We start from the raw sequence: 133,301 nt of genomic DNA on the forward strand, positions 1-133,301 counted from the left end.
AAACTTTACAGTGTAGAAGGAGGCCATTCGGCCCATCGAGTCTGCACCGGCCCTTGGAAAGAGCACCCTACCCAAGCCCATGCCTCCAACCTATCCCCACAACCCAGTAACATCCCCATTCCTTTGGACACCAAGGGGCAATTTAGCATGGCCAATCCACCTAAGCTGCACATCTTTGGACTGTGGGAGGAAACCGACGCAGATGCGGGGAGAAAGTGCAAACTCCACACAGACAGTCACCCGAGGCTGGAATTGAACCTGGGACCCTGGCCCTGTGAGGCACAGTGCTAACCACTGTGTCACCATGCCGCCTGGGAAGGGACTCTGCCGTCCTTACCCAGTCTGGCCCACATTTGACTCCAGAACCATAGAACAAAGAACAAAAGAACAAAGAAAAGTACAGCACAGGAACAGGCCCTTCGGCCCTCCAAGCCCGTGCCGACCATGCTGCCTGTCTAAACTAAAATCTTCTGCAACTTCCGGGGTCCGTATCCCTCTATTCCCATCCTATTCATGTATTTGTCAAGATGCCTCTTAAACGTCACTATCGTCCCTGCTTCCACCACCTCCTCCGGCAGCGAGTTCCAGGCACCCACTAATAGAAATGTGATTTACTCTTAACTGCCTCTCAAAAATAGTCACATAGTTCAAGGGCAAGTAGGGATGGGCAACAAATGCTGGCCTTGCCAGCGACCTTGGCGAACAATTTAAATTCCGATAAAGGCAGATGCAAAAGTCCTTGCTGTAGAGGGACCAGTTCAGCTGATGGAGTCCATGTAGCCACACGGCAGAGACGGATGCTCGGGGGCGAGTACCTGGGAAGAGGGGGTGGAGAGCGGCGGGGGAGGTGATGAAGAAAAGAAACGTCCTTGAAGGACAAGAGCCGCGGTGTGGAGAGACAATTCAGAAGCGGACCGAGAGGACATGGGGGTTGTAGGGGTGGAGGGGGCTGTACATCAGGGCTAACTGAAAGAATGCTAATGGACGTACCATGTTTGTTATTGACACATTGAACCCTCAAAATAATAGGTCCTGACGCTGAACATAGTAGCAGGAGATGCCACCCAAAGAGAATTTTACAGGTCTCTGACTGAAAATTGCCCCAACTACACTGTGGCCCAGAGAGGCAAGGAAGTCCACAGCACCGGTCTCTACATCAGCCCCATGTGGTCATGCACTGTACTGCAGCCAGAATTTACCTGGAGAGAAAACGGAAAAATGGTCAGGCGAGATTTTGGGGATCAATTTTGATGACCTTTTGGCGACCCATTCTACACCATGCCATGTCCCATCCGCGGGTCGTGCCCCCCCCTCCCCCCCCACCCCCCCACTTTGAAAATCACTGACCTATTTCCTACATAACAATATGCAAAAAGCAGTCTTGGGCAATGGCTCGACCACAGATTTTATTTTAATTCTTTCACAGACTGTGGGTGTGGCCAGCATTTATTACCCAGCACTAATTGGATGGGCAACAAGTGCTGGTCGTGCCAAGGCCACCCACATCCCAGGAACAAAAATTTGACTCCCCCACTATCCCCAGCTTTTTTTTGTTTATTATTCCGGCCTTCGCAGTATTTTGGTTTCGAATAAATGTTTTTCTTTTCCAAGCAAACACATTTTGAGTGGAGAGGAATATTGAGATCAGCTGCAGATTCCAGAGCACATTGCTTCCAGAAATTAAGAATCAGAAATGCAATTCTTCGCACCTATATTCCCAATTATCCGCATTAATATTCGCAATTAACCATGTGTCCAGTGGCTAACAGGCTGCATGAAATGACGTCAGATATAAGGCACAGAAACAGGCCATTCGACCCAAACAGACCAGTTTTTCATTTGTGCTCCACTTGAATCTGCTTCTGCCACTGCTCATTTAAATCTGACATCGGAACTCCACTTCCTTCTCCATCCTGTGCTTACCCGACCTCCCCTCAGATGCAGCTGGAGCTTTATCTGGGAATTTAAGGGGAGGTTAAATTCACAAATATCTCCTATTTCAGTGTTTTTTCAAACTTTTTTTCCCAGCGAGCCATGGTTACAGAATGGCCATCTCTCGCGACCCACGCCACATTCACAAAAGATTCTCCGTAGTTACTTTTAAAAACATCACACTCATTGTTGGGACTTCTGTACTATTGAATGTAAATTTGTAAATTGAGCTGCTGTTTCACCTTAAACCACAGCTCCACCCTGACACATTGCTAAAGGCTGGATTATTTGATTATTTTATCATTTCACGCCCATTGTTAGCATTTGCAAGCACTGCAAAGATTAACAGGCTCAGTATTGCACAATTTTAACAATGTCATGTTCACGCGTTCAAAACCTAACATAGGAAATTAGGAAATTATATTGGAAATTAAACTCAAAACTTCCACTTCAGGAACAGGAACCCGAATGGCTGAACGAAAGACAGGGTCAGACAGAATGTCACTGGACACCTGTCAGTACCGTTTCCCAGGTAAATATGTGACAGACTGAAAACATGCAAAAAAAACCCAATGCTGAGCACAACTCTGCTGACTAATATGCAAAACATGCAGGCACATGCCATTCCATACACCTGTAACATTTTACCGATTCCTGTATACATGAGTGTAGCTTAGTCACCAGCTAATTCCGTCCTTGGCGAACAATTTAAATTCCGATAAAGGTAGATGTAAAAGTCCTTGCTGTAGAGGAACCAGTTCAGCTGATGGAGTCCATGTAGCCACACTGCAGAGACGGATGCTCGGGGGCGAGTACCTGGGAAGGGGGGGTGGAGAGCGGCGGGGGAGGTGATGAACAAAAGAAACATCCTTGAAGGACAAGAGCCGCGGTGTGGAGAGACAATTCAGAAGCGGACCGAGAGGACATGGGGGTTGTAGGGCTGGAGGGGGCTGTACGTCAGGGTTAACTGAAAGAATGCTAATGGGCAAACAAAGAACAAAGAAATATACAGCACAGGAACAGGCCCTTCGGCCCTCCAAGCCCGTGCCGACCATGCTGCCCGACTATTCTACAATCTTCTACACTTCCTGGGTCCGTATCCCTCTATTCCCATCCTATTCATGTATTTGTCAAGATGCCCCTTAAATGTCACTATCGTCCCTGCTTCCACCACCTCCTCCGGTAGCGAGTTCCAGGCACCCACTACCCTCTGCGTAAAAAACTTGCCTCGTACATCTACTCTAAACCTTGCCCCTCTCACCTTAAACCTATAGCCCTGAGTAATTGACCCCTTTACCCTGGGTAAAAGCGTCTGACTATCCACTCTGTCTATGCCCCTCATAATTTTGTAGACCTCTATCAGGTCGCCCCTCAACCTCCTTCGTTCCAGTGAGAACAAACCGAGTTTATTCAACCGCTCCTCATAGCTAATGCCCTCCATACCAGGCAACATTCTGGTAAATCTCTTCTGCACCCTCTCTAAAGCCTCCACATCCTTCTGGTAGTGTGGCGACCAGGATTGAACACTATACTCCAAGTGTGGCCTAACTAAGGTTCTATACAGCTGCATGACATACCATGTTTGTTATTGACACATTGAACCCTCAAAATAATAGACTCTGACGCTGAACATAGGAGCAGGAAATGCCACCCAAAGAGAATTTTACAGGTCTCTGACTGAAAATTGCCCCAACTACACTGTGGCCCAGAGAGGCAAGGAAGTCCACAGCACCGGTCTCTACATCAGCCTCATGTGGTCATGCACTGTACTGCAGCCAGAATTTACCTGGAGAGAAAACGGAAAAATGGTCAGGCGATCTTGGGGATCAATTTTGATGACCTTTTGGCGACCCATTCTACAGCATGCCATGACCCATCCGCGGGTCATGACCCCCACTTTGAAAATCACTGACCTATTTCCTACATAACAATATGCAAAAAGCATTCTTGGGCAATGGATCCACCACAGATTTTATTTTGACTATTTCACAGGATAGTGGGCGTGGCCAGCATTTATTACCCAGCACTAAATGCCCTTGAGAAGGTGCTGCTTTCTTTTTATAAATTACATTTTATTAAAGTTTTTATCATAAACTTTACAACAAAAACCCATGTGACCCACAATGATGACACCCAAAACGGCCATAACAAAAACCCCAACCAAGCAGACCCACCTCTTCTACCAAGATAAGAGCGATATCCAACAAAACAAACAAAACAACCGACAACCCCCCCCCCCCCCCCCCGCCCCCCCCAGCAACTGAATGGCTGCCATCTCCAGTAGAACCCTTCACCTGGTCCCCGAATGGTGCACTTCACTTTCTCCAGGTACAAGAATTCCATTAGGTCACCAACCATACCCAGGCGCTGGGCGGAGACGAAGACATCCACCCCAGCAGAACCCTCCTCCGGGCAATAGGCAAATCAAAGGCAAGGCCATCATGTCTGCAACCCCGGCCAGTCTGACACCCTGAAATTGGCCACCAGAGGACAAGGCTCCAGATCAATATTCAGAATTGCCGACAAGGTGTTGAAGAAGGAGACCCAAAAGCGTACCAGTTTGGAGCAAGACCAGAACGTATGTGTGTGATTGGCTGTCCCCCCCTCCCCGGAACACCGATCGCACCTGCGTTCTACCTCCGGAAAAACTACACTCAACCTAGTTTTGGTCAGGTGTGCCCTGTGCACCACCTCCAGCTGGATTAAACCAAGCTGCTCACAAGAAGATGTGGAGTTCACCCTGCCCAGGGTGTCACTCCACACCTCATCATCCACTATAGGCCTCACCTCCCTCGCCCGCCTCGTATTCACTCCATCCCCCAAGTCCGAGTCCTCAGACACAATTCACCCACAAATGCCAGCAGTGCTACCCTCTTCCGTCCCCTCCGGCAAAAGTTTCCTTTCCAACAGAGATGCCCGTGGTGCCTCTGGAAATGTTGGGAAGGCCACCCGCACAAAATTGCATATCTGGAGACGAGCTACTTTCTTCAACCGCTGCCGTCCGGGTGGTGTAAGTACATCCACACTGCTTAGTCTCAGCGACAGTGAAGGAATGGCGATACACTTCCACGTCAGGATGGTGAGTGACTCGGAGCGGAACTTGTAGGTGGTGGTGTTCCCAGGGATCTGCTGCCCTTGTCTTTCTAGATGGTAGAGGTCGCGGGTGAGGAATGTGCTGTCAAAGGAACCGTGGTGAGTTGCTGCAGTGCAGCTTGCAGATGGTACACTCAGCTGGCACTGTGGGTCAGTGGTGAAGAGAATCAATGGTGAAGGTTGCGGGCGGGGTGCCAATCAAGCGATCTGCTTTGTCCTGAATGGTGTTGACCTTCTTGGCTGGTGTTGGAGCTGCACTCAATCCAGGAACACCGATTCCTTTCCTGTTAAAACAGGTGTCAAACAGGGGTGTGTCATTGCACCAACACTCTGTCAACCTTTCATGAACTACACTACAACTTACCAATGATGGCCTGTCCCCTGGCAATAGTTACAATTTCCCACACTGATGGTAAATTCTTTAACCTCAACTGGCTGAAGACCAAATCCAAGAAATAACCACTTCTGTAATGGAACTACGGTGTGCTGATGATGCACAAATTAGTTCTCATTCTGAAGAGCTAGAACAGTTCATTGACTTATTCACCACAATCCAGGAAAGCACGGGATTTATCTGCAAACCCACAACAAATGTAATAATAATCTTTATTAGTATCACAAGTAGGATGGCATTAACACTGCAATGAAGTTACTGTGAAAATTCCCAAGTCAACACACTCCGTCGCCTGTTCGGGGACACTGGGCGGGATTTTCCCTTCTGACGGCAGAGTGTTGACGCCGTTGTAAAAACTCTCCGGTTTTTACGACAGCGTCATCGGACCAGTAAGTGTAGCGATCCTCTGCCATACAGGGGGGCAGCATGGCACTGGAGTGACTCACGCCATTCCAGCTGCTGATACCGGTGTCGAACTCGCGCATGTGCGGTAGCTTCCTTCTCCGTGCCGATCCCGACACAACATGGGGCAGGGCTACAGGGGCCGCGCGGAGTAAAAGAGGCCCCACCAGGAGAGGCCGGCCGCTGATCGGTAGGCCCCAATCGTGGGCCAGGGGGAGGCCCCCCCCCGGAGTCGGATCCCTGCCCCCCCCCACCAGGCAGCCCCCCGCAGGATGGACGCCGAGGTCCCACCAGGTAAGACCACATGTGAACGGCGGCGGCGGGACTTGGGCTTTCTTGCGGCCACGCGGCCCATCCCGGGCGGAGAATCGCCGGGGGGGGGGGGGGGGGAGGCCACGTAGAGCGGCCTCCGACTGGCGCCACGCCGACTGCGAAAGCGCCTATGGCATCTATTCTCCGGTCACCGGAGAATCGGCAGACCAGCGTCGGGACAGCATCGTGCGAATCGCGCCCGGCCCGCCGATTCCCCAACCCAGCCCCGGGGTCAGACAATCCCGCCCACTGAGGGTGAATTCAGAATATCCAATTCAAAGAGCAAGCACGTCTTTCAGGACTTGTGGAGGAATCCGGAGCGCCCGGAGGAAACCCACGCAGACACGAGAAGACCGTGCAGACTCCACACAAACAGTGACCAAAGCCGGGAATCGAACCTGGGACCCTGGCGCTGTGAAGCATCAGTGCTAACCACTGTGCTACCGTGCCGCCCTAATGTATCGATTGTAATTCCTGTAATTGAACCTCATGTTAAGAGTTGAAAAATATCCCTTGCTTCCCACACATTAGAAGCTATCTGATCCCCAAAATCTGGCATTGACGATGAGATATGCCATAAAATTCAATGTGCGAGTTCAGCCTTTGGCAAGAACGTCTTGAGTTTTCAAAAATCATGATCTCAAAGCCAATGCTAAACTGAAAGTTTATTGTTCTCTCTATGTTTCTCCACAGTGCTGGAACTCAGACAACTTATAGACCCCCCAAAATGACATCCATGCTGCTTTAGAAGGATCTTGCACATCAAGTGGGGGAACAAGAGAACAAACATGGATGTCCTCCAAGAGGCTGGCCTGTCAGATATAGACACCATGATAATCTCACATCGGCTGAGATGGACGGGCATGTCGTCAAGGTGCCTGATTGAAGGCTGCCCAAACAGGGGCTCTACTCAGAGCCATGCCGGAGGCCCAGTCGCACAGGGGCCCAAGAAAACATCTCAAAGACAATCTCAAAGTGCTTCGTAAGTACCTGCTCCCTGAACATCAACACCTGGGAAAGCAGCTGCCCAATCACAACCAAAACAGTGATTCGTCATCAAGATTGGTGGCAAAACTTTCTGGTCAACGAGAGCAGCGTCTGAGGGTGGATGGCACGAGAGAGAGAGGGTAAAGAGGGCAGCTGCTCGGGTCAACGACCCATCACCATCTCTACCAGCCGACAACCAATGTCCACACCCTGGCAGAGTTTGGAAGCCTTCACGGAAGGTTGACACGCCATTGGCAAACTCAAAACCGACAGTGACCTCTCACTAAAACCCAGCTTTTGGCAAAGGGCTGATTGAGGGGTTGGCAATGATGAAGCCCACCCCATTGGCTAACATCACCCCCCCCCCCCCCACCCCTCCTTGTGGGAGCTACAATTCCACATTCTCACCACTCTCTGGGCGAAGTTTCTGATGAATTCCCGGCTGGGTTTTCTTGGTAACATCTCACATTGATAGCCAATTAAGCGAAGCTAATCGAAGTGATGTTTATTGTGCCCTGACTTATTGAGGAGGGGGTGGAGAGGGCACGGCTGGCCTGCCTACAAACATGACACAAAGAATTTCCTCCTCCTCGTATCCGGCTCTGCCTCTCTCTCTCTCTCTTTTAGAAACACAAATACCAAATTAGCAAAAGGGAAATCAGCAGGGGCACCGCCAGAGGCGGGCGCTCGGAATCCAGCAACTTCGGAGGGAAGGGGATGTGACAGTGCATCGTTGCAGCGCCCGGGCAGAGAGGCGTCCTGCCGCCGAATTGAGAGTTCCCCGTGCGTTCCGCTGATTGTGTCGCTGTCCCTTACGTGTGTCACTGAAGGTCAGCCAGCGCCGGGAGCTTCTGTTGCTCTTTCACACCTTCCTCTGCGGGGTGTGTGGCATGGGTCACTGTAGCAGTGGAAGGGGGCACGCCACAGATTCTAGCCCCAGGCAGGGGTCACTAGCCCACTCGCCCTCCCCCAAACAATTCGTATCTTGACTTCTTTTCTTTCCCCCCCCCCCCCCTCCCACCCCCCCTCCCCATTGTCTTACCATCCCCATCCCGTCCCCAAATCTGTGCTAGGTGTTGCGGTGGCGCTGAGATGTGGCAGGAGCCAGGAGAGCGCCTCACCCCCCAAGGATTGCCCTACAGGGACCTGCCGCATTTCGTCAACGCCGATGGAGATTACATCTTCTGCCGATACTGGGAACCTCCAGAGCCGCCCAGGTCAGCCTCACCTTATTGTTCAATAAATACCAGCAGCAAAGTGGGGGGGGGGGGGGATAAAGGTTTTTTTATTGACTCTGCTCTATCTTTCTGACTCTCGGCTGTGGAGTAAGTTGCATTGTGCAGGTGTAATTGACCCTGGTCAGTTTCACCCTCCCTCCCAATGGGTGGGTACAGCTGAAGTGGGACAGGACAGGACTGAAATTGATCAGGCTGGGCAGTAACATTGTGGGGTATCAGGCTATGTTGTAAACTCCCCACAAAAGGCTGTGTATGTATGTGTGTATGTGTCTGTGCATGTGTGTATGTATGTATGTGTATGTGTATATATGTGTGTGCGTGTATGTGTGTATGCGTATGTATGTGTGTGTGTGTGTATGTGTCTGCGTGTGTGTGTGTGTATGTATGTGTGTGTATGTATGTATGTGTGTATGTATGTATGTATGAGTATGTGTGTGTGTGTCTGTGTGTGTGTATGCATATGTGTGTGTCTGTGCATGTGTGTATGTATGTGTGTATGTGCGTGTATGTGTATGTGTGTGTATATGTGTCTGTGCATGTGTGTATGTATTTGTGTGTATGTATGTATGTATGTGTATGTGTATATATGTGTGTGTATATGTGTGTATGTATATATGTGTGTATCTGTGTGTATGTATGTGTGTGTATGTGTCTGTGTGTGTGTATGTATGTGTGTGTATGTGTGTATGTATGTGTATGTGTATATATGTGTGTGTATATGTGTGTATGTATGTATGTGTGTGTATATGTGTGTATGTATGAGTATGTGTCTGTGCATGTGTGTATGTGTATGTGTGTGTATGCGTATGTGCGTATGTGTGTGTATGTGTCTGTGCATGTCTGTGTGTGTGTATGTGTGAATGCGTCTGTGCGTGTGTGTGTATGTATGTGTGTGTGTATGCGTGTATGTATGTGTATGTATATATATGTGTGTGTATATGCGTGTATGTATATATGTGTGTGTATATGTGTGTATGTATGTGTGTATGTGTATGTGTGTATGTCTGTGCATGTGTGTGTATGTATGTGTATGTGTGTGTATATGTGTGTATGTATATATGTGTGTGTATGTGTGTGTATGTGTATCTGTGTGTGTTATCTTCTTGTTAAACCGTCTGCTTCCAATTAAATGCAGGTTAGACATGCCCAGACATTCAGAGATGTGATTTTAAAATCTTTTTTTTTCAAGTCAGGAATTTCCTGGCTGACTCTTAGGCATCGTTTGTGCATGTTTAAGATTCCCCTCTCTCTCTCTCTGCTGTGAGCTGGGACTGCCCCAGAGGCAAATCCTGTGAATCCGGTTAAGGATGAAGGGACTGGACATAAATCTCACTGTTCCCCCCCCCCCCCCCCCCCCAGCAAAAGGCAGCAGGATAGTCAGCAAGCGGAGCCAACGATTCGTACTCCGGTCAGGTCATGACATAGATTTTTTAAAGTTGTGTTGTATGAGCTGGCAACTACGGGCCATTTTTCCACTTTCTCAACTTTTCACCATCTCCAGCCTCTGGATACTCTCCAGAAAAAAATTGCAAAGATTCACCAGAATTCCGAGTGGTGAAATTCCTCCTCAACTCTGCTCTAAATGGCCGACCCCTTCTCCTGAGATTATGCTTCCTAGTTTTAGATTCACCAGCCAGAGTAAACATCTTGTTTGATTGATTAATTGATTGATTGATTGATTGGATTTATTGTCACATGTACCGAAGTACAGTGAAAATTATTTTCCTGCGGCCGAGGGAACGTACACAGTAGACAAAAGAATAATCAACAGAGAACATTGACAAACGGTACATCGACAAACAGTGATTGGTTACAGTGCGGAACAAGGGCGGGATTCTCTATTTCTGAGACTTAAGTCTTGACACTGGTGCAGAATTCATGAACTTTCACGATAGCAAAAACCAGTGCCACACCTGGACCCATTCGTTACTGTTGAGGGGCTCGCACCAGTGCCACGTGGAACATAATCGATTCCAATGAGAAACGGTGCGGGATTGGCCGGGGTCAGGATTGATACTCAGGAGGCTGACATGCTGCAGCCGTACATACACACTTCACTCCCCACGCTCACCATCCCTGCCAACAGACGGCACTGGTTGTGCTGGAGAGCGCCCGTACAGCTGATGGGTCGGCTGGGGCAAGAGGTCACGGGGACACCTATACGACCCGTGGCCCTAAATTTAAAGTGGGCTGTTAGAGTTGTGTGCAGCTGCACGACTGCCTTGCCGGCTGCACACAATGCTAACAGCCCTAATAATAATAATAATCTTTATTGTCACAAGTAGGCTTACAGTAACACTGCAATGAAGTTATTGTGAAAATCCCCTCGTCGCCACACTCTGGCGCCTGTTCGGGTAAACAGAGGAAGAATTTGGAATGTCCAAATTTCCTAACAGCATGTCTTTTGGGACTTGTGGGAGGAAACCCACGCAGACACGGGGAGAACGTGCAGATTCCGCACAGACAGTGATCCAAGCCGGGAATCGAACCTGGGACCCTGGCGCTGAGCAAAAGTGCTTATCACTGGGCTACCGCGTCGCCCCACAGCCAACCTCTTGACCACCCGCTGCTACTCCCCCGCGGCCCTGGCAGAAGCCCCCCAACTAGCGACATAAATGTCAGCAAACTATGGTGATGTTGGACACTTGCCGTACCCCCTTCTCTCTCTCCCGCAGCAGCCACAACACCGGTTTCACGATTATTAAAAGCACAAGTGAACCTCGCCGTCGGGAACTCGGCCCATCGGAGGCGGAGAATCGATGGAGGCCCCGGAAAATACCCGCTAATGATATTGAAAAGGTGTTTACTGTACCTGCGTTCTGGAATGTTGATTCTGCTGTTGAGATGATGGAGAATTGCGATTTGGTGTCAAATCGGAGCCCACCGCGATTTTGACGTCGGAACCTATTCTCCGCTAAATCGCCTTTCCCGATTTCGGCGTGGGCCAATGGAAGATCCGGCCCCAACATCTTAGCTGGAATTCTCTGGCCGTTGCGATTCACTTTCCCCGCTGCCTATGCTCCCCACCCACGGGTTTCCCGACAGCATGGGTTGGTTTCAATGGGAAGTCCCATTGACAAGCGACGGGAGGATAGCATCCCGCTGTCAGCGAGGCGCGCCACCCAGAAACATCCGGCTGGGGGATCGGAAACTCCAGACCCTTATCTACATCCACCCTATCATGCCCTGTAAGGACTTTGTAAGTTTCAATGAGGCCACCCCTCATTCTTCAAATCTCTAAGGAATACAGACTCAGTCTGCTCAATCTCTCCTCTTCAGACATCCCAGGCGAATCTGGTGCGCCTCCATTGCGCTCCCTGTATGGCAAATATATCCCGCCTTAGATAAGGGGACCAGTACTCCAGGTGAGATATCACCAAGGTGCGATATAACCGCAGCAAGCCATCCTTACTCCTGTACTCGAATCCTCCCACGATGAAAGCCAACATGTCGTTTGTCTTCCTAATTGCTTGCTGCATCTTCACGCTAGCGTTTAGTGACTCAATGACAAGGACACCCAGGTCTCTTTGGACATTAATGCTCCCCAATCTCTTATCATTTCAGAAATATTCTGCCTTTCTATTTTGTCTCCCGAAGTGAATAACTTCACATTATATTCCATCTGCCATGTTCCAGCCCATTCACTCAGCCTGTCCAAGTCCCCTTAAAGCCGCCTTGCTTCTTCCTCAGAACTTTCATTCCTACCCACATTCCTACTCAGTAAATTAGGAAATGGTACATTTGGCCCCCACATGCAAATCATTTGCACAGCTTGTGAACAGCTGTGGACCAAACACTGATCCTTGCCGTACCCCAGGAACAGATAGTAACAATCTGCCACTTTGAGAATGATCTGTTTATTCCTACTCTCCGCTTTCTGTCTGTTAACCAATTCTCAATGTGTACTAGTCTATTTCCCCCAATCCCATGCGCTCTAATTCTGGTTGCTGACTCCTTATCAAAAGTTTCTGAAAATTCAAATACACCACATTCACTGGTTCTCCTTCATCCATACTATGTGACATGTTATAAAAACTCCAGCAAGTTTGTCAAACAGGATTTTCCTTTCATAAATCCATGAATGAACAATATCACTTTCAAGCTCGCGGTGAAATTCTGGCATATTAAGGGTTTATATTCTTTAGCATTTTCTCATTGCAAGATGCTGGATCTAAAATAGCCGAACCTCAAGTTTGTTCCTCAACATACTGTTATAGAAAACCACCTTGCATACATTCCAGGAATTCATCCTCCACAGCATTAGTGCCTAATCAGTTCTACCCAACCTACGTGGAGATTAAAGCCCCTCCACCCTTGTTAAATGCTCCTCTAATTTCCTGATTTATACCATGCCGGAAGTTACCACAACCATTTGGCGGGCTATGAATGTTTGCTGCCCCTTGCTGTTTCGTAGCTCCACCCAAGCTCTTGATCTTGCAACTAAGTCCCTCCCTCATTAATGCACTGATCTCGCCCTTTATTAACAGGGCCACCCGATCTCCTTTTCCTTTTTACCTCACCTTCTTTGCATGTCCGTCCATTGCACTAGCCTGGCTATGTCCTCTTGTAGTCCATCACTACACCCTTCACAGCTCATAATACTTCAGTTCTGGGTTTGTTGCCATTTTGTAAATTGTGGAATTGTGACCAGTGCACCCAAGCCAAGGTCATTAATTTATATCAAGAAAAAGCAGTGATCCTAACATCAACCCCCGGAAAACCCCGCTGTACACCATCCTCAAATCCAAAAACCATCATTCAGCAATACTCTGTCTCCTGCCATTTAGCCAACTTTGTATCAATGCTGCCACAATCCCTTTTATTACATGGCCTTCAGCTTCGCTGACAAACCTATGGTACGAACACTTTGTCAAGTATCGTTTGGAAGTCCATGTGTACTGAATCAACCACATTATCTGTTACCTCGTTGAAAATCTCAATCAATTTAGCTCAACACAATTTATGCAACATAATCCTTACGGACTTCCTTTCATTAATTCACACTGGTCCAGCTGATTGTTAATTTTGTCCAGAATTAAGGGGCTGTTTAGCACAGGGCTAAATCGCTGGCTTTTAAAGCAGACCAAGGCAGGCCAGCAGCACGGTTCGATTCCCGTAACAGCCTCCCCGAACAGGCGCCGGAATGTGGCGACTAGGGGCTTTGCACAGTAACTTCATTGAAGCCTACTTGCGACAAGAAGCGATTTTCATTTCATTTTTCATTTCAAAAAGCTTCCCCACCGCCAGAGTTACATTGACCGACCTATGCACTTATACTGCTCCCCGTTTTTGAACAAGGATGTTATGTCTGCAATTCTCCAGTTCTCTGGCACCAACATGAGAATTCTATATCTAAGGAAAGATATACTGGCATCGCAGGCAGTCCAGACGAGATTCACTTGGTTGATCCCAGGTAGGGAGGGATTTTCTTACGAAGAGAGGTTGAGTAGGTTGGGCCTATGCTCATTGGGAGTTTAGAAGAATGAGAGGCAACCTTATTGTAGATATATAGGATTTTCAGGGGGCTGGTCAGGGTAGATGATGAGAGGTTGTTACCCCTTGTGGGAGAGTCTAGGACCAGAGGGTATAATCTCAGAGTGAGGGGTTGTCCATTTAAGACAGAGATGAGGAGGAATTTCTTCTCTCAGAGGGTTGTGAATCTGTGGGATTCTTTACCGCAGAGAGCTGTCGAGGCTGGGTCGCGAAGTGTGTTCAAGGCTGAGATAGACAGATTTTTAATCAGTAAGACAATCAGGGGTTATGGCGTTAAGGTAGGAGTCTCGAGTTGAGGATTCTCATTTCAGATCAATCAGCATATTTTTCCCATTTCCTTGTCTCCAAGCGCAGACCCCTTTTTGGTCCCTAATGGGATCCACAATTTATAGGTTCTTACGGCACCCTGGGTTAGTGCACGGTCAATTCCAGTCCCACAGGCCCCAGAGTCCCAACACTAGTAAATTAACCAATAATATGGATAAGGTTTCTGAGACCTTTGGCCCTTGACTGCTCCAATGACTTACGGGCACCAGATTTGTAAGTGAATGTGTAACAATTGTTTATTTATAACAACAATATAGCTAAGACATGCAATAATTATATTAGAATAATGGGCAGCTAATCTACATTCCCCCCTTTTACCGTCCCACCCTCTACCTAAACACACCCAAGACATACACAAACAGAGGGAGGGGTCGGAGTAAAGAGGATCAATATGAAATGGAAGATGAGTGTCCTTGCTTTGGATGTTTAGGTCATTGTAGCAGCTGTTCTCCCAGGATACTTAAGGATCAAAGACACCAATGCATGATTAGAACATAGAACATACAGTGCAGAAGGAGGCCATTCGGCCCATCGAGTCTGCACCGACCCACCCAAGCCCTCACTTCCACCCTATCCCCGTAACCCCTCCTAACCTTTTTGGACACTAAGGGCAATCCACCTAACCTGCACTTCTTTGGACTGTGGGTGGAAACCGGAGCACCCGGAGGAAACCCACACAGACACGGGTAGAATGTGCAGACCCTGCACAGACAGTGACCCAACGGGGAATCAAACCTGGGATCCTGGTGCTGTGAAGTCACAGTGCTATCCACTTGTGCTGCCCAGTGTTTCATTAGAGATGATCCCCTGACAGGAGTGTTCAGCCAGTATTCCCTGGTTGCAGGATTCCCTCTAGGGAGTTGCTTTCACTTTTATTAACCTGGGCCTTCACTCAGAAGATCTGCCTCAGGCCTGTGTAATTCTTATTTGTTTCCAACTCCACCAGAATGTCACCTTGCTTTACTGAGGAAAAACAGAGTTTCCTTCACAAGATTTTAAAGAGGGTTCTTTAAACAACTAGCCCTGCCTACAGCTACTGCTGGACTGAACTTCCTTTCAGGTAAGTCTGACTGTAGAGAGAGAAAAAGGTCTTTACTTTGAACCTTGATACCGAGTCCCATCAGGTAAGAGAGAGAGATCAGGACTTTGACCCTCCAGCCTTTGGTTTAACACAAAACTAAAAATCAGATGAAGCCTTCCTGTCCCTAGTCGAACAATCCGGAATAGTCAGCACCAATCAGCACAGACTATCAGCCAAGAGCCCAGCAAAGTAAACAGCTCATTGGCCGACAGCCAAGTCCATCACGATGAGTCATCACCGATGCTAGCACATCCTGCTGGATTCCTTTTAAAAAAAATTAAAGGGGATGTCCATCTTAAAGGCGTAGTTCCCAGTAATTGTCCAGGTACAAAAATTCTAAAAGCCAAAATAAAAGAAAACAGAGTAAACAGGGGACAAACAGGGATTAACAGGAGGATCCTTACAATGTCAATTGGAAGATTTATGGATTCATTTTTATGTTAGCTGGCGGTCTCTTCTTATTTACTCTCTTTGCTTCACTTATTCCCTTTATCATTTCCCCTCTGAACTTTCTACATTCAGCCTGGTTCTCAATTGTGTTGCCCACCGGACACCTGTCTTACGCCCCCTTTCTCTACTGCATTTTACTCTCTATCCACTTCATCCAAGAAGCTGTGACTTTGCTCGTCCTCCCTTCACCCCTCAAACTGCTTTACAGACACTGAAGTCTACTTTCAAGTGTAGTCACTGTTGTAATGTGGGAAACGCGGTGGTCAACCTGTACACAGCAGGATCCCAGAATCAGAAATGGGATAGCAACCGGATAGTTGATGTTTCTGCCCTTGGTTGGGGAATACATTTGGGGAAATGCCTCGCCGTTCTTCGAGACAGTGCCTTGGGGCGGTTTATATCTGCCAAGTGAACAGATGGAGCCTCGGCCTGTCAATTTCATAAGGATTCCCTGGCACTGGATTTTCAGCCAAGACATTGTGCTCTAATGTCTGGACTTGTCCTAAAATCCACAACCTTCTGCTTGAGTGGCAGAGGAATATTGCCCAGTGAACAGCAGTTGACATTTGCCAGGTTTTACTGTGGTTACAATGTCAGTGTAGGATTGTAGATTTAATCGGGTCCAAGGTGTTGTTAGTGGAAGCAGGGCTGCTACAGGGTCATGAAGCATTTCTAGGAGATAAAGCTTTAAATGAAAGGACACAATGTCCCACCTTTCGCTGTGAAGGACGCAACAAAAGATTCTTACCAGGCGGTTCAAGAATGTTCCAATGGACTGTGAAGTATGTGAGAGTGGGTAGGTCAATAATGTCAACAATGTGCTTTGTCAAGCTCCCCAAGTGAGTTCGAGAGCGAGGAACATTTCGTTTCCATGATGTGGGGGGGGGGGGGGGGGATTCACATTTCCAACATCTCCCAAAAATACTATTTTTGAGTAAAAACCCCACCTGCTTTGGGGTCATTTCCTCAGGATGATGTTCCGACGGGTGAAGGTTGAGATTATGGCCGTGGATACTGGGATATGGTGACCATGGGAGTCTGTGACAAGGCTCCTCAACACAACTCACTCCATGGGGAGGTCTAGTTATGGTCAGCAGTCTGTGCTCAGGCGATGGAAATAAGGAAATAACTCACCTTGTTGTCTGCCGTCGGGGTGTCCCAAAGGGCTTTATGGCCAATGGGGCACTTTTAGAAGTATCACTATTGTGATGTAGGAATACATGGCAGCCAATTTGTGCACAGCAAGCTCTCACATACGGCTGTGAGATAAATGAACAGATATACTGGGTGCAATTCAGCGACCCTGTTGCTTGAATCATACAAGAGCTCCAAATCGGCCGTCGCGCTGATCCAATGTGTACATTTAAATGAGTCCAATGGGCCAAGTTGGCGAGATCTCGCCAGGGAGCCGTACAATGCTGCTTCACACAGATGTGAACCAGGCTTAACGGCGCCTGGGGGGTCTCTCAGGGCACTAGAGAACCCCAGGTTGTCGTGGGCAGGGCAGGGTGGTACCCTGGCACTCCCCCGGGCACCTGGGCACCTGGGCACTGTCCGTCTGGCACCCAGGCAGTGCCACTGGGCACCCTGGCAATGCTGCCCTTGCATTGCCAGAGTGCCAGACAGGCCGTGTCGGGTTGGCAGGGGCTGGCCCCGGGTCTGGGGGGAGCCTTGCCAATTGGAGGAGGGGCGTGGGGGGGTTTCTCAGCAAGGTTGGGGAGTGGGGTGGGCAGGAAGCAGTGGGGGGGGGGGGAGAGGATTGAAAGGAGAAAGATTGGGGCTGCCGGACAAAATGGCGCCCCGATCTGCGAGCAAGCGTGCCTGCTGGTGAGATCACACCGGCAGCCGGAAACCCCTCTCAGTGCGGCCTCGGCAGCAAGAAAGTCCCCGAGGACAAAACAAACGGCAAAGCACCAGTGGCCAAAAGGTTGAATCACAGGGTGACTCTGAGCACTGCAGCCGCCGACAAACGCCCGCCAAACACGCCCGAAAGCGGACTTAGTTTTAAGCCCGTTCACTCGCGCCCGCTGTTTCAGTGATCTTGGCTGAGGGCTAACATTTGGCCAGGACATGGGCGGGGAAACTCTCCTGCTCTTCCTTGATCATTTCCATGCAATGTTTATCAGCACCTGAGACGACAGATGGAGAGAAATTAAAAAATAGGAGCACAAGACGGTGCATAGCCCTGGTGCCTGCTCTACCATTCAACACGATCATGGCTAGATTTCCCCACTTACTCTTCCAATCACCATTTACCTTAATGCACAAGAATTGATCCATCGACCTAGAATGTGCTCGGTGACTGAGTCTCCATAAGACATCGGAGCGGAAGTAAGGCCATTCGGCCCATCGAGTCCACTCCACCATTCAATCATGGCTGATTTCAACTCCATTTACCCGCTCTCTCTCCATAGCCCTGAATTCCTCGAGAAATCAAGAATTTATCAACTTCTGTCTTAAAGACACTTAACGTCCCGGCCTCCACCGCCCTCTGTGGCAATGAATTCCACAGACCCACCACTCTCTAGCTGAAGAAACTTCTCCTCATCTCTGTTCTAAAGTGACTCCCTTTTATTCTAAGGCTGTGCCCCCGGGTCCTAGTCTCCCCTGCTAATGGAAACAACTTCCCTACATCCACCCTATCTAAGCCATTCATTATCTTGTAAGTTTCTATTTGATCTCTCCTCAACCTCCTAAACTCCAATGAATATAATCCCAGGATCCTCAGACGTTCATCGTATGTTAGGCCTACCATTCCTGGGATCATCCGTGTGAATCTCCGCTGGACCCGCTCCAGTGCCAGTATGTCCTTCCTGAGGTGAGGGGCCCAAAATTGCTCACAGTATTCTAAATGGGGCCTAACTACATACATAGAACATAGAAAATACAGCACAGAACAGGCCCTTCGGCCCACGATGTTGTGCCGAACCTTTGTCCTAGATTAATCATAGATTATCATTGAATTTACAGTGCAGAAGGAGGTCATTTGGCCCTTTGAGTCTGCACCGGCTCTTGGAAAGAGCACCCTACCCAAACTCAACACCTTCACCCAACACCAAGGGCAATTTGGACATTAAGGGCAATTTATCATTGGCCAATTCACCTAACCCACACATCTTTGGATTGTGGGAGGAAACCGGAGCACCCGGAGGAAACCCACGCAGACACGGGGAGGACGTGCAGACTCCGCACAGTCAGTGACCCAAGCCGGAATCGAACCTGGGACTAGTGCTTTATAAAGCTTCAGAAGTACATCCCTACTTTTATATTCCAAGCCTCTTGAGATAAATGACAACATTGCATTTGCTTTCTTAATTACGGACTCAACCTGCAAGTTTACCTTTAGAGAATCCTGGACTAGGATTCCCAAGTCCCTTTGCACTTCAGCATTATGAATTTTGTCACCGTTTAGAAAATAGTCCATGCCTCTATTCTTTTTTCCAAAGTGCAAACCTCGCACTTGCCCACGCTGAATTTCATCAGCCATTTCTTGGACCACTCTCCTAAACTGTCTAAATCTTTCTGCAGCCTCCCCACCTCCTCAATACTACCTGCCCCTCCAACTATCTTTGTATCATCGGCAAACTTAGCCAGAATGCCCCCAGTCCCGTCATCTAGATCGTTAATATATAAAGAGAACAGCTGTGGCCCCAACACTGAACCCTGCAGGACACCACTCGTCACCGGTTGCCATTCCGAAAAAGAACCTTTTATCCCAACTCTCTGCCTTCTGCCTGACAGCCAATCGTCAATCCATGTTAGTACCTTGCCTCGAATACCATGGGCCCTTATTTTACTCAGCAGTCTCCCGTGAGGCACCTTATCAAAGGCCTTTTGGAAGTCAAGATAGATAACATGATGCCCTGATGTAGAGAATTTCAAAATTACACCATCCTCTGAATGAACAAAATACACCTTGGGCGAAATTCTCCCCCAACGGCGCGATGAACGCCGACTGGCGCCCAAATCAGCGCCAATCAGACGGGCATCGCGCCGCCCCAAAGGTGCGGAATGCTCCGCATCTTTGGCGGCCTAGCCCCGACATTGAGGGGCTATGCCGGCGCCGGAGGGATTTCCACCCCGCCAGCTGGCGCGGAAATGCGGCGCATGCGTGGGAGCGTCAGCGGCCGCTGACAGTTTCCCGCGCATGCGCAGTGGGGAGAGTCACTTCCGCCTCCGCCATGGTGGAGGCCATGGCGGAGGCGGAAGGGAAAGAGTGCCCCCACGGCACAGGCCCGCCCGCGGATCGGTGGGCCCCGATCGCGGGCCAGGCCACCGTGGGGGCACCCCCCCGGGGCCAGATCGCCCCGCGCGCCCCCCCAGGACCCCGGAGCCCGCCCGCGCCGCCTGGTCCCGCCGGTAAATACCAGGTTTAATTTACGCCGGCGGGACAGGCAATTTCTGGGTGGGACTTCGGCCCATTCGGGCTGGAGAATTGAGCGGGGAGTCCCGCCAACCGGCGCGACCCGATTCCCGCCCCCGCCCAATTTCCGGTACCGGAGACTTCGGCGGGGGCGGGGGTGGGATTCACGGCGGCCAACGGCCATTCTCCGACCCGGCGGGGGGTCGGAGAATGACGCCCCTTATCTCAATCCTTAATTGCTGACTCCTTATCCTGAGATTGACCTCTCAACAAGGTTGAGGAGTGGGGTGGGCAGAAAGCGATGGGGGGTGGGGATGGGGCGGGGGTTGATATAGGAGGTGGAGAAAGATTGGGGCGGCCGGAGCCCTAGTCCTAGACTTCTCAGTCATGAAGAACAGCCTCTTAGCATCTACCCCTCCAGCATATCCAATCCCCAACAATAATACCATCCGTGTTCATCACAGGCAGTCGCCTGTAGCGAGCAAATGGTTCAAACCATTTGTCACCACCAGGGGGGTCAATTACAAAGGTGCTGCTTTTAATGCATTTCACACATCATGCCTGACCTATTTTAAAACGTCCAGTGCGTGGAAATATAAGCTGATGGTTGGACGAGATTCATTGAAATTGAGGGTTGAGCCACACCTCTGCCTAGGTGGTAGTTAGTGTTCTCTACCAGAAGCTACCGTCAGCTGAAATCTGATTTTTAAAAAACCGGCCTTTCACATGGTGTTTGAGTAAAGAGCTGGTTAGCTCTGTGGGAGGAAGGAGGGAGGCGGGGGATGGTGGAGGTGTTGGATTTTGGGAAGGGGGTGGGGGGGGGGGGGGGGGAACGAGGTGGTGTGGTGTGGAGTGGGGGACTGGGGAGGAACGAGGTGGTCTGGTGTGGGGTGTGGCACATGTGCAGCCAGAAGTAGCCAAGTGAAATTGGACGTGAGCTGCCCGGTCAGGAAATGACAAGAAGAACTTACATTTGAGCAGTGTCTAACGTGCCCCATGTGGAAATAAATGAGGAAGAGGCTACCCGAGTCAGAGAGGTTGAGAACAAGAAGGTGCAGAAAAGATTGGCAAGAATGGTTTCAGGGATGAGGAAGGTCAGCTTGGGGGAGCTGAAGAAGGGTGTTGAACATCACAAGGGGATCTGGACCAGGTGGATAAGGAGAAACGATTCCCACTGGGCGAAGGGTTGAGACCAGAAGATATTGATTTAGCTAATTAGCAACAGAAAGAATGGTGACACGGGGAAGATTATTGTTCCGCACAGAGTGGTGGAGGCAGGTCCACTGGAGGCCTTCAAAAGAGAATTGTATCGTTATCTGAAGTCAAAACATTTTGCAGGGTTATGGGTGGGAGGCTGTGGAGTGGGGAGCAGGCGAGTCTTTCACCTAGTAGGGGCTGGTTTAGCACAGGGCTAAATAGCTGGCTTTTAAAGCAGACCAAGGCAGGCCAGCAGCACGGTTCAATTCCCGTGCCAGCCTCCCCGAACAGGCGCCGGAATGTGGCGACTAGGGGCTTTTCACAGTAACTTCATTTGAAGCCTACTTGTGACAATAAGCGATTTTCATTTAATTTTTCGTTTTTTCATTCTCGTCGAGAGCCGGCAAGGGCACGATGGGCAGAATGGCCTCTTTCTGTGCTGTAACCATTCTACGATTGTCGGGGCAGAATGTTGTCACCGGAGTCGGGGTTTCGACAGTGGCCAGAAATGTGCGCCAGCAACATGCGCAGTCAGCCGGCAGAAGGTCCCGTCGGGTTTTACCAGAGTTGCTGTCCTGGGTGTGACGGTTGCCCTTTCCTCTAAGGGCACCAGCACAACTGGAGGATGGGCAGCTCTGCAAAGCCTCAGCTGGGCCACCAGAAGCATTTGGCCGCTGCTGAGACAAGCATGGACCCCGCGGTCTACACCAGGTAGGCTGAGGAAACATTCTAAAAACTGTAGCATTGTGCTGATGGAGGGGAAACCTCCCTGAACTAATCACTGGGGCTGTGGGGGCTGCCTTCCTGTCTGCCGCCCCCTCGTTGCACAAAAAATCCTGCCCCCTGGGATTGCGACTGCATTCAGCTGATAGCCTACCCATCTGGAGGGGGCGGGGGGAGAGGTGGTGTTGATCCACCATTGGCAAGATGCCAACAGCCTGATGGAACAGTCCTCAATAAAGCCTTTGGCTCTTCAAATTTGCTTTATGCCTCCTTGGGGAAGTCTGTCTGCAGCCGATCATAGAATCATCGGATTTACAGTGCAGAAGGAGGCCATTCGGCCCATCGAGTCTGCACTGGCCCTTGGAAAGGGCACCCTACCCAAGCCCACACCTCCATCCTATCCCCATAACCCAGTAACCCCACCCAATCATTTTGGACACTAAGGGCAATTTAGCATGGCCAATGCACCGGCTCTTGGAAAGAGCACCCTACCCAAAGTCAACACCTCCACCCAACACTAAGGGCAATTTTGGGCACTAAGGGCAATTTATCATGGCCAATCCACCTAACCTGCCCATCTTTGGACTGTGGGAGGAAACCGGAGCACCCGGAGGAAACCCACGCAGACACGGGGAGAACGTGCAAACTCCGCACAGACAAGCCGGGAATCGAACCTGGAACCTTGGAGCTGTGAAGCAACGGTGCTAACCACTGTGCTACCGTGCCGCCCAACCCCAGTCCTTCCATCAGTAAAATGTTCCGATGACAGTTCTGCCAAGGAGTCAATCTGACCCAGCTCCCTGTAATGTTACCTTGCCCTACCCTGCCTTGATGCCCCTTCCCTGGGGGTCCAGTAAAACTCCCCCCTATGATTCTAACATGTTCGAAGATGACCAATTGGCACGGGCAAATGATGGCACAAAGGCTCACGGGCTACAAGTTATTCTCATTCTGGCTTAAAAAACTTACGTTCAATTTGCCCACAATCGGTAACACCAGAGGAAGTTGCTGACAGTGTAGAGTTTGTCAATATTGACTGCAGAAATCGAAAAGACGAGATTTTGCTGACAAACCAGTTCCTGCGAAGCAACACAATGCAGGGTCAGCAACTTCTGAAAAGTGGTTGGACAAGGAATTCCCAGAAATAGCAGCTTATTGTAATATAACATGCTTGACTGGTGTTATGCCACCACCTTTCAAAGAACAAACTGGAAGACAAAGGAGTATTGTGGAACTTGTGCTCTACTTGCCGAACATCACACCCTGAGTGTACAGATTACACTTCAAAAATGTCAACAAAGCAGAGAGTGAACCAGTTATTTCTTGCCTTGATTTTCCTGACTTCCCCCATTCGCCCGCCCTCCCCCAACCGCTAGGACAGGAGCCAGAAATTTACAATCAACAGTGACCTCCCTGAACATTGATCACCCTCAGAGAACGTGCTATCCGCTGTAAGCACATTCTAAAAAGAAGCACTAAGGGAGCAGAGAAGGTTGGAAACATAAGAAGTAAGAGCGGTAGAAGACCACGTGACCCCTTGAACCTGCTCCCCCATTTAATAAGGTTATTATGGCTGACCTTTGACCTCAACTCCATTTTATCTGCCTGACCTCCATATCCCTCGGGAGTAGGGATGTGCCCAGTAACTACAGGCCGGCAAATTTAACATTGGTGGTAGAATCAATAATTTGGGAAAAGGCTAACAATCGTCACATGGACATCTGTAGGTTAATTAAAGGAAAATCATATTTACCTAACTTGCTGGAGATTTTGAAGGGGGTAACAGGGAAGGTTGACAAGGGAAATGCTGTTGCCGAGGTGAACATAGACTTCCAGGAGGCATTTGCTAGAGTGCTGCACAACAGACTTGTGAGCAAAGTCACCGGTTCAGCCTTAGCCGGAATATTGCGTCCAGCTACGGGTCCCAAACTTTAGGAAGGATGTGAAGGCTTTGGAGAGGGTGCGAGAAATAGTCACGAGAATGGCTCCTGGGGCGAGGGACTTCAGTTATGAAGAAAGTTTGGAGAAGGTAGGACTGTTTTTCTGAGAGAAAAGAATGCGGGGAGGAGATTTGAGGGACAGAGTGGGTGGGGAGAAAATGTTCCCTCTCGTGAAACGCTCGAGAACGAGAGGGCACAGATTTAAGGTCATGAGCAAGAGAAGCAATAGAGGCGAGAGGAGAAACATTTTCACACAGCGAGTGGTCAGGATCTGGAATGTGCTGCCTGAGAGTGTGATGGCGGCAGGGTCAATTGTAGCATTCACAAGGGGGTTAGATTGTTATCAGAAAAGGAAGAATGTGCATAGTTACAGAGAGAAGGAGGGAGAATGGAACCAGCTGAATTTACCATTTGAGGAGTTGGTGCAGACATGATGGGACCAAATGCTCTCCCTCTGCCACACCAATCCTGCGGTTCTGTGATTTTCCATTTCTCTGCTGGGAACACGTGTTGGGAATCTGCGCACACGCAGCATGTAATTGTCTGAATTTGAATGATTGCTGATACAGGTTTTGGTAAAGGGTATCACGCCACATGCACTCGTGGCTATTCTCCTAATCAGTAATTGCTAGCAGCACAAACTCAGGACTCCCAACAGAATAAAACCGCCTCGAGGAAATTAGGAAGAGCCATGGTTAGAAGGGAGAGATATGGGAGTGGGGTCAGAAATTAAAAGCGAGATCGGTGAATGGGGTGTATTGGAGATGGAGCCCAAGGATATAAGCACGTTGGAGGGGGGTTTAATATCAAACAGGTTGGTGTAATTAAATAACTTTTTTGAATAAAGTTCACTTTAAACATAATATTGTCTTCAATGTCTGTAAGGGAGAGAAGCATGGAAAAAATTTAAATGTTTTGGCTTTGATGTCATGGGTTTGTAAACAGGAACATATGTCCAGAGGTTATCAGACACAATGGAATATGCACCATATTTATACCTCCTGTCCTTTGACTGTTATGTTTTCTTTGTCTCTTTCTGCAACAAAGGGTGGGACTTTCAGGCTCTGCTCAACATTGCGATTGTCCAGTTCCGCTGAAAGTCAATGGACTTTGGGCTATGCAGCCGAACCTGCCACGGTGCGCCCCGCCATGACGGACATGGAAAATCCCTGCCGCGGTGCGCCCCGCCATGACGGATATGGAAAATCCCTGCCGCGGTGCGCCCCGCCATGACGGACATGGAAAGTCCCTGCCGCGGTGCGCCCCGACATGACGGACATGGAAAATCCCTGCCGCGGTGCGCCCCGCCATGACGGATATGGAAAATCCCTGCCGCGGTGCGCCCCGCCATGACGGACATGGAAAGTCCCTGCCGCGGTGCGCCCTGCCATGACGGACATGGAAAGTCCCTGCCGCGGTGCGCCCCGACATGACGGACATGGAAAATCCCTGCCGCGGTGCGCCCCGCCATGACGGACATGGAAAATCCCAGCCACGGTGCGCCCTGCCATGACGGACATGGAAAATCCCTGCCGCGGTGCGACCTGCCATGACGGACATTGAAAATCCCTGCCGCGGTGCGCCCCGCCATGACGGACATGAAAAATACCTGCCGCGGTGCGCCCTGCCATGACGGACATGGAAAATCCCTGCCGCGGTGCGCCCTGCCATGACGGACATGAAAAATCCCTGCCGCGGTGCGACCCGCCATGACGGGCATGGAAAATCCCTGCCGCGGTGCGCCCCACCATGACGGACATGGAAAATCCCTGCTGCGGTGCGCCCTGCCATGACGGACATGGAAAATCCCAGCCACGGTGCGCCCCGCCATGACGGATATGGAAAATCCCTGCCGCGGTGCGCCCTGCCATGACGGACATGGAAAATCCCAGCCACGGTGCGCCCCGCCATGACGGACATGGAAAATCCCTGCCGCGGTGCGCCCCGCCATGACGGACCTGGAAATTCCCTGCCGCGTTGCGCCCCGCCATGACGGACATGAAAAATCCCTGCCGCGGTGAGCCCTGCCATGACGGACATGGAAAATCCCTGCTGCGGTGAGCCCTGCCATGACGGGCATGAAAAGTCCCTGCCGCGGTGCGCCCCGCCATGACGGACATGGAAAATCCCTGCCGCGGTGCGCCCCGCCATGACGGACGTGAAAAATCCCTGCCGCGGTGCGCCCCGCCATGACGGACATGCAAAATCCCTGCCGCGGTGCGCCCTGCCATGACGGACATGGAAAATCCCTGCCGCGGTGCGCCCTGCCATGACGGACATGGAAAATCCCTGCCGCGGTGCGCCCCGCCATGACGGACATGGAAAATCCCTGCCGCGGTGCGCCCTGCCATGACGGACATGGAAAATCCCTGCCGTGGTGCGCCCCGCCATGATGGACATGGAAAATCCCTGCCGCGGTGCGCCCCGCCATGACAGACATGGAAAATCCCTGCCGCGGTGCGCCCCACCATGACGGACATGGAAAATCCCTGCCGCGGTGCGCCCCGCCATGCCGGACATGGAAAATCCCTGCCGCAGTGCGCCCCGCCATGACGGACATGGAAAATCCCTGCCGCGGTGCGCCCCGCCATGACGGACATGGAAAATCCCTGCCGCGGTGCGCCCCGTAATGACGGACATGGAAAATCCCTGCCGCGGTGCGCCCCGCAATGACGGACATGGAAAATCCCAGCCACGGTGCGCCCCGCCATGACGGACATGGAAAATCCCTGCCGCGGTGCGCCCCGCCATGACGGACATGGAAAATCCCTGCCGCGGTGCGCCCCGCCATGACGGACATGGAAAATCCCTGCCGCGGTGCGCCCCGCCATGACGGACATGGAAAATCCCTGCCGTGGTGCGCCCCACCATGACGGACATGGAAAATCCCTGCCGCGGTGCGCCCTGCCATGACGGACATGGAAAATCCCTGCCGCGGTGCGCCCCGCCATGACGGACATGGAAAATCCCTGCTGCGGTGCGCCCCGCCATGACGGACATGCAAAATCCCTGCCGCGGTGCGCCCCGCCATGACGGACATGGAAAATCCCTGCTGCGGTGCGCCCCGCCATGACGGACATGGAAAATCCCAGCCAATGGCTTTCTTTTCTTTGGCTGAAACTTTCCAGCCATTCCCACCATTGGGATCTTCCAGTGCCTCCAGTCTGTGCCAACCTGTGCCGGGGGAAGTTCCAGGGGTGGATCCTCTGGAAAGCCCAGTTTGGAGCAGGTTCCCATTACATGTGGTTTGGGGTGGGGGGGCGGAGCTAGGGGCCTCTCTCCCTCTATCTGCGTTCCTCTAATTCCTTCTCTGTGATCCTCTGCCTCATGGACTATTCTCGGCTTGTGCTCTTGTCTTCATTCTTTCTGTCTCTCGACTTTCCCTGATATCGCCTGAGTCTTTCTCTCATGATCTTTGCCTCCCTTTTTCTGACCCCCCTGCCTTTTCTGTCGACGACGTTTCACTGTGCTTTCACTTTCCATGGGCTGTATTTTACATGCCCCCACCAGGTGTGCTTTGGTCGGGGTAGGCACTAAAATAGGGTGGTTACCCCCTCCACCAGCTTCCCGCCCATCAATGAGCTCAACCCCATTATTGAAGGGGTGGCGGGCACCAAAATAGGCAAGCCACCCGCCATATTCAAATAAACAATCACAGTTCAGTTAATCTGGTTACTAAGTTTGATCCTGGTAACTTGCTGCCTACGTGATAAGATGTTCGCTGTGGGCAAATGAGGGCAGGAGTGGGCAGCCTGATTTTCCAAAAGAGATCTTCAAGGGTCGTGAGGAGGGGGCGGTTCACTTTTCAGGGCCTGCTCTTTGCCAATCACAGGGCACTCCCTCTAAGATTGAACTCTGAACTCCCCCCATCTTTCCTACCCGGCCGCCTGCCGATGACCCCATCGACCTTCTTTCTTCTTCACCTCCAGCAATCCCGTCGGTGCCCACTGACTCGCTCTTGGCACTGCCAACACTGCTGGAGCTGTAATTGGCCGACAGAGGCATGGCCTGCTCCCCTGCGAGGGGCAGAATTCCCTTTTGGTCCTCATTTAGCCGCCCCAGTTTATAACTGGTCAATGCTCCATGTCAACATTGCTTCCAGAGGGGAGAGGGGTGAGCCTCCTGCGTCCCCATATTATTCAGCCTTTTGTCTGTCTCCGTCTCCCCTGTCTCCTCCGTCTCTCCTGCTCCCCTTATTTGTGTGGGAGCTTCTCTCGCCCCTCATGGTCCTTTTTCCCTCTCTCGGTCTATCTTGTGTCTGTCTCTGATTCTCTCACCTCTGTCTCTCTTTCATCCTCTCTGACCCTCCTGGTGTTTCGTTGTCCCATTCGTCCTCAGCCCTCTCTTCCCCTGTTTGTTTCTCCTGCTTGTTTACTCTCCCTCTGCCCTTTCCCTCCTTCCCAAGATCTCCGCCCCATCGGTGCGAACATTGTGGGGCTGCAATGTGGACCCTGCTGACGTTCCCACTCCCACCTCAAATCAAAGAACAGAAATCAAACTGAGCATTTGCGGGAACATTTACAGTGATGTAATTAGGAATTTTCCTTGAAAATAAATCTTCCGAATTTCCACACCGTCGGGAGCGGATGATCACCGGGCTAGCCTCATGTCACTGGGCCCCAGCCGAGCGGAGTATTCTGCGATCATGCCGATTATCGAGTCCCGGTTTCGGCGTGAAAGTGGATTCTCCCCACGTCCATCATCAGCGCCTTGTCACAAAGTATGTTTTGGGCAGCTTCCAAGAGATCCTTAGATTGTCCCTGGATATACAATCTGCTGAGGTGTGTCAGTGACCTGAGCACAAATCCAAGCTGACAGACTCAGGGCAGCATTGAGGGAGTTCTGTAGTGTCGGAGGTGCCATTTTCCAGATGAGAGATGACAAGGAGTCCCCGTCTGCCCTCTCAGGTGGGTGTGAAGGCCCCACAGCCATGGTTTTGAAGATGAGCAGGGGGAGATCTCCCCTGTGCTCTGGCTAATATTTACCCCTCAACCAGCATCACTAAGAAATGAACCTTTATCGCCTTTCTGTTTGCGGGATCGCGCTGTGCACAAAATGGCTGCCATGTTTCTTCCATTCCAGTACTGACCAGCCTTCAGTCGTATTTTATTGGCTGTGAAGCACTTTGGGACATTGTGACAGCAGTGTTATAGAAATGCAAACACTTTCTGTGCTGTACACTACAAACATTGTGAAACATTCAGCATTATATTGTACTCATTTGTTTAGTAAACTGCAGTAAACAACACCCTTAACAGCTGGGATGGCAGCCAAATCGAGAGCGCTATTGTTTGCTGTCCCTCCTGTGCCCTGCCAAGTCTGGTCCATTTCTCTCCTCCCTTTCTCCGCTGAAGCCATTAACCCTTTGCTGAGCTGTGGGGCCCAGGGGCTCAGTACCCTGCAGTACATTGCCCAACTCACCTTTCCATCGAATCCCTTCAGTGCAGAAGGAAGCCATTTGGCCCATCGAGTCTGCACCGACCCTCTGAAAGAGAACTCTACCTAGGCCCACTTCCTCACCCTAGCCCTGTAACCCCACCTAATCTGCACATCCTGGTCACTAAGGGGCAATTTAACACGGCCAATGCACATCTTGGCACAGTGAGGGAACCGGAGCACCCGGAGGAAACCCACACAGACATGGGCAGAATGTACAAACGCTACACAGACGGTTACCCCCGGCCAGAATTGAACCCAGGTCCCTGGGGCTGTGAGGCAGCGGTGCTAACCACTGTGCAACCACGCTGCCACCCCTTTTCCAAATATTTTGAGCTAAGGCTGCTTGTCCTTCGACTGACAAGTTCACATACTGTCCAACTGAGGTCCCAGGGCAGTAAAAGGGAGTACGGAGACCACTACTCCAGGGACATCAAGGCAGCAGCTCTCAACCTGCGCAGACTGGCGATCTGTATTGCTGAGTTACCGAATCCTAAACCAGCTAAAGCATTGTGGAGGGAGAGAGAAAAACAGAGTTGATGTTTGGTCAGGGGCTATAATGCCAGCTGTGCAAGTGGGAACTCTCTCACCTCTGGATCAGGGGGCACTGTCAGAAAAAGGGGTGGAAATAGTTTCATTAACAAGTGACGAGGTCACTGAGCATGTTGCGGTGTATAATTACGCAGCTCCTCTCCCTCAAGGTTTTTCCCAGCTGGTTGATGACCTGTGCCTACAAAGGTTGGAAAAAAAAGAAATCTTTTTATAAAGAGCTTCCATCCTCCTGAGGCCGATCCACATCCAACAACCTGCTCTGAAAACTCTGCTCACGTTCTGACAGCTGCAACAGCAACTGAGACAATCCACAAGATTCTAAAACAACGCACAGCATTCTAAAATAAACAGCCCCAACATTGAAAGAAAAGGTTTATTCGGCCTAGCTCCCAGTGTTTACGAATTGTCTCTAAAATTCCAGGATCCAGACCAACGTCTTCACCAAAAACTGACCGTTTTTTCCCTTTGCCCATGCCCTATCGGTGAACCACCTTTCGTTGAAATCTGATCATAGGTTCTTGCGATGTGTTGTTTACAGACAAACAGGCCAACAGAGGTGAAACAAATACCTCCACCCACCTTCCGTAGCAGGGGTATAAATTTCAAATGGGAGTAGGGTCTAACGATGTGTGAAAGGGAGCATTTACAGGTTTATGGGGAGAGAGCAAGGGTGTGAGACAAATTGAACAGATCTTTCAAAAAGCCAACACAGACACTATGGACCGAATGGCCTTTTCGCTGTGCTCCATGGTTCTCACAGCTTGGTAACTTTCAGAAACATATTAAAGAAGGAAGTAAGGAGAGTGGCGTGGTGTTTATTGGAGGAAATTCCTGAGCTTGGGGCCATGACAGTTAAAGATAAGACCTCCAGTGATGGGGTGAAGGAACTCGAGGATGTGTAAGAGGCCAGAATCAGAGGAAGTCTGAGTTTAAAAAAAATTAATTTATGGGATGTGGGCATCATTGGTTAGACCAGCATTTATTGCCCGTCCCTGGCTACCCTTCAGGAGGTGGCGGTGAGCTGGCGTTGTGAGCTGCTGTAGTCCCTAAAGTCTAGGTAAACCCACAGTTCTGTTAGGGATCGAATTTCAAGATTTTGACCCAGCGACAGCGAAGGAACGGCGATATGTTTCCAAGTCAGGGTGGTGAGTGACTTGGAGGGGAACCTCCAGGTGGTGGGGTTCCCAGGTATCTGCTGCTCTTGTCCTTCTGGATGGGAGCGGTCGTGGGTTTGGAAGGTGCTGCCTGAGGAGCCTGGGTGAGCTACTGCAGTGCATCTTGTAGATGGTACACACGGCTGCCACTGTTCATCGGTGGTGGAGTGAGTGCACCTTTGTGGAAGGGGTATCAATCAAGAGGGCTGCTTTGTCCTGGATGGTGTCGAGTTTCTTGAATGTTGTTGGAGCTGCGCTCATCCAGGCAAGTGGAGATTATTCCATTACTCTCCTGACTTGTGCCTTGTAGATGATGGACAGGCTTTGGGGGGTCAGGAGGTGAGTTACTCGGTGCAGGATTCCTAACCTTTGACCTGCTCTGGCAGCCACAGTATTTATACGGCTGGGTCCAGTTCAGTTTCTGATCAATGATAACCCCCAGTATGTTGAAAGTGGGGGAATCCGCGATGGTAATGCCATTGAATGTCAAGGGGCAATGGTTAGACCGTTTCTTATTGGAGATGGTCATTGCCTGCTACTTGTGTGGCGCGAATGTAACTTGCCACTTGCCAGCCCAAGCCTGGATATTGTCCAGGTCTTGCTGCATTTGGACAGGGACTGTTTCAGTATCTGAGGAGTCACGAATGATGCTGAACATTGTGCAGTCACCCGCAAACATCCCCACTTCTGACCTTATGAGGGAGGGAGGGTCATTGATGAAGCAGCTGAAGATGGTTGGGCCGAGGGCACTACCCTTTTCTTAAAAATTTTTTTTTAGAGTACCCAATTCATTTTTTCCAATTAAGGGGCAATGTAGCATGGCCAATCCACCTACCCTGCACATCTTTGGGCTGTGGGGGTGAAACCCACGCAGACACGGGGAGAATGTGCAAACTCCACACGGACAGTGACCCAGGGCCGGGATTCGAACACGAGTCCTCAGCACCATAATCCCAGTGCTAACCACTGCGCCACATGCCGCCCTTACAAGGACACTGCCCTGAGGAACTCCTGCAGTGACATCCTGGAGCTGAGATGATTGATTTCCAACCATCACAACCACGTTCCTTACTGCCAGGTATGACTCCAATCAGCGGAGAGTTTTGTCCCTGATTCCCACTGACTCCAGTTTCACTAGGGCAGCACGGTAGCACTGTGGTTAGCACAGTTGTTTCACAGCTTCAGGGTCCAGTTTGGAATCCCGGTTGGGTCACTGTCTGTGCGGAGTCTGCACGTTCTCCCCGTGTGTGCGTGGGTTTCCTCCGGGTGCTCCGGTTTCCACCCACAGTCCAAAGATGTGCAGGTTAGGTGGATTGGCCATGATAAATTGCCCTTAGTGGCCAAAAGGTTAGGAAGTCGTTTATCCAGGCCTCCAGGCTGGGGGGCTTCGCCTCCTTCCACATTAGCAAGATCCTTCGCCGGGCTACAAGGGACGCAAAGGCCAGAATGCCGGCCTCGTTCGCCTCCTGCACTCCCGGCTCGTCCACTCCTCCAAATGTTGCTAGCCCCCAGCTTGGCTTGACCCGGACTTTCACCACCTGAGATATTGATCCCGCCACTCCTCTCCAGAACCCCTCCAGTGCCGGGCATGACCAAAACATATGGACATGGTTCGCCGGGCTCCCTGAGCACCTTCCACATCTGTCCTCTACCCCAAAGAACCTACTCAACATCGCCCCCGTCAAGTGAGCTCTGTGAACCACCTTAAATTGTATCAGGCTGAGCATGGCACACGAGGAGGAGGAATTAACACTACCTAGGGCATCAGCCCACAGACCTTCCTCGATCTCCTCCCCCAGCTCCTCCTCCCATTTATCCTTCAACTCTTCTACTAGCGCTTCCCCCTCTTCTTTCATCTCTTGGTGTATTGCCGAAACCTTGCCCTCCCCGACCCATACACCCGAGATCACCCTGTCTTGAATTTCTTATGCCGGGAGCAACGGGAATTCCCTGACCTGTCGCCTCACAAAAGCCCTCATCTGGATATATCTAAAGGCATTTCCTGGGGGTAACTCAAACTTCTCCTCCAGTGCCCCTAGGCTCGCAAATGTCCCGTCAATGAACAGGTCCCCCATTCTTCTAATCCCCGCCCGATGCCAGCTCTGGAACCCCCCGTCCATCTTCCCCGGGACAAACCGGTGGTTACCCCTGATCGGGGACCACACCGAGGCTCCCACTGCACCCCTGTGCCGTCTCCACTGGCCCCAGATCCTTAACGTTGCTGCCACCACCGGGCTTGTGGTATACTTTGACGGTGAGAACGGCAGCGGTGCCGTCACCAACGCCCCCAGGTTCGTTCCTTTACAGGACGCCATCTCCATCCTCTTCCATGCCGCCCCCTCTCCCTCCATAACCCACTTGCGGATCATCGCCACATTTGCTGCCCAGTAGTAGCTCCCTAGGTTTGGCAGCGCCAACCCTCCTCGGTCCCTACTGCGTTCCAGGAACCCTCTCCTTACCCTCGGGGTCTTATTCGCCCACACAAACCCCATAATACTCCTACCTACTCTCTTAAAAAAGCCTTTGGTGATCACGATGGGAAGGCACTGAAACACAAACAGAAACCTCGGAAGGACCACCATTTTGACCGACTGCACTCTACCCGCCAGCGAGAGCGGTAACATGTCCCATCTTTTGAAGTCCTCCTCCATTTGGTCCACCAACCTCGTCAGATTCAGTTTACGTCGGGCCCCCCAACTCCTGGCGATCTGGATCCCCAGATACCGAAAACTCCCCGCCGACCTCCTCAGCGGTAGGTCCCCTATCCCTCTTTCTTGGTCCCCTGCCTGTAATACAAAGAGCTCACTCTTCCCTACATTGAGCTTATAGCCCGAAAACTTCCCAAACTCCCTTAGAGTCTGCATGACCTCCACCATCCCCTCCATTGGATCCGCCATGTACAGCAACAGGTCATCCGCATATAGCGACACCCGATGCTCTTCTCCCCCTCGGACCACCCCCCTCCATTTATTAGACTCCCTCAATGACATGGGCAAGGGTTCGATCGCCAATGCAAACAACAGGGGGGACAGGGGGCACCCCTGCCTCGTTCCTCGGTACAGCCGAAAGTACTCCGACCTCCGCCGGTTCGTCACTACACTCGCCACCGGGGCTCTGTAAAGGAGCTTAACCCAGCTGATAAACCCTCCCCCGAACCCAAACCTACGCAGCACCTCCCAGAGGTACTCCCACTCTACTCGGTCAAAGGCCTTCTCTGCATCCATAGCTGCCACTATCTCCGCCTCTCCCTCCTCTGGTGGCATCATTATCACGTTTAAGAGCCGCCGCACATTAGTGTTTAATTGCCTGCCCTTTACAAATCCCGTCTGGTCCTCATGGATCACCCCCGGGACACAGTCCTCAATCCTCGTGGCCAGCACTTTTGCCAACAACTTAGCGTCCACATTGAGGAGCGAGATCGGCCTGTACGATCCACATTGCAGTGGGTCCTTGTCCCGCTTTAGGATTAAAGAAATTGTCGCTTCTGACATTGTCGGGGGCAGGGTCCCCTCCTCTCTTGCCTCGTTAAAGGTCCTCACTAGTAGCGGGGCAAAAAGGTCTACGTACTTTCTGTGGAACTCCACCGGGAACCCGTCCGGCCCCGGGGCCTTCCCCGCCTGCATACTCCCCAAACCCTTGCTCAGCTCCTCCAACCCAATTGGTGCCCCCAAACCAGCCACCTCTTGCTCCTCCACCCTCGGGAATCTTAGTTGGTCTAGGAATCGTCTCATCCCCTCTTCCCCCGCTGGGGGCTGGGATCTGTACAGCTCTTCATAGAAGGCCTTGAATACCTCGTTTATTTTCGTCGCACTCCGAACCGTGGCTCCCCTTCCATCTTTGATTCCCCCTATTTCCCTCGCTGCCGTCCTCTTACGGAGCTGGTATGCCAGCATCCGACTGGCCTTTTCCCCGTACTCGTAGGTCGCCCCCTGCGCCTTCCTCCACTGTGCCTCCGCCTTCCCTGTGGTCAACAGGTCAAACTCCGTCTGGTGCCGTCGTCTTTCCCCAAGTAATCTTTCCTCCGGGGCCGCTGCGTATCTCCTGTCCACTCTCAAAATCTCCCCCACTAACCTCTCCCTTTCCATGCCCTCTGTCTTCTCCCTGTGAGCCCTGATGGAGATTAGCTCTCCCCTGATCACCGCCTTCAACGCCTCCCATACCACCCCCACTCGCACCTCCCCGTTGTCCAAGTACCTTTCGATACACCCCCTCACCTTCCCACACACCACCTCATCTGCCAGCAGTCCCACATCCAGCCGCCACAGCGGGCGTTGGTCCCTCTCCTCTCCCAGCCCCTTTCCACCCAGTGCGGGGCATGGTCCGAAACGGCTATGGCCGAATACTCCGTCCCCTCCACCCTCGGAATGAGCGCCCTGCCCAGAACAAAAAAATCTATCCGGGAGTAGGCTTTGTGCACGTGGGAGGAGAAAGAAAATTCCCTGGCCTGCGGTCTTGCAAACCGCCATGGGTCCAGTCCCCCCATCTGATCCATAAACCCCCTGAGCACCCTGGCCACCGCCGGCCTCTTTCCCGTCCTTGATCTGGAGCGGTCCAGTGCTGGGTCCAGCACTGTATTGAAGTACCCTCCCATTATCAGGCCTCCTACCTCCATGTCCGGAATGCGCCCCAACATGCGCTTCATGAATCTAGCATCATCCCAGTTCGGGGCGTATACATTTACCGACACCACCCACGTCCCTTGCAACCTACCGCTCACCATCACATATCTCCCTCCCTTATCCACTACGATGGTCTTGGCCTCAAATGTCACATGCTTTCCCACCAATATTCTTCGCGTCCAGCCCCGAGTGAAATACCTGTCCTACCCATCCCCTTCTTAACCTAACCTGGTCCGCCACCTTCAGGTGTGTCTCTTGGAGCATGACCACGTCTGCCTTCAGTCCCTTCAAGTGCATGAACACGTGAGCCGTTTTCACCGGCCCATTCAGGCCCCTCACGTTCCACGTTATCAGCCGGATTGGAGGGGCTCTCACCCCCCCCACCCCGGATTGGAGGGGCTCTCAACCCCCCCCCCCCCCCCACCCGCCCCCCCCGCCGCCGCCGACTAGCCAACTAGCCATCTCCTTTTCTGGGCCAGTCCCGTGTCCGCGTCTCCCTCACCCTCCAGTCCCCCAGCCGGGGGACCTCCGTCCCGACCACCTCTTCTGTGTCCCATTCCCTTTCGGCCAGTGCAGCAGCCATATCCCCCATATCACTCCCGTAAGTCAGCTGACACCTGCTGACCCTGGCTTCCCCCGCCGTCCCTTTGACCCCCCCGTGTGGGAGTCTCCCAATCAATGTGCGTTCCTTCGTTCCCCTTCCCGCCTTTCTTCCCGCGCGCGGGAAAAACCCCACGCTTTCCAAAGCCTGCCCCGCCCCCTCTGGCGCAGCTCCTGTCACGGCCTTGTCTCTCTCCCCCAGCCCATGTAACATTTCCTGCGCATTATTGACCCCCTATATACAACAACCATCACACATCAACCCTCAAACATCCCCCCACCCTCACAAACCCTCAGTTAGAGTCCAACCTTTTGGTTTGTATGAAGGTCCACGCCTCTTCAGGCGTTTCGAAGTAACAGTGTTGATCCTTGTGTGTGACCCACAGTCGCGCTGGCTGCAACATTCCAAATTTCACTCCTTTCCGGTGCAGCACCGCTTTGGCCCGGTTGAAACCCGCTCTCCGCTTAGCGACCTCCGTGCTCCAGTCCGGATATATTCGGATCTCTGCATTGTCCCACTTACTGTTCCGCTCCTTCTTGGCCCATTTCAGGACCCTCTCTCTGTCCGTGAACCGGTGAAATCTCACCACCATCGCCCTTGGCGGCTCATTTGCCTTGGGCTTCCTCGCCAGCACCCGGTGTGCCCCATCCAGCTCCAGCAACCCCGGGGGGGCCTCCGCGCCCATCATCGCCCCAAGCATCGTGCTCGCGTATGTCCCGGCATCGGCCCCCTCCACTCTTTCTGGGAGACCCAGGATCTGCAGATTCTTTCTCCTCGTCCTGATCTCCAGGTCTTCGAGTCTTCCCGCCCACGTCTTGTGTAGCGCCTCGTGCTCCTCCACTCTCACCGCCAGGCCCAAGAGCTCGTCCTCATTCTAACTCACTTTGTCCTGGATCTCCTGGATCTTCACCTCGTGGGCCTTCTGGGTCATCCCTAGTCCTTCAATTACCGCCAGCATAGGCACCAGCATCTCCTTGCGCAGCTCCTCGAAGCAGCACTTGATGAACTCCTGCAGCTCCGGCCCGCACTCCGCTCTGTCTCCGCCCGCCGCCATTTTGATTTTTTTCCCTCGCTTCTCCCGCTGCTCCAATGCCGCATTTTTGGCCGTTGCACTTCTGGTCCGGTCCATAAAAGTTGGAGGGGGACCTCTCTCTTCACTTCCCCACGGGTTGTCGTCAAAAAAGAATTCCGTTGGGGCTCCTCCAATGAGCCCGAAAGTCCGTAGTAGCGGGAGCTGCCGAATCGTGCGGCTTAGCTCCGCATAGCCGCAACCGGAAGTCCTTCAGCTGTTTCTTAATATCATGGGGAGTGAATAGAATTAGCTGAAGCCTGACATCTGTGGTGCTGGGAACATCTGGAGGCGGCTGAGATGAATCATCGACTCAGCATCTGTGTCTGAAGTTTGTTGCGAATGCTTCAGCCTTGTCTGTTGCACAGATGTGCTGGGCTCCTCCATCATTGAGGATGGGGATATTTGTGAAGCTTCCACCTCCAGTGAATTGTTTAATTGTCCACCACCATTCACGACTGGATGTGGCAGGACTGCAGAGCTGACACCTGGGGCGTCATTCTCCGACCCCCCAGCGGGTCGGAGAATGGCCGTTGGCTGCCGTGAATCCCGCCCCTGCTGGTTGCCGGAGTCTCCTGTACCGGATATTCGGCGGGGGCGGGGATCGGGCCGCGCCGGTTGGCGGCCCCCCCCCGCTGGATTCTCCGGCCCGGATGGGCCGAAGTCCCGCCGAACAATTGCCTGTCCCGCCGGCGTAAATTAAAGTACCTATTTACCGGCGGGACAAGGCGGCGTGGGCGTGCTCCGGGGTCCTGGGGGGGGCGCGGGGCGATCTGACCCCGGGGGGTGCCCCCACGGTGGCCTGGCCCGCGATCGGGGCCCACCGATCCGCGGGCGGGCCTGTGCCGAGGGGGCACTCTTTCCCTTCCGCCTCCGCCACGGTCTCCACCATGGCGGAGGCGGAAGAGACTCTCCCCACTGCGCATGCGTGGGAAACTGTCAGCGGACGCTGACGCTCCCGCGCATGTGCCGCCCCGACATGTCATTTCCGCGCCAGCTGGCGGGGCAACAAAGGCCGTTTCGGCCAGCTGGCGGGGCGGAAATCCCTCCGGCGCCGGCCTAGCCCCTCAATGTTGGGGCTCGGCCCCCAAAGATGCGGAGCATTCCACACCTTTGGGGTGGCGCGATGCCCGTCTGATTGGCGCCGTTTTGGGCGCCAGTCGGCGGACATCGCGCTGTTTGGGGAGAATTTCGCCCCTGATCTGTTGGTTGTGGGATTGTTTCACTCTGTCTATTACTTGCTGCTTATGCTGTTTGACACACAAGTAGCTTCACTGGGTTGACACCTCATTTTTCGGTATGTCTGATGTTGCCCCTGGCATCCTCTCCTGCACTCCTCATTGGACCAGGGTTGATCCCCTGGCTGGATGGTAATGGTACAATGGGGGATATGCCGGGCCCTGAGGTTACAGATTGTGGTTGAGTACAATTCTGCTGCTGCTGATGGCCCCCAGCCTCATGGATGCCCAGTTTTGAGCTGCTAGATCTGTTCGAAGTCCACCCCATTTAGCACGGCGGTAGTTTGTAGAGAGTTGTCAGGTTGGAGGAGTTTAGAGAGATGGAGAGTGGCGAGCACATGGGTGTAAGAAACCTATTTTCAAATCTAAAGCATCACACAAACTTGCCACCCCCACATTGATTCTGTCGACACCTCCCGCTGCCTCAGGAAGGCAGACAGCATTGTCAGAGACCCCTCCCACCCAGACATTGCTTCTTCCAGACCCTTCCATCAGGCAGTAGGTACAGAAGTCTGAAGACTCGCACATCCAGACACAGGAACAGCTTCTTCCCCACAGCTACTAGCCTCCTCAACGACTCCCCCTCTGTTCCCTGTAAGAACACTTCACAACGCCCTATGCTGCTCTTGCTCATGTATTTGCTTTGTTTGGCCCCTTGTTCAACACTGTAACCAATCACTGTTCTGTCAATGTACCATTTGTCAATGTTCTCTGTTGATTATTCTTGTGTCCACCATGTACATACTGTGTACGTTCCTCGGCCGCAGAAAAATACTTTTCACTGTACTTTGGTACATGTGACAATAAATCAAATCAAATTGGCAAAAAAAAAAAAATCAAATTGCTGGAAACACTCAGCAGGTCTGGCAGCATGTGTGGAGAGAGAAACAGGGTTAATCTTTCAAGTCGAAATTATCGTCATACAGAAGGGAGTTGCTGAACCAGGAGCCAGAATAGGTCAGTGAAGACAGGTGTAACAGGCCAAGGGAACTTGAAATAGATGAGTCTGCAGGTAACAAAAACATGGAAGAAGAGATCTTCTTCAGATGGGCTGAGACATGGCCAGATAGTTAATATTACAAAGATGAAATCTGGGTCGAATTGCAAGGTTTTAATGTAGCTTGTTTGTTAAACTAATGCTTGCTCTTCCACTTCTGAATTCTTCTTTGGCCTAATTTTTCCAGGGCTTTAGTGATGATAATACACGGTGCTGGGGAACACAGCGGCCGCTACGCGGAAGTCGTAACGATGCTTCTGAGACAGTCCCTGTTTGTATTTTCACACGATCATGGTGAGTACCATCTGCCAGCACGGCGATCCATCAGGAATGTGTTTTGCTGAACTGTCATTTGGTAGCTGCTGATTGGCTGTACATAAACGGCAATTGCTCAAAATTTTACTGTTGATTTCATCTTCTTCCTCAACCTGAGCTTTCCTTACCTGAAATTATCTGGCCCAATGGGTTACAAATGCATGACATAGATGGCTCAGTGAAGATATTTTCAGCAACACAGGAACAAGGCAAGTTCATTGCATTGAACCTGCACCGCCATTATTGTGAGCATTGACATCCCTATCTTTTTAATCCTAGTTGACTGTCTTTTCCCCATTTTCCTTACTTTCCCAAGTCAGTATTTATCTCTCTCTTAAACATGCCAATTAAAAAAAAAACGTTTAATAGATGTGGCCGTCGCTGGCTAGGCCAACATTCATTGCCCATAGTTGCCCTTCAGAAGGTGCTGGTCTTGAACCGCTGCAGCCCCTAAGGTGTAGGTCCACCCACTGTGCTGTTAGGGAGGAAGTTCCAGGATTTTGAGCCAGCGACAGCGAAGGAACAGTGAAGGATATATTTCCAAGTCAGGGTGGTGAGTGACTTGGAAGGGAACCTCCAGGTGATGGGGTTCCCAGGTATCTGCTGCTCTTGGCTTTCTAGGTGGCAGTGGTCAATATAATCCATGGAATCCCTACATTGCAGAAAGAGGCCATTAGGCCCATCGAGTCTGCACTGACCTTCCGAAAGAGCACTTCACCCAAACCCAATCCCCTGCCCTATCCTCGTATCCCCACAAATTGATCATAACCAATCCACCTAACCTTCATATCTTTGGACTGTGGGAGGAAACGAGCACTTGGAGGAGACCCACGCAGACACGGGGAGACGTGAAAATTCCACACAGACAGTGACCCATTGGACTGTGGGTTTGGATGGTGGAACCTTGCTGAGTTGCTGCAGTGCATCTTGTAGATGGTACACACGGCTGCTACTGTGCGTCAGGAGTGGAGGGATTGAATGTTTGTGGAATGGGTGCCAATCAAGTGGGCTGCTTTGTCCTGGATGGTGTTGAGCTTTTGAGCGTTGTTGGAGCTGCACTCATCCAGGCAAGTGGAGAGTATTCCATCACACTCCGGACTCGTGCCTTGTAGATGATGGACCAGGCTTCGTAGGGTCAGGAGGTGAGTTACTTGCTGTAAGATTTCTAGCCTTTGACCTGCCCTGGTAGCCACAGTATTTATATGGCTAGTCCAGTTCAGTTTCTGGTCAATGGTAACCCCCATGATATTGATAGTAGGGTTTCAGCAATGTGTGATGTTTAGATCCTTTCTTGTTCGAGATGATCATTGCCTGGCACTTGTGTGGCATGAATGCTACTTGCCACTTATCAGCCCAAGCCTGGATATTGTCCAGGTCTTGCTGCATTTGGACATGGACTGCTTCGTGGCTGAGGAGGTGTGAATGGTGCTGAACATTGTACAGTCACATCCCCACTTCTGACCTGATGATGGAAGTAAGGTAATTGATGAAGCAGCTGAAGATGGTTAGGCCGAGGACACTCCCCTGAGGAACTCCTGAAGTGATATCCTGGAGCTGAGATGATTGACCTCCAACCACCACAACCATCTTCTTTTGTGCCGGGTATGACTCCAACCAGCGGAGAGTTCCCCCTGATTCCCATTGACTCCAGTTTTGCTGGGTCTCCTTGATGCCACACTCCGTCAAATGCTGCCTTGATGTCAAGGGCAGTCACACTCACTCTCTCCTCACCTCTGGCAATTCAGCTCTTCTGTCCATGTTTGAACCAAGGCTGTAATAAGGTCAGGAGGTGAGTGACCTGGCGGAGCCCAAACCGAGTGCCCGTGAGCAAAAGGTTTCTAGCACTGTCGATGAGCCCTTCCATCACTTTGCTGGTGATGGAGACTGAGCCACTGTCGCCGTTCCGGATCTCGGAGCTCCATATCCTCACAACCAGCTCCACACTGTTCCAGGATGAATTGTTTATTTTAACTGTTGAGAGTTCGAAGCTGATATCCATGATGCTGGGTCACCCGTGAGGAGGATAAAAGTAAAGTGGAAAAAACAATCAACAATCAACTGCATTAATGTAGCACCCTTAATGGAGTAAAACACCTGAAGGCATTTCTCTGGGTTAACTATCAAGCAGAAATTGACACCAAAGCTCAGAAGGCGATATTAGGACATGTGGCACACAGCTTGGTCAGGGGGTTAATTTTAAGGAGCATCTGACAGGAGGTTGGAGAGTTCAAGAGGTGCAGGGACGGAATCCCAAAGTTGAGGTCCAAAACAGCTGAAGACAATGCCACAAGTTGTGGAATGAAGAAAACCAGGGATGCGAAAGGAGCCAGGAGAAGTGTAGAGATCCCGGTGGGAGGGGGCGGGGGGGGGGGGGGGCGGCATTGTCGAGCTGGAGGAGATTTAGGTCAAAGATAAAGTCGCCAAGGTCCCAAATGGCCATAGGCTGCTTTCCCCTTTGAGGGGGAGAGCTGACTGGTGGTGATTTAACCTGAGGAACGGCACACCTCAGGCAAAGGGCAAGGTGGAGAAGGCGGGGCCTTCATGAATAACTCGGCCGGTACGGGGATTGAACCCGCGCTGCTGGCCTCGTTCTGCATCACGAACCAGCTGCAGTTTCGACGTGTTGGGCAAGAAAGAGTTGGGGTAGAAAATGGAGTGATTGTCTTGAGTGCAACTCATTGAGGGGAAAAAAAATTAAATAAATGGGAGCGAGAGAAATAACATCCCCCGGAGCCTCCAAAGTAAATTACAACTGTCTAATTACTTCTGAAGTTTAATCGCTGTTGTTGGAGACAAGTCATTCACAGACACTATGGTCCCACAAACAGCAAATGAGATGACTTACCAGTTGAGCTGTGTCTAGTGATGTTGGTTGCTGGAGAAATGTTGGCCCATACACACCGACCCTCCTTGCTCATCTTTGAGTGGGACAACGGGACCTTGTTCACAGTCGCACAGGCAGGGCGATTTGTTTCTCATCCTGGATTTATTTCTCATCCCCAACAGCACTGCACTGACAGGCGGGCTGGCATCATGTGCTGGAGCCCTGACTGGGGCTCAAACTCACAAACCTTTGATTCTAAGATGAGCCTCATCAACTGAGGCAAGATGATTCCCTATATTGCGTCAGGGAGCAATAGGAGGACAGTGCAGAGCAGCAGTGACTCAAGATATACAACAAAAATGTATGGAGTTCCCAAAATCTCCATTGTTACGCCATCCTGGACAAGGGTGCGGTCAACTCCAGCCCCACAGGCTCCTGATTCACTACACAAGTGAATTAACCAATAATTCTTATAAAAATCACCAAAGTCTTTCATAGAACCATAGAATCCCTACAGTGCAGAAGGAGGGCATTCGGCCCATCGAGTCTGCACCGACCCTCAGAAAGAGCACCCAACCAAGGCCCAATCCCCCGCTCTTAGCTGGCCAATGAAAATCGCTTATTGTCACGAATAGGCTTCAAATGAAGTAACTGTGAAAAGCCCCGAGTCGCCACATTCCGGCGCCTGTTCGGGGAGGCTGGTACGGGAATCGAACCGTGCTGTTGGCCTGCCTTGGTCTGCTTTCAAAGCCGGCGATTTAGCCCCGTATGATTACACTCACCAGGTTTTGTAAGTTGAAATACAATTACTATTTATTTACAACAAGAATGATGATGAAATATGCAGCAATTGCAAATGGAAAGAAAGCTGACCTCCTGCCCCCTTGAACTGTCCCACACACACACAAGACAGACAAATACAGAGGGGAGAAGGGGTGAAAATAAGGATGACGGTCAAAGGATAATTTGTTTCAAATGGTGGTTCCACAGCATACTTATCTCATGGCACGCTGGTGCCATGTCTCTGGTTTATAGTCGGTAATGGTCTTCCTCGCTGAGTTACTCATTTAAATCAGTACTTACAGGCAGCAGGCTTTCTGGGGAGGTGCTTTATTTCTTATCAAACTGGGCCATTCACTTGACGTTCACATCCAGGTCTGTATCTTTCTGTATAGATACTTTATTTCACATCAAACCTTGTCTTCAGCTCGTGGTTTGACTTCAAGCCACTGCAATCTCAAGGGAACAACACCCTCACTTACTGGCGAGGGAGTCAGCCTTCACGGTGGCTTCCGAAGAGGATTAGTTGGAAAGAGCTGGTTAGATTCCTCCGTCCAAGCTGCAGAGTCAAAAGTGAAACCAAACTAGAACCTCATGACTCTAAAAATATTCCAGGGGGGATCAGATCCAATCGCCACCTGTTACCGGGCAGAGCACAACCCTTTGGGACAATTCATTGGCCACCAGCCAAATCAATCAACTTGAGTCATCACAGGTGTTACCAGCCGAAAACAGCACAGCCTTCTGGATCCTTCTGTTTGAATTCGGGGCTTTTCACAGTAACTTCATTGAAGCCTACTTGTGACAATAAGCGATTATTATTATTAAAGGTGCAGACCGCTTTGCCTTAAAGTCAAATGTCCATTAAACATTCATGGATTAAAAATGTAATGGGAAAAATAAAAGAGAGAGGAATAAGGGAATAAACAAGAATAATCAGGAACTCGCAGGAATGACCCTTACACCATAGATATTCTTCATCCCTTTTCTGTTCCACATTCTATTCACACAGCGCAGTATCTGGGGCTAAAATGCCAGACAACATGTTGACCGCAGGTGCGGTTAATTCTCAACAGGCACGCAGAGATAAAGATAGGCAGCTTGACTGGAGCAGTTAAATCAGGAGTCGACAGCAGGCGTCTGACCCTAAACCTCCCTGAGGCAGATTGTCTCACAGACCAGTTTGGACCCTTGACTTGAGAATGCTTTTTAACAACACATATCCCCCCTGAGCAACGTGTGATTAAATCAGAAATCCATCAGTAAAGTGCCGACACTCCCACCAGGGTACACTGAATATCGTCCCTCCCCAGCCCACCCACCAACCCACGATGCTACATTATCTGATGTTTGCAAATGTCCCCCCCCCCCCCGAGTGATACTCAATTAGTCTGAGAACAGCTTGGAAGTGAGTCCAATGATGAAGTTCAGGTCTGCGGGAGGGGGAAAACTGTGGGCCAGGAGATCAACAGGAAATCCACCAACACACAGTTAAATGAGCCTAATGCTGACCTGGATCATGCCCAGTGGGGAAGGGCGAAATCCAGATCGTGACATCTCGCGAGACACCGTTAAAACAGGCCAGGCGTTTTGAGCATCGCACATCTTGCCACAGGCCTCTCGCGAGATTCAACAGCCTCGTACCAACTCTCTGACCCTCTCATTCTCTTTATGATGTCTAGCTCACACAGAGAAAGCCCACACCTATCCCCTCTCTGTTCACTGATTTACCTTTGTCCTTACTTCCCACTGCATCGCCAATTTAAAATGCTGATCTTCACACTCCGATCCCTTCAAGGTCTCGGCCCCTGCACCTCATTGTGTGACCTCTTCCAGCCTTCTAATCCTCCGGGTTCTCTGGGTTCCTGCAAACCCTGATCCATTCACCATGAGTTAGCCCCTGCAACAGCTGAATATTCTCTACCCTAACCTATCCAATAACTCAACCCTTCTCTGCACCAAATCCAGTTACTAAAATCATAAAATAGAATCATAAAATTGTAGAATTGACAGTGCAGCAGGAGGCCATTCGGCCCATCGAGTCTGCACCTGGCTCTTAGAAAGAGCACCCTACCCAAGCCCACACCTTCACCTTATCCCCATAACCCAGTAACACCACCTAACCTTTTTGGACACTAAGGGCAATTTACTTGCCAATTTCCTTGGCCAATCCTACTAACCTGCACATCTCTGGACTGTGGGAGGAAACCGGAGCACCCGGAGGAAACCCACACAGACACGGGGAGAACGTGCAGACTCCACACAGACAGTGACCCAAGCCGGGAATCGAACCTGGGACCCTGGAGCTGTGAAGCGACCACTTTGCTACCGTGCCTTTGTTTGTTACTTTCCTCCCATTGAGGCATTCTGTTGTTTGTCACTAAGCTCTGGAATTGCCTCCCTACATCTCCCCAATGCTACCCCTCGCCTCCTTAAAACCCTAATTCCTTGATCAAACACTGTGCCAACTCTCTCATTTCATGCGTTAAAGGCGCTACGTTAATGCAGGGTGATGGTGAGATTGAAACAGTTGACACAGTTCAGTGTTGCGATGCTCAACTATATGGAGAACCTCAAAGACATGGGGCGGGATTCTATGGTCCCCTAGCTACGTGTTTCTCAGTTGCCGCCATTTGCCAGTGGCGGGATTTTCCATTGAACCCTTCCCGCACTGCTGGGAAAGCTGCCAGTGGGATAAGTTAATCCCCATGACCAGGGAATTTGGGCCAGGATCTCAGAAGTACAGTAAAGTTGGCTGTAAGATTCTAGCAGGCATTCCAATGAGTATCCCATCCTCAACAGGAAGTTCTATTGTTCTGCAGCTCGCTATCCAACTGGCTACAATTAGCTGCCCAGAGATAAGCAAAATAACCCTGAATTTTCACTACTGACATAAGGCGGGGGGATGGGATGGGATGTGCATTTTTCATAAGCTATTGAGTTACTAGACAGATTATAGTTTCCACAGAGGCTTTGCAAACAAATACATGTGTCTATGTAAACATTGGAAAAGATGACCCGAGCAGAGCGAAACCTCAGAACATCTAAGGAAGGAAATCTGTCATTTTTTCCATAAACAGCAACTACAACAACTTCTGTTTACACAGTGGTCTGGCCGACATGTGACTTCAGACCCACAGCAGTGTGGTTGACCAAACTGCCAGGAATGCAAAGGTCTAACTGGAATAAAACTGGAAGTATCGCCCAGTATCAACTAAGTCACCAGAAAGCAAACCCAGCCCAGTCAACCAGACAGAGCTCCTCCTCACTAACTTACGGGGGCATATGTCAAAATTGGGAGTGGTGTACCACTGGTTAGTCAAGGGCTGGAAAATTTCGACCAATGTTTCGGGGCAGCGTACTTTCATTAAAAGTTCTTCCTGGTGGAATTGAAACGTTAACTATCTCCAGAATCTTCTGCTTTTGTCTTCAATCGCCAACTCTGTCTCGTATGACCTCCCCATCAGCAGGGTAGATCCAGCACTGGTGGTGACACAGTGATAGAGGGCTGGATTTAATGCAGCCCGTCGCCATGGGAACCCTGTCAGCCGGGCCCACTTACCCACCGGAGAGGCCCCATGTCAGTCTCCCAAAGGCGGCGGATCAATTTGGGGCGTGGAAGGAGCTGGCGCGGTATTCCTGGCTGTCAATGAGAAATTAATTTGCTTCATTGATGAGCTGACTGATACCCGTTAGCCTTGAGCACACCACAATTTAATGGTGGCTCGAGGATTAAATGGGAGCTATACAGATTTATCGTGCTCTCGGAAGAGTGTACAACAATTTCTAGTGGGTTGGCCAATGGTCTCGTGGGGATGGGTTCATGATGATGATCAGAGGGCCCACCATCGGGAAGGGTTGGACCACTGAAAGTCACTACCCTGCCCTTGCCTCTGAGTAGCAATGGAAGGATGCTTTTCTAATTGGAGGGCTGTGACCAGTGGTGTTCCACAGGGATTAGTGCTGGGACCTTTGCTGTTTGTAGTATATATAAATGATTTGGAGGAAAATGTAACTGGTCTGATTAGTAAGTTTGCAGCCGACACAAAGGTTGGTGGAATTGCGGATAGCGATGAGGACTGTCAGAGGATACAGCAGGATTTTGATTGTTTGGAGACTTGAGCGGAGAGATGGCAGATGGAGTTTAATCCGGACAAATGTGAGGTAATGCATTTTGGAAGGTCTAATGCAGGTAGGGAATATACAGTGAATGGTAGAACCCTCAAGAGTATTGAAAGTCAGAGAGATCTAGGAGTACAGGTCCACAGGTCACTGAAAGGGGCAACACAGGTGGAGAAGGTAGTCAAGAAGGCATACGGCATGCTTGCCTTCATTGGCCGGGGCATTGAGTATAAGAATTGGCAAGTCATGTTGCAGCTGTATAGAACCTTAGTTAGGCCACACTTGGAGTATAGTGTTCAATTCTGGTCGCCACACTACCAGAAGGATGTGGAGGCTTTAGAGAGGGTGCAGAAGAGATTTACCAGAATGTTGCCTGGTATGGAGGGCATTAGCTATGAGGAGCGGTTGAATAAACGTGGTTTGTTCTCACTGGAACGACAGAGGTTGAGGGGCGACCTGATAGAGGTCTACAAAATTATGAGGGGCATAGACAGAGTGGATAGTCAGAGGCTTTTCCCCAGGGTAGAGGGGTCAATTACTAGGGGGCATAGGTTTAAGGTGAGAGGGGAAAGGTTTAGAGTAGATGTACGAGGCAGGTTTTTTACACAGAGGGTAGTGGGTGCCTGGAACCCGCTGCCGGAGGTGGTGGTGGAAGCAGGGACGATAGTGACATTTAAGGGGCATCTTGACAAATACATGAATAGGATGGGAATAGAGGGATACGGAAGTGTAGAAGATTGTAGTTTAGTCGGGCAGCATGGTCGGCACGGGCTTGGAGGGCCGAAGGGCCTGTTCCTGTGCTGTACATTTCTTTGTTCTTTGTTCTTTGTTCTTTGACCCTCCTGCCAAACCGTCCCCGTTCCCCCTTCCCGGCTCCTGTGGTTCTTGCCCTGTGAATCCATTCCAATTTCACTCACTCTTGGTCTGGGGCTCCACGATATTCCTGGGCCACCATCATCGATCAAATCCTTTGGCATCCCACTGGCAAGTAGCTACCAGCCTAAGATTGGCGACAGTTCTTGGAGAGCGGGACATTCGCCAATGCGGACCAGGGAATCAGTAAATAAATGAATCACTTTCAGGTTGGCAAACTATAACTATTGGAGCGCCACAGGAATCAGTGCTGAGCCTCAAACATTTTCAATCTGTAGTAGCAACTTGGATGAAGGGACAGACTGTAGATTAGCCAGATTTGGTCATGACAGGGAGATGGGGAGGAAAGCAAACTGTGAGGATACAAAGAGTCTGTAAAATAGGTTTGGTGAGTGGGGCAAAACATTGGCAGATGGAGCGTGAAGCAGGGAAATATGAGGTTGACCACTTTGGCAGGAAGAATAGAGCAGGGAAATATGAGGTTGACCACTTTGGCAGGAAGAATAGAGAAACAGAGTATCATTCAAATGGGGAAAGACTGTCGAACGCTGTGGTACAGAAGGACAGGCTGCCATTATACACGAATCAAAGTTCGCATGCAGGTCCAGCAAATGATTAGAATGTAAAATGGAATGTTGAGCTTTACTACCAGGGGAATGGAATATAAAAATAAGGATGTTTTGCTGCAACTGTACAGGGCAGTGGTGAGACTGCACGTAGAGACTGCCTGTAGTTTTGGTCACTTTATTTAGGGACATAGTTGACATAGGGCGTTCAGAGAAGGTTCATTGAGCGGATTCCTGGGTTGAGGCGCTCCACTTAACGAGGAAAGGTTGAGCAGGTTGGGCCTAGGCTGATTGGAGTTTGGAAGAATGAGAGCTGATGTGATTGAGACGTGTAAGATCCTGAGGGGGGATTGACAGGGTGGATGCTGAGAGGGTGTTTCCTCTTGTGGTTGAATCTGAAAATAGGGGGCACAGTTTCAAAATCAAGTGTCTCCTACTTAATATGGGGATGAGGAGGAGTCAAGGCCACAACCAGTTCAGCCATGATCTTACTGAATGGAAGAGCAGGCTAGATGAGCTGAAAGGCCGACCCTTACTCCTATTTCTTATATTCTTAAATTCTTGTGTAGAAGCTTAACTGGACCAGCCATAGAGATACCGTGGCTGCAAGAGGAGGTCAAAGGGCAGGGATTCCAAGGTGGGTAACTCACCTGATTACCCAAAGCCTTTCCATCATCTACAAGGTACAAGTCAGGAAATGTAACAGAACTTTATCGCCAATCCTTCATCATCATTAGGCCCAAACCACAGACCTCCCACTATAGTATCAGCAGCAGTTCACCACCAGATAGAGCAGACTTCCATATTTAAAGTATTATATAGTACTACAGCTGGACTTCTGTCTTTACAAATCTATTTGATAAGGGCTTTTTCAACCAAAAAAGTTCAGGAACCGTTCATGTAATGTCCATTTACTTTGCATATTTGGGTATGTTCTATGTTTTTCACGTATTGAACGATTTGTCTGGACTGTACGCAGAACGATACTTTTCATTCTACCTCGGTACATCCAAACCCAAATCCATTAACCACTAAAATTTACTGGCTATTAATTGGGCGATAATCGTATTTCAGTGTTGGGCAGCACGGTGGCACAGTGGTTGGCACTGCTGCCTCACAGCTCCAGGGACCCGGGTTCGATTCCGGCCTCGGGTGTGGAGTTTGCACGTTCTCCCCGTGCCTGCATGGGTTTCCTCTGGGTGCTCGGGTTTCCTCCCACAGTCCAAAGGGGTTACGGGGATAGGGTGGGGGAGTGGGCCTAGTTGGGGTGCTCTTTCGGAGGGTGGGTGCAGACTTGCTGGGCCGAATTGTCTCCTTTTGCACTGTAGTGATTCTATGACTAACTGAGGATTGACCTGTGTATCGAGTGTATCTGTGGTCCTGATTAGGGATGCATTCTAATTAATGTGCCTCTCTGTATATAAAAATTGTACGTGCACCAAGATGAGGCACACGCTCCATCCTCCACTGCCTGGCTATCTGATTTAGAACTTAGTGATCCTAACTTGACGTTGGCACGGGTGAACGCCCTGCAAAGTGCCATTCAGAGGCTGGCACTGAACAGGCAGAGACGAGAGATACTGAGTCTGTTCACTTTGAAACAGAGAACGATTAGTCTCACTCACCCTCTCTTGCCCCACAACTCTGCCGTTTTTTTCATTCTCAAGTATTGATTAAATCCTGTTTTGGAAGTTCCTCTTGGATCTGCTTCCACCGCCCTTTCAGGCAGCGCCTTCCAGCTCACAACAACTCGCTGTGAAAAGAAAATACCCCCCTTGTCCCTCCTCTAGTTCGATTGCTAATTATCTTAAATCTGTGCCCTCTGGCTGTGGCAGCTGTGTCTCCCGATTGACTCGACCAAAGCTCTTCATAAGTTTGAACACCTCATTAAATTTCCCCTTAGCCTTTCTACTTTAAGGAGAACAATCCCAAATTGCCTTCTGCTTTGGGTGTGTTGGCGTCACAGACGAATATCCCTAGTCTTCGGTGTAACAGAAGTCACTTGTCCCCGGTTATCATTCCGGTAAATCTCTCCTGGACCCTCTCCAGGGTTTCCCAGAAGTGCTTTAATAACCCACTACTGCCCTAACTGTACTGGGGGTGGGAGGTGAAGGGGTAGGTAGATCATGCATTTTAATTCGAAGGGGTTCATTTGCACAGGGTATTATCATACCCTTTTGTAATGGGATGTAAATAGAGGCTATATAAATACAAGAGATGCTTATCTCTGCTTTTAAGATTCTGCAAACAACAATGAGTTGGTGTCTACTTATTCATTCCTATTAGCACCTTGGTTAAGGCTGGCCCGAACACCAGGGGAACTCGCTGCTCAGATGGCACATGGAGTCTTTGCGAAACACACAGAAAGGAAAGAAAGATTTGGATTTTTATCATTGCTTTTCACACCAGATGTCTCGAAAAGCTGTACATCCAAAGGAGTACTTTTTTGGAATTGCCATCACTAATGTAATGTGGGAAATATGGCAGCCAATTTGAGTTGGGTAATCTCTCACAAACTGTATGTGATAATGACCAGATAATATGTCGCTTTTTTGTGATGTTGATTGAGGGATAAATATTGACCTGGACACCAATGTTTATGGAAGGAGGGGGTTTAATTTAAACAGTCCTGAGTTTCTTCTCTCACCACCCAACAGAAAGATATTTTTGATTTTTGATTACCTCCCTTTGGAAGCAGTGGCGTATTTTCCCCAACCCCTCATTTTTGATGTGATCCAGTTTCTACGAATTACTCCAGAGCAAACCCGAGATGGGGTAAACTCGAAGGGTTAGTTTATTTGCGCGCAATCAAACGCGAGAGGAGGGTAGCAACGTGGCCTCCTTTTCAGTCATATAATAGAGGTGAGATAGCGAAAAGAAAGGGATACAGAGGGGAAAAACGAAGACAAAATAAGAGTCATTGGCTGAAGACCCTGCCGACGACGCACCCCCACAACGGGATTAAATGGAAAATCCCACCATCGCCCAATGACAGGTCACCTCCCGTCACTGGGAAACACGCTGCGGGGAGGCCAGAGAACCTCTCCCATTGTTTCACGTGAGTCCACAATCCAGAATGAAATTCCAATTGGGTATTCTTTCACAGAGTCGGCAGGCTGAAGACTGATGCTGAGTAATTCCGTTTTCTAGCAGAGATGACCTCCACGATGGGATAGGCATGTCGAGATGAATTAGCCTTGTAGGTGCTGGCGCAGAAGTTCCAGTAGATAAAGTGGAGGTGCCAGGTATTCAAACGTGGACAGTCATTTTTCTGCTGCTTGCTAGATGGCACGGCGGCACCTTAGTCAGCACCGCTGCCTCACAGCGCTAGACACCCAGGTTCAATTCCGGCCTTGGGTGAATGCCTGTGTGGAGTTTGCATGTTCTCCCCGTGTCTGCGTGAGTTTCCTCTGGGTGCTCAAGTTTCCTTCCACAGTCCAACGATGTGTAGGTTAGGTGGATTGGCCATGCTAAATTGCTCCTTAGTGTCCAAAGGTTAGGTGGGGTTACAGGGATAGGATGGGGGAGTGGGCCTAGGTGGGGTGCTCTTTTGGAGGGTCAGTGCAGACTCGATGGGCCGAATGGTCTCTTTCTGCACTGTGGGAATTCTATGATTGTATGAGATGGAAAATGGCGGCCTGAGTTTCAGGTGACTCCCACATCTCCACTTTTCCTTGAATGAAGGATGTGTATCCCTCAGTCTGGATTCTTGAGTCCGGAATGTTTCAACCATCAAGGATTTCAAAAGGTTTCCTTTGTCCTCACCGACTGGTCATCTCCATTGGCCAGAACTGGCTTTAGAAATGTAAATGGCCTTTGTACAATTCCCTTGAATCTGCAGTCATTGGGTCATTAGCATTTCTTCAGAGATAACGAGGCTGCAACTTTTCTGAATGCCAGAAAATTCATTTTGTTTGAGTCACGGCCAGCCATGGCTCCATGCATTTTAAGATTTGTCCACTTTTTGAAGAATTGGTGATATGTATATATTTTCTAAAACATGTAAAGTGATGTCTTGGCCCCCTGACACCGAGGAGAACTTGCCTGCTCTTCTTCAAAATAGTCCGACAGGTTCTTTTCCATCCACCCGGACAAGAAGGTGGGGCCTCAGTTTCAAACGCAGCTGTCGAAAAAGCAGTGCCTCTGACAGCACAGCACTCCCTCAGCACTGCACGGGAGTGCCAGCCTTGCTTGTTGTCCGCAAGCCCTAGAGTGATGTTGAACCTTGTGATTCGGAGCGTGCTACCAACTGAGCCACAACTGACACATCACTCTCTATGACCAGGATGAACAGGCCTCGGGGTAACAACCCAAACAAAAAACGTCACCTCCAACAATGCAGCAGTCCCTCAGCGCTGCAAAGCGAAATGACTTTATTTGCACGGGTCTCTGGTCCGAGACTTGATCCAACCACCTTCTGACCTTGAGGAGACGCAGCTACCCACTGAGTCAGGCCTGCAACGATCAGAGAAACTGCACTACAGGAAACTATCTGACCCATTGGGCGAGATTTCCAAGCCGGTCTCGCCGACGGTATCATCTGGTCCCGCCGACAGGCACTTCTCCGCGGGTTTCCCAGCAGCGAAGGCTGCATTCAACGGGAAACCCAGTTGACAATGTCGCGACCAGAAGATCCCTCTGCAGGCCACTGGCGAGCTGCTCTCCTCCGCTGCAGAACAGGCTGCGCGGAGGGGGAGAAAGATCCCGTTCCCATGATCTAATAATAATCTTTATTGTCACACGTTAGCTTCCATTAACATTGCAATGAAGTTACTGTGAAACCCCCCTAGTCGCCACATTCCGGCGCCTGTTCGAGTACACTGAGGGAGAATTCAGAATGTCCAAATTACCTAACAGCACGCCTTTTTGGATTTGTGGGAGGAAACCGGAGCACCCGGAGGAAACCCACGCAGGCACGGGGAGAACGTGCAGACTCCGCACAGACAGTGACCCAGCCGGGAATTGAACCTGGAACCCTTGAGCTGTGAAGCAACAGTGCTAACCACTGTGCTACCGTGCGGCCCACATCTGTCCCTGCATTTTGAAGGAGCTGTCCAAAGAACCCCCTATCCTCATTCCCCGGAGCCTTGCAAATATTCCTGACTGAACTATTTGTCCACTCCGCTTTTTGAAAGTTGCTGTTAAACCTGTTTTCACTGCCCTCATCACCGAGTTGAAAACTACAAACTAATCTCTTCATCTCTCCTCCTTGATCCTTTGCAGTTTTCTTTAAAATTAAATTGCAAACATCCCTCTTTATTTGGAATGAATGAAAACTGCTCATGTGGAAGGAGTATTTGGTTTTACAAAGCTGAACTGCTTGTTACTTTTTCTGTCTTTCTGTCAACCACAGTTTTTGCAAAGTAAAAGACGTTTTTGAGTTTAATCTTTTCCTGGGCCCCACTGATTTCAGGTTAAACAAAAGGCTGTTTTTTAATCCAACTTTGTTCCTGATTTGGCAGTTGTAGCCTATTTTTTGCCTCAGTAACATTCTTCCTGCCAACTTGTACATTACTTTCTCAGACCCTCGGCTCCAAGTTAATGATAGTTCGGAGCAAAGGATCCAAACTAATTAATCCCTTTTAGAAAAGGGCCTCTGAAGGAAATCGGATGCGCAATTTGTTTTATCTAACCTGCCTCCCCCTCTCGCCCCCACTACCTCACTCATAGAATCAAACAGCACAGTAGGAGGCCATTCAGCCCATCGTAACTATTCCAGCAATTGAAAGATCTAGCCAATTAGTCCCACTGCTCTGCTCTTTCCCTGGGTGTATGGGAACGTCAACACTTCCAAGTTCCCATCCAAGCAACACACTCATAACTCGGGAATAAAGTTGTTGTTCTTTCATTGCCGCTGGGTTAAAATGCCGGAACACAACAGCAACAACCTATATTTCACGTCGTCTTTTGGCAGTGCAAAACTTAATTACTGCTGGAAAAAGACACGCACCGTCAAAGCTTTTCATCTAGCACTCATCAGGATAATTCGTGGGAACATCAAATGTAAAGGGAGAAACAATTGATACTATTTGAGAAGAGAGTGATGATTGGTTGGCAAGTGGACTCATATTTCCCACTGAACAGCCCTGTGGGAGCGCCTACACCACAGAGACTGCGACGGTTAAAGAAGGAAGTTCACCACGCCCTTCTCAAGGGCAATTAGGGATGGGCAAAAAGTGCCTTGTCAATGACATCCATGTATTAGAAGTAATACATTTTAAAAACTTAGAATAAACCCCCAAAATTATCAAACTCACTGTATGAAAATAGCATCTCCCTCAGTTGACTAATGCGGAAATATCTAGACATCAGGGGCGGGGTTCTCTGACACCCCGCTGGGTCGGAGAATTGCCGGGGGGCGGCGTGAATCACGCCCCCCGCCGGCCACCGAATTCTCCGACACCGAAAATTCGCCGGGGGGGGGAATCGCACCGCGCCAGTCGGCGGGCCCCCCAGGCGATTCTCCGGCCTGCGATGGGCCGAAGTCCCTCTGCTGTCATGCCAGTCCCGCCAGCGTGAATCAAACCACCTACCTTCCCGGCGGGACTGGTGACGCGGGCGGGCTCCGGGATCCTGGGGGGGCACGGGGGGGATCTGGCCCCAGGGGGGGTACCCCCACCGTGGCCTGGCCCGCGATCGGGGCACACTGATCCGCGGGCAGGCAAGTGGGAGCACTCTTTTCCTTCCGCCTCGGCCACAGCCGATGCGGAAGTGACACCCCCCCTGCACATGCGCGGGGTGACGTCAGCAGCCGCTGACACCCCCGCGCATGCGCGGGCTTCCACCGCCCGGCGCAATCCCTTCCGCCCCGGCTGGCGTGGCGCCAAAGGCCTTTCTTCCCGGCCGGCGGCGCGCCAACCACTCCGGCGCGGGCCTCGCCCCTCAAGGTGAAGGCTTGGCCCCTAAAGGTGCGGAGAAATCCGCACCTTTGGGGCAGCCCGACGCCGGAGTGTTTCCCGCCACTCCATCCCGCCGAGACCCCCCGCCCCGCTGGGTAGGGGAGAATCCCGTCCCAGACTCCTGGAAATCTGGGGCGTCATTATCCGACCCCCCGCCGGGTCGGAGAATGGCCGTTGGCCGCCGTGAATCCCGCCCCCACCCCCGCCGAAGTCTCCGGTAGCGGAGATTGAGCGGGGGCGGGAATTGGGCCGCGCCGGTTGGCGGGACCCCCCGCTCAATTCTCCGGCCCGGATGGGCCGAAGTCCCGCCCAGAAATTGCCTGTCCCGCCGGCGTAAATCAAAGCTGGTATTTACCGGCGGGACCAGGCGGCGTGGGCGGGCTCCGGGGTCCTGGGGGGGGCGCGGGGCGATCTGACCCCGGGAGGTGCCCCCACGGTGGCCTGGCCCGCGATCGGGGCCCAACGATCCGCGGGCGGGCCTGTGCCGTGGGGGCACTCTTTCCCTTTCGCCTCCGCCACGGCCTCCACCATGGCGGAGGCGGAAGAGACTCTCCCCACTGCGCATGAGCGGGAAACTGTCGGCGGCCGCTGACGCTCCCGCGCATGCGCCGCATTTCCGCGCCAGCTGGCGGGGCAAGAAACGCCATTTCCGCCAGCTGGCGGGGTGGAAATCCCTCTGGCGCCGGCCTAGCCCCTCAATGTTGGGGCTCGGCCCCCAAAGATGCGGAGCATTCCGCACCTTTGGGCCGGCGCGATGCCCGTCTGATTGGCGCCGTTTTGGGGGAGAATTTCGCCCATGTAAAGGCTTTCGAGAGGATGTAGGGGCGGTTTACCAGAACGTTACCAGGCAGGAGAGATCTCAGTTTTGAAGGGAGGTTGGAAAGGTTGAGACAGCTCTCTATGGAACAGAAAGAAGTTAAAAGGGTGACATGGTCCATGTTTTCAAAATGATGAGAATAGGGAGTGGAAGACTCTCAGATGAAAGGTGCCAATAATCAGGGGTTATATATTTAAAATTATTGGGAAAGGAAAGAAATCATTTGGAGAACTGTCAGAATGTGGAATGCTTGACCTGAAATGGTGGAGGAAGCTGATTCCATTCATTAATCTAAAAGGGAGTTGGGTGAGGGGTTTAACAGGGGTACGGGAAAAGAAATGAGGATTTGGGACTAAGCACAGCTGCTCTTTCAAGGATCAAGTGGTCACGATGAGCTGGAGAGCTGCTTCTGTACTTTGCTATGATTCAGGCAATTGGTCTGTCCTGTGGCTGGCTGCCTTAACCAATCCCTTGGAGTTTATCTTTGGTATTGTGCTGATTGAGTAACCCGCCCGTCACCCCGCCACCCTGAAGCCCAGCTCTTTCCGTGATATCGAAGAAGCTCCTGAAAACACTGATTCTTGCTGTGGGTCCACTCTTTGCCTATAAGTCTAGAATTGGTGGAAACCTTCCGGCCCCTCCCCTTCCCCCAGCGGGAACCTCGGGTCCTCCGAAGTCAATGGACTATTGACTGGCTCGCTGCATTTTCTGGCCCCGCCCTTGCCAAACTCTGCCCTCGTGACAGTGGTGCTGAGCTGCCTTCTTGAGCCGCTGCAGTTCCTGAGGTGTAGGTACACTCACTGTGCTGTTAGGGAGGGAGGGCGTTCCAGGACTTCTACCCAGCAACATTGAAGGAACGGCCAATGTATTTCCAAGTCAGGATGATGTGTGACTTGGAGGGGAACTCACGGGTTCCCGTGGTGTTCCCAGGTATCTGCTGCTCTTAGTCTTCTATTTGATGAAGGTTGCAAGTTTGGAAGATGCTGTCGAAGGTGAGTTGCTGCAGTGCATCTTGTGGATTGTACACACGGACGCCACTGCGTGTTGTCGAATGTGTGACTACTTAAGTTGGTGGTTGAGGTGCCAGTTAAACAAGACTGCTTTGTCCTGGATGGTGTCGAGCTTCTTGAGTGTTGTTGGAGCTGCACTCATCCAGGCAAGTGGAGAGTATTCCCTCACACTCCTGACTTGTGCTTGTAGATGGCGGACAGGCTTTGGGGAGTCAGGGGGTGAGTTACTCTCCGCAGGATTCCTAGTTTCTGACCTGCTCTTGAAGCCACAACAATTACATGGCTAGTTCAGTTTCTGGTCGATGGTCTGTGATGGGGTTGGAAGGCAGGAGAAGTTACATCCCAAAATGATTGATGCAAAACCAGAGCGAGTGGGATAAGCAAAGAACCAGAGAACCGTGGGCGACACAGCTCCAGGGTCCCAGGTTCGATTCCCTGCTGGGTCACTGTCTGTGCGGAGTCTGCACGTTCTCCCCGTGGGTTTCCTCCGGGTGCTCCGGTTTCCTCCCACAGTCCAAAGATGTGCAGGTTAGGCGGACTGGCCGTGATAAATTGCCCTTAGTGTCCAAAATGGTTAGAGGGTAAAGGGGATAGGGTGGAGGTGTGGGCTTAAGTAGGGTGCCCTTTCCAAGAGCCGGTGCAGACTCGATGGGCCGAATGGCCTCCTTCTGCACTGTAAAGTCTATGATTCTGTGATTCAAAAGATATGTATAGAGGAGGTGTGAATGGCAGAATGATGAACAGCTGCCGACTTAAAATAAATAAAGAAACACCAAAACAGCGAAGAGAAAGGAAAGAAGATTGCGGCAGAGGCTGTCATCTGAAATTGTTGCACTCAATGTTGAGTATGGAAGGCTGTAAAATGGCTAATCAAAAGGTAAGCGGCGGGATGCTCCATCGCGCCAGCCCCGTTTTCCGGCACGGCGCATCCCCGCTGGCAGCGGGATTCCTCGTTCCCGGAGCCGGCCAATGGGGTTTCCCATTGTGGCCGCCCCATGCCGTCGGGAAACCCGTGGGCGTGAGTGCGCCGCCGGCGAAGCGGACGATCCCGCCGATGGAGAATCCCGCAGGAGATGTTTCTCAAACTGATGCTGATCTTCATTCGAACACTGGAGGAGGCGAAGGACAGAGGGGTCGGTATGGGAGCAAGGTGAAGAATTCAAATGACATTCGATCGAAAGCTCAGAGTCACACTTGTGACTGAATGGAAGAACTCCGCAAAGCAGTCACTGTTACCATCCCTGTAGAGACCAATAACTTTAAATAAGAGGTTTGAATTCCCAGTTACCAAGTTAAAGGAATTGCGCGACAAGAATTCAAATTTTAAGACTTTTACTGTAACAAACCAAATAAAAGCAACCTTGACTAAACACTCATTCTCAGGTGCTTGGGGTTCCATGTTTTTGAAAAGTGAGGTGGGGTCCGTGTCTATGCGGGTGGATTCTGTGGTGAGGGGGGAATTCCAGGATGGGGTCAGGGTGGAATCCATGGTGTTGAGGGGGGGGGGAATTCTTTTATTCTATTAGTATATTTTTGACATCAGGGCACCCTTTAAAAACAGGGCCCCGATCTATCAAGAGCTGAAGCATGAGGACGCTGAGTTGACGTTGTGGGACCGCTGCAGCCAGCTGGCTATACACTGCTCTGCCCACCCGAGTTGACATGGTCAAAAAATGAGAAAACTCCTTGCCTTCATATTGTCACTTAATCTGCATTTGGCCTGCTCAGTGCCGGGGAGACCACAATGTGAGCAGAGAGTACAATACACAACATTGAAAGAAGGACAATTAAATTGCTGTTTCACACAGAAAGAGCATCTGGGGACTTGGGATGTTCCTGATCTGCGCACGGCAGCCTGGGAAACGTTTCCCTCTAATAAAAATCCAGTTCTTTCAGGTTCCTGGTATACAGCAGAAACATCAACATGTTGCTTATCTTCAATTTGATCTTCATAACCTGGACTCTTAAAACAGAATAACTAAACATTTTGATAAGGTCTATCCACATGCAGCATTCTCATTTTAATAATGATAAACTCCAAACAGTCTAGCAACATCAAATGTGATGCATTCAGTGTTGCTTACGAGATTGGGAATGAAATATCCAAAAGTGAGTAATATGGGTGAATAGAATCATTGAATGCTTCCAGCACAGAGGACGGTTCTTTTCAAGATTCCCACTCCTTCTGTTCCAGTTGTTATCTGATTTCCTTTTGATCCCATGATTGAATCTGTCTCCATCACACTCTCAGGCATTGCAATGTGGGGTGGGATTTACTGACCAACCCTCCGTGTGTTTTCCGGCGGGGAGGCCAGCGGGATTTACCGTCCCTGCTGTTGTCAATGGGATTTCCCAGTGACTGCACCCCTCGTCGCCGGGAGACCCGAGCGCGATTCCGGAATATCCCGCCCGTGGGAACTGACGGGAGATCGCGCCCGTGTGTAAAGAGGTTTTTCCTCATGTTGCTGTTAGTTCTTTTCACCTTACATCAAAGCCCTCGCGTTCATGACCTTTCTGCTAACAGGGACGGTGTCACCCCTCTCTGTTCTGTCCAGACCCCTCATGATTTTGAACACCTCTGTCAAATCTTCCCTCAGTCTTCTTTAGGGAAAACAGCCCCAGCCTCTCCAATGTATCCACATAACCGAAGTCCATCGTCCCTGGGACCACTCTTGTATGGTCGGCACGGTAGCACAGAGTTCCAGACTCCCACCTCTGGCTAAAAAGGTATTACCTCACATCACCTCTAACCCTTACACAGTGCCAGGGACCCTGGTTCGATTCCCGGCTTGGGTCACTGTCTGTGCGGAGTCTGCACGTTCTCCCCTTGCCTGCGTGGGTTTCCTCCGGTTGCTCTGGTTTCCTCCCACAAGTCCCGAAAGACGTGCTTGTTAGGTGAATTGGACATTCTGAATTCTCCCTCTGTGTACCTGAACAGGCGCTGGAATGTGTCGACGAGGGTCTTTTCACAGTAACTTCATTGCAGTGTTAATGTTAGCCTACTTGTGACACTAATAAAGATTATGGTTAAATCCTTTCTCTACCCTCTGGAAGCATCCCGTCCTCTATCCCAGTTTCCCCAGACAGAGGACGCGGGCCTGGGGTTCTGGTGGCACTGAGTCCGGTTGGACAGCCCCGACAGTCTCCCAGGTTGATCGAACATTGTGAATTTTCTCTAGAAAGTGTCATAAATCCGGGGCCAAGGTGGAGATGGTTAGCAGTTTCAAATTCCTAGGGGTGCACATCTCCAAACATCTGCCCTGGCCCACTCACGTCGATGCTACCACCAAGAAAGCACAACAGCGCCTATACTTCCTCAGGAAACTAAGGAAATTCGGCATGTCCACATTGACTCTTACCAACTTTCACAGATGCACCATAGAAAGCATCCTATCGGGCTGTATCACAGCCTGGTATGGCAACTGCTCAGCCCAGGACCGCAAGAAACTTCAGAGAGTCGTGAACACCGCCCAGTCCATCACACGAACCTGCCTCCCATCCATTGACTCCATCTACACCTCCCGCTGCCTGGGGGAAGCGGGCAGCATAATCAAAGATCCCTCCCACCCGGCTTACTCATTCTTCCAACTTCTTCCATCGGGCAGGAGATACAGAAGTCTGAGAACACGCACGAACAGACTCAAAAACAGCTTCTTCCCCACTGTTACCAGACTCCTAAATGACCCTCTTATGGACTGACCTCGTTAACACTACACCCTGTATGCTTCACCCGATGCCAGTGCTTATGTAGTTACATTGTATACCTTGTGTTGCCCTATTATGTATTTTCTTTTATTTCCTTTTCTTTTCATGTACTTAATGATCTGTTGAACTGCTCGTAGAAAAATAATTTTCACTGTACCTCGGTACACGTGACAATAAACAAATCCAAATCCAAATCCATCAGTGGCCCTTGTGACGTGAATACATTGCGGAATGTCTCATCCCAGCCCTCCTCTGCTTGTTGGCCCACAGCAGGCCCATTCACTCTGCAAGGATTATTGTCAGGAAATCCCCCAAAATTATAGGCCAGAGCCACCAGCCCTGGAAAGAGGACATTGATACAAGTGCGGTTACTTTTTCAATGAACTGGAACAACAATTTGTCAAACAATGGACCAACTATGGCTCAGAGGACGCAGAAACATAGCGGACGATCTAGGTTGGCATTGCCAGTGAGGGAGTGCGACACTGTTGGAGGTACTGTCTTTCAGATGACATGTCAATCCGAGGTCTGAGCTGTCCTGTCAGTTGGGCAGGAAACATCCCATGACAAAGAATAGCAGGGGAGCATTCCTGGGGTCCTTGCCAATATTTTGCCACTATCACATTGCTGTCTGTGGAAATTTACTGTGCCCCAATTGGCTGTTGTGTTTCCTAGTGATGCAACAGTGGCTAGACTTCAAAAGTGTTTCATTAGATGTGAAGCACTTGGGATGTCCAGAGGTCATGAATGGCACTGTATAGGAGGCAAATCTCTCTTGATATTACTTTGCAAACACTGTCTGACTGAGCCTTTGAGGGAGTTCTCCACTCAATTCCTCTCGGACATTCTTACACTTGCTGGAAGCTATATATATTCATACACAGGGACCTGTTCTCTGCAGGCAAAAGGAACGTGTCCAAGCATTGCGCCTTTTTTGAATTAAACAAAAGCATGGGAGACAATAGTTTCCTGATGTATTCCCCATGGCAATGCTTCGACCAATCAGAGCCAACTTGCCAACCAATCAGCAACCTTCTCTCATGCAGTTGAAGTTGTTGCTCTCTCTGAAATTTGGCATTCTTGCCCCTGTCCTGATCGTTGCCAGATGAAAAGCTTCAAGGGCAATGTCTCTCTTTTCTGCAATAATCCAGATCTGTACTGCCAAGCGACTATTCAGATATTCTTCTTTCTCCCTCCTTACACAGTTGGCCATGGGCAGAGCGAAGGAAAGCGCCTGGTTGTGTCTGATTTTAAGATGTACGTCCGGGACTGCCTGCAGCACATTGACTTGATGAAGAGCCGTCACCCAGGCTTACAGGTTTTCCTATTTGCACATTCCATGGTAAGTGACCCATTGGAAGGAAAGGGGATTAACTTGCGGGATATCCCATTTCGCCGTGTCAATTTGCAGGCCCAGCAGGACTGGTCAGCCTGTGAGTCAGAATGCCATGGGTTCAATTCCAACCCCCAGGTACCTGAGCCTAGGTACCTCGGCTGATAGCCCAGGGCAGTACTGAGGGAGTGCTGCACTGTCGGAGGTGCTGTCTTTCAAATGTGGATTTACTGAAAGTAGTAACAAAAAGGACAGGTTTCGAGGTTGGCTAATAACGCATGTGGCATCCTGGCCTTTATCAATAGGGACACAGAGGACAAAAGCAAGGACTTGGAAATTCTTGGAAGTGCAGGGTCGGATTAGGACAAGTCAGCATGGATTTAGTAAGGGGAGGTCGTGCCTGACAAACCTGTTAGAGTTCTTTGAAGAGATAACAAATAGGTTAGACCAAGGAGAGCCATGGATGTTATCTATCTTGACTTCCAAAAGGCCTTTGATAAGGTGCCTCACGGGAGACTGCTGAGTAAAATAAGGGCCCATGGTATTCGAGGCAAGGTACTAACATGGATTGACGATTGGCTGTCAGGCAGAAGGCAGAGAGTTGGGATAAAAGGTTCTTTTTCGGAATGGCAACCGGTGACGAGTGGTGTCCCGCAGGGTTCAGTGTTGGGGCCACAGCTGTTCTCTTTATATATTAACGATCTAGATGACAGGACTGGGGGCATTCTGGCTAAGTTTGCCGATGATACAAAGATAGGTGGAGGGGCAGGTAGTATGGAGGAGGTGGGGAGGCTGCAGAAAGATTTAGACAGTTTAGGAGAGTGGTCCAAGAAATGGCTGATGAAATTCAACGTGGGCAAGTTCGAGGTCTTGCACTTTGGAAAAAAGAATAGAGGCGTGGACTATTTTCTAAACGGTGACAAAATTCATAATGCTGAAGTGCAAAGGGACTTGGGAGTCCTAGTCCAGGATTCTCTAAAGGTAAACTTGCAGGTTGAGTCCGTAATTAAGAAAGCAAATGCAATGTTGTCATTCATCTCAAGAGGCTTGGAATATAAAAGCAAGGATGTACTTCTGAAGCTTTATAAAGCATTAGTTAGGCCCCATTTAGAATACTGTGAGCAATTTTGGGCCCCACACCTCAGGAAGGACATACTGGCACTGGAGCGGGTCCAGCGGAGATTCACACGGATGATCTCAGGAATGGTAGGCCTAACATACGATGAACGTCTGAGGATCCTGGGATTATATTCATTGGAGTTTAGGAGGTTGAGGGGAGATCTAATAGAAACTTACAAGATAATGAATGGCTTAGATAGGGTGGATGTAGGGAAGTTGTTTCCATTGGCAGGGGAGACTAGGATCCGGGGGCACAGCCTTAGAATAAAAGGGAGTCACTTTAGAACAGAGATGAGGAGAAATTTCTTCAGCCAGAGAGTGGTGGGTCTGTGGAATTCATTGCCACAGAGGGCGGTGGAGGCCGGGACGATGAGTGTCTTTAAGACAGAAGTTGATAAATTCTTGATTTCTCGAGAAATTAAGGGCTATGGAGAGAGAGCGGGTAAATGGAGTTGAAATCAGCCATGATTGAATGGTGGAGGGGACTCGATGGGCCGAATGGCCTTACTTCCGCTCCTATGTCTTATGGTCTTATGGTCTTTATGTTAAGGTGTAGCAGCAATGAGCTCACCCTCAGCTAGAGTATTCAGATGTAGGAAGGATGTGTAAGGTATTCGAGAGATTCACGGGAATGATTCCTGGAATGAAAAACTTCAGTTCCGGAGGTAGAGTGGAGGTGTTGGCGGATGTTCTCCTCGGAGAATAGCAGGTTGAGAGATTTGCGGAGGTATCGAAATTCTTGAGGAGTCTGGACAGAGGAGAGAGGGAGAAGCTGTTCCTATTGGTGGAATGTATAATGCATGAGACCAAGAGCACACACTTTTAAATTAATTGGCAAAAGGAGCTGTGGAGACATGAAGAGAAACCTTTTCACACAGAAAATAGTTAGGATCTGGAATGTACAGTCTGTGAGTGCGGTGGAGGCAGATTCACACAGCGAGTGGTTAGGATCTGGAATGTACTGTCTGTGAGTGTGGTGGAGGCAGATTCACACAGCGAGTGGTTAGGATCTGGAATGTACTCTCTGTGAGTGTGGTGGAGGCAGATTCACACAGCGAGTGGTTAGGATCTGGAATGTACTCTCTGTGAGTGTGGTGGAGGCAGATTCACACAGTGAGTGGTTAGGATCTGGAATGTACTGTCTGTGAGTGTGGTGGAGACAGATTCACGCAGCGAGTGGTTAGGATCTGGAATGTACTCTCTGAGTGTGTGGTGGAGACAGATTCACACGGCGAGTGGTTAGGATCTGGAATGTACTGTCTGTGAGTGTGGTGGAGACAGATTCACACAGCGAGTGGTTAGGATCTGGAATGTACTGTCTGTGAGTGCGGTGGAGACAGATTCACACAGCGAGTGGTTAGGATCTGGAATGTACTCTCTGAGAGTGTGGTGGAGACAGATTCACACAGCGAGTGGTTAGGATCTGGAATGTACTGTCTGTGAGTGTGGTGGAGACAGATTCACACAGCGAGTGGTTAGGATCTGGAATGTACTGTCTGTGAGTGCGGTGGAGACAGATTCACACAGCGAGTGGTTAGGATCCGGAATGTACTGTTTGTGAGTGTGGTGGAGGCAGATTCACACAGCGAGTGGTTAGGATCTGGAATGTACTCTCTGTGAGTGTGGTGGAGGCAGATTCACACAGTGAGTGGTTAGGATCTGGAATGTACTGTCTGTGAGTGTGGTGGAGACAGATTCACGCAGCGAGTGGTTAGGATCTGGAATGTACTCTCTGAGTGTGTGGTGGAGACAGATTCACACGGCGAGTGGTTAGGATCTGGAATGTACTGTCTGTGAGTGTGGTGGAGGCAGATTCATACAGCGAGTGGTTAGGATCTGGAATGTACTGTCTGTGAGTGTGGTGGAGACAGATTCACACAGCGAGTGATTAGGATCTGGAATGTACTGTCTGTGAGTGTGGTGGAGATAGATTCACACAGCGAGTGGTTAGGATCTGGAATGTACTGTCTGTGAGTGTGGTGGAGACAGATTCACACAGCGAGTGGTTAGGATCTGGAATGTACTGTTTGTGAGTGTGGTGGAGACAGATTCACACAGCGAGTGGTTAGGATCCGGAATGTACTGTCTGTGAGTGTGGCGGAGACAGATTCACACAGCGAGTGGTTAGGATCTGGAATGTACTGTCTGTGAGTGTGGCGGAGGCAGATTTACACAGCGAGTGGTTAGGGTCTGGAATGTACTGTCTGTGAGTGTGGTGGAGACAGATTCACACAACGAGTGATTAGGATCTGGAATGTACTGTCTGTGAGTGTAGTGGAGACAGATTCACACAGCGAGTGGCCAAGGTGAAGGCAGAGTGAATCAGGTGAATTCCCAGTGAGCAAGCTCAGATGCAATTGGCTGAATAGCCTCTTTCTGTGCTGTAGCATTCTTTGATTTCATTTGCACTGCCAGGTGGATGGGAAAGGTCCCACAGCATGGCGGCACAGTAGCACAATGGTTAGCACTGTTGCTTCACAGCGCTAGGGTCCCAGGTTCGATTCCCGGCATGGGTCACTGTCTGTGCGGAGTCTGCACGTTCTCCCCGTGTCTGCGTGGGTTTCCTCCGGGTGCTCCGGTTTCCTCCCACAAGTCCTGAAACACGTGTTGTTAGGTGAATTGGACATTCTGAATTCTCCCTGTGTACCCGAACAGGCGTCAGAATGTGGCGACTAGGGGCTTTTCACAGTAACTTCATTGCACTGTTAATGTAAGCCTACTTGTGGTAATAATAAAGATTATTATTATTATTAGAAGAACAGAGGAATTTTCCTGCTGCCCTGGTCCTCAGTCAACATCATAAAAACAGATTATTTGGTCATCATCTCATGCCTGTTTGTGGGATCTTGCTGTGCTCAAATTGGCTGCCGCATTTCATGCCTTACGGCAATGGAGACCCTTCAGACGTACTTGACTGGCTGTAAGCATTTTGGGACACATTACTGACACTTTATACATAAATACTAGTCTTTTTTTAAACCCCCTTTAAATAATGGGCTAAAACACAAACTGCTCTGCAGTGAATTCACTTGGGGTTTCCCGCCTGCTCAGGGAGCGCGCGCAGTAAGTTTGAGGAAGGAGGACTTGGAGAGCACAAAGGATGAGGAGTGGGGGAGATAGCAACAGAACAAGACACAGAGTGAGTTTGTGATGAATCAGCCATTCATTGTACGTCACTCCCATCCAATGCAGGTGGAAATCGGACATGGTGTACAACAGCTGCACTATGAACCCGTTTTGTGCTACCATTGTGGGTTCATTCTACCCCACCGAAGTTTGGGGGGCTGTTCGACTGTGGGGGCGTCACAGCTCAGCCCAATCCTGCCCTTACCTGAGCTAATTGGCCACTGGATAGCGATCAGGACTTGGAATGCTGGCAGATATTCCCCCTTTCCCTCCCAACGCCCCAGTTGGTACCTTTTGTGCCCGTATCTCAGTATCAGTAGGCTATGAGGGATGGTAGAAAAGTGGTGATGTTATGGGACGAGTAATCCAGAAGCCCGGACTCACGTTTTGCGGCCACAGGTTCAAATCCCACTTTGTTAGCTGGTGGAATTTCAATTCAATTAATTAATAAAAATGATCATCATCAATTAATTTACCGGATTGTCATAAAAATCCATTGGGCTCACTGCCTTTGCAGAGGAGGACATCTTCCATCCTTACCCAACCTGGTCTACATATAACTCCAGATCCATAGCAATCTACGTGTGACCACTCTTACCCGGTCTGCCCCTACGTGTGACCAACCTTACCCGGTCTGCCCCTACATGTAACCAACCTTACCCGGTCTGCCCCTACATGTGACCACCCTTACCCAGCCTAGTCTACATGTGACTCCAGATCCCCAGAAATGTGGTTGACTCTCTGGAATGGAGAGCAGTTAGGGAGGGGCGATGAGTGCTGGCCCAACGAGCAACACTCACGTCCTGTAAAATTAATTTTAAAGAACTACTGACTGCGCTGGCTGAGGCCTGAAAGAAAATACCTGCTAGATTTCAGCAGGTGGTGAGAGATCATCCTCAGCAACCTACCTGTCAAAGATGCACCTGCCCAGTTTGGTCGGAGTGACTCCTGCAGAAGATGAATTCCGGTCTTCACTGCCCTTCGTGTTGTGTGGCACGACCACCAGGCCCTTGAACTGAGAGGCTTGCTGAGCTGTTTCAGAGGGGCATTCAAGAGTAAACCGAATTGCTGTGTATCTGGAGTGATTCACAGGCCAGACAGGGTAAGGACGGCAGATTTCCTTCCTTAAAGAACATTGGTGAACCAGAAGGGAATTAACAACAAGCAATGATAGTTTCATGATCGCTACTACTGGCTTTTAATTCCATGGGCGGGATTCTCCAATCATGGGGCTATGACCCCACGCCAGCATAAAGGTTACTTTCCTTAAGATAGTCCTGAGCGATTCTCCTACCTGCAGAGGGCTGGCAGGGCCCCCGGAGTGCTTCTCGCAGCTCTGGCTGCGGATACGGGGCCCCGCACTTCCGGTCGGGAGTCCGCGCATGCGTACGGAGGTGGCCTGCGGCGGCCGCCCCGTGGGACATGGCGGACTCAGACCGCAGCTCCAAAAATGTAGGCCCCCCCCCCCCCCGAGATCGTGCGCGCCCGCGGATCGGTGCCACCCCCTGGCCGCCATGAGGCCCCCCTCCCCCGGTGAAGAATCCCCACGCCCCCCACCAGGGCGGCCGCGGACTGAGTCCGCACCTGCCACCGGCCGTCCCTGACAGCAAAACGTGATTAGAACCACGCCATCGGGAACTCGGCCAGTTACCCTCGGTGAATCGCGGGGGGGGGCCTCTGCCAATGGCCCCTGATTTGTGCCGCGTTTCGCGGTGGTTCTCCGGAGGCCGGCGTTAGGCCGGATTTGGTGTCGCTGATGCCCATTCTCCGCCCCTGTGCCGATCACGATTTTGGCGCACAGGCTCGGAGAATGCCGCCCCAGATTTATTGATTGGATTTCAATTCTCCCAGCAGCTATTGTGGGATTTGAGGCCAAGTCCCCAGAGCATTAGTGTAGCACAGGGGCATTACCGTTACACCCCCCTTGATCTATATTAATGACCTAGACTTGGGCATACAGGGCACAATTTCAAATTTGCAAGCGACACAAAAGAAATGTGAACTGCGAGGAGAATAAAGATAGACGTCAAGAGGATATTGACAAACTGGTGGAATAAACAGACGGGACGGTTGGCAGGTGAAATCCAATGAAGAGAAGTGTGAAGTGATACATTTTTGGAGGAAGAATGAAGAGGAGCAAAATAAAGTAAAGGATGCAATTCTAAAGGGAGCAGACATGCGTAAATAGTTGTGCTTGGCAAGGCAGGTTGAGAAAGTGTGTGATAAAATCTGTGGGGCTCGATTCTCTGTTTGGGGGACTATAATAGGTGTGGATAAAGTAGACGTGGAGTGGATGCTTCCTGTTGTGCGGCATTCTGGAACGAGAGGTCACAGTCTTAAAATAAGAGTTAGCAAATTTAAAACCGAGTTGAGGAGAACCTACTTCTCCCAAAGGGGTGTGAACCTGTGGAATTCGCTACCCCAGAGCACGGGGGATGCTGGGAGTGTGAGTACATTTAAGGAGGAGTTAGACAGATTTTTAATTGGTAATGGGTTGAAGGGTTATGGAGAACGGGCAGGACGGTGGAGTTAAGGCCAGGATGAGATCAGCCATGATCGAATGGCGGAGCAGACTCGATAGGCCATAGGGCCTAATTCTGCTCCTATACCTAATGAACTTATGAACGTATATTCCCCCGCCGCAGATGAATCATCGCTGATTGTGCTCAGCCTGGGAGAGGTGCTCAGAGGTGATTCACTATCCCTTGCCACACAAATTCACGCATGGCGGGGATTGTGACGGATTGCTGCACCAATTCCACTATCGGACGGCCCGATAGCGAGGTCGGGCGGCTGGCCCTCCCCTCCCTCCCGCCACAATGCAATTCTGCCCCCCACCACAGGATTTTCTAGGTCACCTCCGCACCCCCACAGTGTGAGGGTGGCCAGAGCCCCCCATATCCACCCCCCACCAGTGACCCCCCATTACAGAGACCCCCCCATTACAGAGACCCCCCCATTACAGAGACCCCCCCATTACAGAGACCTCCCACCAGAGACCCCCATTACAGAGACCACCCATTACAGAGACCACCCATTACAGAGACCTCCCCATTACAGAGATCCATCATTACAGAGACCTCCCACCAGTGACCCCCCATTACAGAGACCCCCCCATTACAGAGACTGCCCCATTACAGAGACCCCCCCCATTACAGAGACCTCCCACCAGAGACCCCCCATTACAGAGACCTCCCACCAGAGACCCCCCATTACAGAGACCTCCCACCAGAGACCTCCCACCAGAGATCCCCATTACAGAGACCCCCCATTACAGAGACCTCCCATTACAGAGACCCCCCATTACAGAGACCCATCATTACAGAGACCTCCCACCAGAGACCCCACATTACAGAGGACCTCCCACCAGAGACCCCCATTACAGAGACCCCCGTTACAGAGACCTCCCACCAGAGACCCCACATTACAGAGGACCTCCCACCAGAGTCCCCCATTACAGAGACCCCCGTTACAGAGACCTCCCACCAGAGACCCCACATTACAGAGACCCATCATTACAGAGACCTCACACCAGAGACCCCCCCATTACAGAGACCCCCCATTACAGAGACCTCCCACCAGAGACCCCCCCCCATTACAGAGACCCCCCCCATTACAGAGACCACCCACCAGAGACCCCCCATTACAGAGATTGCCACATAATGATTGGTTAGGATCTGGAATGTAATACCTGAGCTTGATGGAGGCAGACTCAGTAATCACTTTAAAAAGTAATTGGATAGGTGTCTGAAGAGACGGATTTCAGGGCTACAGGGGAAAGGCAGAGGATTGAGAATAAGTGTGTAGCTCTTCCTGACATCTGGAATGGAAATGATGTTCTCCTTTTATGCTGTGTCCACGCTATGATTTTATCTACCTGTCAATGTGGAAAATTGTGGCCAATTCCTGTCCCATCAGTCTGTTGACAGTGCCATCAAGCACCACTTACTCAGCAGTAACCTGTTCGCCAATGCTAGCCTCGGGTTCCACTCAGCTCCAGACCTCATTAGAAACTGGTCCAAACATCGACAAAAGAAGAGGTGAGCTGAGAGTGACTGCCCTTCACATCCGGGCAAGACTGAAGCAACATTCCCGAGAAAAATTGGAATGAATAGAAATCTAGCAGAACACTTTCTACTGGCTGGAGTCGTACCCAGCGCAAGGAAGATGGTTATGGTGGTCGGAGGTCAATCATCTCAGCTCCAGGACATCACTTCAGGAGTTCCTCAGGGTAGTGTCCCAGGCCCAAGTATCTTCAGCTGCTTCATCAGTGACCTTCCCTTCAACATGAAATCAGAACTGGGGATCTTTGCTGATAACTGCACGCGGCTTAGCACCATTCGCAACTCTTCAGACACTGAGACACAGCATGTCGAAATGCAGCAAAACCATCAAACGCTCAGGATTGGGCTGCAAAGTGCCAAATAACATTCACGCCGCATAAGTGCGTGACAATGACCATTTCCAACAAGAGAGACTCTAACCGTCTCCCCTTGACATTCAATGGCATTACAATTGCTGAATTCTGCACTATCAACATCCTGAGGTTAGTATTGACCAGAAACTGACCTGGACCAGCTGTTTACGTACTGTGGCTAGTAAAGCTTAGAGGGCGGTGAGTAACTCACCTCCAGCCTGCCCACCAGAAGGCCCAAGTCCGGGGTGTGATGGAATACTCTCCACTTGGCTGAGTGCAGCTCCAACAACACAAGGTGCTTGGCACAATCCAGGACAAAGCAGCCCGCTTGATTGGCACCCCATCCAACACCGTCGACATTCACTCCCTCCACCATTGTCACACAGTGGCAGCCGTGTGTGCCACCTACAAGATGCACTGTAGCAACTCACCAAGTCCCCTTTGACAGCACCTTCCAAACCCATGCCCTCTACTACCTAGAGGGCCAAGGGCAGCAGATACATGTGCACTGCACCACCTACAAACTCCCCTGCAAACCACACAACACCCTGACTTGGAAATATATTGTCGTTCCTTCATGATCGCTGGGTCATAATTGCGAAATTCGCTCCCTCACAGAACTGGGGCTGTCCCAGCATGATCTGCACCTTCTCAAGGGCAATTAGTGAATGCTGACCTTTCAGTGACATCCTGATGTCAAGAACAAATAAATAAAACATTGCAGAGTGACTGGAGTCATATGTTACAAATAATCGAGTCACAAATAATAATTGGAGTCTATTGACCTGCCTTGAAACACCTTGATCCCTCGGTGCTCAGAGTACTACACAAGCAAGTGTGTGTACTCTGAAGCATTAATTACCATACATCCACACTAATTACATATCTGAAAGCAGTGGTTGTGACAGTGAAATTATTCAGCAATCCCGTTACCATGATCACTCACTTCTGCCGAGAGTGGGTGACCCCTGATACTCACTTCTGCCGAGAGTGGGTGACCCCTGATATTGGGGTTGGTACACAGGAGAGAGTGTCCGTCAGTTACTGCCAACCGACCTTTCCTGTGGCAGTTGCAGCAATCGAAAGCGGCAAATGAAATTAACTCTGCATTCAATTAACAGCCAGTTCCCACCGGGAGTCACCACTTAACGATTAGTTTATCTTCAAATTAACCTTCGGGCCATTGACGATACAGCATTAATATGTGGCTGGGTGCTTCCCCATTGGAGTGATGCAATGGGCCGTTATAAATCTGGACATTTCACATTGCAAACAGAGCTGGAACAATGATGGTGACACGAGATGTGTTTATCCCTTCCTCTCTTCAAAGTGGGTAATCGGACACCCGGTGTGTCACTGCGCCCACCGCCCAGCACTTCGGAAATTCTTTCCTGGGATGTGCGCGTCGCTGACTATGCTAACAATTATTGCCCATCCCTAATTGCCCTTGAGAAGGTGAGGGTGGGCCGACTTCTTGAACCACTGCAGCCCATGTGGTGTAGGTACACCCACTGTGCGAACAGGAAGGGCTTTTGACCCAGTAACAGAAACGCCAATATTCAGCCCCGGCCAATGGGTTAGAAAGTAGGAGGACACATCAAATTGGGCAGGTGACCTGCCCATCCCTCCCTCTTTACCGCACTGCAGACCAGTGTGGGAGTGGCATCAGGTAACCAATTCACCAGTGAGCCAATAGAAGTCCTTAAGCGGGCAGGGGTGTCAACAGAGTGGCCACGTTGGGAATGAATTTTCCATAGTAATTCACAAGGCCTAAAAAATTTATTTTTAAAAAGATTTGTGGAGTACCCAATTATTTTTTCTCCAATTTAAGGGTCAATTTAGCGCGGCCAATCCACCTAACCTGCACATCTTTGGGGTTGTGGGGGTGAAACCCACGCAGGCACGGGGAGAATGTGCAAACTCCACGCAGACAGGAACCCGGAGCCGGGATCGAACCTGAGTCCTCAGCGCCGTAGGCAGCAGTGCTAATCACTGCGCCGCCGGTCTGCCATAGCGCAAGGCCTAAAAATGATCGGAGTTCTGTGGCATTCCTCGGAGTCGGGGCTCCTTGGCTGACCTGAATCTTCTCCTCTACACGGTGCAGGCCTTCCTTGTCCACCCAAGTATGTCACAGCTTTCGCTCTAAAGACACATTTGCTTCTTTTCAGGCGAGTGCCAACCTGGGAGAATCGTCTGAGAACCTCATCAAGGTTTTCCATGTGCTCCTTGTCGGTGATTCCCGTGATGAGCACATTGTCCAAATATATCGCCACTTTGGGTAGTCCCTGAAGTTTGCCTTCCATCACCCTTTGGAAGATTGCAGGAGCTGAAGGGACAAATAATCCCCTAGGGGGTGTTGACAGTCACAAACCTTTGAGATGCGGATCAGTTCCAATTGCAGATACGCGTGACTCATAACGAGTTTTGTAAAGGAGCACCCTCCTGTCATCCTCTACTCTAGGCATAGGGTAACAGTCCAGGCGGACGCCCTGTTCATCATTGGTTTGTAGTCCCCACAAAGGCGAACAGACGTGTCCGGCTTCATCACTGGTACTACGGGTGTGACCCACTCCACAAGCCGCACGGGGGGTTATGATGCTCAGGTCTTCCAGGCGCCACAACTCTGAATGTACCTGAGCGAGTAAGGTGTAAGGCAGCATTTTCCAAACTTTTTTTCCGGGGACCCATTTTTTCCAACGAGCCAACCTTTGGGACCCAACTCGGCTGACCTTCGCGGCCCACGCCGGCTGACCTGCGCGACCCACCACTTTCTCTTACCTTGTAATGTTTGGGTGAAATGTGGTGAACCTCCAATTTCTAAAGGATGAAAACATTTTCAGTTTCCGCATTTTTTTCCTGTAACATTTTATCAAATAAAGACTCCCCCGACTTGTAAAAAAAGGCTGCGACCGTATTAAAAGAACGTTGCCGCACTGCGCATGCGTGCCATGCGCACCGATGAGCGGGCACGCATGCGCAGTGCAGCCGCATTTTTAAAATATGTTTGTGTCCCTTTTGAAGGCCGCTTGAAGTCGGCCTTATTAAAAGCCGACTGTGGCGCACGGATTTGCACGATTGGGAACGCCGCGACGGATGGCTCCGCGACCCTCCCGACACCCGCCCGCGACCCACCCGCTGGTCGCCCTCCCCCCGACTTTGACAATGCCTGCTGCAAGGAACAGGCCGTGCCCTGGAATATCGGGGCTGAGCGTCTGGCTCTAAGGAGAGGCTTGCCCTGGATCCCTTTATCTTACCCAGGCCCTACCGGAATACCTCTGGATACTTGCCGGAGATCTCAGACAGGTTTCCAGTGCCCAGCCCATCCTCGGTGCCAGTTTAATGGCCAGGAAGCCAGTGATAGGAATGACAAGGGATTTATTTAAAGTAACACAAGGTCTGCCCACGACAGGAACTATTTATACTTCACAGCCCACTTTGGGACAACCAACATGCCGGTCCCTGATTGGGCCGGCTTTTATTTTTAACAAACAATTTTATTGAGGTATTTTAGGCATATAGAAAAAGTGACATTGTACAGTACGAAAAAAAAGAAGTCAAGACACAAATTAAACATAGTGCAAACCACGGCTCTGTCCCGCAAGGTCCTGCCTCAATACCCCCCTACCCTACTCTACTCTACCCGCCCCTGCTGATGCTTACTCCTCTGCGAATAAGTCAATAAATGGCTGCCACCTTCGGGCGAACCCTAGTAGCGAACCTTTCAAGGCGAACTTGACTTTCTCCAGGCCAAGAAAGCTCGCCATGTCCGATAGCCATACCTCAGCCCTCGGGGGCTTTGAGTCCCTCCATGCTAACAGTATTCGTCGCCGGGCTACCAGGGAAGCAAAGGCCAGAACGTTGGCCTCCCTCTCTTCCTGGACTCCCGGGTCCTCCGAAATCCCAAAGATTGCCACCTCCGGGCTCATTGCCACCCCAGTTTTCAACACCCGGGACATGACATCTGCGAATCCCTGCCAATACCCCCCGAGTTTAGGGCACGACCAGAACATGTGTACATGGTTAGCCAGCCCTCCGGCGCATCGAGCACACTTGTCCTCCAGCCCGAAGAATCTGCTCATTCGGGCCACTGTCATGTGGACCCGGTGCATGACCTTAAACTGGATCAGGCTGAGCCTGGCGCTGTTGCGATCGTGTTTACTCTGCTCAGGGCTTCTGCCCAAATATCGTCCTCCATCTCCCCCCCCCCCCCCCCCCCCGAGCTCCTCTTCCCACTTAAGCTTCAGGTCCTCGGTCTGCGTATCCTCAGCTCCAATTAGCCCCTTGTAGACGTTCTGAGACTCTACCCTCTCCCACCTCTCCCTTGCTCGAACTTTAAGCCCCCACTGGGTGGGCCTCCACCCACTACTGGGGGGACTCATATTGCACAAGCCCCATGAGAAGATCAATGACGGTTTCCCCGTGGGCTTAGTTAGGCCACACTTGGAGTATGGTGTTCACATTCTGGTCGCCACACTACCAGAAGGATGTGGAGGCTTTAGAGAGGGTGCAGAAGAGATTTACCAGGATGTTGCCTGGTATGGAGGGCATTAGCTTTGAGGAGCGGTTGAATAAACTCGGTTTGTTCTCACTGGAACGACGGCGGTTGAGGGGCGACCTGATAGAGGTATACAAAATGATGAGGGGCATTGACAGAGTGGATAGTCGGAGGCTTTTCCCCAGGGTACAGGGGTCAATTACTAGGGGGCATAGGTTTAAGGTGAGAGGGGCAAGGTTTAGACGGGATGTACGAGGCAAGCTTTTTACACAGAGGGCAGTGGGTGCCTGGAACTCGCTGCCGGAGGAGGTGGTGGAAGCAGGGACGATAGTGACATTTAAGGGGCATCTTGACAAATACATGAATAGGATGGGAATAGAGGGATACGGACCCCGGAAGTGTAGAAGATTTTAGTTTAGACGGGCAGCATGGTCGGCACAGGCTTGGCTGGCCGAAGGGCCTGTTCCTGTGCTGTACATTTCTTTGTTCTTTGTTGGTGGGGATTATTACAGACGTTAAACAGAATTCTCAGTAAGTGAGCCAATGGGCAAAGTTTATAAGGTATCTATCCGGAGATTTTCGGTCTCTTGCTGAGCGTCACAACTCCGCAACTGGCTTCTCCATACTTGAAACATCAGAGTCCACGTCAGAGACCGGCAGATTTACAGATCCCGAAGATGAGGCCGTACCGACACTCTCGTCAGCTCCTTCTGTTGACCCTTGAGATTCCCCTTGGGAAGACCTTGGTTCTATCACCATCGACTCTGTGGCTGGGAACTGGGTAACTGGTAACTACAACTGGGTCCACACACGTCACTGTGGGGGCAGCAGCTTCCCACCTTCTCATGGATCTACACTTTGTGACCCTGTAGGTTGGCGACATGAGTCACTGGGCCAGACCTTGCAATAACCTTCCCGAGTATCCAAGCTGGTCCCCCTCCACAATTCCGGACGTAAACTAAATTCCTCTGTTTCATACGGACCGTCTCCCTTGGCTGAGTCGGAATGCTCCTTCTGTGAGGCTTCACCTTCATCCTCCCCGTCAAATTTGGAAAATCGAGGTCAAGACGGGTCCTCGGGCATCAACCCATCAACGACCCGGCCGGAGTAACTCCAGTGGCGATATGTGGGGCTGTGTTGTACGAGAGTCAGGACTCTGCTAATCGGAGCAGCGGGGGTCAGCTGGACTGATTGCTCATTGAGGCTTTAAACGTTTGGACTTCTCGTTCCGCCAACACATTTGAATTGGGGCGATAGGGGGGCAGGGGTAGGGGATGTACGTACGCTGGATCCCATTGCAAGCGGGGTGTTAGGTGCCGGATGAACGTGCTGGATCCCATGAGACTTGATGAAGTGTTAAAACTACTCGGCTGTGAAAGGGGCGCCACTATCAGAAACAATCACCTCCGGTATCCCCTGTCTTGTGTCAATCAGCTTGACGACTGCGGCTGACGCAGTGATTGAACACTCGACATCCAACCATTTTGAGTGGCCGTCCACAACAATTAAAGGGGCTGCAGAATTGAAGTGGAGCCTCTGCCAAGAGTGGCCCGTCCACGGCCAAGGGTGTATGGGTGGAAGGGTCTGCTGCATCTGGTAATGTTCACAAAGGCTGACTACACTCTCTATCACTTTGTCGATTCCTGGCCACCAAATGTATCTCCTAGCCAACACCTCCATCTTGGTTTGGCCAGGATGCGTGTTGTGCAATTCTTGGGAGAAGTGGTGCCCCCTTCACCCCCCCGCACCCGAGGTGACACTATCACCCTGCTCCCCCACAAGAGGATCTTGTCTGTGATGCTGAATATCTCTGACCAATTTAGCCTGATTCTCTTCAATCAATCTCGCCCCATGAGGCTCGGTCTTTGTCCTTGTATTCCGATTAAGGGCAGCTGGGTGGACTGGCGTTGCTGTGATACTGGCATTGCTATGATACTGGTGTTGACGTCATGCCCATTATCTACAGGCTCTCCCCAGTATCAGTGGCTAAAGTGGCCAATGTACGGCTGAGATTCAAGGGTTGCAGCCGTCCCTGTAGATACTTCGATGTTTGCTCTGCTGCCACCTGTCTCGACCTCCATATTTAACGGGCGCCCATTAACAGCAAGGACAATTTCAATATGGGATGTTTGTTTAACTTCACCGTGTCAAACTTATAGACTTCCTGAAGTTTGTTCACTGGAGTTGCCGACGTTTTATTTTAGGTGTAGTCTGTCTGACTCTGCGTCTGACTTGTATACGGCCTTTTCTATTACAACTGAAACAAATAATTTCCTTATATTTGCATTTGTCTTGAGGCTGATCTCCCCCACAATGATAACAAGCCCCAAAACCTCGTGACTGCCGGTCACTCTTGCTTTTCTCAGGCTCTGCTGCACCCTTACACCAGGTACTTTGAGCGGTTGCCATTTCCCGCTATAACTGATTTCCTAACTTTGCACAACTTGTAGTTCAAAAGTGCTTTGTCCACACTTTCAGTCGCTTGAGCCAAATCAACCACTTTGTCCAAAGGTGTTTGAGCTTCTGCCAGCAGCTTCTTCTGAATATTCAAGTTATTCATACCGCAGACCAACCGGTCACGTAACGTATCACTGAGAGATGGACCAAATTCACAATGTTCCGACATCTGGCTACAAAAAGTGGATACACGGCAGGATTCTCCGGTCACGCCTCATTTGCTGGGGGTGGGATTCAACTTCTCGCCAATTGTCAATGGGATTTCCCATTGTGACCAACCCATGCCGCCGGAAAGCCTGCGGGCGGGGGTGTACTGCCAGCGGGAAAAGTGAATCGCAATGACTAGAAAATTCCGACCTAAGTGCTGCCGCCGGGACTGAATTGCGTGCACTTTGCGTTCCTGTTGGGGCACTATTCGGAAAGTGAGTCAGGCCATTCAAATGGGCCAGCACTCTGCCACCGTAAATTCTGAGCAATTCCCGGCCCAGTGGGCGTTCTAATCGCTGGGGATGGGTTTAGTGCTAAAGAACCTGACGACTGGAGCTGTTTTTAAGCGCTCCGCTTACCACACACTCACTGCAGCCACCAAGATGGCTCAAGACCTGCCCCCAAGCTGTGGAGTCTGAGGTGGACCCACAGCTCCGTGTCAATGAGGAGCGGAAGGACACCCTCTTCCCCAGGGTGGGTTGTGGACTCAAACATGCCTTCCTGAACACTGCCTGGGAGGTGGTGGCAGCGGCAGTCAGCACTGCCAGCCTCACCAGGAGGAGACAGCTGGTGATCCGGAGGGGTGGGGGGTCACTGGTGAGGTCTCTGCCCTGAGAGGGGCAGAGAACCAGGGAGGGCTCCAAAGACCATGGGGCAGTGTCCTCTGGTTGGGGTGAGCTCCGCTGATGCTCTGCTTCCTCTACAATGGGGCAGCGCTTCTGAGGAGTGCCAACACCTGGTGGGCTCCTGATTGAGCTTGGCCACGCCCATCCCCTTGATCATCCAGCTGGGGTTTGAGGGTGTTCAGAGGGGCGGCCTGGGTGGGCTCCCAGATGACCAGAGGCTCTCTGTGTATTTAAAGGACCCAGGCAGCATTCAGCAGTGTGAGCAGACAGGAGCCTGTAAGTAGCAGCGAAGGGGGTGGGTTTAAAAGACAGACTGCAGCAATGGGGGTCTGAGCCAGGCCACCCCGATCCCGAGGGGGTCACCCCGGGGCCACGGACTTGGCACCAAATTGGTTCCTGCTACTGCCCCTAGCCCGGACAGCTGCCGCACAGCAAACCCGACAATATTTGAGGGTTTTTCTGTGTTTATTTAGCCTCCAGCTATTGTGCCCAAACCTATTTGTAAATACCTGCACTAATTGGTGCTAGCGGGACCTCTGCCTGAGAATGGTGGAGCATCGTGGAAGGATGGAGCGTGACGTGTCCAAGCCGCTAATGATCTTGAAATCCATGCAGGTGATGGTTTTGCACGGACCCGCTGGCACAGGGTGCAAACTTTGATTTTGTTGCCAGCGAGGCACCGGAAGATGGCGCCACAATAGGTGCCGGGCGCCAACCTCAATTGCCCGCGATTCTCCGCCCGATTGCGATTTGCGCTTCCGGGGCGCGAGGCGGAGAATTCAGCCCCATTGTTTCTCGATGACCCTTAATGGCTGATTGGAATTCATAGGGCTGCACAACGCTGGAGGGTCGGGGATTGTAGAGGTCTCTCACCAGTTGCACTAATTGATCAAAGGACTTTGTGTCCGGGGTCTCCGGAGATGTTGGGCCTCTCACGAGGTTCAATGAAAAATTTTGAAGTCCAGTTTCAGACAGGTTTAGCGGGACGTTTCGTGTGGCGCCTGCAGTAGCGAGAATGACCACGCCATTCAACAGCACTTTGCCTTTTTCTTGGACTGGTTGAGGAATGTCCCATCGTTCCATGGGCTGGAATTGATCGCGCACTAGCCCGGGGGGCTTTGACACCATCAAGTCTGTACCAACCCTCTGAAAGAGCACCCCACCTAGGTCCACTCCGCCAACCATCGCGCCCAATCCCCAGAACAACTACAACCTAACCTGCACATCTTTGGGCTGTGGGAGGAAACCGGAGCACCCGGAGGAAACCCACGCAGACACGGGGAGAACGTGCAGACTCCGCACAGACAGTGACCCGAGGCGGGGAATCGAACCTGGGACCCTGGCGCTGTGAGGCAGCAGTGCTAAACACTGCGCCACCATGCCGCCCTTTCGACTGGACTGATTGATTCGCGTCGTCAATGTTGTCGCGTGAGGTAATACGAGGAGGCAGAATTAAATCACAACCGTGATTTATTAACCAACGAGGAACTTTATATTAACACAACTCCAACATAGGACTAGTTCCCTCGACACCCAGGCATACTCTGATGATAGCCCCTACCTGGGTCTGTGCCCTGACACCCGATAGGCTCAGGTTTGGAAGCTCTGTCCCATTGGCTCCTGGCGGGTCACGTGGTCCGCAAAGGATCGCTGCTTAAAAGGGCAATGGTACCACAGTTAGCCTGCCATGGTTTCCTGTGCGGTGTTTCCCTGGCCATAGGAGGGCCCCTCCAATGTGTAAACATCCCATGTTGCCCTCCCCTCAAGGCCTCTTGAACCCCGGCTTCCATGCCACCTCACTGACTCCTTCTCAACAACTCCACAGAACCTACTAAGTTTCAATCATTCACAGCTCACCCCCTCATTGCCCAAGGTCAGTGATGGCCAGTCTTCAGGTGGCACTGCTGGTACATCGAACTCTGCTAGTCTCTAATTGGATACAGTCACCCGATGAAGGAGCTGCGCTCCAAAAGCTAGTGATTCTACATAAACCTGTTGGACTTTAACCTGGTGTTGTAAGACTTCGTGCTGTGGCCAGTCTGACACCGGTATCTCCACATCATCTCTAATTGGATGGCAGCTCTCCGAGGTCAGGCCTCCTGGCCCTGATGGGTGGATATCCCACTTCCAGCAAACTAACAACCAATAGACTGTTAGGTTACAATGGGGCAGTTGTTCCTCCACCAGGCAAGCTCCCTCCCACCAACTCCCACCCCCTGACTACTTAGCCTAGTCATTCAGTCCTTAGTTCCAAGTCAGGAGGGGTGAGTGGCTCGTAGGGGAACCTGCAGGCAGTGGTGTTCCCATGTATCTGCTGACATTATCCTTCAAGTGGTCGAGGCCACGGGTTTGGAAGGTGCTGTAGAAGGAGGGTTAACGGGTACGTGTTGTAGATTGTACATCCTACAGCCGTTGTACACTGATAGTGAGTGAATGTTTAAGATGGTGGATGGAGTGCCAATCAAGCGGGGCTGCTTTATCCTGGATGGTGTCGAGCTTCTTGAGTGTTGTTGGAGCTGCACTCATCCAGGCAAGTGGAGAGTATTCCATCACACTCCTGACTTGAGCCTTGTAGATGGTGCACAGGCTTTGGGGAAGCAGGAGGTGAGTTACTCTCCGCAGAATTCTCTGAACTACTCTTGTAGCCACAGTATGTATGGCTGGGCCAGCTCATATTTCTGGCAAATGGTGACCCCCATGATGTTGATGGTGGGTGTTCAGTGATGTTAATGCCACATCGCCAGGTGGTATCTCTAGTCTATGCCAGACTGGCCGGTCCCTGCCCACGTGCTATTAGCTCGTGCTGCAATTGGTCTCAGACGGCGGCACGGTGGCGCAGTGGTTAGCACTGTCGTTTCACAGCGAAAGGGTCCCAGGTTCGATTCCTGGCTTGGGTCGCTGTCTGTGCGGAGTTGGCATGTTCTCTCCGCGTGGGTTTCCTCTGAGTGCTCCAGTTTCCTCCCACGAATCCCGAAAGATGTGCTTGTTGGGTGAATTGGACATTCTGAATTCTCCCTCCGTGTACCCGAACAGGCGCCGGAGTGTGGCGACGAGGGGACTTTCACAGTAACTTCATCGCAGTGTTAATGTCAGCTTACTTGTGACAATAATAAGGATTATATATCAAAGAGTTTCTCCCAGTCTCAATGGAGGGGATTCCCTCCATTGACAGCCCGACAGAATCCCACCATTTCGCAATGACAAGTGTTATTGGAAGCGAAACTCCCTGAAATAGAAGTTCCTTTCAAGCACCTGATGGAAACTTGTTTACCACCCTGGCCTCTGCCCACTTTCTATCTCAAGACTGTTGTGACAATTTTGTTTCAACATCACGTAGCCACAAATCAACTTGCATAAACCACACATCCTGTGACTTACATCCTGAATCACAATAGGGGCTAAACAGCACATGCATTTAAATTGGATTCTGGCACTTCAAAAGAATTTGTACCTGTTTGTGGTCTGCATGTGTCGCTGGCATGTCCACTGTTTATTGCCCATCCGCCAACTCAGTCTTTTGAGAAAATGTTCCCAGCCAGAAACATTAACTCTGTGGCTCTGTCTACAGAGGCAACAGGACCTGTTTAGTATTTTTTTTTTAGTAATCCTTATTGTCACAAGTAGGCTTACATTAACACTGCGATGAAGCTACTGTGAAAAGCCCCTAGTCGCCACACTCTGGCGCCTGTTCGGGTACACAGAGGGAGAATTCAGAATGTCCAATTCATCTCACAGCACGTCTTTCGGGACTTGTGGGAGGAAACCGGAGCACCCGGAGGAAACCCGCGCAGACACGGGGAGAACGTGCAGACTCCGCGCAGACAGTGACCCAAGCCGGGAATCGAACCTGGGACCCTGGCGCTGTGAAGCAGCAGTGCTAACCACTGTGCTACCGCGGCCGCCTGCAGTACTTTCTGTTTTCATTTCAGTTTTCGAGCATTTTGAAAGGAGGTTTAATAGACTTGAGGGGTTTGGGCAGAGTAGACAGAGAGAACTGTTCCCTTCGGTCTAAAGGGCAAGATCTGGAGGACACTGATTTAAGGAAATTGGCAAAAGGAAGCCATGTTACCATGAGGGAACACCTTCCTTTGTGCTGAGTGGTTAGAATGCAGGATGTGCTGTCTGAGCGTGTGCTGCAGACAGATTCCATCGGGTATTTCAAAAGGGACTTGGATAATTATCTGAAGGGCAAAATTGCAGGGCTAAAGGAAGAGGTGATGGAGCGGTAATGAGGTGAATAGCTTCTCTGGAGAGCTGGTAAAGAGAGGGCCAGCTGTGTGGCCTCCTGCTCTGTAATCACTCGCTTAGTCTGTGATTCTACCCTTCCTGCACTCTGCGTAAGGTACTCATCTGTTGCCTTTGATTCTTTGATGTTGACCTTAAATGTGTGTCCTCTAATTGTCAATTCGCCAGACCGTAGGAATCGTCTCTGCCGATTTACCTTATTGGAACCTTTGTGCCTCACTGCAAAATCTTTACACAGCGATCACTGAGTGAAGCCTCCCAGTGCGACCAGATCATTAATGTGCAAATTGCAGCAAGACAATTTTAGGCAAGTGCCTGGGAAGGAGCTGCCAGCATGTGACAGTCGAACATTGCCGCCCGTGGCTCTTTAATTCAGATCCCGATATAGATTCCTGCCCCAATGCTATTAATGCGCAGGGAATTGATGCTGTATTTTTGTCTGTCTGCGCATTAAGCCAGCCCCGTGTTGAGGTGAAAGGAGGCGCGAGAAGGCGCCTGTGAGCATGAACGCCAGCGCGGGGACCTATTGGGTCGAATGGTTGATTTCTGGGCAGTAAATTCTACGTAAATCAATATTGGGCAGCACGACAGCATAGTGGTTAACACTATGGTTTCACAGCGCCATGGTCCCAGGTTCGATTCCCCGCTGGGTACTGTCTGTGCGGAGTCTGCACGTTCTCCCCGTGTCTGTGTGGGTTTCCTCCGGATGCTCCGGTTTCCTCCCACAGGTCCCGAAAGACATGGTGTTAGGTGAATTGGACATTCTGAATTCTCCATCCGTGTACCCGAACAGGCGCCGGAGTGTGGTGACTAGGGGATTTTCACAGTGACTTCATTGCAGTGTTAATGTAAGCCTACTTGTGACAATAATCAAGATTATTATTATTATACATTGAAAAGGGGAAAAGACGCTTGTGGAAGGGAAGGAGGTGAATGGAAATCCAAATTCTTCTGCGAACAATTTTAAGGAAAGGGCAGCACGGTGGCGCAGTGGCTAGCACTGCTGCCTCATGGCACCGAGGTCTCAGGTTCGATCCCGGCTCTGGGTCACTGTCCGTGTGGAGTTTGCACATTCTCCCCGTGTTTGCGTGGGTTTCGCCCCCACAACCCAAAGATGTGCAGGGTAGGTGGATTGGCCACATTAAATAGCACTTTAATTGGAAAAAATGAATTGGGTACGCTAAATTTAAAAAAAAACAATTTTAAGGAAGATGTGGGATGGGATTCTTGATCTCACCGCACCCATTTTCTGGTGTGACGCGCCCCCGCCAGCAGAGGGACTCTCCTCCCGGCAGTCGGCCAGTAGGATTTCCCATTGTGGGCACCCCCACGCCGTCGGGAAATCCGCGGACGTGAGTGCTCTGTCGACGAAACGGAGGATCCTGCCGATGGAGAATCCAGCCCGTGTATTTGTATTGTATTGTGTTTTTATACTTTATTCAGACTGTATTATGTATTCAGACTGTGTTGTGTGTTCAGATTGTGTTGTGTGTAAAGACTGTTGTGTGTGCAGATGGAATTGTGTTTTCGACTGTATTGTGTGTTCAGACTGTGTTGTGTGTAAAGACTGTATTGTGTGTTCAGACTGTGTTGTGTGTAAAGACTGTGTTGTGTGTTCAGACTGTGTTGTGTATTCAACTGTATTGTGTGTTCAGACTGCGTTGTGTGTAAAGACTGTGTTGTGTGTTCAGACTGTGTTGTGTGATCCGATGTGTTGTGTGTTCAGACTGTGTTGTGTGTTCAGACTGTGTTGTGTGTTCAGACTGTATTGTGTGTTCTGACTGTATTGTGTGTTCAGACTGTATTGTGTGTTCAGACTGTGTAGTGTATTCAGACTGTGTTGTGTGTTAAGACTGTATTGTGTGTTCAGAATGTGTTGTGTGTTCGGACTGTGTTATGTATTCAGGCTGTGTTGTGTGTGCAGACTGTATTCTGTGTGCAGACTGTGTTGAGCGTTCAGACTGTGTTGTGTGTTCACATGTATTGTGTGTTCAGACTGTGTTGCGTGTTTAGACTGTGTTGTGTGTTCGGACTATATTTTGTGTTCGACTGTGTTGCGTGTTCAGACTGTATTTTGTGTTCAGACTCTATTGTGTGTTCAGACTGTATTTTGTGTTCAGACTGTTGTGTGTTCAGACTGTGTTGTGTGTTCAGACTGCGTTGTGTGTTCAGACTGCGTTATGTGTTCAGACTGTGTTGTGTGTTCAGACTGTGTTGTGTGTTCAGACTGTGTTGTGTGTTCAGACTATTGTGTGTTCAGACTGTGTTGTGTGATCAGACTGTGTTGTGTGTTCAGACTGTGTTGTGTGTTCTGACTGTGTTGTGTGTTCAGACTGTGTTGTGTGTTCAGACTGTGTCGTGTGTTCAGACTGTGCTGTGTGTTCAGACTGTGTTGTGTGTTCAGACTGTGTTGTGTGTGCAGACTGTGTTGTGTGTAAAGACTGTGTTGTGTGTTCTGACTGTGTTGTGTATTCAACTGTATTGTGTGTTCAGACTGCGTTGTGTTTAAAGACTGTGTTGTGTGTTCAGACTGTGTTGTGTGATCCGATGTGTTGTGTGTTCAGACTGTGTTGTGTGTTCAGACTGTGTTGTGTGTTCAGACTGTATTGTGTGTTCTGACTGTATTGTGTGTTCAGACTGTATTGTGTGTTCAGACTGTGTAGTGTATTCAGACTGTGTTGTGTGTTCAGACTGTATTGTGTGTTCAGAATGTGTTGTGTGTTCGGACTGTGTTATGTATTCAGGCTGTGTTGTGTGTGCAGACTGTATTCTGTGTGCAGACTGTGTTGAGCGTTCAGACTGTGTTGTGTGTTCACATGTATTGTGTGTTCAGACTGTGTTGCGTGTTTAGACTGTGTTGTGTGTTCGGACTATATTTTGTGTTCGACTGTGTTGCGTGTTCAGGCTGTATTTTGTGTTCAGACTCTATTGTGTGTTCAGACTGTATTTTGTGTTCAGACTGTTGTGTGTTCAGACTGTGTTGTGTGTTCAGACTGCGTTGTGTGTTCAGACTGCGTTATGTGTTCAGACTGTGTTGTGTATTCGGGCTGTGTTGTGTGTTTCAACTATATTGAGTTTGCAGACTGTGTTGTGCATTCAGACTGTGTTGTGTGTTCAGACTGTATTGTGGGTTCAGACTGTTGTGTGTTCAGACTGTGTTGTGTGTTCAGACTGTGTTGTGTGTTCAGACTGTGTTGTGTGTTCAGACTGTGTTGTGTGTGCAGACTGTGTTGTGTGTTCAGACTGTGTTGTGTGTTCAGACTGTGTTGTGTGTTCGGACTGTGTTGTGTGTGCAGACTGTGTTGTGTGTTCGGACTGTGTTGTGTGTTCAGACTGTGTTGTGTGTTCGGACTGTGTTGTGTGTTCAGACTGTGTTGTGTGTTCAGACTGTGTTGTGTGTTCAGACTGTTGTGTGTTCAGACTGTGTTGTGTGTTCGGACTGTGTTGTGTGTTTCGATGTATTGTGTGTTCAGACTGTGTTGTGTGTTCAGACTGTATCGTGTGTTCAGACTGTATTGTGTGTTCAGACTGTATTGTGGGCTCAGACTGTATTGTGTGATCAGACTGTGTTGTACCCTCAGACTGTGTTGTGTGTTTCGATGTATTGTGTGTTCAGTCTGTGTTGTGTGTTCAGACTGTGTTGTGTGTTCAGACTGTATTGTGTGTTCAGACTGTATTGTGTGTTCGGACTGTTGTGTGTTCGGACTGTGTTCAGACTGTTGTGTGTTCAGGCTGTATTTTGTGTTCAGACTGTGTTGTGTGTTCAGACTGTATTTTGTGTTCAGACTCTATTGTGTGTTCAGACTGTATTTTGTGTTCAGACTGTTGTGTGTTCAGACTGTGTTGTGTGTTCAGACTGTATTTTGAGTTCAGACTGTGTTGTATGTTCAAATGTATTGTGTGTTCAGACTGTGTTATGTGTTCAGACTGTGTTGTGTATTCGGGCTGTGTTGTGTGTTTCAACTATATTGAGTGTGCAGACTGTGTTGTGCGTTCAGACTGTGTTGTGTGTTCAGACTGTATTGTGTGTTCAGACTGTGTCGTGTGTTCAGACTGTGTTGTGTGTTCCGACTGTGTTGTGTGTTCAGACTGTGTTGTGTGTTTTGATGTATTGTGTGTTCAGACTGTGTTGAGTCTGCAGACTGAGTTGTGTGTTCAGACCGTGTTATGTGTTCCGACTGTGTTGTGTGTTCAGACTGTGTTGTGTGTTCAGATTGTGTTGTGTGTTCGGACTGCGTTGTGTGATCTGACTGTGTTGTGGGCTCAGACTGTATGGTGTGATCAGACTGTGTTATACCTTCAGACTGTTTTGTGTATTTCGATGTATTGTGTGTTCAGACTGTGTTGTGTGTTCAGACTGTGTTGTGTATTCAGACTGTGTTGTGTGTTCAGACTGTGTTGTGTGTTCAGACTGTTGTGTGTTCACACTGTATTTTGTGTTCAGACTCTATTGTGTGTTCAGACTGTATTTTGTGTTCAGACTGTTGTGTGTTCAGACTGTGTTGTGTGTTCAGACTGTATTTTGTGTTCAGACTGTGTTGTGTGTTCAAATGTATTGTGTGTTCAGACTGTGTTATGTGTTCAGACTGTGTTGTGTATTCGGGCTGCATTGTGTGTTTCAACTATATTGAGTGTGCAGACTGTGTTGTGCGTTCAGACTGTGTTGTGTGTTCAAACTGTATTGTGTGTTCAGACTGTGTCGTGTGTTGAGACTGTGTTGTGTGTTCAGACTGTGTTGTGTGTTCAGACTGTGTTGTGTGTTCAGACTGTGTCGTGTGTTCAGACTGTGTCGTGTGTTCAGACTGTGTTGTGTGTTCAGACTGTGTTGTGTGTTCAGACTGTGTTGTGTGTTCAGACTGTTGTGTGTGCAGACTGTGTTGCGTGTTCAGACTGCGTTGTGTGTTCAGACTGTGTTCTGTGTTCAGACTGTGTTGTGTGTTCAGACTGTGTTGTGTGTTCAGACTGTGTTCTGTGTTCAGACTGTGTTGTGTGTTCAGACTGTATTGTGTGTTCAGACTGTATTGTGTGTTCAGACTGCGACGTGTGTGCAGACTGTGTTGTGTGTTCAGACTGCGTTGTGTGTTCAGACTGTGTTGTGTGTTCAGACTGTGTTGTGCGTTCAGACTGTGTTGTGTGTTCAAACTGTATTGTGTGTTCAGACTGTGTCGTGTGTTGAGACTGTGTTGTGTGTTCAGACTGTGTTGTGTGTTCAGACTGTGTTGTGTGTTCAGACTGTGTCGTGTGTTCAGACTGTGTTGTGTGTTCAGACTGTTGTGTGTTCAGACTGTGTTGTGTGTTCGGACTGTGTTGTGTGTTTCGATGTATTGTGTGTTCAGACTGTGTTGTGTGTTCAGACTGTATCGTGTGTTCAGACTGTATTGTGTGTTCAGACTGTATTGTGGGCTCAGACTGTATTGTGTGATCAGACTGTGTTGTACCTTCAGACTGTGTTGTGTGTTTCGATGTATTGTGTGTTCAGTCTGTGTTGTGTGTTCAGACTGTGTTGTGTGTTCAGACTGTATTGTGTGTTCAGACTGTATTGTGTGTTCGGACTGTTGTGTGTTCGGACTGTGTTCAGACTGTTGTGTGTTCAGACTGTATTTTGTGTTCAGACTGTTGTGTGTTCAGACTGTATTTTGTGTTCAGACTCTATTGTGTGTTCAGACTGTATTTTGTGTTCAGACTGTTGTGTGTTCAGACTGTGTTGTGTGTTCAGACTGTATTTTGAGTTCAGACTGTGTTGTATGTTCAAATGTATTGTGTGTTCAGACTGTGTTATGTGTTCCGACTGTGCTGTGTATTCGGGCTGTGTTGTGTGTTTCAACTATATTGAGTGTGCAGACTGTGTTGTGCGTTAAGACTGTGTTGTGTGTTCAGACTGTATTGTGTGTTCAGACTGTGTCGTGTGTTCAGACTGTGTTGTGTGTTCAGACTGTGTTGTGTGTTCAGACTGTGTTGTGTGTTTTGATGTATTGTGTGTTCAGACTGTGTTGAGTCTGCAGACTGAGTTGTGTGTTCAGACCGTGTTATGTGTTCCGACTGTGTTGTGTGTTCAGACTGTGTTGTGTGTTCAGACTGTGTTGTGTGTTCGGACTGCGTTGTGTGATCTGACTGTGTTGTGGGCTCAGACTGTATGGTGTGATCAGACTGTGTTATACCTTCAGACTGTGTTGTGTGTTTCGATGTATTGTGTGTTCAGACTGTGTTGTGTGTTCAGACTGTGTTGTGTGTTCAGACTGTGTTGTGTATTCAGACTGTGTTGTGTGTTCAGACTGTGTTGTGTGTTCAGACTGTTGTGTGTTCAGACTGTATTTTGTGTTCAGACTCTATTGTGTGTTCAGACTGTATTTTGTGTTCAGACTGTTGTGTGTTCAGACTGTGTTGTGTGTTCAGACTGTATTTTGTGTTCAGACTGTGTTGTGTGTTCAAATGTATTGTGTGTTCAGACTGTGTTATGTGTTCAGACTGTGTTGTGTATTCGGGCTGCATTGTGTGTTTCAACTATATTGAGTGTGCAGACTGTGTTGTGCGTTCCGACTGTGTTGTGTGTTCAGACTGTATTGTGTGTTCAGACTGTGTCGTGTGTTGAGACTGTGTTGTGTGTTCAGACTGTGTTGTGTGTTCAGACTGTGTTGTGTGTTCAGACTGTGTCGTGTGTTCAGACTGTGTCGTGTGTTCAGACTGTGTTGTGTGTTCAGACTGTGTTGTGTGTTCAGACTGTGTTGTGTGTTCAGACTGTTGTGTGTGCAGACTGTGTTGCGTGTTCAGACTGTGTTGTGTGTTCAGACTGTGTTCTGTGTTCAGACTGTGTTGTGTGTTCAGACTGTGTTGTGTGTTCAGACTGTGTCGTGTGTTCAGACTGTATTGTGTGTTCAGACTGTATTGTGGGCTCAGACTGTATTGTGTGATCAGACTGTGTTGTACCTTCAGACTGTGTTGTGTGTTTCGATGTATTGTGTGTTCAGTCTGTGTTGTGTGTTCAGACTGTGTTGTGTGTTCAGACTGTATTGTGTGTTCAGACTGTATTGTGTGTTCGGACTGTTGTGTGTTCGGACTGTGTTCAGACTGTTGTGTGTTCAGACTGTATTTTGTGTTCAGACTGTTGTGTGTTCAGACTGTATTTTGTGTTCAGACTCTATTGTGTGTTCAGACTGTATTTTGTGTTCAGACTGTTGTGTGTTCAGACTGTGTTGTGTGTTCAGACTGTATTTTGAGTTCAGACTGTGTTGTATGTTCAAATGTATTGTGTGTTCAGACTGTGTTATGTGTTCCGACTGTGCTGTGTATTCGGGCTGTGTTGTGTGTTTCAACTATATTGAGTGTGCAGACTGTGTTGTGCGTTAAGACTGTGTTGTGTGTTCAGACTGTATTGTGTGTTCAGACTGTGTCGTGTGTTCAGACTGTGTTGTGTGTTCAGACTGTGTTGTGTGTTCAGACTGTGTTGTGTGTTTTGATGTATTGTGTGTTCAGACTGTGTTGAGTCTGCAGACTGAGTTGTGTGTTCAGACCGTGTTATGTGTTCCGACTGTGTTGTGTGTTCAGACTGTGTTGTGTGTTCAGACTGTGTTGTGTGTTCGGACTGCGTTGTGTGATCTGACTGTGTTGTGGGCTCAGACTGTATGGTGTGATCAGACTGTGTTATACCTTCAGACTGTGTTGTGTGTTTCGATGTATTGTGTGTTCAGACTGTGTTGTGTGTTCAGACAGTGTTGTGTGTTCAGACTGTGTTGTGTATTCAGACTGTGTTGTGTGTTCAGACTGTGTTGTGTGTTCAGACTGTTGTGTGTTCAGACTGTATTTTGTGTTCAGACTCTATTGTGTGTTCAGACTGTATTTTGTGTTCAGACTGTTGTGTGTTCAGACTGTGTTGTGTGTTCAGACTGTATTTTGTGTTCAGACTGTGTTGTGTGTTCAAATGTATTGTGTGTTCAGACTGTGTTATGTGTTCAGACTGTGTTGTGTATTCGGGCTGCATTGTGTGTTTCAACTATATTGAGTGTGCAGACTGTGTTGTGCGTTCCGACTGTGTTGTGTGTTCAGACTGTATTGTGTGTTCAGACTGTGTCGTGTGTTGAGACTGTGTTGTGTGTTCAGACTGTGTTGTGTGTTCAGACTGTGTTGTGTGTTCAGACTGTGTCGTGTGTTCAGACTGTGTCGTGTGTTCAGACTGTGTTCTGTGTTCAGACTGTGTTGTGTGTTCAGACTGTGTTGTGTGTTCAGACTGTTGTGTGTGCAGACTGTGTTGCATGTTCAGACTGCGTTGTGTGTTCAGACTGTGTTCTGTGTTCAGACTGTGTTGTGTGTTCAGACTGTGTTGTGTGTTCAGACTGTGTTGTGTGTTCAGACTGTGTCGTGTGTTCAGACTGTGTCGTGTGTTCAGACTGTGTCGTGTGTTCAGACTGTGTTGTGTGTTCAGACTGTGTTGTGTGTTCAGACTGTGTTGCGTGTGCAGACTATGTTGTGTGTTCAGACTGTGTTGTGTGTTCAGACTGTGTTATGTGTTCAGACTTTGTTGTGTGTTCAGACTGTGTTGTGTGTTCAGACTGTTGTGTGTTCAGGCTGTGTTGTGTGTTCGGACTGTGTTGTGTGTTTCGATGTATTGTGTGTTCAGACTGTGTTGAGTGTTCAGACTGTGTAGTGTGTTCAGACTGTATTGTGTGTTCAGACTGTATTGTGGGCTCAAACTGTATTGTGTGATCAGACGGTGTTGTACCTTCAGACTGTGTTGTGTGTTTCGATGTATTGTGTGTTCAGTCTGTGTTGTGTGTTCAGACTGTGTTGTGTGTTCAGACTGTATTGTGTGTTCAGACTGTATTGTGTGTTCGGACTGTTGTGTGTTCGGACTGTGTTGCATATTCGGACTGTGTTGTGCGTTCAGACTGTGTTGTGTGTTCAAACTGTATTGTGTGTTCAGACTGTGTCGTGTGTTGAGACTGTGTTGTGTGTTCAGACTGTGTTGTGTGTTCAGACTGTGTTGTGTGTTCAGACTGTGTCGTGTGTTCAGACTGTGTTGTGTGTTCAGACTGTTGTGTGTTCAGACTGTGTTGTGTGTTCGGACTGTGTTGTGTGTTTCGATGTATTGTGTGTTCAGACTGTGTTGTGTGTTCAGACTGTATCGTGTGTTCAGACTGTATTGTGTGTTCAGACTGTATTGTGGGCTCAGACTGTATTGTGTGATCAGACTGTGTTGTACCTTCAGACTGTGTTGTGTGTTTCGATGTATTGTGTGTTCAGTCTGTGTTGTGTGTTCAGACTGTGTTGTGTGTTCAGACTGTATTGTGTGTTCAGACTGTATTGTGTGTTCGGACTGTTGTGTGTTCGGACTGTGTTCAGACTGTTGTGTGTTCAGACTGTATTTTGTGTTCAGACTGTGTTGTGTGTTCAGACTGTATTTTGTGTTCAGACTCTATTGTGTGTTCAGACTGTATTTTGTGTTCAGACTGTTGTGTGTTCAGACTGTGTTGTGTGTTCAGACTGTATTTTGAGTTCAGACTGTGTTGTATGTTCAAATGTATTGTGTGTTCAGACTGTGTTATGTGTTCAGACTGTGTTGTGTATTCGGGCTGTGTTGTGTGTTTCAACTATATTGAGTGTGCAGACTGTGTTGTGCGTTCAGACTGTGTTGTGTGTTCAGACTGTATTGTGTGTTCAGACTGTGTCGTGTGTTCAGACTGTGTTGTGTGTTCCGACTGTGTTGTGTGTTCAGACTGTGTTGTGTGTTCAGACTGTGTTGTGTGTTCGGACTGCGTTGTGTGATCTGACTGTGTTGTGGGCTCAGACTGTATGGTGTGATCAGACTGTGTTATACCTTCAGACTGTGTTGTGTGTTTCGATGTATTGTGTGTTCAGACTGTGTTGTGTGTTCAGACTGTGTTGTGTGTTCAGACTGTGTTGTGTATTCAGACTGTGTTGTGTGTTCAGACTGTGTTGTGTGTTCAGACTGTTGTGTGTTCAGACTGTATTTTGTGTTCAGACTCTATTGTGTGTTCAGACTGTATTTTGTGTTCAGACTGTTGTGTGTTCAGACTGTGTTGTGTGTTCAGACTGTATTTTGTGTTCAGACTGTGTTGTGTGTTCAAATGTATTGTGTGTTCAGACTGTGTTATGTGTTCAGACTGTGTTGTGTATTCGGGCTGCATTGTGTGTTTCAACTATATTGAGTGTGCAGACTGTGTTGTGCGTTCAGACTGTGTTGTGTGTTCAGACTGTATTGTGTGTTCAGACTGTGTCGTGTGTTGAGACTGTGTTGTGTGTTCAGACTGTGTTGTGTGTTCAGACTGTGTTGTGTGTTCAGACTGTGTCGTGTGTTCAGACTGTGTCGTGTGTTCAGACTGTGTTGTGTGTTCAGACTGTGTTGTGTGTTCAGACTGTGTTGTGTGTTCAGACTGTTGTGTGTGCAGACTGTGTTGCGTGTTCAGACTGCGTTGTGTGTTCAGACTGTGTTCTGTGTTCAGACTGTGTTGTGTGTTCAGACTGTGTTGTGTGTTCAGACTGTTGTGTGTGCACACTGTGTTGCGTGTTCAGACTGCGTTGTGTGTTCAGACTGTGTTCTGTGTTCAGACTGTGTTGTGTGTTCAGACTGTGTTGTGTGTTCAGACTGTGTTGTGTGTTCAGACTGTGTCGTGTGTTCAGACTGTGTTGTGTGTTCAGACTGTGTTGTGTGTTCAGACTGTGTTGCGTGTGCAGACTATGTTGTGTGTTCAGACTGTGTTGTGTGTTCAGACTGTGTTATGTGTTCAGACTGTGTTGTGTGTTCAGACTGTGTTGTGTGTTCAGACTGTTGTGTGTTCAGGCTGTGTTGTGTGTTCGGACTGTGTTGTGTGTTTCAATGTATTGTGTGTTCAGACTGTGTTGAGTGTTCAGACTGTATTGTGTGTTCAGACTGTATTGTGGGCTCAAACTGTATTGTGTGATCAGACGGTGTTGTACCTTCAGACTGTGTTGTGTGTTTCGATGTATTGTGTATTCAGTCTGTGTTGTGTGTTCAGACTGTGTTGTGTGTTCAGACTGTATTGTGTGTTCAGACTGTATTGTGTGTTCGGACTGTTGTGTGTTCGGACTGTGTTGCATATTCGGGCTGTGTTGTGTGTGCAGACCGTATTGTGTGTGCAGATTGTGTTGTGCGTTCAGACATGTGTGTTCAAATGTATTGTGTGTTCAGACTGTGTTGTGTGTTTAGACTGTGTTGTGTGCGGACGATATTTTGTGTTCGACTGTGTTGTGTGTTCAGACTTCATTTTATGTTCAGACTGTTGTGTGTTCAGAATGTGTTGTGTGTTCAGACTGTATTGTGTGTTCAGACTTTGTTGTGTGTTCGGACTGCATTGTGTATTCGGGCTGTGTTGTGTGTGCAGACTGTATTGTGTGTGCAGACTGCGTTATGCATTCAGACTGTTGTGTGTTCAAATGTATTGTGTGTTCAGACTGTGTTGTGTGTTTAGACTGTGTTGTGTGTTCGTACTATATTTTGTGTTCGACTCTATTGTGTGTTCAGACTGTGTTGTTTGTTCAGACTGTATTTTGTTTTCATACTGTATTGTGTGTGCAGACTGTGTTGTGCGTTCAGACTGTGTTGTGTGTTCAAATGTATTGTGTGTTCAAACTGTATTGTGTGTTCAGACTGTGTTGCGTGTTCAAATGTATTGTGTGTGCAGACTGTGTCATGCATTCAGACTGTGTTGTGTGTTCAAATGTATTGTGTGCAGACTGTGTTGTGCATTCAGACTGTGTTGTGTATTCAAATGTATTGTGTGTTCAGACTGTGTTGTTTGTTTCGATGTATTGTGTGTTCAGATCGTGTTGTGTGTTCCGACTGTATTGTGTGTTCAGACTGTTGTGTGTTCAGACTGTTGTGTGTTCAGACTGTATTGTGTGTTCAGACTGTATTGTGTGTTCAGACTGTGTCATGCATTCAGACTGTGTTGTGTGTTCAAATGTATTGTGTGCAGACTGTGTTGTGCATTCAGACTGTGTTGTGCATTCAAATGTATTGTGTGTTCAGACTGTGTTGTTTGTTTCAATGTATTGTGTGTTCAGACTGTTGTGTGTGCAGACTGTTGTGTGTTCAGACTGTATGGTGTGTTCAGACTGTATTGTGTGTTCAGACTGTATTGTGTATGCAGACTGTGTTGTGCATTCAGACAGTGTTGTGTGTTCAGATTGTATTGTGCGCTCAGACTGTGCTGTGTGTTCAGCCTGTGTTGTGTGTTCAGACTGTGTTGTTTGTTTGGATATATTGTGTGTTCAGACTGAGTTGTGTGTTCAGACTGTATTGTGTGTTCAGACTGTGTTGTGCGTTCAGACTGTGTTGTGTGTTCAGATTGTATTGTGTGTTCAGACTGTGTTGTGTGTTCAGCCTGTGTTGTGTGTTCGGACTGTGTTGTTTGGATATATTGTGTGTTCAGTCTGAGTTGTGTGTTCAGACTGTATTGTGTGTTCAGACTGTATTGTATGTTCAGACTATGTTGTGTGTTCAGACTGTGTTGTGTGTTCAGCCTGTGTTGTGTGTTTAGACTGTGTTGTTTGTTTCAATGTATTTTGTGTTCCGACTGTGTTGTGTGTTCAGACTGTATTGTGTGTTCAGACTGTGTTGTCTGTTCAGACTGTATTGTATGTTCAGACTATGTTGTGTGTTCAGACTGTGTTGTGTGTTCAGACTGTGTTGTATGTTCAGACTGTTGTGTGTTCAGACTGTGTTGTGTGTTCAGACTGTTGTGTGTTCAGACTGTGTTGTGTGTTCAGACTGTATCATGTGTTTCAAACTTTGCAAAGTGCTTGTGCCCAGTGGGTAACAGATGAAGGGCAGCAGAGTTTAGCACACAGACAGATGAGGAGGTTATATTTAACACAGTGGGATAGGAAGGCACTTTTTTCATTAGTAGCGAGGTCAATAACCAGAGGTCTTATATTTAAGTTACGAGATAGAACGTTAAGAGATGAGTTGAGGAGAATCCTTTTCACCCAGAGGGTGGTGGGCGTCTGGAACACACTGAAAGGGTGATTGAGTCAGAAACTCTTGTAACATTTAAGAAGTATTTTGATACTCACTTGGGCTGCAGTAATCTCCAGGGCTGTGGGTAAAGTGCTGGCAAATGTGATTGGTAGTCAGATCTGTGATGACCAGCATGGCCATGATGGGCTGAACGGCCTCCTTCTGTGCTGTAAACATCTATGAATCTCTATTCACTTCCTTTCCAATTGCACTGATAGAGGGAGGAATGTTGGCCAGGAAACATGTGCTTATTTTCATATTCTCCCAGCCTTTTTATGTTCCCTAATTACACTCCTTGAAAGTCAGCCTTTGATTTATTTGCCCCTGGTTTTACTTCTTGGAGGGCGGGGGGTGGGGTGGGGGGGGGGGGGGTGGGGGGTGGGGGGGGGCGGGCGTGGCGGTGAAGTGGCTGGATGACCATCCCTAGTCGTCCTCTAGAAGGAGGTTATTCCCGCTCCTGCAGTTGCTTCGGGGGTGTTGCATTTGGTTAGTGTCTCTCGGATTCTCGCTCACACCTGATCCTGGATGTGTGTCTCAGTGAAGGCCCATCCAGACCTCACCTGAAATCCACCTGCAGGAGTCTCTGCCAACCTGACTCTCACTTGCGTCAGTGTGAGTGAAATGCGCCAATCGAATGGCAGCACATTGATTTTTCCATCGAAGCCAATGGAGCCTCTCTCTCTGTGACTTCCGCCAGCCCTATAATCCTCTGAGAACTCTGCGTTCCGCCAGTTTTGGTCTCTTCTCCAACCCCCACTTCCTTAACCCCACCATTGACGGCCTTGCTTTCAGCTGCCTGGGCCCCATGTTCTCGAATGACCACCTCTAGTCTCTCTGTCTCTCAAACACTCTCTCAGCTTAAAACCTTCCTCAGACCAAGCTTATACCTCCGTAAGAAACTCAAGTTTTCTTCAATTACGCTCATATTTACTGTGTTAATAGTGCTATGTGAATGCAAGTTGTTGTTGTGGGGAGGGATAACCTTGTGGGATGTTATCTGAGCCGCCTGCTCTCCATTCTTCCTCTCCTGCTGCTAACCAGGTGTATTTCGCCTGCCGCGGAATCAGATTGCTGCCCTGGAGGGAATCATCCGCGCACAGACCAGGAACCATTGCTGGGCCCTTCACACCCACATGGCCTCAACACTGCATTGAGTAGCACCTACACGGGGCTATCAATTACCGACATGAGCACTGAAGGGCTTTGTCTGATTGTGTTGTTGTTGTAACTTTGCCTCCTCTTGCATTTCAGGGGGGATTGATGGCAATCTACGTTGTGCATGAGAGACCGGACGACTTTGCTGGAGTTATTTTTGTAGCGCCCTTGGTGTTAATGAATCCTGAGTCAGCGACGCCTCTGAAGGTAACAACACCCTGAAGACTTCATACAAAGAACTACCTCCCCGAGGCAGTTTTAATTGCCGACTCCTGGTCCCCATTGCCAAAGGCTCCCATTTATTGGTTGGGTTCGGTTCCACCGGCGCCCAGGAGGAGTTACAAACGAGGGACCCCTTGGGCGAAATTCTCCTACCCGGCCCGCCACATTTCTGCCCCGACCGGCCGACGGGAGTCTCCATTACGCCGGCCGGTCAATGGGGTTTCCCATTGTGGGGCAGCCCCACGCCGTCGGGAAACCCCCGGGCGCCGGCAAAACGGAGACTCCCGCCGGCGGAGAATGACGCCCCTTGTCTTCCGGGAACCCGGCGTGATGGCTGCGGACTGTGCCTAGCGCTGCCACGGGCTGGAACCGTGCTGCTGGCCCGGGGGGCTTCCGTGAGGGCTGGGGGGACTGGTGGGGGGTGGCCACAGGGTGGTGAGGGGGTGGCCGGGAGGTGGTGGGGGGGGGTACGGCGCGTCCGCGGGCCCGGCCATTCTCAAGCCGTTTATTTCATGGAGGCCGGGCGGTTTTTACGTGGCTCGGCTGCTAGCTCCTCACCGGTCGCAGCATCGGTGAGGGGGTGGCGCCGAATGTTTCCACGAAAAACATCACGATCCTCCGCACTTAGCCTCAGATTCAGAGAATCTGGACCCTGGTTTGGGGATTAAGCTCCGCCCGGCGCAGAAAACGCCTGAGGGAAAGCAAAGAACCATTTTTATTTAAGATGTGACCCCTGATTGACTTGTATAAAAATGAAGCCAAGGCTTTGGGACCTCCCCTTTTCACACGATTCAAAACCATCACCGGTTCCTGCCACACTCCCTGGGCAATCCCAGAGTTTGGCACTAGGACGAGTGTGAATCTGTTGAGAACCTAGACCCTGGGCAGAATTCCCCGCCTCGCGACGCCACAAACACGGGTGGAGAATCGGGCGTCCAGCCAAAATCGAGGTCGGCACCCGGTGCTGATTCAGGCACGATGCTCCCACCCCTCTTTTTTTTTGGCCTTGGCGAGGAATGCCTCGGCAAGGCCGCACTTACGTAATTTCCAGCTCGTCAGTGCAGGGAGAGATCGGGGCAGCATTTAAAAATGGCCCTCCGATCTCTCAACCCTCCCTAGGACACCCAACTCCGGCCTCTGCCCCCCCCCCCCCCATGCCTCAGCTTAACTGTTACGTGTTTCCCTAGCCCCCCTAACAAGGGCAGTGACAAGGTGCCCGGGTGGCAGCAGGAGTGCCAGGATACCACCCTTCCCAGAACCCGACCACCTGAGGGCCTCGAATGGCCTGGGAGACCCCCCACAGGTCTGTTACGCCTGGTCCATGTTTGTGTGGAGCAGTGCTAAACGGCGCCATGGCGCGATCCCCCAGGCCTGGGCGCTAGTTCCCGGGCCCCAGGAGCATCGGGCACCAAAATATTTAAGTGAGCCCAACTGCTCCCTTAAATATGTAAATCTGGATCCCACCCAGTGAGGGCGAGATCTAGATCATGACGTCTTGCGAGATCTCATTAGATCTCGCGAGGTGTTCTGAGCGTCGCATATCTCGCGGGAGTTCTAACGACCGACTCATGGCACTGAGTCAGGGGCGACGAGGCTGCTCGATTGCGACCTAAAATTTATTTCTGTATTCAAAAAAATATATATATAATTCCAAATTTCCATATTGCCATGTTGGGATTTGAACTCACGCTGTCTGGATTATTACTCCCGGCCCCTGGACCACCAGTCCATCCACTTTGAATAAATTCTGACAAACAGCATTGAAATTTCTGTTTTGTTTTAGAGAGGGGTTAATGGCTGAGGGAGGAATGTTGGTCGGGACACTGCGAGAAAACTGCTCCTCTTCTTTCAACCTGTGGCTCGAGATGTTAAACACCCACTGAGTAGACCATTGTCTCGGTCTTGTGCTCAGTACGTCTCAAAGGGTGTCAGCCGCGATCATGTGCCAGAGTTCGAAAGTGTGAGCGTACTGTCAGTGTTGGTTTGGCCACTGAGTCCAGTTACCACGTTGACTCACCCCTGCCAAATCTATGTCCCTTTGGGTGGAGGAACTCTGCCAAACTCCTCCTCACACACCGAATGATCTCATTTTAAATACACAAAGCCCTGGTCATTCGATCAATTTGTAATCTCGACCTCTCCTCTTGTCTAAAGAAAAGCGAGCCAGCTTCTGTTAACTTCACCTCACTGAGAAGCCGAGGATAATGTGTCTTTGAATTCATCCCTCGAATAAATAGTAACATCCGCTTAGATTTTAACATCACCCACCGTGGTGGCACCTCTTAATCTTCTTAATCCCACTTTCCTGCCTTCCTACCTTACTCCTCAAACAAGTATCTAAAATATATCTTGTCGCCATTCCGTGAATTTGTTTTTCCAAGTCACAGCTGTGCCGAAAGGCAAATTCGTATCAGGAATTTAGGTTTGGGGGGGAAAGACCCTCCAGGGTCTTTCATCCCAATGGGCGGAGAATCATGTGAGGGTCAGTGACCTTCGCACGAGAGTATCTGATACTCTCTCCTTGATTGCTAAAAGGACAATGTGATCCCTCCAGTAAACTGGGTGAAATGTGGATCAGAACAAAGACTTAGACTGATGTGAACTTGCTCTCCTTTCTCCACTGTAGGTGTTCTGCGCCAAAGTGCTGGATCATATACTGCCAAATATATCCTTGGGATACATGGATCCACACTTTATTTCCAGAGAAGAGAAAGAGGTGGGTTTGTGGTAGTTTATTTCTCTTCTCACATTTGAATAAAGTTCGTGAACTCTTCCAGAGAATTCGGACAGGGCAGAAGGAGGCCATTCAGCCCATCGAGTCTGCACCGACCCTCTGAAAGAGCCCCTTGCCCAAGCCCACTTCCCCGCCCTGATGGGCGGCACGGTAGCACAGTGGTTAGCACTGTTGCTTCACAGCGCCAGGGACCTGGGTTCGATTCCCGCCTTGGGTCACTGTCACTTGAGTAAGTGGGCAAAAACATGGCAGATGCAGTATAATGTGGATCAATGTGAAGTTATCTCTTTCGGCCGGCAAAACAGAACGGTAGTGTATTATTTAAATGGTGATAGATTGGGAAATGCGGACCTACCTGGCTGACGTAGTACACCAGCCCCTGGAAGCAAGCATGCAGATCCAGCAAGCAGTTAGGAAGGCAAATGGTATGTTGGCCTTCATGGCAAGAGGACTTGAGTACAGGAACGGGGACATCTTACTGCATCTGTACAGAACCTTGGTGAGGCCACACCTGGAGTATTTCGTGCAGTTTTGGTCTTCTTACCGAAGAAAGGATATATTTGCCATAGAGGGAGGCAGCAAAGGTTCACCACAGTGATTCTTGGGTTGGCAGGATTATCGAATGAGGAGAGATTGAAAAGAATGAGAGGGGATCTCACTGAAACGTATAAAATTCTGGCAGGGCTGGGCAGACTGGATGCAGGAATGTTGTGTCCTCTAGCTGGAGTGTCCGGAACGAGGGGGTCGCAGTCTCAGGTATATGGGGTAGGCCATTTAGGACTGAGACAAGGAGAAGTTTCTGAGAGTGCTGAACCTGTGGAATTCCCCAGCACAGAAGCCACATCACTGAATGTATTTAAGAAAGAAATAGATAGATATCTCGATTCCAAAGGTGTCAAGGGGTGTGAGGAGAGCGAGGGAGTATGGTGCTGAGATAGCATCATATTGAATGGCAGGGGAGGTTGGTAGGGCCGAATGACATACTCCCGCATTTATTTTCTATGTTTCTATGTTTTTAAAAGGTCAGGGGCTCAAGCCCAGTTCAGTACAACATCTCGGCTGACGCACATTTGCTGAACAGCTTGGGATGATTTTGTTGGTGAAAAGTCCTGTCTAAATATTGCTGTTGTTGTTAACTTTGAGTTTGAGAATTGGATTGTTAGGAGTTGTAAACTCAAATAAGCAGCAATGGCCAACAAATACTATTAAAATACTCATTGAACAACATGTCAGTCTCAGGAATGCTGCTAATTGAAAAAAAATGAAATGAAATGAAAATCGCTTATTGTCACGAGTCAGCTCCAATGAAGTTACTGTGAAAAGCCCCTAGTCGCCACATTCCAGCACCTGTTCGGGGAAGCTGGTACGGGAATTGAACCGTGCTGCTGGCCTGCCTTGGTCTGCTTTAAAAGCCAGCAATTTAGCCCAGTGAGCTAAACCAGCCCCTTTTTAATCTAATAGTTAATATAACTCCTTTATTTTATGTGTTATGATTCTCAGTGACCGCCACATTTAACAAAAGGAAAATTCTGCTCTCTGTTGTGAGGTGTGATTTTCCCTCGAGGGTTATAAGGTGGAGGGATAGATATTCAGACGAGGGTTGGAAGGAGGAGAGATTAACAACTACAATACGTGATTATACACCGTCTCCTAGGAGATGTCCTTCATGATGGAACCCGTCCAAAGGTCAAGTAGTGAAAGGTTATTACTGAAAATGTTGATCACATGATGGCTGCTGGTGTTATTGAGCAATTGTGGACCCAATACGTTTTCTACAATTTACCATTCTTCACTGTAAACAAGACAAACATTAACCCATTGAGTGCAGGATCATTTCCAGAACAGAACCGCCTATCCCCTTATATAGCAGCCACCAGCAGAGCTGGAGAAAATCATCAAGTGGGACGAATATTCGAGTTCCCCTTGAGTAAGGCAGGGGTCCTCTTACAAATGGGTCATTTTCTCCCTCAAGTTTCCCTCCTAATGGAGCAGTTTTATCCAAAATTATGGATTCAAAATCAGCAGACTGCAGGCTTCCATCAACTCCATTGCTGATTGGTGCTACAGTTGAGAGCTCCTCCCAAACCCACAACTTCCTCCACGCGGAAGGTCAAGGAAACCGGTACACGGGACCATCATCACCTCCAAATGCCCCTTCAAGCCACACAGTTGGAAATATATCACCGTTCCTTCACTGTCGCTGGGTCAAGATCCCGGAGCTTCCTGCCTAACAGCACTGTGGGTGTACCTACACCACACGGACTGCAGCAGCTCATGAAGGCGGCTCACCACCACCTTCTCAATGTAACGGGGGATGGGCAATAAATGCCAACCTTCCCAGCCCCAAGAATCAATTTTAAAATACTCCTCAGTGTTTTGTGCTCAATTGGTAACATTTCCTCCGAACAATCGTCCAACCTCTCCACTGCTGATATAAAACCGGTGTCAGCCCTGCAACATAGATAGAGGATGTGGAACGAAGACTCAAGCTCGCCGTGCAGGTCACCACCGCTGGAGCAGCAGTGTTGAGATGATGAGCTACTTCAGCAAGCAGTGAAAAGTTGACACTAAACCTGGGCTTTACAAATCTGACCTCTCCCAAAGCTTATTTCCTGCTGTTGGTGTATTTATAAAGATTCTTCCTTAGGCAGTAACTGACTTGTTAAGGGGCGATTTGTTGCTAAATTCCACATCCAGGCCTTTCCCAGAGAATATGGTCGGATTTCTTTGGCGGTCGGGATTCTCTTTTCCCGCAGTCAGCGCACCCCCGCCCATGGGTTTCCTGGTGGCGTGGAGTGGCTTCAATAGTAAATCCCATTGACCAGCGGCGGGAGACGGTGCCTAGTCCATGCCGGCCACCGGAAGTCTCAAATCTGAAATTTCGCTGTCTGGTCTTCCTCACTTATCTGGTCAGGGATCTCAATTTCAAATTCCAAAAATTCCAGTAATCACAGAATACCTACAGTGCAAAAGGAGGCCGTTCGGCCCATCGAGTCTTCATCGGCTCTCCGAAAGAGGACCTCACCCAGGCCCGCTCCCCTGCCCACCTCGCCCTATTCGCTTAGCCGTGTAACCCAACCTGCACATCTTTGGACTGTGGGAGGAAACCAGAGCACCCGGAGGACACCCACACAGACACGGGGAGAACGTGCAAACTCCACACAGACAGTGACCCGAGGCCGGAATTGAACCCGGGTCCCTGGCGCTGTGAGGCAGCAGTGCTAACCACCGTGCCGCCCAATGCTTCACATGTTTGTTGAGTTATAGCGGGGTAAATTCCCCGCCAGTGGGATTCTCCATTCTGCTGTAGGCGCACCGCCACCCGTTGGATTCCCGGTGGCGTGGGGTGGCCAGAATGGGAAATCCCGCCGGCCAGCAACAGGAACAGGGAATCCCGCTGCTGACGCAGTGTGCCGCCGAGGAACGCAAGGCTGGAGAGGCGGAGAGTTTACCCCATTGTCTTCAGCACAGAAGCAGCTCCTTCACCCTAACTGGACTGTGCTTTCAACTCTAGTCCTCTAGAAATGAACCCCACTATTAACGTGCTTTGTCTAATGGCCTTATTAACTTGTGCCGTTATTTTACCTGACCACGGGCTTCCCTATGCCGTTTTGACAACGATTATTCAGGGCCTCTTTATTTTTCCGACAAAACGGCACCAGCTGACATTTATCCACACGCAAACTCATTTGCCAATGGAATGCCTGTTCTGCAAGTTCAGGAATGTCATCCTGCATTTTTCTGCGTTCTTCCTTTGTATTAAAGGCACCCAGTTCGGTGTCACTCACAAATGTAGTAACTCTGATTTCCAAGTCCAATTCATGAGTGTAAATTACGAACTACAGTAACCCCAGCACTGGTCCTGGGGAGCGCCCAGTCCCACCTTTTGACAAGACTGAATAACTGCCTTTAATCGTTACTCTTTATTGTATTGTGTTACTGGTGGTCACAGACCAGAAAAGTTGGGTGGGATCTTGTGTCTTTTGCCATGGCAAGTTTGGTGGCAGGGGCATTTAATAAGGGTTCATCCTATTGTTGCTGGTATTAACCTAGCAGTGGGCAGAGGGTTCACCGTGAGGGCACCGGTGAAGCAAACCCTGACGTGTGCTTGACGCCTTCCTGGAAGGGGGGGGGTTCCCTTGTTCAAAGGTACCCAGTGCCTGAATGAAGGTGTCACAAACTCAGAGCCACCTCCTTGCCCTTGCTCCCAACCCCACTCCCTCTGCCCCACAGCCCCATCCCTGCGACTTCCATCCCGCCATCAGTTATCCATGCCCGAGTCGCTCAGTGAGCCGAGGCCTCAGGACAGTGGTCTCCAGCGGTACTGCTGAGCACGGCAACGCTGTCAACCTCTGGTTGATCAGCGGGCGGGACCTCTGCTCCCAGGGACCCTGATCCCGGTGAAAGGCCCATCTCTGGCCTGCTTAGCGACCGAGTGGAACAAGGTGTGGAAGGCCGTCCGCCAAAAGAGGCAACGCTGGGGTCTCACTGACTCTCCAGCCAAGAACCCCTGACGCCTCCACAAGATTTCCCCTGTTAACTCTGTTTCTCTCTCTGCACAGATACTGCCAGACGTGCTGAGTCCATCCAGCATTTTCTGTTATTATTTTGTGTTTGGAACATTTCTATTTTGCTCTGTGACGAGTTTTGGTTCTTCAGGTGAAGGACTACATCGCTGACCCTCTCAACTACCATGGACCAGTGAGGGTGAGGTTCGCCACTGTACTGTTAAAAGCAGTGACCGGACTCGAGAAGGTGTTGCCCACGGTAACAACCCGGATGTTACTTTTACATGGTGATGCGGATAAGCTGTGCGACATCAGTGGCTCGTACCTCTTTTATGATCTCGCAGCCAGCACAGACAAGACCCTGAAGGTGAGGCCTTTTTCTCTTCTTCTGGTTTAAACCGGGATCTTTCTTCCAGGCCGGTTGTCCCCCATGGGTTTTATTAGCCCCTTGTACATGATGGCCGGTATGGCCCAAACCCAGTCTGTGGCTGGCGCCGTTAACCCAGTGCTGGTCACCCTCAGGGTGCTGCTGCCAATCACTGAGCCCACTTCCCTCCCTCACTCACCTTCAGCATCTCCATGGTTGCCATGCCGACACTGTTCCTTACACCGTGAACGGAGAGTCCAGCCCACTGGATTCTTTACTCGTTCATTTCATTCCCCACCAAGGTTTGAACATGGCAGCAGGCTTAGAATTTCTCCCAGAGATAACGTTCATGTCTGATTTGTCCTTCGGCTTTTGATGCTGATTTGCATAATTTATTATGGGTGCCAGGAAGCGCTGCCGCATACAGTGGAAGTGGAAATCTAGAACACTCGCCCTCTTAAAACGTTTTTGAGGCTGAACATTTCAGAACTGAGATTGCGAGATGTTTGTCAGGAGAGGGTTCTCAGGCCAACAGATCAGAAAAAATATGCATCAAAGATTGATGTAACTGAATGAATGACCTCCTCTTCCCCTATCCCACCTGGATTTAGTGCCTTCAGCAGAGGAGAAGATAAAAGTGGCTTCCATTGTTGGAGCATGGAGACAATAATAAGGATTTGCATAAAGGTCGATGATACATACTGTGCCTGATCCCACTTCATCCGGCCTAGCAAGCCGGCATAGACTGCACCAAGTCAAGCTCACCCCTCACCCACTTTATGCTCGCGTATCTGGCAATGCCTTAAGACCTGAACACCTGTGAAATAGGGGCAGGTTTAGACCACACAACCCATTGAGCCTGATCTTGGGCATTAACTCTGTCTTCCTGCCTACTCCTCATATCCCTGAATTCCCGGAAGGATCAGAAATCGGTCTCTCCCAATCTTAGGCCCAACCATCTTCAGCTGCTTCACCAATGACCTTCCCTCCATCATAAAGTCAGAAGTGGGGATGTTTGCGGGTGACTGCACAATGTTCAGCGCCATTCGTGACTCCTCAGATACTGAAGCAGTCCATGTCCAAATGCAGCAAGACCTGGACAATACCCAGGCTTGGGCTGAGAAGTGGCAAGTAACAATCAGACCACACAAGTGCCAGGCAATGACCATCTCTAACAAAAGAGAATCTAACCATCCGCCTTCACATTCAATGGCATTCCCATCACTGAATCGCCCACTATCAACATCCTGGGGGTTACCATTGACCAGAAATGGAACTGGACCCAGCCATATAAATACAGTGGCTCCCAGAGCAGGTCAGAGGCTGGGAATCCTGTGGTGAGTAACTCACCTCCTGACCCCCCCAAAGCCTGTCCACCGTCTACAAGGCACAAGTCAGGAGTGTGATGGAATATCTTCCACTTGCCTGGATGAGTGCAGCTCCACCAACACTCAAGAAGCTCGACACCATCCAGAACAAAGCAGCCCCGCTTGATTGGCACCCCATCCACAAATATCAATCCCTCCACCACTGACGCACAGGGGCAGCATGGGTACCATCTACAAGGTGCACTGCAGTAACTCACCAAGGCTCCTTAGGCAGCACCATCCAAACTGTTATAAGCTGACAGGAAGTACAGGGATCTGTCACACCAGGGTCTCTGTGGCCTCACCTGAATATGATTTGCCCAGGTGAGGGGGTGGGGCTACATCCCTTTTCCTAGGACTACTGGGATATAATTACCCCAGCCTGAGTGTGGGCTGAGCACGGGAGGCCCTTAGGGGAGCAGGAGGAGTGGATAGTAAGGAGAATAAAACCAAACGTTTCTACAGTCATCGCTTCTGAGGGAGACATGATTGAAATGTATACAATCATGAGGGGGATAGGTAGAATAGACAGGATGAAACTTTTTCCCTTGGTAGAGGGATCAATGACCAGGGGCATAGATTTTAGGCAATAAGCTTTAATATTAAAAATCTTTATTATTGTCACAAGTAGGCTTACATTAACACTGCAATAAAGTTACTGTGAAAATCCCCTCGTCGCCACACTCCGGCACCTGTTTGGGTACACAGAGGGAGAATTCAGAATGTCCAATTTACCTAACAGCACATCTTTTGCTACTTGTGGGAGGAAACCGGAGCCCCCGGAGAAAACCCACGCAGACACGGGGAGAACGTGCAGACTCCGCACAGACAGTGACCCAAGCCGGGAATCAAACCCGGGTCCCTGGTGCTGTTTAAGGGACATGGGGCTTAGAGGGAATGTGATAAAATAATTAGTGGTGGGAGTCTGGAACGCACTGCCTGAAAGGGTGGTGGAGGCAAAGACCCTCGTAACATTTCAGAAATATTTAGTTGTGCAGTTACGATGCCAAGACCCTCAGGGCTATGGGTTAAGTGTTGGAAAATGGTGAGGTGGTTGTTTTTGACAGGCGCAGACACGATGGGGGAAGGGCCTTTTCTGTGCTGTGAACTGCTGTGAGTCTATAACCACCAGTATGATACCAGGACTAAAAGGGTTAAATGATGAAGTTGCACAGACTAATCTTGTAATCCCTGAAGTATAAAAGATTAAAGGATAATGCAATTGAGGTGTTTAAGATGATTAAATGAATAGTCGACAGAGAGAAATAATTTCCTCTGTTGGGGGAAGGGTGGTGGTGGGGCAGTGCTGGGGGTGGGTTGTTGGGGGGGAGGAGGAGGTGGGTGACGAACAGTCCAAAACAAGACGCCGGTTAGAGCTAAGCTGTTCAGAGTGATGACAGGAAGCGCTACCGCATACAGTGGAAGTGGAAATCTAGAACACTCGCCCTCTTAAAACGTTTTTGAGGCTGAACATTTCAGAATTGAGATTGCGAGATGTTTGTTAGGATAGGGTTCGCAGGTCAACGGACAGATCAGAAAAAATATGCATCAAAGATTGATGTAACTGATTGGTGGAACAGGTGTTTAGGGATTGGATGACCTCCTCTTCCTCTATCCCACCTGGATTTAGTGCCTTCAGCAGAGGAGAAGATAATAGTGGCGTCCATTGTTGGAGCATGGGGACAATAATCCAGCTCGACACCCGAAAGGAACCTTTGAATTCAGCTTGATTACTGAGTGGGGAAAATGTTTTTATTTAATTCATTCATGATCGTGGATTTCGCTGGCTTGGCCAGCATTTGTTGCCCATCCCTAATTTCCCTTGAGAAAGAAGGTGTTGACCTGCCTTCTTGAACCGCTGCAGTCCATGTGGGGTAGGTACACCCACAGTGCTGTTAGGGAGGGAGTTCCAGGATTTTGACCCAGCGACAGTGAAGGAACGGTGATATATTTCCAAGTCAGGATGGTGAGTGACTTGGAGGGGAACCTCCAGGTGGTGGGGTTCCCCATGTGTCTGCTGCTCTTGTCCTTCTAGATGGTAGTGGTTGTGAGTTTGGAAGGTGCTGCTTAAGGAACCTTAGTCAGCTCCTGCAGTGCATCTTGTAGATGGTACACACGGCTACCACTGTTCATCGGTAGTGGAGGGGGTGAATGTTTGTGGAAGGGGGAGCAATCAAGTGGGCTGCTTTGTCCTGAATGGTGTTGTTTATTGAGTGTTGTTGGAGCTGCACTCATCCAGGCAAGTGGAGAGTATTCCATCACACTCCCTGTGCCTTGTAGGTGGTGGACAGGCTTTGGGGGGGTCAGGAGGTGAGTTACTCACTGCAGGATTCCCAGCCTCTAACCTGCTTTCGTAGCCACTAGCTAATGTAGCGAGTCCAGTTCAGTTTCTGATCAATGACAACCCCCAGGATGTTGGTAGTGAAATGGAGAATCATCACCTCAGCTCCTGGTAGCAGATTCAGATTATCAATGTGTTATGGGCCAGGGTTTAGAGAACCCCAAAGTGTATCATGGAGTTCACCTGACCCACAACTTTTAATAGATTGTGGTATGGGGAGCACACGGCCCACTCTACAGGTGGGGTACAGCAGAAATGGAAAAGTATTTTTGAAAGCAAAATAATGTTTTTTCTATGGACTCAAGTTCACCTTTTTAAAACATACAGTGAACATCTTAGCAACCATCAATTCAAATACAACCCCCAAAGAATACAACACTAAGTAATCCTTACTTTCCTTTTAACATCCATAAGACTTGTAAAAAACCTTTTAATAATAACAGAAGCACCTCAGGTTTAAATTCACTACTGAGAACAGTTATCACTCTGAATTCACCAAATGATCAAGAGATAGTCTTTACATGGCAGAGAGATCAACATTACACCTTCTCTGGCTGACTGCAGCTCCAACACTGAAACGAAACCAAAAAAGCACAGACACACCCAAGCTTTTCTCAAAGTGAAACTAAAAACTGACAGACAGCTCAGCTCCACCCACACTCTGACACCACTGCAGTAACATGAGCAGACAAACATTTCTTAAAGTGACATTCTCACGACGAATGACAAAGATCTAAATTTCTGGGATAGCTGTGGAGCAAAATGTAGGGAGAAATAATTATACGATACTCTGAAATATTCAAATTAAACCATCTCTCGGCCTGCCCCTATGCTCCAGTTTGAGGGATTAAAAGCCTCAGGCCTCATCGCAATGTGGAATTCATTACCCCCGCTATTGCAAAGGCAGAAAGAAGAACTTAAACCGTTCACCACCTCAGGATGTACCAATGCATTTACCCAGCAGTGAATGACCTTTGAGATGCACACAATGAAATGAAAGGCAATGTTGCGATTTGGGGGACGTGGCTGCCAATTTGCTCACGGGAGGCTCCCAGAAGCAGGAACATCAGAACTGATCAGATCACCTGATCCAAAGTGTTGGCTGAGGGGTTAAAAGGGGAAATTCTTCATTGAAGTGGTGTCCTGGCAGATGGGAGCTCAGTTTAACGTCTCGCCTGAAAAAGACTCCGACTGTGCCGCACTCAGAGACGATCTGCCCTCTAGTGGGTTAGTGTTGCCATTCTTATCTCAAGGGCATTTAGGGCCGGGCAATGCATGGTGACCTAGCCAGTGACGCCCACCTCCCACGAAAGTGGACATTTTAAAATAAAAGAATGATATCAATGTCAGTCTGTCGCTGTTCCCGTTTAGTCACGGTTGGCTCTCCCTTCTACATTCCTTCCAGGTCTTTCAGGGTTCCTTCCACCAGCTTCACAAAGAGTTGACAGTCGTCACTGAGGAAATGTTCAAATTGATTGAAAAGTGGCTGAACGAGAGGTTATCGCCAGCGGAAACATGAGTGAAGTGTGACAAGAAGAGAGTTTATGGAGGCACTTGTTTTATTTATACCGGGACTCAATGTGGATGAGGAGAGCGGGGGGGGGGGGGATATTAGATCACAAGATTAACAAAATAAAAGCTTTTTTTTTTACAGAAAGCGCTATCATTGAAAGCCGTGTATCGATTTGATTTCCTTCTTCATGTTTGTGCTTGTGTGTGTGGAGGAACACTGCTGATCTCAATCTTAATCACAGTTTGCTGCGCGCCCTTCCCTGAGCCAAGGGCCAGCACCGTAGTTACAGGGTGCCTCAAGATTATAATCATAGGCTACAATGTCCTGCCGATGGATTTGAAGTATAATAAAAAGAAAGACTTGCGCCCAGAAAGAGCTTTCCTTGACCACCGGATGTTTCAAAACGCTCGACAGCCAGTGAAGTCCCTATGAAGTGTGGTCACTGTTGCAATGTAGGAAACACAGCAGCCAATTTAAGCACAGCAAGATCCCCAAAACAGCAATGCGATAATGACCAAATCATCTCTTTGTGATATTGACTGAGGGATGAAAATTGACCTGGGGAGAACGCCTTTGGTATTGCATTGTGTCAGGGGGCAAGAGGAGGTTCAAATCCAAGCAATAGTCGTCTCTTAGACCCACTGCCCACTTCGGGTAGTTTCCTGTCAGCCCAGCAGCGATAGGAATAATATCACCCCAAAATCAGTGCAATGGTAGGTGAGGCATAGATTCATAGAATCCTTCCAGCTATTCGGCCCATCACATCTGCACATACCTTCTGAAAGAGCACCCTACCTAGGCACATGCCCTACCTTACCCCCATTACCCAGTGATCCAAAATAACCATTTGAACACTAAGGAGCAATTTAGCACGGCCAATCCATCTAACCCTTACATCTTTGGACTGTGGGAGGAAACCGGAGCACCCGGAGGAAACCCACGCAGACACGGGGGAGAAAGTGCAAACTCCACAACGACAGTCATCCGAGGCCGGAATTGACCCTTGGATCCTGGAGCTGTGAGGCAGTAGTGCTAACCACCGTGCCGTCATGCCGCCCCACGGTGTATGAGAACCAGCATTCCCAAAGTAAAATGCAGGGAAGGCCACTGGATTATGATTTCCATGGGAACACAGACAGAACCATGACAGTGATTTCCAAAACAAACTCAAAACTCCTGGAATCCTGAGGGCTCAAGTTTCATAAAAATGGCACCTGCCTTCGCGACCCGATTCTGGAAGTACCACCCCTGAACCTGGCACCCACCATTTGTGCTGGGGGGTGGGGGAGGGGGGGGGGTGTTTGTGGCATAGCGGGGCCAGGTTTTAATTTGATATCCATGGTTCACGTGTAAAAGTGCAATTGTCTTCACATAGATCCAATTTCCGCTAGTGGGATGTCAAAAACATGACTTGTGGGCTTTATGCATTTCAGGAACAGTCTGGACTTGCTGGAGTTCTTTGGAGAGATAAGGTACCCTCTTGGATAGGCCAGGGATACAATTTGGAGAGGTCAAGTGCCCTTTGGGCTTGTTATAAATGGACATGCAAAAGTGCACAAACTCAATGGAACGGCAAAGCTGATTGGAACTGTCAAGTTGTCAAGGCACTTAAATCTTCTGTCCTTTAATTGTATTAAAATATTCTTCAGTTTAAAAAAATCAGTGCTTGCTATTTCATTCTAACTGTTAACATGAACCTGGGGCTATCATTATAGAATTTGTACTGTGCGACTGATTGCACAAACTATCACTATCATGGTGGGGTGCCTGTCAGTTCACCATTTGACTGACATTTCCAAATGGTCATAAAACCTTTGATGTGGGGCTATGAATAAAATGTTTTTTTTATAATGGATGAATATCTTGAATTAAATGTTTGTTTTTATAAGGAATGAAGCACTGAAATGGAATGTTTGTTTTTAATGAGGGATTTATGAATGAGAGTTTAAAAAAAATAAAGTCTGCAATAGACACTTAGAACTTTATATTATTTCACCTCAGCATGGGCGCTGAGTTCTGGATGAGTTGACCTGGGCATGAGGGGCCATTGGGGGGGGGGGGGGGGGGGGGGGGGAGGAATCGAGGGGAATAGGTTGGAATTGAGGGTATGATTGTCCATGGGTGTGGGTGAGGTCGTGAGGTGGCAAGGGTTGCCCTGAATGGTCAATGGGGAGTGTGTGAGGTAGTGGGGTAGGAGGAGGATGGAGGGTGGACTTGAGGGCTGTTTTTTGGTTTATTGTTTTGTACAATGTGCCAGAATAGCTCAGTTGGGGGAACACCGAACTGAAGATCCCAAGGTCCCGCGTTCAATCCTGGGTTTTGGGAGCTGCACTGTGTTCATTACCAAATACGAGGGAACCAATGTGAAAATGAGGAACTGAAATAAACTAATATTAGTAAAGATGCGGTACTCAAACAAAATGGACTGAAGGTTGATAAATCCCTTGGAGCTGATGAGGTAGGTCATAGAGTGTTGAAGGAGGTGGCAATAGAGACAATGGGTATGACAAAGGGGAACAAAATTGCCCAGTGAGTGTGTTTAGGCACGTGTTTCCCAGCACCCGGGGCCAAGGCCACACATAGCCTCATTTTGTACAGTGGGGAGCTCCGCTCGCTGGAACTTGGTGGGCAGCACGGTAGCATTGTGGATAGCACAATTGCTTCACAGCTCCAGGGTCCCAGGTTCGATTCCTGGGTTGGGTCACTGTCTGTGCGGAGTCTGCACATCCTCCCCGTGTCTGCGTGGGTTTCCTCCGGGTGCTCCGGTTTCCTCCCACAGTCCAAAGATGTGCAGGTTAGGTGGATTGGCCGTGATAAATTGCCCTTAGTGTCCAAAATTGCCCTTAGTGTTGGGTGGGGTTACTGGGTTATGGGGATAGGGTGGAGGTGTTGACCGTGGGTAGGGTGCTCTTTCCAAGAGCCGGTGCAGACTCGATGGGCCGAATGGCCTCCTTCTGCACTATAAATTCTATGAAACTCACCAGTGTAGCGAGGGATCGATGGCATCCTGATCTCCGAGGCCCCCGAAACAATCCACAACCTCCCCCCTCCACCTGAACGCACTATGGGAGGGTCCTCGGGCCCCCTGCAACACCCGCGTTGGGCATCCATGGCCCGATCGCGCGTGCACGCACAGAAAATGCCAGTGCCAACCTGGCAGTGCCCATGCCAGCTGGCAGTGCCACCTGGGCATCTTGGCAGTGCCAGACTGGCACCCAGGTGGTGCTGCCAGGGTTCCCAGGTGGCACCAACACCAGCCCAAACACCACCCTGCCCAAAGAGCATGCAGCTGGGGGATCTCCGATCCCCAGGGAGACCCCCACGAGCGCCGTTCCATCCGGTCCCCGTTTATGGCGACCAGTGCTGAACGGCACTCGCCCGAGGTCTCTGAGGTGAAGGGGGTGAATCCAAAAGCCTCTGAAACGTCGGGAATCGCCACATAAGAGTTGGGTTTGCAGAGTCGTGAATTTGTCCAACTGGTCCCTCTTGACTCAGGAGCGAAAATCCTGGCCCGAGCATCAAACCTATCGGAAAGGTTCTGATTTAAATTGGTGTGATTGTTCATCTGTGGCCCGTACGAGTGTACAAGGAGAGAGCTTGGTTCCTGAAGTTTGCACAGCCTTTAAATCAACTTTACACATTCCACGGCCGGCGTGATTCTGCGCAAGCGCGTGGGTTCCCGCCTCTGCACCAGCCCCCGGGCAATATGGCGGGGCCCGAAGCCGAGGAACATAGGCCCCCCACGGAACTAGCCCGCCCACCAATCGATAGGCCCCGATCGTGGCCCAGGCCACGGTGGAGGCTCCTCCCCCCACCCCACCCGGGATTGGATCCCCACGCCCCCCCCACCAGGACAGCCCCCGCAGGCAGAACTCCGAGATCCCGTCGGGTAGGACCACACGTAACCTACAATGCTGAACTCGGCCGGCACATGGCCCGTCGAGGCCCGGAGAATCACCGGGGGGGGGGGGGGGGGGCGCCCGAACGGCGTGGCGGCAATCCCGTGGGCGCCCGAGAATCGGCGGCGGACAATCGGCGGGCTGGCGTCGCGCGATTCTCACGCCGCCCCCCCCCCCCACACCCCCCCCCGGCGATTCTCCGACCCGGCACGGAATCGGAGAATCCCGGCCACTGTGTCTACTTCTGGGTGCTGCAGTCGAGGACGGGTGTGACAGCATTGGAGAGAATGCACAAAAGATTAACGAAAATGGTTCCTGGGATGGAGAGCTTCCGATATGCCGAACGATTGAAGGAATTAGGAATGTTCTCTTTAGGAAAAGGGCAGTCGAGAGGGGATTGTGGGTTGTGGTGTTCACAATCATGAGGGGTTCGGACAGAGTAGATCAGGCGAAGCTGTTCCGTTTAGTGAAAGGGTCAAGACTGGCAAAAAGAAGACAAAAGAGGAAAATCTTCTTTACTCAGCGACTGGTTATGATCTGGAATGTACTGTCTGTGAGTGTGGTGGAGACAGATTCACACAGCGAGTGGCTAGGATCTGGAATGTACTGTCTGTGAGTGCGGTGGAGGCAGATTCACACAACGAGTGGTTAGGATCTGGAATGTACTGTCTGTGAGTGTGGTGGAGACAGATTCACACAGCGAGTGGTTAGGATCCGGAATGCACTGTCTGTGAGTGTGGTGGAGGCAGATTCACACAGCGAGTGGTTAGGATCTGGAATGTACTGTCTGTGAGTGTGGTGGAGACAGATTCACACAGCGAGTGGTTAGGATCTGGAATGTACTGTCTGTGAGTGCGGTGGAGGCAGATTCACACAACGAGTGGTTAGGATCCGGAATGCACTGTCTGTGAGTGTGGTGGAGACAGATTCACACAGCGAGTGGTTAGGATCTGGAATGTACTGTCTGTGAGTGTGGTGGAGACAGATTCACACAGCGAGTGGTTAGGATCTGGAATGTACTGTCTGTGAGTGTGGTGGAGCCAGATTCACACAGCGAGTGGTTAGGATCCGGAATGCACTGTCTGTGAGTGTGGTGGAGACAGACTCACACAGCGAGTGGTTAGGATCCAGAATGTACTGTCTGTGAGTGTGGTGGAGGCAGATTCACACAGCGAGTGGTTAGGATCTGGAATGTACTGTCTGTGAGTGTGGTGGAGACAGATTCACACAGCGAGTGGTTAGGATCTGAAATGTACTGTCTGAGAGTGTGGTGGAGGCAGATTCACACAGCGAGTGGTTAGGATCTGGAATGTTCTGTCTGTGAGTGTGGTGGAGGCAGATTCACAGAGCGAGTGGTTAGGATCTGGAATGTACTGTCTGTGAGTGTGGTGGAGGCAGATTCACACAGCGAGTGGTTAGGATCTGGAATGTACTGTCTGTGAGTGTGGTGGAGGCAGATTCACAGAGCGAGTGGTTAGGATCTGGAATGTACTGTCTGTGAGTGTGGTGGAGGCAGATTCACACAGTGAGTGGTTAGGATCTGGAATGTTCTGTCTGTGAGTGTGGTGGAGGCAGATTCACAGAGCGAGTGGTTAGGATCTGGAATGTTCTGTCTGTGAGTGTGGTGGAGGCAGATTCACACAGCGAGTGGTTAGGATCTGGAATGTACTGTATGAGAGTGCGGTGGAGACAGATTCACACAGCGAGTGGTTAGGATCTGGAATGTTCTGTCTGTGAGTGTGGTGGAGGCAGATTCACACAGCGAGTGGTTAGGATCTGGAATGTACTGTCTGTGAGTGTGGTGGAGACAGATTCACACAGCGCGTGGTTAGGATCTGGAATGTACTGCCTGTGAGTGTGGTGGAGGCAGATTCACACAGCGCGTGGTTAGGATCTGGAATGTACTGCCTGTGAGTGTGGTGGAGACAGATTCACACAGCGAGTGGTTAGGATCTGAAATGTACTGTCTGTGAGTGTGGTGGAGACAGATTCACACAGTGAGTGGTTAGGATCCGGAATGCACTGTCTGTGAGTGTGGTGGAGGCAGATTCACACAGTGAGTGGTGCAACTGTGCGCCAGCAACCTCCCAGCCTCAGATGAAAGAGTGGTCAACATTCGAGAAGAGACTGCCAAGGACCCTCTTCTGCAGCGGGTCATGCATCACCTTGCAAATGGATGGCAGAAAGGGCAATGCCCTCAGTTCTTTAATGTCAAGGACGACCTGACAGTCGTCGAGGAGATCCTCCTCAAGCTAGATCGTACCGTTATTGTCAGGCGCAACAGAAGGGCACTGTGCAAACTTGCCTGCCCACCACCGAATCTCACCTTTCCAGTTGTTGTTATGCCTTCTCCGGACACCTCGCTCCATGAGGCCACCAACCTGGCTGCAATCCCGCCTGCCATGAGTCCGTCGCCCCCACCTCCACCTCTCAGGTGGTCGACAAGGATCCAACGCCAGCCCCAGAGATTGGACTTTTCGACATTTCTTTTGTACACCTTCCATGTACATATGCATTCACTCGTCATTCGCTGGAAATAGTTATATCGGTATGTATGTCGTGTATGCTCGAAGCAACCAACACATTTTTTTTACAAAGGGCGATGTCATGATATGCACTCATGCACATAATGAGGTAAAGACTGGCAGTGACAGACACCCAGGTTAGCCAATCAACACACAGGACAGAACACAACCAATCACCAGGCAGAACACTAGAAGGTGGTCTCACACTATAAAACACAAGAGGCATCAACGCTCTACCTCTTTCCACTGGTGACAACTATAGTGACAGTCCGGGTGTATATATCAGTTAGTACCTTCTACACGTGGCTCAGAACTAGTCTGGTCTAGTTAGTTATAACAAGCACGCTTAGATTAGTAGTCAACCCACAGCAAGCTGTGTGCACTGTTACAGAAGTTCAATAAATCGTATTGAACCAACGTCTAAGATTAGTGTCTGCTTTACAGTCTTACTGCATCCAGTTGCAGTCCGTGTTACCCCAGGGTGAATAACACGACATGCACTTCTTTTTTTAAAATGCATTTTATTCAAACTTGTATCAAAGTAGGTTACAGCAAATAAACACCCCGGGAAACATTCATCCCAACAATCAACTCTACAGTCTGTACAGATTTTTCTCCTTTTTCACCCCCCCTCCCCATCAGCCCCCCCCCCCCCCTCCCCCCCCGCCCACCCCCCTGCGACGAACAGCTCCTCAAACACAGTCACAAACATCCCCACCTTTTCTCAAACTCTCCTGCTGAGCCCCTTAACTCATACTTTATCTTCTCTAACCGCAGGAAGTCATACAGGTCACCCACCCACGCTGCTGCCCCCGGTGGCGATGCCGACCGCCACTCCAGCAAAATTCGTCGCCGTGCAATCAGAGGCGAAGGCCAAGACATTGGCCTTCCTCCTCTCCATGAGCTCCGGCTTCTCTATAATCCCAAATATCGCCACCAAAGGGTCCGGGTCCTCTCCCTCCTCCACTATCCTGGCTAAGACCGCGAACACTCCTGGCCAGAATATTCACAATTTTTCACAACCCCAAAACATGTGCGCGTGATTTGCTGGCCCCCGCCCACACCTCTCACACTCATCCGCTACCCCCTGAAAGAACCCACTCATTCTCGCCCGAGTCATATGCACCCTGTGCACCACCTTAAACTGTATCAGGCTCATCCTTGCACAAGAGGAGGTCCCGTTTACCCTTCGCAGTGCCTCACTCCATACTCCCCAATTGATCTCCATTCCCAACTCCGCTTCCCATTTCTCCTTCATCTTCACCACCCGCTCGCCTCCCTGCTCCCCCAGCCACTTATATGTATCCCCAATTCTGCCCTACCCTTCCACATCCCCTTCCCCTTCCGGAAGCAGCAGTTGCTCCAGCAGGGTTATCCCGGCAATCTAGGGAACCCCTTCCAGACCTTTCGTGCAAAGTCCCTAACCTGTAGATACCTGAATTCACTCCCCCTCGGCAGCTCTACCCTCTCCCTTAGCTCCCCCAGACTGGCGAACCCTTCCTCCAAATACAAATCCCTCACCTTGACCAGCCCCACTTCCCTCCACCTCCTGTATACACTATCCATCTGCCCCCGGCTCAAACCCATGATTCTCGCACAGCGGCGTTAGCACCGACATCCCTTCCACCCTAAAATGCCTCTTCAGCTGATTCCATATCTTCACCATGGACTGCACCACTGGTCTCCCTGAATACCTACTCGGAGCCATTGGCAATGCTGCCGTCACCATAGTCCTCAAACTTACAAGATTCCTCCTCCATCCTAACCCCTTCTCCTTCCCACCACCACCGCACCTTGTCCACATTCGCCACCCAATAATAATGAAGCAAGTTTGGCAATGCCAACCTGCTGCCTCTGCCTCTGTAGCAGGGTCCTCCCCACCCTCGGCACCTTCCCCGCCCATACAAAGTCAGAGATGATTGTGTCCACTTTCCGAAAAAAGGCCTTTGGTATAAAGATTGGGAGAGCCTGAAAGATAAACAAGAACCTCGACAGAATATTCATTTTCACCACTTGGACCCTCCCAGCCAAAGTTAAGTGCAGTGTATCCCACCTCTTAAGATCCTCCCTGGCCTCCTCCACCAGCTTCGTTAAGTTCCACTTATATGGAGCCCCGTCCATTCCCTCACTACCTGAATCCCCAAGTACCTAAACCTGTCCCTCGCCACCGTAAGTGGCATCCCCCCTAAATTAGCCCGCTGTGCCAACTCATTCACCGGGAATACCTCGCTTTTCCCTACATCCAGATTGTATCCCGAGAACCCTCCAAACCTCCCCAACAGGCCCATAATCCTTCCCATATTCTCCAACGGATCCAAAACATACAGCAAGAGGTCATCGGCACAGAGCGACACCCGATGCTCCCTCTGTCCCCTCATTATCCCCGGCCACTCTGCCGACCCCCTGAGAGCCATCGCCAATGGCTCTATGGCCAGCGCAAACAGCAGCGGCGACAGTGGGCACCCCTGCCTCGTACCCCTGTGTAAGTCAAAGCTTTGTGAGCTCATATCATTCGTCCTCACCCTCGCTCTTGGTGCCACATACAGCAACCGCACCCATGCCCCAAATCTCAGCCCAAACCCAAACCTTCCTAATACTTCGAACAAGTACCGTCACTCCACCCGATCAAATGCTTTCTCCGCGTCCATGGACACCACCACCTCCGGTACCAGAGCTCTCGACGGATTCATCACCACATTCAACAGCCGTCTTATATTACTCGCGAGCTGCCTGCCCTTCACGAAGCCTGTTTGATCTTCTGCAACCACCCCCGGGACACAATCCTCCATCCTCCCCGCCAACAACTTAGTCAATACTTTCACATCCGTGTTCAATAGTGATATGAGTCTATATGACCCACATTCCACCGGATCCTTCCCTTTTTTTGGGATTAGTGCGATTGCAGCCTGCTTCATCGTCTCCGGCAACTCACCCTTCTCCAGTGCTTCATTAAACGCCCCCAACAGATGTGGTGCCAGGTCCGCCGCAAATTCCTTATAAAATTCTGTCAGGTACCCATCCGGCCCAGGGGCCTTCCCCGACTTCATACCCCTGATACTATCCAGCACCTCCCTCAGCCCCAGGGGCTCCTCCAACGCCTGCCTCTTTGCTTCCTCCACCTGGGGAATTTCCAGCTCGTCCAGAAACCACCCCATGTCCCCATCCTCCCCTCCTGGGTCTGCCTCATAAAGTCCCTGGTATTACTCTCTAAATGCCTCATTTATCTTCCCTGGCTCTGACACCACATCCCCAGCCCCAGTCTGGATTTTCAATATTTCCCTGGATGCAGCCTGCCTCCGCAGCTGGTGCACCAGCATGCGGCTCGCCTTCTCCCCATACTCGTATTGCACCCCTTTTGCCCTACGCAGTTACCCTACCACCCTCCCCATTGTCAGCCTGTCAAGTTACCCCTGCAACTTTTTCCTCCTCGCCAATCCCTCCACGGTGGGCACCCTCGAATATTCCCTGTCCACCTCCACTATCTCGCTCACTAGACTGTCATGGCCCGCCCTCCTTTCCTTATTCACACGAACCGTAAATGTGATCATTTCTCCCCGGACCACTGCCTTCAGTGCTTCCTAAAAAATGCCCGTCGACACCTCCCCATTCTGATTGAACTCCACATAATCCCTAATCGCCAACTGCACCTTATCACAAAAGCCTTCATCCGCCAACAACCCCGAGTCAAACCTTCACCCCTGCTCTCGTTCCGTTCTGAACCGAATATCCAGCCAGTGGGGTGCATGGTCCGAGATAACTATCCCCGCATACTCTGCCCCCTCCACCTCAACCAAAATCTCCTGACACTTGTTTTTGAAAACTCACCACTATTCTTAGAAGTCCCCCTATACAATTAAGGGCCGACATTCTAAATGGTGATCAGGGATTCTCACTCCCTGACTCCGATGCAGTCTTCAGTGGGTGCTATTCAGGTCAAACTATGTTTTCAAGTTATCCCCCGGTATAACCCATACATTCACTGAAGATTTCATCTACTTGCCACTTAGTAGCATCGATCCTGGGTCCCCACATTGCTAAGTAAGTAAAGTAGACTTTGGAATAACCACTATTTCAGGTTAAATTAAGTTATTTTATTATTATATTTTTTCTTTTAAAAGCTGCAAATACTTTCTTTTCAGAGAGGAAAAAGATCTTGCTTCTGGATCCTTCTGGTTGGTTGAAGGGACCTTCAGGCCCAACTTGACAATCAATCTTCTTTTTAAAATCTGGTCTTCTTTAGATGTATTCGCTGATGAGCTCGGTTGCTGTGTCCTATCTTTCCCATGTACCGAGCTGTGAGAGCTGGCTCTGCTGGCTGTCTCTGAGCTGACTCTGAGCTGACTCTGCCTACTCTCTAAATTCTAGTCGTCCTTAGATGTAGTAGCTATTTTAGCTCGGCTGCTTTGCCTGTCCCTTTCCCATGGCCGAGCTGACTGTAATCTGACTACGAGCTGCTTGTTCCTTCTCTGCTTCTCTCTCCCTCCCTCTGAGTTCTGGTTCTGGGTTCTGGTTGCTATCCCCTTTCTTCGGGTTTGTATATTTTTCTAACAGTTATCTAGTTTTTATGACTTTATTGTAAAGTAACTCTTGATTTTCTTTGATTGTAAAAAGTATCTTTGATCTAAACATTCTATCCAACTAAGTACTCATTTTGACATAACCTCACCTCTCAGGTCTCTGATTACATTGTTTCCTTTGTGATGTTCAAAATGCTTTGGTTTCAAGAGGTGTTAATTTTAATTTCTGTCATTTCTGTAGTTTTATTTTCCAATTGTGTCCTCAGCTCATAATTTTGACTTTGATTTTGGCTTTGAATTATGTTTCTCGTAGACTGATAGTCTCCAGTTTTCTTTAATTTAACTGGTATTAGCAAAATTTCACACCTAGAATTATCACCAAGTTCAACTGAACCTCATCCTTTTTTCCAGCTGCTAACTAAGATAGTTAGTTTCAATGAAGGTGTGAACCATTGTTTTTACCTTCAAACAAAAGTCCTGTTTGTCTTGTTTGCTAAGCCTGCTTGACCAAGGCTATCTGCATTTTACAATCCTTCCCTGGCAGCTGCTGTTAACCCTTTGTGGGATCTTGCCCTGTATCCTCTCATGTTTCTCTCAGACCAGATATTGCCAGACCTCCATGTTTCAAATGACACATCTTTCCATATCTTCAATAACACACTACAAAGTAATCAATCCTCGAATACACCTTATAGACGTGTGAAAAGAAGGAATACTCCCTTCCCCCTGGGTTCTGAAAGCGCCATGGATCCACCATATCCATCCTCTCCATAAACCCCCCCAGCTCCCTTGCCATTCGTACCCTACCCATCGACCTGGGGCTCGATCTATCCACCCTCGGCTCCAGGACACAGTTAAAATCTCCTCCCATGATCAACTGGTACGTGGCCAAATCCGGGATTGCTGCCAGCAACCCCCTCATCAAACCCACATCATCCCAATTTGGGGCAGACACATTTACCAACACTATCGGTGCCCCTTCCAATACCCCATTCACAACCACATATCTCCCACCTGGATCCCTCACCTCCTTCGCACTCACGAATCCCATTTTTTTGCTCATTAAAATTGGCACACCCGATTGGGTGGAGTACTCTATCAGAGGGTCGGTGCAGACTTGATGGGCCGAATGGCCTCCTTCTGCACTGTAGGGATTGTATGATTCTATGATTCCCAGGGAGTGTGCACGACAGCTAAATCCTGGTCAGGTGAATGATTGATTGATTTATTGTCACATGTAGCGAAGAACAGTGAAAAGTATTTCTCTGCGGCCAAGGGAACGTACACAGTAGACAAAAGAATAATCGACAGAGAACATTGATAAACAGTGATTGGCAGTCAGGCAACCCCGGCATCTTTGAGGAGAACCACAAGATGACCGGCTGGCTCTTGGGGGATTACGGATACCCGCTTAGGACCTGGCTAATGATGTCAGTATGGAGGCTGGTGACTGATGCTGAGACCCGATACAACGAGACCCAGTTGGCCATCCGTGCTGTCATTGAGCGATGCATCAGACTGCTTAAAATGTCTGGACCGCTCTGGTGGTGCCCTGCAGTACACCCCCCTCTGGTGGTGACGTGCAGTACACCCCCTCCTCTGGTGGTGCCCTGCAGTAGACCCCCGAGAGGGTCACCTGCTTTGTGGTGGATTGGCATGCCTGGAGCTTGCCTCTGAGGGGTTCTCTTGGATGGCAGTGTGGGGACAGGCTGGCACCATCGGATGCAGATCCTGCGGGAGAACGGACACATGGTCAGTGAGAGAGAAGACCATTGTGTATGGCATGAAAAACTAACATGTGACAAATCATCTGGTTAGGGGCTGGTGGATCCTCACCTCTGCAGCACACCGTTCTGTCCCTGGCCACCCCCACGGCCTCCAGGGCCCGTTCCTCAAGGGGGTTGAGGAATCTGATGTCTGACACCCTGTCGCCCGTCTGGGCACTTTCCCGTTAGCTCTGCACCAACCTCTCCTGTGGGGACATTGTGAGCTGTACGTCTATGCGGTGGCATGGCTGTGTGCTGTCTGAGGTTTGCTCTGTGGGGTCGGTTTAAGTGCTGCTCCCCCTCATTAGCGGGGATCGGCTGAGCGCGGTCCAGGTCAGTGAGCCAGCGGGACCGTCTTTTCTGGCGTGAAAGCCCAATGGACATCATTAAGTGCCCTAATTAACGTTAGATACCGCTGACGCCTCGCCGGGTCAGCCATTGGCAAACACCCGGACGTTCCTGCTCGCGACCACACTTAGATACTTTCCATTAGATTGCACCCCAAGTTATAGCTGCCTGTGAAATAAATGATATCAAATTGACAGCAGCCAGAGAGCAGCTGATGGCCCTCTGGCTGCTCTCTAGTTTGGGTTGTGCATCAAATTCAGGGGAGCAGCTGAAACATAGATCATAGATCATAGAATTATAGAATTTACAGTGCAGGAGGAGGCCATTCGGCCCATCGAGTCTGCACCGGCTCTTGGAAAGAGCACCCTATCCCCATAACCCAGTAACCCCACCCAACACTAAGGGCAATTTTGGACACTAAGGGCAATTTATCATGGCCAATCCACCTAACCTGCACATCTTTGGACTGTGGGAGGAAACCGGAGCACCCGGAGGAAACCCACGCACACACTGGGAGGATGTGCAGACTCCGCACAGACAGTGACCCAAGCCGGAATCGAACCTGGGACCCTGGAGCTGTGAAGCAATTGTGCTATCCACAATGCTACCATGCTGCCCCGAACGTGTCCTTTCACAAATACTGACCAACTCACAGCAACACCGAGAATGTGTCTGTACTCACTACAGGCAATCTCAACATCCTCAATGTAAGATACTCAATCCCATCTAGTTTCATCACTGTACTAGAGTGCAGAAGCATCAATGACTGTGTGTGAGCACTGCACCACTTCATACTCACTCTTCAATTAATTCCCAGGACACAGGGAATGGGAGCAAGGATTTTAACCTGGTCAAATTAGCGAAAGGAAGATACATGTTAGTTTTGATATCGGGGTACATTAAAGGTGCTAAACAAATGCAAATCGAGGGGCAGCACGTGGCGCAGTGGATAGCACTGGTATTACGGCGCTGAGGTCCCAGGTTCGATCCCGGCTCTGGGTCACTGTCCGTGTGGAGTTTGCACATTCTCCCCGTGTCTGCGTGGGTTTCGCTCCCACAACCCAAAGATGTGCAGGGTAGGTGGATTGGCCACGCTACATTGCCCCTTAATTGGAAAACAAAATAATTGGGTACTCTAAATTTAAAGAAAGAACAAATGCAAATCATTGCAATAAAACATTCAATTCACTAGGAACACAGGAACAGATCTTTCCTCTGAAAGGCCCAACATTTACAATCGCAATACATCTGTCGAGAATCTCCAAACAAAGTCAAGTCAGTGTATCCTGCCGGCAGATACACTATCACACGACAGCAGGAATTGCAAAGGAAGTGACAGGAAAATGGTACTTGTGGAACAGGAACCAGGGGAGGAAACACACTGAGTTGGGCATTCTGTTAGGTTGAGGCACAGGCGTGTGTTGTGGTGACACCATGATACTACCTGAGTTTTCAACATGTGGGAGAGACACTCACACTCCCCTATTACTGTTTAACTGTTGGACACATGTCATTAAGGTGTAAAATAAGACCAATAAATTTTAAAAGCTTCAGTTTGCAGGTTCTAGGTAATGTTGTTCAGTGGAATGCAGTGGAATCTTAATAGAAAGAGTGAGCTTGTACTTCAGTGATGCCCTGGATTTTCTACAAAGTGCTAATCATCGTCGGAATGTCACTGCGACGATACTCTCCTGAGCCCTGACGCATCTGGCCCGATCCTCCGAAGCTTCTCCAGAAATGCAGAGTGTACAGTCCTGTGAAGAGCTTCATTGCTGCATTGTTTCCTTGGTAGGGGCGGGGGTAGAGAAGGTGGGGGGGTGCGGTGACTGATCCCTCTTTCATAGCAATGGACGCTGTAAGGTCATTTTAAATGTTATCGAATGGGGGAATACAGGAATGGGCAGGGTGGGTGAGGTAAGATGGGTAAGTGGCAGGGTGGCAGGTTTGGTGGGATTGGTAAGTGGGTACGGTGGTGATAGGTGGGTAGTTGGGTTAAGGGGTAGTCAGGCTTGTGTTGGGAGGGTAGTCAGGTGGTGGGAGTTCACGGGACTGGTCTGGGAACATTCGAGTCGTGAAGGGTAATTGGGCATTGCTTTCTCGACCCATGGAATCCACGGGGTGGTCACAAGGGCCCTTTTCACGAGTGCAGAATTTGCCTCTTTCATCAAGGCAACGGGATTCGGCATGTCCGCACTGCCTCATACCATCCGGCACCCAATGGATTGGCAGAGAGGGCCGTGCAGACGGTTAAGTGGGCTCTGAAGAAGCAGACGTCCAGCTCGATGGGCACCAAGCTAGCAGGTTTTTTTGTTCTTGTACAGGACCACTCTGCAGTCAGTAATCGCAGTAACTGGGGTGGCCCCCACTGAGAAGCTCATGGGTCATCGACTTAGTTGCTCCTCCCAGACATCGGCACGAAGGTACACCGTAACCAGGAGTTACAAGGGCATTAGTCGGTTCGACGTCGACCTCCTCCATGCTTACAGCTGACGACACGGTTTTGTTTGTAACTTCACCGACGGTACTCGTTGGCTCCCTGTGATTTTCGCTCATCAAACAGAACCAGTCTCTTACCAAGTTCGGGTCCGAGGGAAACTGATGTAACAGCATTGGGGTCATATTCGCTCGCGGAGGTTGGTCCTTTGGGAGGTTCCTCAGCAGAATCCTGTCCTGGATCCTCCAACTCCATTGCTGAACCTGCCTGCTGTGACGCCTCCGGTCTCTGTCGACACCAACATGCCCAGTGCTGCATCTTCGGATACAGATCTGGAGACGCAGACGTATGAGGTCTCAGATGCAGATTCAGGGGCTCAGCCGCCTCCTGTCGATCGTCCGCCATGGCATTCCTGACGGAGACGATGTTCCCCTTCGAGGTCTATGCTGCCTGATCCGGCACTTCAGGGGCCCGGCGTTTCACCAGAGCCAAAGAGTGTCCTTCACAGGCTCCTCCTACTCCACCTCATCGGCCATCGCGAATCTCTTCGGACTTTGGGGGTGGGGGGGGGGGGGTGGAGGAATGTAATATTTTGCACCGGATATACGGGGTGGGATTGATGATCTTCCCCGTGGTCCTCGCGGTGTATGAGCGTCCCCGCTAAGGGGCGGGGGACCTCCATTCAGCTGGAATGGAGGCAGTGGCCGAGGAGAGACCAGGTCGGGATCTACCTTTGTATATTACTGTAAATAAACCCAAGTTTGATTCCCTTACTTGGTGAGGACTCCGTGTCCTTATTAAAGCCACCACCTCCCCAGCTCTCGCAGATGTAAGTTTAGATTTTTAGATTTTATTTAACTTGGCCATAAAAACATGAAACCTGCAAAGAACTAACACGTTCATTTTTAAACGAACAAGTGAAATGAAATGAAAATCGCTTATTGTAATAGAAAAGAAACCATTTTGGTGTTGCAAATCTAAAAGCACAGCACTGGGGGGTAGTCATCACTACCAGCTCATCATTTCATTCGATGGAAATACCTCATTACCCGAGTAATTGAAGGATAAGTAATTAACAATTAATAGTGAATGAGAAGTCGATTTGGCATTACCAGTGCGGGAGATAACGGAGAGCCAATGGATGTGGTATATCTGGATTTCCAGAAAGCTTTTGACAAGGTGCCACACAAAAGATGGCTGCATAAGATAAAGATGCATGGCATTAAGGGTAAAGGAGGAGCATGGATAGAGGATTGGTTAATTAATAGAAAGCAAAGAGTGGGGATTAATGGGTGTTTCTCTGGTTGGCAATCAGTAGCTAGTGGTGTCCCTCAGGGTTCAGAGCTGGGCCCACAATTGTTCACAATTTACATAGATGATTTGGAGTTGGGGACGACACTAAGATGAGTGGTAAAGCAAAAAGTGCGGAGAATACCGGAAGTCTGCAGAGGGATTTGGATAGGTTAAGTGAATGGGCTAGGGTCTGGCAGATGGAATACAATGTTGACAAATGTGAGGTTATCCATTTTGGTAGGAATAACAGCAAAAGGCATTATTATTTAAATGATAAAATATTAAAACATGCTGCTATGCAGAGAGACCTGGGTGTGCTAGTGCATGAGTCGCAAAAAGTTGGTTTACAGGTGCAACAAGTGATTAAGAAGGCAAATGGAATTTTGTCCTTCATTGCTAGAGGGATGGAGTTTAAGACTAGGGAGGTTATGCTGCAATTGTATAAGGTGTTAGTGAGGCCACACCTGGAGTATCGTGTTCAGTTTTGGTCTCCTTACCTGAGAAAGGACGTACTGGCGCTGGAGGGTGTGCAGTGGAGATTCACTAGGTCAATCCCAGTGCTGAAGGGGTTGGATTACGAAGAGAGGTTGAGTAGACTGGGACTGTACTCGTTGGAATTTAGAAGGATGCGGGGGGATCTTATAGAAACATATAAGATTATGAAGGGAATAGATAGGATAGATGCGGGCAGGTTGTTTCCACTGGTGGGTGAAAGCAGAACTAGGGGGCATAGCCTCAAAATAAGGGGAAGTAGATTCAGGACTGAGCTTAGGAGGAACTTCTTCACCCAAAGGGTTGTGAATCTATGGAATTCCTTGCCCAGTGAAGCAGTAGAGGCTCCTTCATTAAATGTTTTAAAGATAAAGATAGATAGTTTTTTGAAGAATAAAGGGATTAAGGGTTATGGTGTTTGGGCCGGAAAGTGGAGCTGAGTCCACATAAGATCAGCCATGATCTCATTGAATGGTGGAGCAGGCTCGAGGGGCTTGATGGCGTACTCCTGCTCCTAGTTCTTATGTCTCATTTCTGCATTTTATCTGTTAACATTCTTACGAGGTTATCAAAGTGTGCTTCCAGCTGGGAAATAAAAGGCATGAACGTGGGACTCCATCCCTACCGGGATTACACTGTCCTTGCCTGTAGAGCTTCAGTCCTTGATCAAGAGGATCTCTGCAGGGACATTAAGATAAGAGGCATTGTTCTAAGTTTAAAATGTTTTGTGCAATTAGGTAGAACCAATTACATTAACCCTTGTAATTCTTTTTCTTTTTTCATGAGGTGTGGGAGACATTGGCCAGACCAGCATTTATTGCCCATCCGTAATTGCCCTTGACCAGGTGGTGGTGGTGGTGAGCTGCCTTCTTGAACAGCAGCAGTCCATGTGGTGTAGGTACACCCACAATGCTGTTAGGGAAGGAGCTCCAGGATTTCGTCCCAGCGACAGCGAAGGAATGAAAATATAGAGGGTGGTGATGATTTGATGTCCTTTGATGGTACATAAATGTTGCAATTTGTGGACTGGGAGATGGTGGGGGCTCCCTCTGCTTCGGTGGAGGGAGACCATGCTTTGGTTTCCTCTGTTCCATCTCCCTAATATTATAATGCAATTAAAAAACAGAGTGTCTACTCTATTTTTTAAAAAAAGGAATGGCCAATATATTTCCAAGTCAGGATGGTGAGTGATTTGGAGGGGAGTCTCCAGGTGGTGGGGTTCCCAAGTATCTGCTGCCCTTGTCCTTCTATATGGTAGTGGTCATGGATTTGGAGGGGTTTTTCAAGGGAGCCTTGGTGAGTTGCTGCAGTACATTGTGTAGATGATGCACACGGCTGCTACTGTGTGTCGGTGCTGGAGGACGTGGATGTTAAAGGTGGTGATGGGGTGCCAACAAAACGGGGCTGCTGGGATGGTGACTATATTGATATTGGTGACAAAATTAATATTATTGACAATATTCTAGACCAATTAGCCATTTCCAACAACATTGGCTGAGGTGTGTTCATAAGATTTTTAGACTATAAAAAAAGATAACAGGAACCATCATTTTGTGCATCTAGAGTGGAAGAACTGGTTTGGATCTTTGGGCGTAGTTGAGTGTCCTCCTATCAGTGTGACGAGTTCTTTTCCAATGACTTCAGGGGCAATCACGTCAACTTGGCAGAGTTTGAGTGTTAAGCACTGGGAATTTTTGTACCTGCCAGTAAAAACCCCAGGGAGATGTAGTGCTTTGTGGAGACAGTGGTGGTTTGTGTATAAGCGTGAGGTGTTGAAGTTGTGGTTTTGCTTCTCTTGACTTGGTCACCCATTTGAAAGTGTGGAGTTAGTACAGTTTCCTAGATACTTTATTCATTTACAGGATGTGGGCTTCATTCTCTAGGCCAGCATTTATTGACTAATTAATCTGTAATTAGTGATGAATGAAGGAATTTCAGATATATTGCTTTAATGTGTTTTGTGCAGTAGGAGTTAAAAGTCCGGGTTAGTGTGTATGACTGCTGCACTAGTATTTTTAAAGAATCCTGGTTTGCAAGACTGCCATGTGTTTTGGGAGCCGGCAGTGCAATTAATGCATCATAAAAGTTGGGGCCAATGGGATTTTGTTCATATTAAGAGGATTCCCTGTGGAGTAGTTAAGTAGAGACATTGGGCGCAACTCTACGCCCCGCCACGCCACATTTCTGCCCCGTCCCGCCGGTGGGATTCTCCGTTACGCCAGCCGGTCAATGGGGTTTCCCATTGTGGGGCAGCCCCACGCCGTTGGGAAACTCCTGAGTGCTGGGATAACAGAGAATCACGCCTGTGGAGAATCCCAGCCTTTGTGTTCAGTTTAGTGAAATGGTGTAGTTAATGGGAGGAGCCAGGGTTGAAGCACTCAGGTGTTGAGGCTCAGTTTTAGATTTGTCGCTGGAAGGCGGGTTGAGTAGGTTTTCTGAAGGAAGAAAAGGCAGTGATTCGTCATTGTTCTGCCGAGGTCAGGTCTCTTTCTTTAAAGGAGTCATAAAAAATCTCTTTATCACAGTGGAGTATTCAAGACATCTCTGTACAGCAAATATTCCTGAGTGCTAACTGTATTTAGAAGTGGATTGAGAGCTGAGATGGTTTTGTTGTTTTGAATGGGAATAAAGATAGCAGTTAAGGGTTATTGTGTCACTGTATTGATTAGCATGGTTTAAGGGGTAATTGTATTTTCTGGTGTGATGTTAAAGATTTTAATACCGTGTTAGTAATGTTTTTCTAATATACCTTATCCCTATTTGAGTGTGAAATCACTCCTGAAACAAATGTCCTTGCCTCACAGTCTTACAAAATTAAAATTAAATACTGGGGTTCCTGCCCAGTATCCTCGCCACTCTTGGGGTCTGGTTCGGGATTGAAGAAGTTCCTTTTAGGACTGATTTTAGGAGGAACTTCTTCACCCAAAGGGTTGTGAATCTATGGAATTCCCTGCCCAGTGAAGCAGTTGAGGCTCCTTCATTAAATGTGTTCAAGATAAAGATAGAAAGTTTTTTGAAGAATAAAGGGATTAAGGGCTATGGTGTTCGGGCCAGAAAGTGGAGCTGAGTCCACAAAAGATCAGCCATGATCTCATTGAATGTCGGAGCAGGCTCGAGGGGCCAGATGGCCTACTCCTGCTCCTAGTTCTTATGTTCTTATGTAATAAGTTTCTGATATTTTTTTGATTCTTTGACTGTACTTATGTTCAAAGTGTACTTATAATCAATAAACATTGATATTATTTGCGAAGTCAGTGTCTAAATCTTTGCCTGATGGTTATATTTGTCGAACAAAATTGATTTTAAAAGGAAGTTTGGGTTTCAGTAATTAGACCATACGAAGCTAAATTAAATCAAGGCTGCTTTCTGAAACATCCTTTTAAAATATCCATAGCTTTCATAGTATAGGATAAATTTGGTTGCCATGTGTCATCATGTTCTGTATAGGCTGTTGATGGAGCTACCATTAGGAGTTTGGGCGCTATTCTCCCCCCTTGCCGGGTGGGAGAATCGCCAGGGTGCCACGCGAGTCGCACCACGCCGCCCCGACCCCCGCACGCGATTCTCCCACCCCCCCGGAAACCAGCGGCGCGCGATTCGCACCGGGCCGCTCGGAGAACCGGCGAGCGCCGATTCTCCGGCCCAGATGGGCCGAGCGGCTGCTACGATACGACAGGTTCCCACCGGTGCCGTCCACCCCTGGTCGCTGCCGGCGGGAACTCTGCGGGAACGCTGGGGGGGGGGGGGGGGGCGGCCTGTGGGGGAGGGATGGGGGCTACTTCACCGGGGTGGCCTCCGATGGGGTATGGCCTGCGATCGGGGCCCACCGATCGGCGAGCCGGCCTCTCCCTCCCCCCCGGGCCAACCTCCTTCCGCTCACGTCCCCAGAACACCGGTCCCATGTTGGTGAGGGGCCGGCATGCGTAAGACGTTTCCCGCGCATGCGCAGGATTGGGCTGCCCCAACTGCGCATGCGCGGCGCCCATTTGGCACCGCGTAAGGACGCTGGAGCGGCGTGAACCGCTCCAGCGCCGTGCTGGTCGAGCCCGGGCCCTGTTCGCGCCGTCGTGAAACGTGACGGCGTTCACGACGGCGCGAACACTTGGCCTCAATATCGGAGAATCGCCCCCTTCATGTCTGTGAAATCTTAGAATGTTTATTACACAATGGACATCCCACACAAGTGTCCATTTACTGTCTGTAACACTGAAGTCTTACCTCTTCCCAGTACATCCTTAACACAAACCCTATCCTCACCAGATTACTCCCAAATGTTTCCGTGACAGGCTTAACATGACCCGGATTTCACCACTAACCTCGAAGAAAACTGCCCACAAAAATCTAGTGATCTCTGTGGCTTGGACAATCAGTTTAAATTTGGCATCAGATCAAGGAGGCCCAAAGTGTGCGGACAGTGATGTAATCAATTAGAGTAAATAGCCAATCAGCGTGAAGTATTTTCACAGGCAGCAAAACAAGATTTAAAATTCTCTCGTAACTTTCCCTATTAATTTAAATTTTACAGAGAGACAAATTAGTGATTGGGGCAAACACATAGAAAAACATAGAACATAGAAAAATACAGCACAGAACAGGCCCTTCGGCCCACGATGTTGTGCTGAACTTTTGTCCTAGATTAAGAACAAATTAATCTACACCCCATCATTCTACCGTAATCCATGTACCTATCCAATAGCTGCTTGAAGGTCCCTAATGTTTCCGACTCAACTACTTCCACAGGCAGTGCATTCCATGCCCCCACTACTCTCTGCGTAAAGAACCTACCTCTGCCATCCCCCCTATATCTTCCACCATTCACCTTAAATTTATGTCCCCTTGTAATGGTTTGTTCCACCCGGGGGAAAAGGTCTCTGACTGTCTACTCTATCTATTCCCCTGATCATCTTATAAACCTCTATCAAGTCGCCCCTCATCCTTCTCCGTTCTAATGAGAAAAAGCCTAGCACCCTCAACCTTTCCTCGTAAGACCCACTCTCCATTCCAGGCAACATCCTGGTAAATCTCCTTTGCACCTTTTCCAAAGCTCCCACATCCTTCCTAAAATGAGGCGACCAGAACTGTACACAGTACTACAAATGTGGCCTTACCAAGGTTTTGTACAGCTGCATCATCACCTCACGGCTCGTAAATTCAATCCCACATGGGATTGAAATGTAAACAAATCTGAAAATAATCACGTTAAAATGTGAATTGTTACCAAAATGGAGAAATCTGGCCGTCAACAAATAGAGAATAGATTTTTCAGAGATATTTGGGCGGTTCAGCAGTTATTAT

At 49.7% G+C, this 133,301-nt stretch overlaps 1 protein-coding gene across 3 annotated transcripts; it reads left to right on the forward strand.

Annotated features, from left to right (window-relative positions):
• Positions 1-7,769: 7,769 nt before the first annotated feature.
• LOC140388611 (monoglyceride lipase-like) lies at positions 7,770-112,585 on the forward strand. Of its 3 annotated transcripts, none has more exons than XM_072473048.1 (8): positions 7,770-7,950; positions 8,194-8,337; positions 39,786-39,892; positions 62,715-62,851; positions 97,777-97,887; positions 100,529-100,618; positions 105,296-105,511; positions 110,625-112,585. In XM_072473048.1, the coding sequence occupies exons 2-8, from the start codon at positions 8,213-8,215 to the stop codon at positions 110,736-110,738; spliced, it is 900 nt and encodes a 299-aa protein (XP_072329149.1). In that variant the 5' UTR covers positions 7,770-7,950; positions 8,194-8,212; the 3' UTR covers positions 110,739-112,585. The 3 variants fall into 3 exon arrangements, with proteins under 3 accessions (XP_072329149.1, XP_072329150.1, XP_072329152.1); XM_072473051.1 differs by lacking the exon at positions 7,770-7,950 and adding an exon at positions 15,125-15,238 and having other exon boundaries at positions 8,183-8,337; XM_072473049.1 differs by having other exon boundaries at positions 7,770-8,337.
• Positions 112,586-133,301: the final 20,716 nt, after the last annotated feature.

The sequence above is a fragment of the Scyliorhinus torazame genome, chromosome 13, assembly GCF_047496885.1.
Source record: "Scyliorhinus torazame isolate Kashiwa2021f chromosome 13, sScyTor2.1, whole genome shotgun sequence".
Classification (NCBI taxonomy): domain Eukaryota; kingdom Metazoa; phylum Chordata; class Chondrichthyes; order Carcharhiniformes; family Scyliorhinidae; genus Scyliorhinus; species Scyliorhinus torazame.

What these genes read in the sequence shown, in the direction of transcription:
- LOC140388611 (XM_072473049.1), top strand. Translation starts at nt 8,213, where the DNA reads ATGTGGCAGGAGCCAGGAGAGCGCCTCACCCCCCAAGGATTGCCCTAC. An exon ending in TCCTATTTGCACATTCCATG is followed by an intron (nt 62,852 to 97,776) that starts GTAAGTGACCCA and finishes CTTGCATTTCAG; the next exon opens with GGGGGATTGATGGCAATCTA. An exon ending in TTTCCAGAGAAGAGAAAGAG is followed by an intron (nt 100,619 to 105,295) that starts GTGGGTTTGTGG and finishes TTGGTTCTTCAG; the next exon opens with GTGAAGGACTACATCGCTGA.